The sequence below is a fragment of the Panicum virgatum genome, chromosome 9N (genome assembly GCF_016808335.1).
Source record: "Panicum virgatum strain AP13 chromosome 9N, P.virgatum_v5, whole genome shotgun sequence".
Classification (NCBI taxonomy): Eukaryota; Viridiplantae; Streptophyta; class Magnoliopsida; order Poales; family Poaceae; genus Panicum; species Panicum virgatum.
This window is the reverse complement of record NC_053153.1, coordinates 66373026-66476956: the sequence shown is the minus strand read 5'-3', so window position 1 is coordinate 66476956 and position 103931 is coordinate 66373026. Positions and strand designations below refer to the sequence as shown.

General features: G+C 46.3%; 10 protein-coding genes, 3 long non-coding RNA genes and 1 pseudogene across 20 annotated transcripts; 8 read left to right on the top strand and 6 right to left on the bottom strand.

Moving 5' to 3' along the window:
- Positions 1-2012: 2012 nt before the first annotated feature.
- Positions 2013-2594, top strand: LOC120689275 (AAA-ATPase At2g46620-like). The gene has a single exon (XM_039971582.1). It carries the CDS (start codon positions 2013-2015, stop codon positions 2592-2594), a length of 582 nt encoding a protein of 193 aa, XP_039827516.1.
- A 700-nt stretch (positions 2595-3294) lies between these two features.
- On the top strand, positions 3295-7415 carry LOC120689811 (adenylosuccinate lyase-like). The gene is made up of 10 exons (XM_039972228.1): positions 3295-3543; positions 3642-3824; positions 3964-4179; positions 4277-4459; positions 5043-5264; positions 5438-5554; positions 5681-5824; positions 5994-6095; positions 6520-6588; positions 6915-7415. The coding sequence occupies exons 1-10, from the start codon at positions 3382-3384 to the stop codon at positions 7146-7148; spliced, it is 1632 nt and encodes a 543-aa protein (XP_039828162.1). The 5' UTR covers positions 3295-3381; the 3' UTR covers positions 7149-7415.
- Positions 7416-8579: 1164 nt separating this feature from the next.
- On the bottom strand, positions 8580-9423 carry LOC120689812. The gene has a single exon (XM_039972229.1). The coding sequence runs from the start codon at positions 9205-9207 to the stop codon at positions 8914-8916; it is 294 nt and encodes a 97-aa protein (XP_039828163.1). The 5' UTR covers positions 9208-9423; the 3' UTR covers positions 8580-8913.
- A 1486-nt stretch (positions 9424-10909) lies between these two features.
- Positions 10910-14909, top strand: LOC120689809 (probable pre-mRNA-splicing factor ATP-dependent RNA helicase DEAH2). Of its 4 annotated transcripts, XM_039972224.1 has the most exons (7): positions 10910-11367; positions 11882-12069; positions 12217-13301; positions 13585-13710; positions 13852-14090; positions 14179-14297; positions 14390-14909. In XM_039972224.1, exons 1-7 carry the CDS (start codon positions 11077-11079, stop codon positions 14508-14510), a joined length of 2169 nt encoding a protein of 722 aa, XP_039828158.1. In that variant the 5' UTR covers positions 10910-11076; the 3' UTR covers positions 14511-14909. The 4 variants fall into 4 exon arrangements, 2 of the variants coding, with proteins under 2 accessions (XP_039828158.1, XP_039828159.1); XR_005681442.1 differs by having other exon boundaries at positions 10915-11367; positions 12169-13710; XM_039972225.1 differs by lacking the exon at positions 10910-11367 and having other exon boundaries at positions 11891-12069; positions 12169-13301.
- A 286-nt stretch (positions 14910-15195) lies between these two features.
- On the bottom strand, positions 15196-19950 carry LOC120689810 (protein REDUCED WALL ACETYLATION 3-like). Of its 2 annotated transcripts, none has more exons than XM_039972226.1 (15): positions 19763-19950; positions 18939-19030; positions 18498-18632; positions 18340-18396; positions 18187-18259; positions 17841-17999; positions 17209-17358; positions 16879-17134; positions 16675-16790; positions 16469-16555; positions 16307-16395; positions 16141-16203; positions 15986-16042; positions 15780-15876; positions 15196-15704 (listed from the first exon to the last, which is right to left on the bottom strand). In XM_039972226.1, exons 1-15 carry the CDS (start codon positions 19832-19834, stop codon positions 15546-15548), a joined length of 1662 nt encoding a protein of 553 aa, XP_039828160.1. In that variant the 5' UTR covers positions 19835-19950; the 3' UTR covers positions 15196-15545. The 2 variants fall into 2 exon arrangements, with proteins under 2 accessions (XP_039828160.1, XP_039828161.1); XM_039972227.1 differs by having other exon boundaries at positions 15197-15704; positions 18498-18629; positions 19763-19834.
- A 2760-nt stretch (positions 19951-22710) lies between these two features.
- On the top strand, positions 22711-28941 carry LOC120690460 (pentatricopeptide repeat-containing protein At1g05750, chloroplastic-like). Of its 4 annotated transcripts, none has more exons than XR_005681752.1 (4): positions 22711-24701; positions 24906-24938; positions 25501-25566; positions 25868-28941. XR_005681752.1 is itself a non-coding variant. In XM_039973111.1 (3 exons), exon 1 carries the CDS (start codon positions 22754-22756, stop codon positions 24698-24700), a length of 1947 nt encoding a protein of 648 aa, XP_039829045.1. In that variant the 5' UTR covers positions 22711-22753; the 3' UTR covers position 24701; positions 24906-24938; positions 25501-28941. The 4 variants fall into 4 exon arrangements, 2 of the variants coding, with proteins under 2 accessions (XP_039829045.1, XP_039829044.1); XR_005681751.1 differs by having other exon boundaries at positions 24900-24938; XM_039973111.1 differs by having other exon boundaries at positions 25501-28941.
- Positions 28820-29275, bottom strand: LOC120690461. Its single transcript, XR_005681753.1, has 3 exons — positions 29138-29275; positions 28940-29058; positions 28820-28848 (listed from the first exon to the last, which is right to left on the bottom strand). It is a non-coding gene; the product is annotated as an uncharacterized LOC120690461 (long non-coding RNA).
- Positions 29276-29409: 134 nt separating this feature from the next.
- On the bottom strand, positions 29410-31130 carry LOC120689274. Its single transcript, XM_039971581.1, has 2 exons — positions 30511-31130; positions 29410-30232 (listed from the first exon to the last, which is right to left on the bottom strand). The coding sequence occupies exons 1-2, from the start codon at positions 31128-31130 to the stop codon at positions 29410-29412; spliced, it is 1443 nt and encodes a 480-aa protein (XP_039827515.1).
- Positions 29952-41820, top strand: LOC120690459 (annotated as a pseudogene).
- A 1929-nt stretch (positions 41821-43749) lies between these two features.
- Positions 43750-44746, top strand: LOC120692107. Its single transcript, XR_005682486.1, has 2 exons — positions 43750-44189; positions 44312-44746. It is a non-coding gene; the product is annotated as an uncharacterized LOC120692107 (long non-coding RNA).
- Positions 44747-47523: 2777 nt separating this feature from the next.
- Positions 47524-48717, top strand: LOC120691963 (nifU-like protein 1, chloroplastic). Its single transcript, XM_039975167.1, has 3 exons — positions 47524-47911; positions 47992-48134; positions 48226-48717. The coding sequence occupies exons 1-3, from the start codon at positions 47581-47583 to the stop codon at positions 48412-48414; spliced, it is 663 nt and encodes a 220-aa protein (XP_039831101.1). The 5' UTR covers positions 47524-47580; the 3' UTR covers positions 48415-48717.
- Positions 48718-58085: 9368 nt separating this feature from the next.
- Positions 58086-59347, top strand: LOC120692488. Its single transcript, XR_005682643.1, has 3 exons — positions 58086-58413; positions 58522-58566; positions 58670-59347. It is a non-coding gene; the product is annotated as an uncharacterized LOC120692488 (long non-coding RNA).
- A 5528-nt stretch (positions 59348-64875) lies between these two features.
- On the bottom strand, positions 64876-72269 carry LOC120690286 (neutral/alkaline invertase 1, mitochondrial-like). Its single transcript, XM_039972885.1, has 6 exons — positions 71479-72269; positions 67166-67331; positions 66866-67077; positions 65915-66408; positions 65614-65662; positions 64876-65508 (listed from the first exon to the last, which is right to left on the bottom strand). Exons 1-6 carry the CDS (start codon positions 72094-72096, stop codon positions 65182-65184), a joined length of 1866 nt encoding a protein of 621 aa, XP_039828819.1. The 5' UTR covers positions 72097-72269; the 3' UTR covers positions 64876-65181.
- Positions 72270-85547: 13278 nt separating this feature from the next.
- LOC120693511 (transcription factor MYB2-like) lies at positions 85548-87720 on the bottom strand. Its single transcript, XM_039976968.1, has 2 exons — positions 87323-87720; positions 85548-86813 (listed from the first exon to the last, which is right to left on the bottom strand). The coding sequence occupies exons 1-2, from the start codon at positions 87477-87479 to the stop codon at positions 85987-85989; spliced, it is 984 nt and encodes a 327-aa protein (XP_039832902.1). The 5' UTR covers positions 87480-87720; the 3' UTR covers positions 85548-85986.
- Between the last annotated feature and the right edge of the window lie 16211 nt (positions 87721-103931).

The following is a 103931-nucleotide window of genomic DNA, read 5'->3' as shown; positions in this document are numbered from 1 at the left end:
TGAGGGTACCGTCCTCCATGTTGACGTGGCAGGGCGTCGAGGGTTCGGCAGGCAGGAGGTCTTACTCCGGTCAAGGTCCGGGCCGCGTTCGAGGGTCGCGCCCATGCCGGTCGAGAGTTCCGCAGCAGAGAAAGTACGAGGAGTAGGCAGCACAGTGGTAGGAGCAGTGCCGGGCACATCTGCACAGGGCGTCGCAGGTTCTCACAGTGTCGCACCAGTGCTGGAGATGGCGGAGCAATGACCAGATTTGGCAGACGGGACTCCGGTCACACCTGTTGTGCGGCATGGTGGCCTGATGCCGCCTGACTCCCCACTTCGCGGTGGAGTGGTTGGCATCCATTGCTTCTGTCAGGCGGGCGGGTGAGCAAGTGGATTGCGAGCTCCGTCTGCCGAGGGCTAGCCTCGAGCGAGGCGGAGATGCGATGCGCTGTCGAGGGTCTCGGCGGGGAGGCCTCAAGCGAAGCGGAGATCACTCCGCGGGTTTGAGGGGCCTCGGATGGGCCGTACCGCGGAGCTGGGCCGTAGGCTGAGTGAGGACTGGGCCTCCTTGGGATCTGGAGAGGATTTGGGCGTTGTGGGCCCGATTGCTTGATTGCGTTTTGCGTTTTGAGGGCGATTTAGTCCCTGGATTATGGTGCCCCTAATTGTGGTACCCGACAGAAAGTAACTTTGTACCTCGTGAAAATTATAAAAATTAACTTTTTGATACATTAATGTTACAAAAAGTAACTTTTTTATGATCCACGCCTTTATTAGAAAAAATAACTTTTATACTTCGTGAAAGTTGAGAAAAAGTAATATGTAGTATATGAATTTTAGAAGAAAAAAATAACTTTCTAGTTCATGATAAAATGTAACATACTAATAGTATACATGATATGAAGTAACCTGTGACTAGTTTATATGGTAGAGGAAGTAAGATTTGTTTTTGGAAAAGTAATAATACTTAAAAGTTAAAAAGTAACATTGCAGTATATTAATTTTAGAAAAAGTAACTTTCTGGTTTGTGAGAGAAAGTAATTTGCTAATAATATACATGATATGAAGTAACTTGTGACTAGTTTATATGGCGGAGCAAGTAAGATTTATTTTTGAAAAAATAACTTCACCTCTTTGAGCCAAACATATTCAAGCGGAGCCTTGTTTTGAAAACTCTAGTTAAAACGATCTAATGGTATAGTCGAATTTTGATTTTAATACGTGGTTGGAGAATTATTGATTTTTTACATTGGGATTGATATGCACATGCTTATCATGATTCACATGCAACATATAGAATGGTAGGGCTAGGGGTTCTCCACCGACCATTATCTCGAGAGCTCTCTCCCCGTAGCCAGGTCCTCTAATTATGGTGATTTTTAAAGATAAAAGACATTGAAACGTGACAGTTTAGTGGAGGTGAGGGAATAATTATGGTGATTTTTAAAGATAAAAGACATTGAAACGTGACAGTTTAGTGGAGGTGAGGGAATATGCTTACATTCCAAATGAACGGCTGCTGCCCAAAGCAATTCGAGGAAAACCGCCCGCCACCATTTCTCCCGAAACTCGAAATCCCGGCCCGAAGTTCCCAATCCCCGCCGTCAAATCAAATCACCCAGACGTCCTTGCTATGGTTAAACCCCGGCACCAAGCCACCAACGCCCATTATCCCCTTGAGTTAATTCCTTCTATGCCACCGAGAAATATAACTCATCCTTTATGTGCCATTAAAAAATAGCTCATCCCCTCTATGCCACTAGTTTTAGTTTTCCATCCTTGTGTGCCATTCCATTACTCTTAGGCGTTAGTTGGGTCGTTTGCAGGCGCGCTCCGTGCTCTCGTCCGCATCCAGGACCAACGGGGGGCTCTCGCTCCAGCTCGGCCCGGACCACACCGCGCGGGACTCCCTCGGCGCATGCCTCACGTGGACCAACGCTGACGGCGAGCGCCTGGTGCTGCGCGTGAGCCGCCACGACAGGACACGCGGGCTACACCCCTACCTGCAGCACGTCTAGTCCGTCGCCGATGAGATGGAGCAGCGCCGGCGCGAGCTGCGTCTCTTCGCCTACACCGGCGGCGTGGGTGTGGGCGCGCCGCGGTGGGCATCGGCACCCTTCATGCACCCGGGCGCGCTCGATGTGGTGGCCATGGACCCGGACCTCAAGGCCCGTGTCCACGAGGATCTCGAGAACTTCCTCAAGGGCCGCGCCTACTACCACTGCCTCGGCCGAGTCTGGCGCCGGAGCTACCTCCTCTACGGTCCGCCGGGCACCGGCAAGTCCACGTTCGCGGCGGCCATGGCGCGGTTCCTGGGCTACGACGCCTACGATGTGGACCTATCCCGCGCCGGCGGCGACGACCTCCGCGCGCTGCTCCTGCACACCACCCCGCGGTCGCTCATCCTCGTCGAGGACCTAGACCGGTACCTGCTGCAGGCCGACGTGGACGGCGAGACGAGGGTGCTGAGCTTCATGGACGGCGTCGCGTCGTGCTGCGGCGAGGACGGCTCGGTGCATGAGGCCAGCACCAGCCGCTCGCCCCTTTCCGACCGCCCACCGCTGTGTCTTGTTCGGCCGCCCGCCGCTCACCATTGCCCGCCCTTGCGCCACTGACGGTATGTCGGCCTGCTGCCGAACAAGACACAACGGTGGGCGGTCGGAAAGGGGCGAGCGGCTGGTGCTGGCCTCATGCACCCGCAGTCGCGTCCTCGCGCGCCAGAGGGACGCGCGCCGAGCAGGCCGCGAACGTTGGCTTCGCGCGCCGGCGGCGCCTCGCAGGACGAGCACCGACGGGGCAGCGGGCGCTGGCCTCGCCTGCCGGCGGTCGTGTCCTCAGCGCAGGGCCGTGGGGGCTGGCCTTGCGCGTCGGCGATGCCTCCTCCGCGCAGGGTTGCGGGCGCTGGCCTCCTGCTGGCGTGGCACGCCTCATTGCCTTCGCCGCGTGCCTGGCGGACGGCATGAGCTGGTGGTCCGGTCGGCGCTTTAGATGACCAGCTGCTCGACGCGCGGCATGAGCTGGTGGACGGCATGAGCTGGTGGTCCGGTCGGTGCTTTGGACGACCAGCTGCTCGACTCGCGCGGCATGAGCTGGTGGACGGCATGGTGGACGCTGGTGGACGGCAGGCCACAACAGCGTCAGACACAACTAACGGCTGAAACTGATGGAACGACATAAAAGAAATGAAAAATTAGAAACAATGGCATTGAGAAAACGAATATATTTTTAATGGCACATAAAAAATAGATCTAATTTTTCAATGGCATACAAGCAATTAACTCTTTCCCCTTCCACCCATTTTCCTCACGCCGCACGCCTCACCGGCCCACCCGCAGCCAGCCCCCGCCGTATCCTTCCGCCGCTACTAGGGTTTAACACAACACCCGCCGCGCCTCTCGAAGCATGTCGGCGCCGCCGTCGCTTAAGCTCCCGGCAACCGTCGCCGCGGCCTCTCCCCGCGCGGCCGCCGCCCCGAGGGCCACCGCGCTCCGCAGCGCCTGTGCCCGCCCGACGCGGCGCCTCCAGTTCTCAGCCTCAGCTGCCGTCGCCGGAGCTTCCACCGAGGTGATGAGGCGCAGCTTCCCGTAGAACCGCCCCAACTCCAGCTATTCAGCAGTACTGATGCTTGTGACTTACGGGTCGTGTTGTGTTCTATTGGCCAGATGACTGATGATAACCTGGGCTGGGCGGAGAGGTCGCTGGAGGAGCTCGGCAGCTTGCCGGACAACGATACGTTCTGCCTGATGGCACTCTCGCCGTTGGATGGGCGGTACGATCGCTTCATCAAGGACCTGATGCCCTTCTTCAGCGAGTTCGGACTCATCAGATACCGTGTCCTCATCGAGGTATCTGACATTTAATTTAGCACGGTTTGTTCTCCTAGTGTACAGTATATCTGCACCCAATCTTGGTTCGGGAGTGGAATGGTTAAGAGTGTGCCTCTTCTATTATTGTCAATTTGCTTATCTTAGGTGCCTTCTGCAGGTGAAGTGGCTACTGAAACTTTCTCAAATTCCTGAAATCACTGAGGTGCCGCCATTCAGCGAGGAGGCCCAGCTCTTCTTGAATGAGATTGTCCAGAATTTCGGCATTGATGATGCGAAGGAAGTGAAGAAAATCGAGAAAATAACAAACCATGATGTGAAAGCTGTTGAGTACTTTCTGAAGCTGAGATGCAGCTCAAATCCAGAGATTGCAAAGGTATGCTGGCCTTCAGGTTGCAACCAGGATTTTAACAGGTGGAGTATTTATTTGTGGTTAGCCTTAAAGCTGAGTGATATTTTGAACTACTTCCCAGGTGTCGGAGTTCTTCCATTTTGCATGTACCTCTGAGGACATCAACAACCTGTCACATGCATTGGCTCTGAAAGAGGGGGTAAATGGAGTTATGTTCCCTGCCATGATTGACATATGCAAAGCAATGTGTTCCTTGGCAACGCAAAATTCAGCCTACCCTATGTTGTCTCGAACTCATGGGCAGGTACGAACTATGAAGACACCTTTATTGTATCACGAGTAATAGTTGCCTGTACTGTTCCACAGTAACAATAACAAGTTTTTTTGTACCCTGATTTTGAGGTGTAACTTTCCATAGGCAACTGTCAAAGGCCTTCTATGTGAGATAGTATGGTATAAACAATTACCAATTGGAGCCTTGTTTTTGCTTGTTGTTGATGCAGTAAGGTGATTCTGATTAATGATAAATTGATAAGTTCATAACGAAAAGAATGGAATCGTTTGGTTGATCAACTCACTCTGCTATTCCAAGACTACAGAGATGGAGTACATTCTTTACCAACATCGACTAGGAAATTCAAAAAAATATTATACTATTTGGTCGAATATTCTTCAAACATTTCATTTGTACAGGAAAATTTGGGGGGTGGGGGGGGGGGGGAGGGGGGGATTTATATGTCTAAGTAAAAATTCTGTTCTTCAGCAGGGTCACTTCGTAGAGTTAAGCTCAGTAATTCTTTCGATGCAACAGCCTACCCAATTACTTTGCTCGATTGCTTGTTGCTTTTGGAATACTATCTTGAATTGCTTTCAATTCTTGCTTGTAGCCAGCTTCACCAACAACGGTGGGAAAGGAGATGGCAAACTTTGCAGCCAGATTATCTGATATAGGGAAGAGTTTCTCAGAGGTGAAGATACTAGGGAAATTTGCTGGTGCTGTTGGTAATTATAATGCCCATGTGGTTGCTTATCCAGAAGTTGACTGGCCTAAGGTGGCAGAAGAGTTTGTTAGATCCTTGGGTTTGCAATTCAACCCTTATGTGACTCAGGTGATTCATATTTGTTATTTTGATATTCAATTGTTTCTCATTTTTCTCTCTGGTCTTCAATGTTCTTGTACAAATAGAATCTTTCCCCCATTATTTACCTTATTATGTTTCACAAATACTACCGTGATCATAACCATCAACATTGTTCTAATGCAGTGTTATCCTTTTTACAGATTGAGCCTCATGACTACATATCAAAGCTCTTCAATCTATTCATCCAGTTCAACAATGTGTTGACTGATTTTGATAGGGACATGTGGTCCTACATATCACTGGGCTACTTCAAGCAGGTAATTGTAAAAGGGTTGACTGTTTGAGGGAATTACATTCTTACTGCAAGGGGAGAGAAGAAGTAATGATCGTTGCTTCATATCTTCCATTATAACTTGCTACATCTTCTCAAATTCTGTTTTCAGATACCAAAAGCTGGCGAGGTTGGTTCGTCCACTATGCCTCATAAAATCAATCCCATTGATTTTGAAAATAGTGATGGCAATTTGCATTTGGCGAATGGCATTTTGTCTGCTATAAGCATCAATCTGCCGATATCCAGGCTGCAGGTATTCCCACTAAATCTATGTTATCCTTCAATTTTATTTTCCAACCTGAGGTGTCAAAATGAAAATATGGTGCTTGTGGTACTGCATCTATGCAAGGTTGGAACTTAGCCTTTATGTTTCATCTTGGTAGCATCTGTACTAATGAACCACTATGTTATACCATTGACAGCGTGATCTGACAGACTCGACTGTTCTGAGAAACTTGGGTGTGGGATTAGGTCATTCTCTATTGGCTTACAAAGCTACAATACGTGGAATCAGCAAGGTTCAGGTACATGGCCCAGAGTTTGTCCTTTCTTGCATCATATTTGATATGATTGTACCTTGAATATTGTTCTTGTACGCATGACTTTCAGTTTATCATTGTCATTTATCAAGTACTTGAACGTTGCTTGAGCCACCTCACGACTAGCTCTTTTCATAAGTTTTGGTGTAACAGGAAATGCACACTTAAGTTTGTTGAGATAGGAGACTTTTAGGTGTTTACCCAGCTATTATTTACACCACTCAAGTTCATGATAACTTACCTAGTAGGATGAGAATATCCCTTTGTTCAGTGCTTAACTGCATATACTTGCATTTTGCCATTGCATGGGATTATCAGATGTTTACCTGCTTTGCCATTAACCTTAGATGAACTCGGTTAGAGTCACATGCACTTTTAAGTAATTATGATGAATTGACTGTTTACACAGGTGAATGAATCACGTTTAGCTGAAGACCTGGAGAAAACTTGGGAGGTCCTTGCCGAGCCAATACAGACTGTAAGACGTTCTGTATTCTTGTGTTCATTCTCCCTTGTGAATTTTGGTTCTGCTTTCCATCACCATGGTCAATCCTATGCTTCAATAGAGTAGTTGTACTATTAGTTTGTCAAAAGTTTGGATGGATTGAGTTGCTATTATTTTGTCAAATGTGCTTATTGTGTGATTGCCTTGATATTGCATTAGCTTGACTGAATCAATAGCATTTCTAGACGCATCATGGTATTGCCAAATAACTTCAACTTTCAACTATCAAAGCCAGATCGATTATCGTTCCCCATCAAGTATATATCACATTATCATGTTATTTTTATTAATGTTTGTAGGTGATGCGGAGATATGGAATACCTGAACCTTATGAGAAGCTGAAGGAACTGACTAGAGGCCAAGCTGTCACCAAGGATAGCATGCAGCAGTTCATTGATGGTCTAGACATACCAGTGGAGGTTCGATCAAAACTTGCAAAGCTAACCCCACATTTTTATACTGGACTGGCAGAGGATTTGGCCAAAGACATTAAGAAGTTGGTTGATCTAGAATTTGGATTCAAGATCAAGTGAGCTTCCATTTTAGAAAAATGGATAATCATCTCCACAATTTTTTCTTTTGACAATGATGGTGCAAAAATAAAATAGTGGAGCTCCAGAAAACACTAATCTGTTGAGGCCTCAAGAGATTGCCTGCCACGCTAATTTCACCTGGTTCTCATTTAAAATATTTTTTGGTACATGTAAAATGCTGCTCATGGAATCGTGCCAGCTGCCCAGCTGTATCCTGAGGGAAAATTATCAAGCTAAAAGTGCTTTATCGATTTTTATTAATAATTAGTCTAGTCGTGTTGCAGCGGTCAAAGTTGAAATGGCTCTAGAAACTAGCCAACTACCGTATACGTTTAGGCTGCTTCTTTCAGTAGTCTGCTTGTGTTATCTTCTCTTTTCGAAAGCATTGAGATGGGGCAAAAGGAAACTTTGGATATCGTTATATACCGCCTCGGTTCTACACGCATTTCCCGGTTCGTGATTCGTTTGCAAAGCAATAATGCTCAATGGCGACAGGAAATGAGCTTTACGAGGTTGCCAGCCAGTCAGCCACCCATTCGGAATTGACGCCAAGTTGTGATACTGATACGATTTTGTTCATCCTTATCCGGCATTGTTCAGCACCCACTACAAGCTTCCAAGAGGTTTTTTTTTTTTTCTGGCACGGAGGACGGAGGAGGGCCTTGCCCCTTGCGTGCGTTCTACTTGCCGTTGCCGGCCGTGTTGGCTGCCTCTGGACTCTGGTCGAGGGAGGTGTTCTAGACTCTGGAAGTTCCAGGGTTCCAGGCTTCCAGCCGACGCGCGGCCGCGGGGGCGGCCTGGGACCACGGCTCCTGTGCGTTACGGTTGGGAGAACGACTGCTGCTGGCTGGCAGGGTGGCAGCTGGGCATCGCCGCTGTGCCGGTGTTTTTTTGGCAGGAACGTCGAGCGCGACGGCGACACGAGTCGTACGTGGAGCGGCCGTTTGTCTCTACTCGCTTCGCGGTTACATGTGGCGCGCTGCGTGGTCCTGCTGTTGGGCGGGTGCGGTTACAGGGATTGAATTGAATTCGATGGCATCATCGGACATCACGAAATCGTATAACTCTTCAGCCTTTACCAACAACAGAAGTCGAAACAGCCGTGAACTACCTGAATTGCGGACGAAATGCCTGAAGAGAGAAGTCTGCTTGAAACCGAAATTCTTGAACTACCTGAATTGCAGGACAAAGTACCAACCAGCCCGTGCGATGCTTCGCAGGAATTTGGCCGAACAACTGTGAAACACGACCCGTGCGATCCAGATGGTGTCCTGGGCTCCTGGCCCTGGGTCTTGGAGCCGCGGATAGGACTCAACAGTAGCACGTGACTTGTACCAGTGTGCTGCAACCTATACCAAGCGTACAATTCAACGCCAGAGTACGTATGATAATTTGAGACTGAAACGCAACGTAAGCCATTGACCCGGCTGATTCAGAAGAAACTGAGATATTTTGCCGCAAATAAAGTCGCCTCCGCTCCCACCACGCAACTACATCTCCCCCACTAGTTCTTGCTACAGCAGCGCGCATTTCTGCTCGTTGTCAGGGATCCCCAAATGGGCAAATGGCGCAGCACAACCGACACTCAAAATCCAATCACAAAAGGCACATCCTAATTATCATTACCATGGCAGTAACACAGCTAATTCATTCATACCCGACGGACGCAGCTAATTCACCACAATCACACTCGGCAAAACGAAGAAATCGCGCGGGGGAATCGTTCGTACTGCCGGCAGCGCGGAGCTCGTCGGAGCCCCGCGCCTCAGAGCGTGCAGCCGCAGCAGAGGAAGAAGCAGCACATCATGGAGACGAGCGCGACGGACTCGACGGCCGTGACGACGCCCCAGAGCGCGGCGTCCACCAGCAGCGGCACGTCCCGCACCATCTCGGGCCACCGCCGCGCCGCCGCCGCGCTCAGCTGCTCGGGGCTCGACCACTGCCACCACTCCTGTACCCGGAGCCGGAGGTGCGCGGGCGGCGAGGGGAGCGGCGCCGCCAGGCTGGGCAGGCCCAGGTCCGGTGGCCACCGGAGCATGGACACCAGGCTTCCCCCCATGGGACGGCCGAGGGCCGCGGCCGGCCCCGCGCCGGGCAGGCTAGTTCCCCTCCCTCCCTCTCGGAGTCTCTCGGTCTCGGTCCCAAGCGCGCGGTGCGTCGGCGGCGGCCCGGCCGTCGGCTAGGCCGGTCGCTGTGGCCGAGCGGGTTGTCTCGATGGTGGCGAATGTGATGGGCTGATGGCTGGGTAACGTTTTTCTACTTCTACCTCCGTCCCGTGTGTGGCGCGCCGTGCTAGCGTGAGTGACAAGAGTCGCGCGGGTTTTCTGCCACGAGGGTCACATGGTGGTGGGCCGCCTGACCGAGGGCGACCCGTGGTGGTGCCCTGGGCCTGCAAGGCCTGGTGCGTTCAGGAAGTGTTGTTCGATCCATGGCCCAGGGCCCTCTTGTTTGTGTCGTGGGTCAGTGAAGACCTGCTAAAATTTTGATACAAAATAATTTTTCTCGAGGAAACTTCGGTAATTTCTCCCTGCGAATTTCAGTGGAACAAGCTCCAACACGCGCAACAACAAATCAAGCAACCCCTCACTTAGACCGCTAGAGGGGGAGTTGCATATATACGATCTAGTCCATCGCCTTATCTCCTTTGCTGAACACCTGCCGGACCTTTTTGGAGATAAATGAAAGGGAAAGGATAATAACACACAAACACAATTGAAGCAAATAGACCAATGGAGATAATGGCGTAATAAGATGACACTTGTATGTGGTGCTCAATTTAAATATGTATGTTTCCATGAGTCTGCAATATGTTATTTCTTTTGGTGAAATTATTTCAAACTGGTCCATTAAACATCCATGACGATCTGAATGCATATTTATACTAGAAAACGCAGTTATGGACGTGTTTTAGAGGTTGCACATTTACACTACCGTGTGTGTGAGTATGAGATTATTGTTTTCTTTCATCCTTCTTTCATCCCAAAATTTAACCATTTATGAGTTTATTTTAAATTTGGGCCTTGTTTAGATGCATAAAAGTGAACCTGTAAACCATTGCAGCACTTTCGTTTGTATTTGGTAATTATTGTCCCGTCATAGGTTAACTAGGTTCAAAAGATTCGTATCGCAAATTATTGACAAACTGTATAATTAGTTATTTTATTTAGCTACATTTAATACTTTATGCATGCGTTCAAAGATTTGATGTGATGTGGAATCTTGTAAAGTTTTGAAATTTTGAAGGGAACTAAACAAAGCGTTGGTTAAATTTATTATAAGAGTATCACCATCAATTGCATAAAAAAGATAAACCATAAAAATAATTTTGAGATAATAAATATTTTTATTATAAATTTGATCAAATTTATAATTATTTACCTTAAAACAAACTCAATATTGCATAAATGTTAGGCATATATATGTTTTTTTTACGATCACTCTATTCGGTTGATTGTGGCTAGTACCTTGTGTTAATTTATAGCACTGCTGGCTGGCTGATGGTTGATACTGATTTGATGTGAGAAAAAATATTGTTGGTTGGCTGGCTGCAGCTGAACAAAGCAAATATATGTTGCCAATATTTTTTTTCCCCAAATAGATGTTGTGTAACTTGGTCTCCCGTCTCCCTCTGATCTTCCTCCATTAGCAAGGGCGAAAAGCACCGTCGGGACCCCGAAGGAACCCGCCTTCGTATCTCCAAGAACCCGCTTTCGCACCGTCCTATACTTCTACCGCTCGGCGGCGCCTCAGCCTCACGCGCTCTCGCGGTCTCGCCGACCTAGTATGTCTGTGCAATTCCCAAATATAAATCGAACGACCCTTCCAGAACCAAGCTAGGGTTTCGCCTCCCCCCACCCTCCCGCTCTCCCACCTCTCCTCCCGGCCACCGCGCGACCGCCGCGCCGCTCTCGCCGCCGCCGCCGCCGCCATGGGGACGGAGCGGAAGCGGAAGGTGAGCCTCTTCGACGTGGTCGACGAGACCTCCGTCTCCGCCAAGCTCGGCCGCGGCGCCACTAACGGCGCCGCCGCCGCCGTGGGCGGGGCCAACCCCACCGTCAACCGGTGGAACGGGCGGCCATACTCGGCGCGGTATTTTGAGATCCTCGAGAAGCGACGCACGCTCCCCGTGTGGCAGCAGAAGGAGGAGTTCCTTCGCGCCCTCCGCGACAACCAGGCCCTCATTCTCGTCGGCGAAACGGGAAGCGGAAAGACCACTCAGGTGCAGCAATTCGTGCCCCGAGACCCGTACGCCTTTGACATTCTTGATTAGTGTTTGCTCCTAATGTTAGGAAAAAGCTATCTTAAAGGTTAACAGCCTTTTGCTTTGGTGAATTGTTCAGATATGGTTCTGCACTTGCTTCTGTAACTGAAATCAGGCTATTGCTCGTTTTGTTCTTGCGATGTTTGTCTGTCATTCCTGCAATTAGTTGTGATGATTGATTTGTGTCATGTTGAATGTACATCCCCTAAGTAGGTACTTGGATTACTTGAATGTTTAATTTCTGTAATTGTATATTTTTTTGTTAAGGTTAGGCCATAGATGTTATAGAGCTACTCACTTCTGGGCAAGGAAAATTGGTCAGGTCTATTTGTGTCTGTGTATAACAGAGGCGAGGCTATGCTTGATCTTAGGTTCACTGTAGCTCGATATTTTTTCTTGTTACTGTGATTGTGGTGTTTCTGTCATTCTTGCTCGGTTAGTTGTGATGATTGATTCACGTTTTGTTGAACAGATCCCCCAATTTGTACTTGAGACTGAAGGCCTGGGTAACCGTTCAATGGTTGCCTGCACTCAGCCGCGGAGGGTTGCAGCAATGTCAGTCTCCAGGCGTGTGGCTGAGGAAATGGATGTTACTATTGGGGAGGAAGTGGGATACAGCATCCGTTTTGAGGATTGCAGCAGCCACAAAACTGTTCTCAAGTAAGCCTTTTGAGTCTTAATGTTTCATCGAAGAGCATGATTAGATGCACTATCCTTTTGGCAGATTGATATGAAGTGTATGTTTTCCTTCCTTTTTAGGTATTCTGATCTAATCATGTTGTGTTGAACACTATTGCTTCCTATCAGATATTTGACAGATGGTATGCTTCTGAGAGAAGCAATGGCAGACCCACTTTTAGAGAAGTACAAGGTGATTGTTCTTGATGAGGCTCATGAGAGAACATTGGCAACAGATGTTCTGTTTGGGCTTCTGAAGGAGGTTCTAAAAAATAGACCGGATTTGAAGCTTGTCGTTATGAGTGCTACCCTTGAAGCAGAGAAATTCCAGGGTTACTTCAGTGGTGCACCATTGATGAAGGTACCAGGGAGGCTTCACCCGGTTGAAATCTTCTATACTCAAGAACCAGAAAGGGACTACCTAGAGGCTGCTATCAGGACAGTTGTGCAAATACACATGTGTGAACCTGCTGGTGATATCCTTGTATTCCTTACAGGAGAAGAGGAGATTGAGGATGCCTGTCGTAAAATTAACAAGGAAATTAATAACATGGGAGATCAGGTTGGCCCTGTTAAAGTTGTGCCTTTGTATTCTACGCTGCCTCCAGCCATGCAGCAGAAGATTTTTGAACCTGCTCCTGCCCCGTTGAAGGAAGGAGGCCCTCCTGGGAGAAAAATTGTTGTGTCCACAAATATTGCTGAGACATCCTTAACTATAGATGGTATAGTTTATGTGATAGATCCAGGGTTTTCCAAGCAGAAAGTTTACAACCCAAGGATAAGGGTGGAATCCCTCCTGGTGTCACCAATTTCCAAGGCAAGTGCTCATCAGAGAGCTGGTCGTGCTGGAAGAACGCAGCCTGGAAAGTGCTTCAGGCTATACACTGAGAAGAGTTTTAATGAGGATTTGCAACCACAAACCTACCCAGAAATTCTTAGGTCGAACCTGGCAAATACAGTTCTTACCTTGAAGAAACTTGGAATTGATGATTTAGTACATTTTGACTTTATGGATCCTCCAGCACCGGAAACTCTTATGAGGGCTTTAGAAGTTTTGAACTACTTGGGGGCACTTGATGATGACGGTAATCTAACACAGTTAGGTGAAATGATGAGCGAGTTTCCCCTGGATCCACAAATGTCAAAGATGCTTGTCATCAGTCCAAAGTACAACTGTTCGAATGAGATCCTATCAATATCTGCCATGCTTTCAGGTATGTCAACTTCAGGTCACCAAATTGTATTTCTACAAATGAATTATTACGCTTATCTGGACTGCTTTGCTTTTCAATGTTGTTCAAGCAAAGTGCCAGTTTTTCTTGTGCACATATGGCTGTCATCAGCAACTGTCATTCACCTGGCTTCTTGAGCTATTGGTCGAAATGATCATACAGTTTAGGCTGATGCAGATAGTTGCTGTTTGTTGAGTACGTCTCGCCTCTTTGCATCTGCTGACCACCGTGGACTTCGTCTGTTATTACTATATTCTTTCTCTAGTACCCAATTGCTTCCTCCGGCCTAGGGAGGCTCAAAAGGCTGCTGATGAGGCGAAGGCTCGGTTTGGCCATATTGATGGGGACCATCTCACGCTTCTGAATGTATACCACGCATACAAGCAAAACAGTAAGTCCATAATCCTCATTCAATTAGGGATGCAAATAGGTATCGTAGTATTTTTGGCTTGTCCTACCATGAATACAAAATTAATTACCAGTTCAGTGTAAAGTATTCTATGTAATAACAATTTTCTTGTTGATGGTGCAGATGAAGATCCCCAGTGGTGTTACGAGAACTTTATCAATGCCAGAGCACTTAAGTCTGCGGACAACGTCAGACAACAGCTTGTTCGCATCATGACTAGATTCAATCTCAAGATGTGCAGCACAGACTTCAATAGCCGTGAGTACTATGTCAATATCAGGAAAGCACTGCTTGCAGGGTATTTCATGCAGGTTGCTCACCTGGAGCGCACTGGACATTACCTGACTGTAAAAGATAATCAGGTCTGTATTTTTCATGTTCAAGATAACTAATGTCTTAAAGCTTTCATGCTCAGGATGAAGTATTGCAATCTTAACTCTTCATCACCAGGTCGTCCATCTTCATCCCTCAAACTGCATGGACCATAAGCCAGAGTGGGTCATCTACAACGAATACGTCCTGACAACTAGGAATTTCATCCGCACAGTCACAGATATCCGTGGGGAATGGTAAGTTGATACTACCTGAATAAAGCTGATCATACATTGATGTTTAAGCATTTGAAAGACATCTTGATGGTTTTTCTGTGCCTTGTGCTCAGGCTGATTGATATCGCTCCACACTACTATGATCTGAGCAACTTCCCGTCATGCGAGGCGAAGCGTGTTCTTGAGAGGCTGTATAACAAGCGGGAGAGGGAAAGGGCCACGAACAGAGGTTGAAGATGATGCTTCTTTTTTGCCCGGTGCCAGTGATTGTGCTGCCAGTTAAGGGCCAGAGCCAGAACTCAAGTGAAGCCTTTGCCGCGTCCACCCTGATACATCTTGCCATCTAGGCCCCCACCATAAGTAGGCACCACATTTCATCAGCTTGGTGATTATTTTGTAAGAATTATCAAATGTTTGCTGATGCAACTGTGTAACAGCGTCGAGGTTATATCTTTGTTTTTCTTCTCTTAGAAAGGTAGTGCAGATTGATCGGGTATCTGTCTCCGTATAAATGCGGAGAAGACTTTCATTTTCTTATTTTTGCCATTTTGTACCCGGTTTCAATGAGAACATGCTGATATATGTTCGTAGTTTTAGCTCTTATGCAAACATTTCCTGGTTTTTCCTCTTTTCTGTGACACGGTGAAGTATATGTACAAGTAGCATGTCATCTAAATATACGTGCTAACAGGTGCTACTCCAAATACTCAATTGTTGAAAATAATCTTCATTGTAGAACGGTAGAAGTGACATTTTTATGCCACCCTTTTTGTGTTGACAAGTCGAATTAAGGCGCTCTGTTCTTTCTTTCTATCCTTTTTGTGTTGGCACGTCCATGCAACACGGCTTAAAACAAGCACATGGGTATCCCATAATTCCGATCACTTCTATCAACATCCGAGCATATAAAACGAGAATCGTCGAACTTCTCATCACCATTCTGTCTATATTAAACAAAAATTGGAAACATCTGATTTCAAAAGCCGACGTATGTATCTCAACGGCTATACAGGAATATCTATTCTTATCATATCCCCTTCTTGGGGTTGGTTCTCTCGTATGTTACACTCAGATCTTCTGTTCTTGTGCAGCCCAGCTCGATTACTTTTCACCAAGGAACTCAGGCAAAACTTAATCCAGTGAAAGAAATGGCAGCTTTCTGGGCAGTGCATGACGTGTCGACCTTGAATTTGCCCACAATTGAACTGGCCTAGTCAGTGAGCTAGAACACCAAATAGAACACTTGAAAATGGAAAAAAAAATGATTTCCTAGTATCCTGCAATGCCAACTAGAACAAATGATACACAGTATAGTGCAACCGAAATGGCAATGCCTGCTACAAAATTGTACGAGAGGCGCTTGTTGTCACGACTAGGTACAAATGCTATCTTCAAGGTATTAGTCAATTCAAAGAGCCTGTGGGAAACCTGTGGAAATACATGAAAGCATAAGTTGCTGCACAGTAATGCCTTCAATAGCTTACATAGGGAAGATCTACATACCGCGACATATATAGCAGTAGTGAGCATGAAATTGAGCAGTGGGTAATTTGGGACTATTGACAATAGCCATTTCGGTTGTCCATTGGGCACCCTTGATCTGAAGTTAGTTTAACGTAAATGAGACAATTGCAGTCATAAAAAATTTGAACTCCACTTTTTCTCCAGTGGTGCAAATGGAAGAACAAAGAGGAACAGCATATTGTTACCTGAGCCAGATGTGGAACTGAGATATGTATGTCTCCAGTGTAATCTTTCCCAGCCAGCTAGAAGAAGCAATGAACAAATACATGAATCACATTCCTACATCATGGTGTAGCTCAATGATAAAGGTAAAATGCATTACAAAAAAAACATTACTTACGCAAATAGTGTGAGAGAGAAGCCCCTGAATTCCTGGGTGAAGTTGCGTAGGCATATGTAGACACTTTTTGAGTAACAAGTGCACAACAACCATGGAACAAATCAGATCTTGCGCACTTAACAGTTACTGACCCAAACAAAATATATTGGTAAGGTGAGGTACATACGTTATGGGGATCCAGGATGTATAGGGATGTAACTTGTTGTATGTAATCTTATCCAGCTTATAAATGTATTCGTACCACAAATAACCAGCCTGTGATCAATACACGTGTTATAAAAAATAAGATAGTTAAAAGATTAATTTGGCACGTTTGTTTGATCAATACCATCAAAGATATTGTAACTATCGAGCCCTTAATATAGAGTTTGGTTCTCAGTTCAGTTTCTTCCAGCTTCTCCATCCACTTCTCAACCTGACAGATAATATTTCATCAACGCTTTTCATGCCAAGTACAACTTCTTTAGTTTAAATAAACAGAAGTACAGAACAGCTATATTACACACAAATGAAAATAGAAGGTTGGAAGCATACAGTTGGGTGGTAATACGCATATATCATCCCCACGATCCAAATGTAGCGATCCAGTCCAGATCGGAATTGCCACTCATGCAACCGGGGGAGATCTGGTTTAGAAGGATCAGTATAGCCTGCACCCAAAGGCAAATAGCACCATTCATCTTTGGAATGGAAAACACGTGATATGCACAGTACAAAAGGTTTTGGAAGAAAACTGACCTAGAAGAAGCGTAAATGGGCTCCATACTATGTCAAAGACACCTGGAACTTCCCATACCAGGATAACAACCAAGAAGCAAGCAACAAATTTCATTGCCATCACCGATCTAATCTCGTTATATTTGTTTAGAATTCCAAGAGCACCATAAACCATAAGGGTGAAAAGGGTGTGCATAGGGCAAATATAATAGAGTGTATAATCATTGTTCAGGACAATGCAGCACAATATAACAAAGAAATTGAGGCGCCACATCATCTGTTAAAGGTGTAACCACGTTAGGAAAACTCCAATATAAAGAATCAGGAACTAGTGGGGGCGTAAACATGCACCTGAGCAAACCTTCCGAGACTGAAATCCTTCCTCACATAATAATAAGAGAAGTTACCAAATCCAGTCATCCAAACATATGCAGCAATAAACACACGGATTGCATTGTAGATCTCTTTAGCGTTGAAGTAGTGGTACATCAAGAATAGCACCTGGAAATTAGACAAAGTAATGCTGAAAACTGTTGTGGTGTTGCTTGGACTAAAGCACAGAAGTTGAACCCAGTACTGTCCATACAAGGAAATTCCTGAGGAAATTATCTACAACTTAGGGCAGAAAAATGAACCATCACAAGGCAGTATAGTGGAAAAGTTAGCATGGCAAAAGATTTTGGTGCTAGGACCAGGTCAAAACCCCATATTTCACAACAGATGCGAATGTCCAAATAAGCTTATCTGCAACTCAAGAGAGGTACATAAACCATCATGACGCGATTACAGTATGCATGTTAGCGGTGCCAGATGAGAGTAGATGCTTATAACCGCATACATATATTCCTGTAGTTCTGATATACCAATGCTCATGCATGAACTGTAGCTATTTACCCAACTATGTTTCTGGGGAATAATATAAGAAGACTATGTTTCTGTGGAACCAGGACAGACCACAGAAGAAAGATGAGAATGATAAGTACCTGCATCCAACCCTTCCATTCTTCGGTTTGATGCCTGTTCAAGTACAATATAGATTTTCCTGTGAACGCAGACTTGTCTTGATGGACTTTAAAGGAAGTCATAGCTGCTACAATAATGAGAAGAAAGTAGAGGAAAAGGAACAGGTCTCGGCTGTAATTCTGCAGATGCAGCATACCAATAAAAAGGGTTATTGAGTTAAAGCATAACACACCATGCATGCACCTTTCATGCAATCAATCTGAATAAGTAAGCAAATCTGGAAAGCTCTAGCAAATGTCAATTTTACTAGTATGTCACTTAGGCACATGGCCAAACTTTGTGTAACAATTATAAGCACAAGAATACCTTAGCAGACTCTCCGAGTAAGTCAGTACGATCACATATGTAAAAATAAAGTAGATACCCTCCAAACTCAGATCTGAAAGAATCATTGCAACTCAGTTACCAGACTAATGCAACCGTAGAAGCAAGATTATTGAAGGAGCAACTGTAGCTTACATTGCCCTCAGTGTTAAACGATTCTCCAGAAGAAGCATCTGGTCCATGAAGAAAAGTCTGTTGAACCCAACAGTTTTTTCTGTCAGAGACTCAATGCCTTTTGAGCCCTGATATCTTAACACATAATATCTATTGAGAAATTGAAATTCAAAGAGAACCTGAGCATTTGTGATGTGAAGGAAGTATAAGCTGGCTTTGCAGCTACAGCTTGGCCACCCTCCTCCAACAGAAGTGTTTGATCTTCTTTGACCGAACTATTATCCATCACTGCTAAATTGACATCCGAGTGTCTACTGACAAAGATGAAGAGGCAGAAACTCCAATAAGACTCCTTATTGAAGGTTATTGTGATGTTACAACACTGTAGTCTTATTCAAAGCAATATGCAAATGGTGCAGAGCAATAGGCATTCCAACACAGAGGAATAGAATACAGAATGTATGGCAAGAGATGGACATCTAAAGCTATGTTTCTTGTAATTTGTAACAGAAACAGAGTTCTTCACGAACAACACACGAAAGAGCATATAATATTATAAAACACAGCATCCAAGAAGACAGAAATCATGGATTCTCATGATCAAAGCAATATATGCTTACGTTTTAATAGAAGCAGCATTCTTCCTATAAAAGAGAACCTCAGCATATGCCCAGGCTGCGAAAACCCAAAGAAACCCCAGAATAGCAGAAACCTGCATGGAGTACAAAGCAAGTTCACTTAGTTACAGAGATGGAGGTCCCAAATAAAATACACATCATATTGCATGAACTTAAAGGCTTCCTTAAGGTCCAAGATCTCCAGATCCACTGACTATATATGGAAGAATTGCACATTCTCCAACATTTAAACCCTGAACCCGGAATTCACTGATTTCCATTCGGTGCTTAAACTACATGGAAATGGAATGCAACCTGACCAACGCTACTTGAACAGAAAAAACAAGCCACAAATGCCAACCAGTGATTCCCTATCTCAGAACATCACCTCAGTATCACCATATGACTTGCATTAACAGTAACTTGCACCAACGGAGCAAGCGCAGCCAGCACCGAACAGTATTTCAACGATAACATCATCCCTCAAATTGGGCAGTTACTCCGTAAGACGGCAGCATATGATGCCAATCGCCGAATTCGCGTGAGAAATTTCACGCGTATCGCGTCTCCAGCGCTTCTCCGTCTCCATGATCACTAAAAGCCCAAAACCCAGCCCGCGATTAAGCGTCGCGACCGCGTACGAACCCACACCCGACCGCCCCACTCTCCAGCCCCCCGAACCCAAATCCACCCACCCACTTCTCCAACCCCGCACCCATCGCCTCCAAACAACGGCAATCCCCAAACCGTTTGGAGCAAGCGAATGCCGGCGGCCCGGCGCCAGCACGCGCCCGGGAAAATTCGAGAAGGCGCGAGTTAGGGCTCACCTGGCCGGGCGTGACGGAGGTCGAGGCTGCCGCCATGGCGAGCCCGCCCGCGGACGCGACGGCCTCCGCCATTTCCCTACAGCATCCGCCGGCCGGGCCTCCGCTCGGATCCAAACCCGAGCGAGCGAGCGACGCGAACAGAGGGGTACGGAAATTAGTAGGTGGGTGATAGAAAATGCTTCGCCGGTTTAAAGCGGAGGGTGCACGACCCGACGGGGGCGTGGGGTGAGGGACTGGGAGCCCCGCGGAGACTGACGCGTGGGCCCAGGAACGGATTTTCTGTAGCAGCCGCGGTCACTGACAGTGGGACAGGGAAGAAGTTCCCAGGGCGGCGGGGCCCGCAGCCGGTGGAGCTCAAGTGACCGTGTAACTAAAAAGGAGATTGCTTCAGAAAACCTAAAAAGGAGAGCGGAGTTGGGTAGGTTCTGGTGAGAAATTAGAAAAATAAATTTCCTTCTCTTTCCGACTAGAAATGCAAGATTCAGAATACATAAATAACTTGTAGGATTTACGAAATGACATGGGTGCCCCTGTCGGTCGCCTGGATCTTGCCGCGTCGTTCTTGCGGCAGTTCTGCATTTCTTATTTCTCTCGCGTTTACTTGTGTTTGCGTTCTCGATGATTAGTATATACTACCACGTAACTTTGATCTCTACGTGCTCTGCTCTCAGATTTCGATGCACTGAAAGCAATTAACGCATCGCCCAGCGGAGTCAGCTCGTCTCACTAAAAGCATCAGATTCTGCAGACAGATCTTTCTCCTGTCAGTATAATATTCGACCGCTATTCATAAACAAACTCGGAACTATCAGCAGTTCAGCACTGTATCTGTATGTGCCGGCAGTTTCATTTATGTATGGAGGCACCAAAGAAAAATGCAAAACAGGCTTGAAGTCAACTTGGGAAGGAGAGGATTGTTCGGAGATCCGAGGCGATATCTTTTACCCTGGTGTACGTGGTGAAGAAGTTGGAGTTCTGTTGTGAGGCTTGGAGAAGGCTCAACTTAGTAATGCGTTCGGCATTGGGTGGTCAAGGACTCAAGGCGATGAATTGATAGCAACTTCCACCTTTCATTTGAAAAAAAAAGCAACTTCCACCTTTGCTTCTGCGTGGAAAGTGGCTGAAGAGTCCATTGTTTGGTGGCGCGCGTCCTAACTCAGCACTTCAGAAGGATGGGGCTCGTATCGCATGTACTCCATCTGTTCGTCTATATATGACGTTGATAATTAGCTCAATTTCGAGCTAACCGGCATTATATATAAATGAACAGAGGATGTAAATTAGTAGCTAACGTAGTTTGCATTCACAGATACGAATTTTCTGTTATACCTAGATAAGATTGTTCATTTTCTGGTACGCGATATGTTGGTGTCAGATTGCCGGTGAAGGGTAGGATTGCAGCAACGAACCAACGACTTCATGGGACTGCAACGAGTTCGGAAATGGTACGCAGTTAACCCGCGACCGGTCGCGCAAAGCGCACAGCGCGCGACCCCTTCCCTTTCGGATTCAACGCACGTTTCCTCTCCCACTAATGAATGTCGCTTTCCACCTACAGTATGGTGAGGGTTCACCTCCAGATTTCTTTTTTTTAATATGAAACTTCTTCAAATAAATATTTTATTTCCTTCGTATGATCTTCATTTTGAATACTAATTGTATCATTGTGATCTACATGATGAGACGAACAAAATTAGATCTCACTTGCATATATTTTGAACACGTTTTGCAATAGTAGCAACTTATATGTAAATTTGAGTTTGGTATTATTGAAGTATTTGCTACAATATATATATATATATATATATATATATATATATATATATATATATATATATATATATATATATATAAGTTGTCACACATATAAAAAAATATTTATAAGTTTTTTTACAATAATAAAGTTCCCACCAAAGCATAATCTATTACTCAAAAAATAGAATTTATTATATACATAAGTTGTTACAGACACAAGATGTCATTTTACATAAGTTGTAAAAAAGGAGTAAATTGTCGTACACATAAGTTTATATACAACAAAAATAAAAGTTGTCACACATTTAAATAAATGTTGCCACAAAACAAAATCGATTATATACATGAGTTGCCACACATATATGATATAAGGTAGTACAAATAAAATACTCATATATATAAGTTGACACAAGACAAAAAATTATTATATGCACATAATAAATTGTTACTACAATAAGCCGATATATACATAAGTTGCTACTACAATAAGTCGATATACACATAAATTGCTACAGAAAGAGAGCAGATCTTTATATAAGTGACTACTATTTATAACATCGTCAAAATATATGCAAGTGAGGTCTAGTTTTGTCCGTCTCATTGTTTAGAATACAACGACGTAATCGATTCTTAAAACGGATGTAATATGAAAGAGATAAAATATTTTTTACCAACAAGCATATTCAATAAAAGGAGGGAGTGGAGAGGGTTGAGAGAGCGGGGGACGTGGACCCCTGGGCTAGCGTGCGCAGCCCAACAGCTATAAATGTGTGTGTAAAATAGCTATAAATGTGCGTGTAAAACCAATCAAATAAGTTCAAAATAGAAGTCAATGCAGACCAATCAAATAAGACCAAAGCAGAAGTCAATGCAGGCTTGGGCGCTCGTGGGCTGCGCGGGTCGCGTGCTCCGGCACGAGCACGACACCGCGCGCGGTAACATTTTCCTTATTTATTTATTTATCGGAATGGCTCGCATTTTTGCCGGTTTCGGGCTGCTCCCTGGTTGTTTGGGCTAATCACATTACATTGGGCCGAGCAACCAACTGGCTTAACACAAACGGCAGCCCAACTCGTCTGCGCAAACTTGCGCGTTTCGCCCACCGAAGTAGCCCACTAGCGCAAAAATTCCGCACGAAACCGTTGATAGGAAACCGTAGGGGCTAGACGCGGCCGCCGCACCCCCCCCCCCACCCCCCTCCGCGGCCCCGCCCTCGGCGCCGGCCGGCCGCTGATCATGCTCACCGTGTCCCTCCTCGATGCGCACCTCTCCCGCTGCCGCTCCGCGGGACACCTCCTCCAAATCCACGCGCAGTTCCTCGCCTCGGGCCTCCTCGCGGACGCGTTCGCCGCCAGCCGCCTCCTCCTCTTCACCACCTCCACCGCCGCCGGGCGCCTCCTCCCGCGCCCGTTCGACCACTCCCTGCGCCTCTTCCGCCTCGTGCGCAGCCCCAACGCGTTCTCCTGCAACACCATCCTCAAAGCCGCCCTGCGACACGGCCTTCCCCACCTCTGCCTCCCGCTCTACGCGTCCATGCCCGCGCTTCCCGACGCCTACACGTACCCGCTCCTCGCCGCCGCCTGCGCCGCCAGGGGGGACGCGCGGGAAGGGCGGCAGCTGCACTTACACGCCGTCAGGCACGGGTTCGTAGACAATGTGTACCTCAGGAACGCGCTGATGCACATGTACTCCGCCTGTGGCTGCGTCGCGGACGCGCGCAGGGTGTTCGACGAGGGGCCCGTGTGGGACGCCGTTTCCTGGAACACGATCCTGGCCGCATACGTGCGCGCTGGGGACGTCGAGCAGGCGATCGGGGTGTTTGATAGGATGCCAGAGAGGAGCGCTGCGGCGGTGAGTTCAATGGTGGCACTTTTTGGGAGGAGTGGGATGGTGGATGAGGCGAAGAAGGTGTTTGATGTGGCAGAGCATAGGGACGCTTTCACGTGGGCAGCTATGATTTCCTGCTTTGAGCGGAATGGCCAGTTTGTGGAAGCGTTGGGTGTGTTCTCAGATATGCGTGCTGAGGGTTGGCATGTGGATGAGGCAGTGATGGTCAGTGTGATTGCTGCATGCACACGGTCAGAGGTAATTCGGAATGGAGAGGTGTGCCATGGACTGGTTTTCAGAGCTGGCCTTGGTTTGCGGTTGAATGTCCAGAATGCACTTATCCACATGTACTCAAGTTGTCTGGATATTGCTGCAGCACGGAGATTGTTTGACAGTGGTGAGAGTTTGGACCACTTCTCCTGGAACTCGATGATTGCTGGCTATCTGAAGAATGGCCATGTAGAGGATGCAAAGGTGTTATTCAGTGTGATGCCTGACAAAGACAATGTTTCTTGGAGTACAATGATATCTGGTTGTGTGCAAAATAACCAGTCATCCGAGGCGCTCACAGTTTTTGACAACATGAAAGCCCATGGAATTAGACCTGATGAGGTTACACTAGTGAGTGTCATCTCTGCTTGTACTAATCTGTCTGCGTTGGAGAAAGGAAAGTCAGTGCATGAGTACATTAAGGAACACCAATATAACATCACTGTTTTACTTGGGACTAGCCTCATTGACATGTACATGAAATGTGGATGCTTGGATGCTGCACTAGAAGTCTTCGACACGGTAGAAGAAAAAGGAACACCTTGCTGGAATGCTGTCGTCGTGGGGCTGGCCATGAATGGCCTTGTTACAAAATCCCTTGACATGTTTTCAGAGATGGAAGCCTCTGCAACTGCTGTCCCAAATGAGATAACTTTCACCGGAGTTCTGAGTGCTTGCAGACATGCTGGACTAGTTGAGGAGGGCCGTCAATTCTTTAAGTTGATGCAAAACAAGTACCAGATTGTACCAAACATCAGACACTATGGATGTATGGTTGATCTCCTTGGACGAGCTGGATATGTCAGAGAAGCTGAGGATCTGAGCATGCCCATGTCACCTGATGTCCCAGCATGGGGTGCATTGCTTGGTGCCTGCTGGAAACATGGTAACAGTGAAGTTGGGGAAAGGGTTGGGAGGAAGCTTGTCGAGCTGGATCCTCATCATGACGGGTTCCAAACTATGTTATCAAACATATATGCTTCAGAGGGGATGTGGCAATGTGTAAAGGACCTAAGGGGTTCCATGAAGCAACATGTAGCAAAAGCTGCAGGCTATAGCGTGGTTGAATCGCCACATTCTTCATGAGGTTGTAACATTTGATGTCATTAGAACGAACGATGCATAGAGTGTGGGTTTAACTTGAAGTATTACATGGCCATTATCTGATCCTTACTTATCTGCTTAGATTGTGTGTAGCTGTTGCCTGTGTTCTCAGATCTTTTTTTCGATGAACTGTGTTCTCAGATCTTGCCATCCAGTTCATGATTCCTGTCTGTTTTTGCAGATACAGCTAAAATGATTTCCCCTACCACCATAATGGCAACATTTATCCCATGTTTTCAAATCGTCTAGTCGAACCTAGTCGCCATGGGACCGATCAGACGACTAGTCGCGATTAGTCGTCGATCAGGCCGATTAGTCGAGCTTAGTCGGTCCTAGTCGTCTGCCTAGTCGTCCTATGTGTCCCAGGACCGATATGGTATATGTACTACATATTACTTAATAAAAAGCAAGTATGAAGGCAACAATAATGGTCGATTTTTCACTTATTTGTGAGAGATGATTTGTGAACTATCCAGAACTCTGTATTCCTGTCCCATAGTCCATATTCCTGTCTCTCAGCCTCTATATACCAAAAACCTAATGGGCCACCTTGCCAGTCCATCACCGGCCGAGGCCCACAACTCAAACAGCCCACAAAACAATCTCAAGTCTGATCATTTTCCAACCTGATCGTGCGACTAATCGCGACTAGTCGACGACTAGTCGGACGACTAGAAAACTAGTCGCCCAGACCTACTCGGTGTCCCTTATCGGGGTCACCGGACCGATAAGCCCGACTAATCGCGACTAATCGCGATTAGTCGGACGACTAGATAACATGGCATTTATCTGGCCATGAGCGAGGTGTAACACAGTTTATTCAGAGGTGATTTTAACAGGAAAAATTGGTAAGTGCAAGCTAATTACTTTCTGTTCAGTCTGAGGTATGTACTTGTTATGGGAAAAACAATATAATACCAACTAATAAATCAAGAAATGTTCAATTAGATAGGGGATATATATCATATATTAAAAGGGATTCAGTATGTAGGTTGTGGTTGGCTCCTACGTAGTCAATTTCTCAAAAATATAAATATTTTGATCTACATTTAAGAAAATTACAAATTTCAGTTTGAATTTCAGATAACTTCACACCAAGTTTCAGCTTCCAGCATCATTGATACTGTTAAATGCCTTCAAAACTGACAGGTTGGACCATCATGCTGGTGTATTCAATATATTTATCCCACCCATTGCATGCTAAACAAGGGAAGTTCTATGAAATTATAGTTTTTTGGGTGTTTTCATGAAATGTTCTATGAAATTATAGTTTTTTGGGTGTTTTCATGAAAATATATGGAGTTTTGAGCATATAAATAACAATCAAATTTAAAAACATTTATCGATCTATTTTTTTAGAATGTATATCTAAAATATTAGACAATGACAATAAAAAAAATGAAGCCATTGAATCTCAAGCCCTGATGATTAAGGGGTCTCCCTACTCTGAAAGGGTGTGTGTTGATAGGTTTGGTGGGCCAATGTAAAAGCCCAGCCGTCATATGGAGATGAAACCCAGGTAGCTATTCCTCTGAACAAACCCAATAGCTTCACTACCTGTAAGCAATTAATATAGTCATAAAATCACTTGGTTCAAAATATTACCTTGAAAAACTTACATGATTGTCTTTTGTAAAAAGAAACTACATGATTAGTATTTGCAAGCCAAAGTTCAGTGCCTAAAATGACTTCTGTTTTGAACTGTTGATTAATACTCCACCCATTCCAAATTATCCTTCACTTAAGCTTTCTCCTAAGTCAAACTTCTCTAAATTTGACCATGTTTTCAGATATATAGAAACCTATAGTACCAAGTAAATACACTATCAACACACATTTTATGGTGGATTTAATGAAACTAATTTGATGTTGTGAACGTTGGTGTTTTTTCCTATAAACTTCATCAAAGTTAGGGAAGTTTGACTTAGGACAAAGGTAAAGTGAACTATAATTTGGAACAGAGGGAGTAGTTTGCTGGATCTACTTACTATATGTGATTCCTTGTAAGACTTCTATTGATTTGGCAGCAATCTCATATATTTGCAGCTAGTTCTACACTCACTCATCTGAATAATTGAGGTACAACTAGCTGATGACATGCTAAATTAACTATTTATGATTTGAAGGGATATAAATATATGATCAAATGTTTTCTTTTATACTATGTGATGTGTTGATAAAATCTTGGACATGTTTTCGTTTTCTTTTTGCACATGGAAGGGAGAATATGGAATGTCTGTTGAAGTTGAGAAAACTGTTTTGTTGTTATATTAGTGAAGTGCCAGCTAATGAGCTAATTAAGGTCAATTCATTCTAAAGGGAAAAAAGAACCTAAGTCTCATTGACTGACAGAATTTGTGCTGGGCTGATTACAATCACCATTTGAGCTAGAGAAAATAGCATAGCTATTAGGATGGATGTATCCAGCAACTTGCTAATTTTCAGCATTACAATATGTGGTGCCTAAGTACGTTAGCATGGAATTATATACTCATTCTGCCGATCCACGAGGTGTGGACAGCTTACACATTTGTTAAATCGATTAATTGAGGTCTTACTGGCTCATAATTATTAGTTCGGATATTTGAGCACACTGGTCAGTTCAGATATTCTGATGTCAGATCCTATCCTTTTGAGTCAGCAAAATAGCATTATCATGACTTATCTGTTTGATATTATGAGCAAACCACATGTAAGGTCAACGGCCCCTTATATACATAAAAAATATGTCAAAACCGATCAGATCATACAAATAAGACATCCAGCTGTGGACATAATGATTTAGTAATTTGTGATGGATTGATCAAAATAGCCCTGAGCCTAAGCAGCGTGACCATGCCAGTAAACTGCGGCCACCCACAAGGGCAGGGATATGAGTTTTTTTTGTTATCTTTAAAATGCTACCTCCTAATTTAAAAAGGAAACTAACCTTATCTCTAACTGGTATCAAATCCCAAGCAAATCAAATATACCAATATATATAGTTGCTATCAAAACAATGTTTTTAAATCGCCTAATCGTTTGATCGAACAATGGGTGGACCAGACGACTAATCGTGATTAGTCGCCGACTAGGGTCGATTAGTCGGGTCTGATCGACCCTAGTCGTCCTCTAGTCATCCAGGAATTAGGATCCATATATATATATATATATATATACTTATATTATTATCTAGTATAGGAGTTAAGTACTGAAGTACTACTGTACTAGTATATATTCTCATATATATTTCAGGCCAAGAAAGTGTCTAGTTTTCTATGTCTAGTACTGAATATAGAGCAAATGGTGACTTACTTGAAATTGTGAAATTGGTTCCTTGTCCTCCATAATCCATACTCCATAGCTCCTGATCCTCTTTGCAAACTCCATATTCTTGCTGACTTGTTGCTGTTGTCCTGTTGAAGCTGGAATAACAAAGAATTAACAAGTTAGAGCACTATATGACAGTCAATAAATTGAATTATGCATCACAGTAGCAGGCCAGCAGCAACAAGTACAAAACCAAACTAATAAAGAAGCAATGAAGGATAAAGCAACAATGGTCCAGGTCCAACACAAAGCCAAAAACATAGTTCAATACATAACAAAAGCCAACTAGGCCAGGCTTATGATAAATCTCTAATCTCTACTCTAGTAAATCATCATTCAAATGGAAGCCTACATCCTCTTCAGTTCCAGCAGCAGCAGAATCGTCATCCTCCTCCATTGCTTCATCTTGTTCATCACCGTCATCATCTTCAGGGATAACTGGAGTTGGAGTTGGTTGGTTCCTTGGACGCTTCTTAGAAACATATGTCATCATCCTACTAGAGGCAGCGCTAGAACTTGCATGAGCAGCAGCAGCCCTAGGGAAGTGTCGACCTTGGAGACCTTCCGTCGCACCGATAGCTTCATCCACGTTGCTCCAAGTAATATTACCATCATCACCTTCATGAACGGGATCACTTTCACAGACCCATTCATTGTCCCATTGAAATTCGTCAAGCAAGAGAGGGTTGCTTTTCTTTCCTTTGGAACCAAGTTCTCTAATTTTTTGAAACCTATTTTCCATCTTCCGGTTGTAGCTAACATACACCAACTTGTTCAACCTTTTGTGCTCTGTCCAACCTGTTTCTCTTTTTGGTATGGATCTGCAACAAAAGAAATACAAAAGCAAATTTAGATCAGATCAGATGTACAACAACAAATCAACATTTAATAGCTTACAATACTTATACTTACATTAGAAAACACACTCCAGTTACGTTCACACCCAGATGCAGAACAACAAAGGCTAATAATCCTTTTTGCTAAACTTTGGAGCTCGAATGCTAGGCCACCATATGAACCCCACCAACAAACTACAACACAAAGGAAATATTCATTAGCTTCAACAAAGAAGGACAAAGGAAAGGAAGGAGACAATTTCTGAAAACTTACTAGGATTTTTTTATCTCTATCTCTTATTGCTCCTTGCTTGGAGAAGCAATCTCCTTCGGACCTTTCGTAGTCATCAGCTTGCTTACTAATCTTTGTTTGTTCATCCTCATCACTTATCATCTTCCACAAAACATCATTAAACATGGATCTTAGTCTTGCAGCTTGTCTCCTGTCTTGGTCCCTTATGGCAAAGAGGATTCAAGTATAGGGCAGCCCCATAGAGTTTTTGCTCCATCTGGTTTTCCCATCTCTTCCCATAGTATTCTAGTACCTCAGCAAGTAATCTTGGATTGTGCTTCAAAGATTCCTTTATGGTGTTTTTTTGCCACATCCATGGCAGCCATGATCTCAGGAGCCACTGGTGTCTCATCTCCATCTGCTATCCTTAGAGCAACGAGAAGTGGTTGTGAAGCTCTTAGGCAATCTTCAATATTTTTCCAAAATGGCATTGAAAGAACAATATGCTCCACTTGTTTTCCTTCTGTAGTATTGGAGAACTTAGTATTATGCCATTCATCACTAACAAATAAATTTCTCAAACCATTCCTGTTCCTATGCATACTTGCCAAAGTGAGAAAAGAGGTAGCAAAGCGAGTCACAGCTGGCCTCACAAGATCTCCACCTATCTTCTCTCTCATTTGGTCAATAAGTCTCCCATGCTTGTAGATGAATCTGGACACCTTCCTTGCATTATTGATGCAAGTTTTGAACTCATTGATCTTACCAATGTCCTCCAGCAACAGATCCAAGCAGTGGGCAGCACAAGGTGTCCAAAACAAATGTGGAATCCTTTCCATAAGAATCCTCCCAGCTGCCTTGAAGTTAGTTCCATTGTCTGTGATTATTTGCACTACATGTTCCTTCCCAACCTTTTCAATTTCCTTCTGCAACAAATCTGCCAACATTGTTGCATTTGCAACTTGACTTGAAGCGTCAACAGAACCAAGAAAGAAGGTGTCTGCTGGACTGTTGGCAAGAAAATTGATCAAATGACGTTGCCTTGTGTCAGTCCACCCATCGGACATAAGTGAGCACCCATATTCCTTCCAAGCCTCCTCATGCTTCTTCCTCAATGTTGCTGTCCTGTCCACACCCCTGTCAAGCAAAGGACACCTCATCTCATGATATGATGGAGAGCGGTACCCCGGACCATACTGCCCAATGGACTCGAGCAATATCTCCCAACTTCTTGAGTTGATGACGTTCAATGGAATATTATTCTCAAAAAAAAATCAGCGACATGGTCATCAACAATTTGTTTGGCCTCCTTCCCTTTTTTGGTGCAATGCTCAAGAGTAGATTGAGAGGTTTTGGATTTATGCCTCTCTGCCACTACTTCTTCCGGGGACTTGCAAAGCAATGAACTCACTGACCTTGAGTGCTTTTGAGTTTGTGGCTTTGTTGGTGCAGCAACAACAAATGATGTTATGCCCGATTGAACAATTCTCTTCTTTGCTTGCTTCACCTTTGTCCCACAACTTGGTTTTGCAACTTGTGGTTCAGGTTCAAGTTCACCTTCTCCATCAGATTCTTCATCACCTTCTTCATCCGATGGCATTGACACAACCACAGTCCGTGCATTCTTCTTCAAGTAAGCATCCATCTCTCTCAAAACTAATTCGGGCACATGTTCACATTTGATGCAATCAGCACTCCCACCAGAAAGGTGCTGCTTAAACCTTTTGATTCCTGCAGGAATAGTTTTCTGGCAAAATATGCACTTCACAAAGTCCTTCTTTGTTGGATCAGGCCACCACCCAAATTTCCATCCCGGGTCTTTGGATTTTGCCTTCCTCTTCGGATCGACGGCTTCGGCAGCAAGGTGCGGCGGCAGTTTTGCTATAGCCTTCTCAGCATATGCTGCAGAATCTGCAGCAGTTGAGGAAGAAGAACCAACAACACCAGTGGAGGCAACCTCTGAAGGACGGTCGGCAGCGTTACCACTCCCACCAGCACTGCGTGCATCTGCTTCGGGCATTATAACCTCCACCATAGCGCGCCTCCGCTCCCCTTCTGCACAAGACGCAAAGGAATCACAGGATGCAATGGTACTTGGCAGCAAATCGGCAGCACACTGGAAGTCTGGAACAGAGTGGAAGTATGGAACAGAGGAGGGAAAGCAAATCGGCACACTGGAAGTCTGGAACAGAGGAGGGAAAGGAGGGAAGAAGGAACTGCTCACCCGCACTATCAGAGGACGACGAAGACATCTTCTCTGGAGCTCGCCAGACCCGTCACCCGTGCTCGCGCTTGCGCGCCGATAGAAGGAGGTCGCGGGTCGGGGCAGCTCGCCGGAGGGAACGGAGGGAAGAAGGGAGCTCGCCGGAGGGAAAAGAGGGAAGGAGGTCACCGGTCGGGGCAGCTCAGCTCGCTCGCGGCGCCGGCAGGCCGTGGCGGCGGCGGCAATGGAAGGAGCGGCGGCCGCCGAGTCGCCGACACAGGCGTGGCTCGGTCGGGAGTCTCGGGACGGAATGGAGGCGCTGGGAGCCTCTCTTCAGTCTTGCTTCTTGAGTTCTAACCCTAGTGGGCTTTGGGCCTCTCATTTTCTCACCAGCCCACAAGCAATCTAGCCCAGTTACACAAACCTGATCGAGAACACCCCTAGTCGGGCGATTAATCACCTCTAGTCGCCGATTAGTCGCTCGACCGGTCGATTAGGTTTTCTGATCGAGTCGTGGACCCTAATCGAGCATGCTGGACCGATAAGGTCGATTAATCGCTCGATTTGAAAACATTTCAAATCTCTCCAAACAACTAGCTAAAATGTTAATATAGGCCCATGTGCGACGCGCCTCAGGTACTATCAAGTATTAACATGAATAGTCAGCTGCCAGGAACCTGCATGTGGGAAATCAGTTGATTAGCAAAGAGTATGGTCCTGTTTGAATCACATACTGAACTATGCACAACTGCTCTACCTTCTCTCTATATATACCCTACATTTCTTACAAAATTCCAGCTTGCACTCAATCATTTCATTACTCTTGCTTACATTCTTAGATTTGTTCATCGCCACTCTTGCTTAAATTCTTACACACACAAAGATATAGTTAGCTAAAATGGAAGAGAGTAGAGGCAGCATTGCCTTCTTTACAAGCTATAGACCACCAGTGCCCCTAGACATATTCTGCTGTCCCGTTCCTCCATCATCAAGGCAGAGTGAGCTCCATCTGACGGATGGCTCGTCCTATAATTACAACTGCCGACCCATTCCACCGGCGGCTCTCAAGACAATCATCAAGCGCCTGAGACTGGCTCCTGAAACCATCATAGATGATGATGTTGATTCAGGCCAGATCACTGGTTTGGTATTTGTTTCTGAAAGAGAGCACAACTTGGAAACACTTCATGTAGCCCTTCGCTTCATTGCCAATAGTGAAGTCAAAGTCTTCAGCTTGGCGGACATCTATGGCGTCGAGCTGTTCAGTGGCGCCCGTTTGGAGGATAATGGCTGCATTGCTGGTGGCTACGAGGATGGATCCACAATTGATCATTACCTCGTTTATGTATCCACCAAGGAGCCAGTTCAAGTACGCCGCAGCCCGTGGAATATTGTTTACAAAACCAACCTTAGAACTGGCGAAACTGAGCGCCTCACTCCACTAGGTTAGGTTACTGAACTTTCTCTCATAGCCTTTGATATTCGAGCCACTTCCTACTTGTGGTCAGATGCATGAATAAATATTATTTTTCTTTCCACTTAATTGTTTGATCTTGTAACTCTATGTCAATAGGAACATTTGATCTAAGTCCCTCTGTGTCACCATCTGGGAAGAAGGTCGCAGTAGCTTCGTTCCAAGGAAAGAGATGGGATGGTGAGATCAAGGACCTGAAGACCAACATCTACGTGATGAGTTTGGAGAATCCATTTCTGGAGCGCAAGCGGGTGAAAGAAAATGGTGGATGGCCATCATGGGGCAGCGAAAACATTATATTTTTTCACAGAAATGTTGGGGACATTTGGGGAGTGTTTCGGTACAACCTGAGCACTGGCGAAACCATCCGGGTTACTCCAGAGGCATTTGATGCAGCGACTCCAGCAGCCATCGACGAGACCAAAGTAGCAGTTGCAACCATTCGCCAGAAGTCTGAGTTCACCGATGTCCGCACCGAAACCCAGTACCGGCACATTGAGATATTCGACATGAATGCACTGCCACAATCGTTGCGAATAACTCAGAACACCAGGGCAAAAGCTGACCATTTCAATCCCTTTGTGATGGATGGTGTCGTGGGATTTCTAGGGTATCCACAGCCGGGTGGCGGAGCGCACCCGCCTATTCCCAGAGAGGGAGTACTCGGGGAGGTACTAGGCGATTGGGCTGATCTAGCTCTGAGGTGTGCACACAAGAACACACGATCTAAAGTGGTTCGGGCCGCCGGAGCGTAATACCCTACGTCCACTGGGAGAAGTTTTGATTTCTGTTGTGTATGAATCTATCCTCTGCCGGGCCTTGGCTCTTACCCAGCCTGAGTCTTCCTTCTAGCGGACGCCCCCTTTTATAGACCAAGGGGAAGGATACAAAGGACGTTGGGGCCCCGACAGATGGGCCCAACGTGACTGCGCAGCATACTGCGCAGAGTATTCAGATGGGTACAGTGGTTACGGATCTTTCCTCCGATACGCTCTGCTAGCGCTACAGTGGTCTTCTCTTGTCCTGTCACCAAGGTGTCCGTTGGGGGAGCGTAGCTTGCGGCGTAGCCTGTGGAGGCTATTATGTAGGCGTCATAATGGGTGAAGCCGAGCCGTCGTATCCATCTGTTATGGCAGACTTGGCAGGCGCGGCGTGGGCGGCGCCTGCGGCTCCACTATCTTGGTAACACGCGATCAATAGTGCCTCCTGGTCAAAGAATCGCCTTGGCTTCCACCGCATCAATGCGGGTGTCCACCTACCACAATAAATGCAGTGGTGGGTGAGGCTTAGTATGGAGACCAAGCGGCCTTGAAATGTCATGCTTGTAGACACGTGTCGCTCCGGACCACCCCGAGGCAGGGTGTCGACTTCTTCCCTTAGCGAGTGGTCCGGTTACCATACAAGGGGTCCGGGACCCTATGAGGGGTCCGGGACTTCCGCGGGGGTCCGGACCCCTCGGGAGGTCCGGAGCCCCGGCTGTTCGGGCTGCCCGCCTCTTCCGGGACACGCGTCGTTCCCGGACCTTTCCCAGTCGTGAGGCAGGTCCGGATCCATCGCCGAGAGATCAGGACTCCGGACCACAGGAGTCCGGCTGTTTGGACGTAGTCAAGGATAACTACAAGGCTCTTGCCTAGATACAGCAAGAAGGGGTACCCCAGTCCTGGGGTACCGACAGTGGTCTCCGGGCCCACCTCGGGAGAGGTACGAACCCGCGGGTGGGGCCACTATCGTGATGTGTTTCTACGCAACCTGATTACGCTGGTGTGCTCATACAAAGAGCGGGTGCTCCGGACCCCTGAGGCCGGTACACCGGTTGCCAGGTTCAGGCTCTAGAGTGCTCTCCACAGGGCGATGAAGGTGTAGGCTTAGGGTACGGAACCAAGCTAAGCGGCTACACAGACTCGGACCGCTCAGGGAGCAACACCACCTCCTGGACCTGGCTCTTGGCGACCGTGGCGAGCGGTCTCCGCCGGAGCGGGCCACCGGAGTGGACTTGAGTCGACCGTGGCGAGCGGTCTCCGCCGGAGCGGGCCACCAGAGTGTACTTGAGTCGACCGTGGCGAGCGGTCTCCGCCGGAGCGGGCCACCGGAGTGGACTTGAGTCGACCGTGGCGAGCGGTCTCCGCCGGAGCGGGCCACCGGAGTGGACTTGAGTCGACCGTGGCGAGCGGTCTCCGCCGGAGCGGGCCACCGGAGTGGACTTCAGGCGTTGCTGACGATCCGATGAAATATACCACCGGATCTGAGTAGTAAGGTGCGAGAAACCAAGCCTTATACTAGAAGGGAGCTCGGGACCTTTAAAGACAGCAGTTCACGGATACTAGAGTACTTGTAACAGGGTAGTGAAGTACGTAAACTTAGGGTACATTACCAGGCTAAGTTACGCGGAGCTTCTCCACCCCAGGATACGGGTACTACTTCTCCGGACCAGGTCCTTAGGGGTCCGAGCTGCCTTCCAGCTTGAAGGGGTGTCCCCACCTGGCCACAGGCCAGCAACTTATCTTGAATTGTTAGCAATAATAGGGAGATTCCGTTTCAGTGGAAAGAAAAGCTAAACCAAGGCGAATAAATGTAATCAATGGTGGTGCCTAGATAAAACTGAGAAAGAAAATCTCCTTTATTATTGTGGTTGTCACGGTATACATCAGAGGTCGGGATTACGAGGTCGGACCTCTACCGCTCCGGACCGTAGCTCGCCTGTTTGTGCGATAGGGCCAGAGGTCGGGTTTACAAGGTCGGACCTTGACCGCTCTGGACACACACATAGGCGCCACGCTATTACAAAGGAGGAATTTTCTTTCCCTTAGGAGCAACCTACGGCTGCATGCTATACAGCGTGTTCTTCTCCGGTTGGAAGTGGTACGGCCACTCCTGAATTCTTCATAGTCGTCAGAGGCGACGGCGCCCTAGATGTGCCTGAACTGCATCATCCAGTATCACCTCAGGAGCTCGGGGGGCCACTCCTTGCCTAAGAGCTGTCATATGCTTAGGTAGCATGAGACAAATTCTTTGGCTTTGAGTGGGAGAGGCCCCCCTACCGCCGTCGTCGTCTGCCGATAGAAACCAGACGCCCTTGCGCAGCAGAAGGACCGGACGTGGAGCGCGGAGAGGTGCGGTCGTTCGCCGGCTTGTCCTTGGTGCTAGCGCCAGGGGCCCCCGCGCCTAGCGGCGGGGGCCTGTCAGCAGCAGCACCGAGCTACGCTGAGGCGGATCTCCGGTGCTGGCGACGGCAGGACGACACGGCCAACTTCCTCCGGGATGGCCGTCGGCTCCGGGCTCCATGTTGAGAGAAAGCCTTGAGCCGACGTCATACCGCCGGAGAGGAAGGATGGCCGTTGCTCGAGAGAAAACCTTGAGCCGACACCGGGATGGCACGGGGCGGCACGCGACAGGCGTCGCCCCCGCGCACCACCGTGCCGGCTCTGAGGCGTCACAGTGGCGACGCACAGCAGGCGCAGCTGCCGTGCACCGTAGCACGGAGGGCGCTGGCGCCCCAGTGCCACAGCATGCGGCGTGGGTGCCACCATGCCTCTCTTCATCTTCTTGTCCGTCGTTGCAGAGGATGAACACGGGCCCCAGAAGCCTGAAGATCCAGCCAGCGCCTGTTCCTCCCCACGGACGGCGCCAAATGTCGTGGGATTTCTAGGGTACCCACAGCCGGGTGGCGGAGCGCACCCGCCTATTCCCAGAGAGGGAGTACTCGGGGAGGTACTAGGCGATCACCCGCCTATTCCCAGAGAGGGAGTACTCGGGGAGGTACTAGGCGATTAGGCTGATCTAGCTCTGAGGCGTGCACACAAGAACACACGATCTAAAGTGGTTCGGGCCGCCGGAGCGTAATACCCTACGTCTACTGGGAGAAGTTTTGATTTCTGTTGTGTATGAATCTATCCTCTGCCGGGCCTTAGCTCTTACCCAGCCTGAGTCTTCCTTCTAGCGGGCGCCCCCTTTTATAGACCAAGGGGGCGGATACATAGGACGTTGGGGCCCCGACAGGTGGGCCCAACGTGACTGCGCAGCATTCTGCGCAGAGTATTCAGATGGGTACAGTGGTTACGGATCTTTCCTCCGATACGCTCTGCTAGCGCTACAGTGGTCTTCTCTTGTCCTGTCACCAAGGTGTCCGTTGGGGGAGCGTAGCTTGCGGCGTAGCCTGTGGAGGCTATTATGTAGGCGTCATAATGGGTGAAGCCGAGCCGTCGTATCCATCTGTTATGGCAGACTTGGCAGGCGCGGCGTGGGCGGCGCCTGCGGCTCCACTATCTTGGTAACACGCGATCAATAGTGCCTCCTGGTCAAAGAATCGCCTTGGCTTCCACCGCATCAATGCGGGTGTCCACCTACCACAATAAATGCAGTGGTGGGTGAGGCTTAGTATGGAGACCAAGCGGCCTTGAAATGTCGTGCTTGTAGACACGTGTCGCTCCGGACCACCCCGAGGCAGGGTGTCGACTTCTTCCCTTAGCGAGTGGTCCGGTTACCATACAAGGGGTCCGGGACCCTATGAGGGGTCCGGGACTTCCGCGGGGGTCCGGACCCCTCGGGAGGTCCGGAGCCCCGGCTGTTCGGGCTGCCCGCCTCTTCCGGGACACGCGTCGTTCCCGGACCTTTCCCAGTCGTGAGGCAGGTCCGGATCCATCGCCGAGAGATCAGGACTCCGGACCACAGGAGTCCGGCTGTTTGGACGTAGTCAAGGATAACTACAAGGCTCTTGCCTAGATACAGCAAGAAGGGGTACCCCAGTCCTGGGGTACCGACAGTGGTCTCCGGGCCCACCTCGGGAGAGGTACGAACCCGCGGGTGGGGCCACTATCGTGATGTGTTTCTACGCAACCTGATTACGCTGGTGTGCTCATACAAAGAGCGGGTGCTCCGGACCCCTGAGGCCGGTACACCGGTTGCCAGGTTCAGGCTCTAGAGTGCTCTCCACAGGGCGATGAAGGTGTAGGCTTAGGGTACGGAACCAAGCTAAGCGGCTACACAGACTCGGACCGCTCAGGGAGCAACACCACCTCCTGGACCTGGCTCTTGGCGACCGTGGCGAGCGGTCTCCGCCGGAGCGGGCCACCGGAGTGGACTTGAGTCGACCGTGGCGAGCGGTCTCCGCCGGAGCGGGCCACCGGAGTGGACTTGAGTCGACCGTGGCGAGCGGTCTCCGCCGGAGCGGGCCACCGGAGTGGACTTCAGGCGTTGCTGACGATCCGATGAAATATACCACCGGATCTGAGTAGTAAGGTGCGAGAAACCAAGCCTTATACTAGAAGGGAGCTCGGGACCTTTAAAGACAGCAGTTCACGGATACTAGAGTACTTGTAACAGGGTAGTGAAGTACGTAAACTTAGGGTACATTACCAGGCTAAGTTACGCGGAGCTTCTCCACCCCAGGATACGGGTACTACTTCTCCGGACCAGGTCCTTAGGGGTCCGAGCTGCCTTCCAGCTTGAAGGGGTGTCCCCACCTGGCCACAGGCCAGCAACTTATCTTGAATTGTTAGCAATAATAGGGAGATTCCGTTTCAGTGGAAAGAAAAGCTAAACCAAGGCGAATAAATGTAATCAATGGTGGTGCCTAGATAAAACTGAGAAAGAAAATCTCCTTTATTATTGTGGTTGTCACGGTATACATCAGAGGTCGGGATTACGAGGTCGGACCTCTACCGCTCCGGACCGTAGCTCGCCTGTTTGTGCGATAGGGCCAGAGGTCGGGTTTACAAGGTCGGACCTTGACCGCTCTGGACACACACATAGGCGCCACGCTATTACAAAGGAGGAATTTTCTTTCCCTTAGGAGCAACCTACGGCTGCATGCTATACAGCGTGTTCTTCTCCGGTTGGAAGTGGTACGGCCACTCCTGAATTCTTCATAGTCGTCAGAGGCGACGGCGCCCTAGATGTGCCTGAACTGCATCATCCAGTATCACCTCAGGAGCTCGGGGGGCCACTCCTTGCCTAAGAGCTGTCATATGCTTAGGTAGCATGAGACAAATTCTTTGGCTTTGAGTGGGAGAGGCCCCCCTACCGCCGTCGTCGTCTGCCGATAGAAACCAGACGCCCTTGCGCAGCAGAAGGACCGGACGTGGAGCGCGGAGAGGTGCGGTCGTTCGCCGGCTTGTCCTTGGTGCTAGCGCCAGGGGCCCCCGCGCCTAGCGGCGGGGGCCTGTCAGCAGCAGCACCGAGCTACGCTGAGGCGGATCTCCGGTGCTGGCGACGGCAGGACGACACGGCCAACTTCCTCCGGGATGGCCGTCGGCTCCGGGCTCCATGTTGAGAGAAAGCCTTGAGCCGACGTCATACCGCCGGAGAGGAAGGATGGCCGTTGCTCGAGAGAAAACCTTGAGCCGACACCGGGATGGCACGGGGCGGCACGCGACAGGCGTCGCCCCCGCGCACCACCGTGCCGGCTCTGAGGCGTCACAGTGGCGACGCACAGCAGGCGCAGCTGCCGTGCACCGTAGCACGGAGGGCGCTGGCGCCCCAGTGCCACAGCATGCGGCGTGGGTGCCACCATGCCTCTCTTCATCTTCTTGTCCGTCGTTGCAGAGGATGAACACGGGCCCCAGAAGCCTGAAGATCCAGCCAGCGCCTGTTCCTCCCCACGGACGGCGCCAAATGTCGTGGGATTTCTAGGGTACCCACAGCCGGGTGGCGGAGCGCACCCGCCTATTCCCAGAGAGGGAGTACTCGGGGAGGTACTAGGCGATCACCCGCCTATTCCCAGAGAGGGAGTACTCGGGGAGGTACTAGGCGATTAGGCTGATCTAGCTCTGAGGCGTGCACACAAGAACACACGATCTAAAGTGGTTCGGGCCCTATGAGGGGTCCGGGACTTCCGCGGGGGTCCGGACCCCTCGGGAGGTCCGGAGCCCCGGCTGTTCGGGCTGCCCGCCTCTTCCGGGACACGCGTCGTTCCCGGACCTTTCCCAGTCGTGAGGCAGGTCCGGATCCGTCGCCGAGAGATCAGGACTCCGGACCACAGGGGTCCGGCTGTTTGGACGTAGTCAAGGATAACTACAAGGCTCTTGTCTAGATACAGCAAGAAGGGGTACCCCAGTCCTGGGGTACCGACAGATGGTGGCAAATATATTGGTTATCATCGTTGCAAAAGTGACCTTCTCCAGGTACATAGATATGGCATTATGTACTGCCAATGCCAATTCTTTTTGTCCCTTTGCAATGGTTCGCTCAGAATACAAGTTCATAATCTGGAGCTATGTTCAATACTATTTTCTTCAGCATGGAGATGATGTTCCAAGACATTTCCTTAAGGTGCAGTCGCCACATGAAGATGTTGGAGTATTTAGGGTGTCTGGTGTGTTCCTAACATTTTCCAAAGACGGCTCTAAGCTTGCATTCGTCGATAACGAGTTCAAAGCCGTGTGGCTGGCAGATAGCAAGGGATTGCGTGTGGTGTTCGAGGTAAGGAACTGCTACCATTAGTATCTCTAACCCTGAAGTGATCGAACTCTTGCAGGCTTGCTATGGTTTACAACTAGGGGAGCATATGTTTCTCAACTATGACTTGTTTTTGTCTGTTTTCCACAGACAAATGGCCCAGACAGCATCTTCTCACCAGTGTGGAACCAAAAGAAAGATATACTGTACGTATGCATGGGACCGTCCTTCAAAGCTAACGAAACGCTGGAAATCCATGCCATCCCTGATGTATCCAGTGCTGCACGTGCACGACGAGAGCCACGGCTGCTCACGAAGGGGAAATTCAACAATGCTTTCCCTTTCACCAATCCTGATGGTAAAACATTGCAGCTCCTGCTGTTCTGATGCCTGTTTACTTTTCGTAGCAATCATATCTACTGAATACATGATTTAGCTGTTACGCTCTGATGATAGAACCATGATGTATGTAGGTACTAAGTTTGTTTTCCGGTCAACGAGAGATGGGGGAGACAAGAACTACAAGAATCTGTACATTATGGAGGATGCTGAATTCGGGGAGATCGGGGGTGGCAACGTGGCGCGTCTCACTGAAGGCAATTGGATTGACACGCAGTGTCAGTGGTCTCCAAATGGGAATTTGATCGTGTTCGCATCGAACCGCGACAAGCCTGCCGACGCACCAGAGCGTGACCACGGCCTGGACCCGGGGTACTTTGCTGTCTACCTGACGAACGTCACCGACCGCTCGGTGGTAAGGGTGGTCAGGAGCGGGTATGACCTCTCCGGCCACGTGAACCACCCGGTGTTCAGCCCAGACGGGCGGAGCATCGCCGTGATGTCGGATCTCGCTGCGGTGTCCGCAGACCCGATGTCGCTGCCCACCTTCCTTCACTCCGTAAGGCCCTACGGCGATATCTTCACCGTCGACATCGGCCCAGATGACATGGAGAAGAACAAGGACTTAGGGGTTCGTGCGTGTCACGCACAGTAGGTACGAGAACTCTACTCCTGCCTGGACCGTGTTCTCGACACATGACCCTCATGGCTCATGCACAGTGGAACCTCCTGGTCATGGAGGACGAGTACACCCCGGCATGCCCATATACTCACCCTGATGGAGGTGAAAGCTGGCATGGCACATGACTGGCCAGATTTGCATTCCGAAACGGCACTGCTGATCCTTGCAGTCGTGCTTCCGTCATCTACAAATTCTTCTTGTTCGGAGGGACCTTTGTGCCCTTTGTTTGTTCCATCAAAATTTGTTTGAATGCACTGTGGTTTCCGGCTGGCCGCTCTGTTGGTTTAAAAATTTGTAACAATGTTATACAGTCGTCCGACTAATCGCGATTAGTCGACCTTATCGCTCCGCTGGCTTCGATAAGTGGAGCGACTAGCTTTTGTCGATCAGATGTCTGATCGTCCGACTAATCGTCGCCTAATCGAGATTAGTCGTCCGACTTGCTGCTTGGTCGATCAGGTTGCCGGCCAAAAGATGTCCAGCCCGCCGCCTGTATTAGGCTCAATTAGGCCCATTAGGGTTAACTATATAGAAGCCACTTCTGTGCACCACGCAGGCACAAACCTCCGCTCGACTGCTTGAGTCGAGCCGCCACCGCCGCCTGCGTCACGCCGCCGCCGTGGCCTGCGTCGTGCCGCCGCCGCCGCCGCTCGCATCACGCCGCCGCCCGACCGCTTGTGTCACGCCGCCTAGGTCACGCGGCCGCCAGCTCGCATCACGCCGTCGCCTGACCGCCTGTGTCACGTCGCCTGGCCGCCGTCCGTCAGCGTGGCGGCGTCTGAAGATGAGCTCCTCGGATGGCAAGTTTTCTTGCTCTGCTCCGCTCTTGCTCTGCTCTTGGCTCGTTGCTCGTGCTATGCTCTTGGCTCATTGCTCTTGCTCTGCTTGGCTCATTGCTCTGCAGATTTCGATGCACAGCGGCAAAGGCATGTGTAATGCTTGGTTCTTTTTAAATTTTGAATTACTTGCTCACTTGCTGTAATGCTGTTACACATTTAATTTCAGCTACTGACTTCAGTTTTTCTCTTTGTAATTACAGTTTCAGCAGCAGAACAGAAAGGATATGGAGTGTGGGACAAGAATATGGAGTTTTGGACAGTTCAAACATCAAATCTCACAAGTAAGTGTCACCAAACTTACTATCATTGTGGTGTTCCTGCTTGCTATATAGTATATAAGTACATATACATGTACATATATGTCCTGGAATATATAGGACGACTATAGAGACGACTAGGACCGACTAGGGTCGACTAATCAACCTGATCGACGACTAGTCGCGACTAGTCGCTTTATCGGTGCCATGGCGACTAGGTTCGACTAGACGACTGTATAACATTGATTTATAATAAGGATCCGCGATATGTGTTTGATTGGGAAATTTTCTGGGTTGGAGCTTTTTTTTGACAAAATTTTCTGGGTTGGAGCTGCCTCACAGTGCTCCAACACACTTTCATTCCTTTACCACAATATGCAAGATGGTCCTTTACATTTGCTCTATTTACACCAACAATATGCATACTTGGATGCACTAGCTAGGACCGCTTGATACTCTTGACGTTTAAGTTTCCACTATCTAAAGAAAGATGTACAATTCCTTTATGAGTTGCTTTTGAACTTGTGTTTTGTTTAATTAGTCATCACATATTTTGCTGCTGGAGTATGGTTTACACGCTGTATATCTTATCTATTCATCCCAACGGACTCTGGTATCGTATCGTTGTGATTTGCTATACATAGGAATAGGATGTGCACATATCAGAAAACTAAGCTTTTCAGGACATGGTAAATATTCTTTTGAGGGTCATAAATGACTCATAAATATGCAGATTTCTATTCCTATCCAATTATTCTCATTTCATAACCCCCTAAAATCAACATGTAATTTAATAATTATGCACACCTCCATCCAATGGCCATAAGGGCATCTCCAAGAGTGCCCAATAATACTCACAATAAGCATTTTTTTAGAACCAAGGTGAAAAATAACACCGCTCCAACAGATGCTCAATTCCATTATCAACTCTTTTTGTGTGCCAAAAACTGGCTCCCCCCGCTCTGTTTGGATAGGCCAGAACTAATGGACTAAAAAAAGTCCTAGGTTGGCATCTAAGCCAGCCAGGGTACCCTCGGTTTCTCTTTATTCGCTCTGTTCGCTTGGATGTGGCTGGTAGCTGATGCTGATTTGTTATAAGAGAAAAATACTGCTGGCTCGCTGGTGGCTGATGGCTGGTGCTGATTTGGTGTGAAAAAAAAACACTGCTAGTTGATTGACTGACAAGCCAAACGAATAGAGTGTCACTACCTCTCCGTGTCAGAACCTTAAATATACTCCAAAAGCATAATATCCATGGTGGTCCAGCGAGCCCACCCTCCGAAGGTAAGTAATTGTTCGTTCTGTCACTATCTTCTGTTGCCACACTAACCGCCCATATGTTAAATCCATATTGCGGAACCAAAAGGAGGCCTGCGGGAGCTCCTCTCCTATTTGGCCAGTCCTATTATGCCACGTCTGACCTTTTATTGCCCAAAAAAATTACGGCACAAAGCAACGGAGAGTGTCGCCACGCAACAGGCTTTTGGCTGCTCGATCGCGTCCATCCTACGCGGTACTGTACAGACCTTCGTGTCGTGTGCGTCGTCGGTGCCTCCCCAACATTTCGCCCTCCAGTCGGCTGCGGCTTTCCTCGGTCCCGTCGTTGTTCTCGCTCCACTTTCCTCGGTAAGCTATCCTTTTCTGGCGCCTCCTCTCTTCTGATCTAATGTAGTTGGCTTTGCCGGACCATGCCCTTGGCTTGGAGCTGCTGCTCTCGGCTCCGAGCACCATGGCATCCACCGTTTGTTCCCCATGTTCAATGCACATCATGGCTAGCGGCTCTCACCCCTGCCGAGACGGGTGGACGGCTGGACGCCTCCTCCATAGCTCGCTGGTGTGTGAGGTGTGCCCTCTGCTCACTGCTGCTGAGCAAGGATCCATTCTGGTGTTGCTGCATCTGATCATATGGTATGATATGACTATGCTATTTCTCTTTTCCTCCTCTATTTCTTTCTTTTGTATTTTCTTTTTAGGGTCTGGTTTCTTTCTTCTGATCTTCTCCATGGCACAAATGCATTTTGTGCATTCAGATCCGCACCTATGGATTGGCCAGACTTGAAGGCAGCGATGTGCTGGCCGAAAATAGAGAGGCAAGGCAAGAGGAGGTCATGTTAACGTTCACGTCTTCAACTGCTACTTGTGGAAGGAAGTTCGGAACCAAAAAAAAATTGCATTCTCTTGCGACTTCTTGCATCTTGGATGTCAATAATCTGTTCAGCTGTTTGTGCTATGGTTGATTTGACTGATAATGGTGAGCAAAACATATGATGTACACTAATTATCATATATAAGCTACTGCGGTATAATACTAATGAAACTTACTGGGTAATTGATTTGATGCTAACTGCAAATAAGATTCGATTTGTTCCTTAGAATGCAAAATTTCTTTCCAGTATGGCCATTTGTTGCTTATGTAAAATAATGAATTACAGTTTTTCAAAATAGTTGGTGTAAAGCTGTAAACATCGTAGCACTTGCAGTAATTTATCCTATATATACCGATTGCCTTGGGACGTTGAAGAGAGAATGTTTTTTCTTTCACAAAAAAAAACAAGGAACCATATGATTCAACATTCAGAAAAGAGAGCTGCAATTGGCTAAAGATTTTCTTAGAGCCAATAAAAAAATGTTAACGGTAAGATTTTGGTGGTATATCATTTGTGCTGTTGCGGTCCACGGTATCTTAGGGCCAGAACACCTAATTCAATGTTACCATGCATCTTTTTACATGGCACATATATGTTAACCATTGTTTGTATGTGTTGAGCAAACATCGAGTGGTACGATATCTAGCGTGGCTAGCCAAAAGCAGGGATGGTTTAAGGTGTTCAAAACATGGGCTAAGCATACTTCTAAGGGAGTTTACCAAATTACCAGGAAGTTACCCCATGGGTTATAGAAGAAGAAGAATTAAAGAAAAACTTTTTTTACCGGATGTATGGCTATTTTTATGCTAACAACTCTAGCCCTGTTTGTGTAAACAAACAGTTTTTACACATGGTATTGCTTCATTCCAAATTTGAAGCCTTTCATTGTTGCAGGGAGCAAAGAAAATGAGATACAAACTTCGTTACTGAAACAACCTAATTTGAATGTGCATGTGGCCCCATGATCCTACCAGGCCGATTGCCAAATAAAACAGAGGGAGCATATTAGTATGCTGACATGCACGGTTGTAGTACGGGCGCGGCGTAGCGCGCCTTTCATCCTAGTCTTTAACATTTGGTCCCTTAATTTTCTTTAGCATCAGTTGCCAGTTACCACCGATCATCCTCATATGTAACATGTGGTTTCGGCTGTCCCTTTTGCTACCTAGCCACAATGCTACACCATCGTGCACCGCCAATGCTGCAATCATCTCTTGACTGTATTATTAAGATCCAGCCCCCACTATTTGAGAAAACTTAACCCAAAAGTTCCAAACACCAACCATTCTTCAACTTTTTTTTTGCTGAGAAAATACCAATATTTAACCTTAGCCAACTTAGCATTGCTGGATCTAAACGGGCAACTCGGAAATCGGGAGTAGAGGCTAGAAGAAACACTCAATACATATTAGTTGTATTTTAGGTGAAAGTGGAACTTTTAGACTGACCCCAACAGCACGAGGCAAAAGCATTTTTGCCTCGCGCTGGCTACTGTGCATGTTCGCGAGCTCCTCCAACAGATCATGCATCACGATATGCTTTTTCCCTTCGGAGGAGAATGCATCTCGATCCGGCGCGGAGGAGAGAGGGGAGCCGGTGACGACGACCCGGCGCGGAGGCGGGCGGAACCCGGCGCCGGAGCGGGCGGGGACTCCGGCCAGCTCCAATCGGCGGCGCGGGCAAGCTGGCGCGGATGCCCTCCTTGCCTTCCTGCTCCTCCTGCTGCTCATGCCGCCCGGCGGGACGGGGAGGAGGCGGCCTCCCGACGGCGGAGGGCGAGGCCGCTCCGCGGAGGCCCGCTCCGCGTCCAGCTCCTGCTCTCCGCCGCGACCTCCGTCGGCCATCCCCCTCCTCTCTCCGCAGCGACCTCCGCCGGCCTCGAGCTCACCGGCCAAGCGGAGGCACGAGCGTGGCGAGCGGAGCCGCGGGCCCGCGCCGCCCTCACGCGTCTCGAGCTCGAGCTCCGCCGCGACCTCGGCCGCCAGCCTCACGCGTCTCGAGCTCAGAGGTGCTTGGCACGACGAACAGGCCGAGGGTCCCGGGAATGGGATCCCCCGCCGCCGATAGCCGCAGAGCCGGAGCGCCGCAGCAGAGCTCGCTCTCCATGGCGGGGTCGTCGCCTTCGCCAGCCGCGCCTCTGCGTGCCACCCACGTCGCGCCCGCAGGGCCGGTGCGCAGCCGCAGGAGGGGCAGCGGCGCTCGCTCGCGCCTCGTGGCGGTCGAGCGCAGCGACGCTGGCGTGGTGGAGGGGAGGAGGAGTCCAGCGACGACGGCGGCGTGGTGGTGGAGGATGAGGTCGGCGGCGACGGGCCCGTGGTGGAGGAGGAGGCCAACGACGGCGGACCCGTGGCGGAGGAGGACGAGAACGTCGGCGGGGTCGCGGAGCAGGACCAGGAGGCGGGCGTCGGCCGCACTGGGGAGCAGGACCCCGACGACAACGACCGCGTGGCCCGCGGCCGCCGGCCGTGGGGCTCGACGCGGGAACCGGCCCCGCCGGCTCGCGGTCCGCCTCGCTCTCCTCTCGCTCCGCCTCCCTCCTTCCCCGCGCGGCGCGTGGCGCGCGGGCGCGACGCTGCCCGCCTGCCCCTCCTCTCCCCGCTGGATTTTGCCTCCACCGTTGGAGACGAGGAATTTTGCGTGTGCAATGCATGTACTGTGCGCGATGCAAACGAACATATGGGTCTCTCATTTTAGTTCCGTTATTGGAGTCAGTCTTGGTGTAATCAGAGTTGAAAGTTGTTGGGGGTTAAGATTTCCACACCTTTAAACTTTGTGTCAGTTGTATCCATGCCACTACAATTTCACGAAGTTGGATTTCACGTTGAAATCCATGCCATTGAGTGGCATGATTTTCAACGTGAAATCCAATTTCACGGAGTTGTGGTGGCATGAATCGAATTTTCCCTTAAACTTTCGTCAAATTAAAAGCTCAGTGAACCAATTTGATCGATTAATCTCTAACCTATAGTCAAGTTTTATTAGTAAATTTGCTTCATATAACAGAGTAATTCATATGAAGATCTTGAATCCGGGTTACACACAGATATTTTCCGCTTCATTTTCCAACGTATTTAATTTCTTGACCCCAAGCCCCAACCTCTTGGACGGCAGCAAAGAACAAACGCCCACAGCGCACACAGCCACATAAATCCATGGAGGCGTCGCTGACCGCCGCCGCCGTCTCGTTGCCTCCGCCGCGAATCCGCCTCCGAATCGCCAAACCGAGTCCACTCCCACCCCCTCGGCGGCTCCAATTTGGAACCTCCAAGATCCGGACCTCCGGCACGCGGTCATGCGTGGCTGCGGCTTCCGCATCCACGCCACCGGCGCCGGGAGGCGGCCTGTACTCGGCGGCGACCTACGAGCTGACGGCGGAAAACGTCGACCGCGTCCTGGACGACGTGCGCCCGTACCTCATCGCTGATGGCGGCAACGTCACCGTCGTGTCCGTCGAGGACGGCGTCATCTCCCTCAAGCTCGAAGGTATGTAAATCTGTTGGTAATTCAATTGGTGGGATCGAAATCTTGTAGCTGTAGTGATTTTCCTTGGTTGCGACATGTAGGAGCGTGCGGCAGCTGCCCCAGCTCGACGACGACGATGAATATGGGCATCGAGCGCGTGCTCAAGGAGAAGTTCGGCGACGCTTTCAAGGAAATCCGTCAGGTGTTGGACGGGGATCAACCACCGGCGGAGACGACGCCCGAGGTCGTTGAACGAACACGTCCCCACCATGGGCATAGCACCGTCGTACTGGTACTATAAGCACTCATTGGCAAGCGATTCTTTGGTGCTGCAGGCGGTGAACCGACACCTGGACATACTGCGGCCGGCGATCGCGAACTACGGCGGGAGCGTTGATGTGCTGGCCGTCGACGGCGAGGACTGCCTGGTGAAGTACGACGGGCCAGAGTCCATCGGGAGCGGCATCAAGGCTGCCATCAAAGAGAAATTCCCGGACATCACCAACGTGGTATTCACCCAGTAGAACACTCTCTAGATAAGTAGATGTGCATCAAAAAGTCGACGGCAAATAAGAAGATGAAATTATCAGATATATACATGGGATCGTCATGCGTGTAGTGTAGTAGTTTGCAAAATGTTGCTGCGCATATATTGAATTTTCGAAATGCAGCAGTGCTGTCAATGGACGGTTTTGTGCCTCATCGCTGCATTTTTCATCACCTGAATTCAGATGATTCAGAATTCCATACGATCTGAGCACTGGAATGTACCGTGTATTGACTTTCAATTCAAGCATATTTTCTAGTATGAGCTGCAATTTTGTACAGTTCCAAACTGCAATTTTACCTTTCTTGCAACTCTACTTTGCAATTTTGTACAGTTTTTTTAGGGGTAAAGCCCATTCCTTTATTCTGTGGATACTGTAGCAACTAGGGTCCAGTTTAGATGCATGGGATAATTGCTAATATTTTCCTTTTTATTTTTAGCTTTAAATTAGCCCTCATGTATCTAAATAGGTGTGATAATTTTGCGTTAAAGGGAATTAGCTCACCCCAATCCTTAGCCCCCCCAAGGGGTGATAATAATGTGGCTAAGTTTCTATGGATCACACGAAAAAGGTGAGTCCATCCATGCAGCCCCAAGAACATTAACTCAGCCACCTCCATTCCTCTTCCCCATCTCATCCCCTCCCGACGCTGCCTGCCACCGCCGCTTTCTTCCACGCTGCTATTGCTTTCTTCCACATCGCCGCCGGCTCACTTTGCTGAATCTGGGGCGCAGCACCGCACCGGTTCACCGCGTCCTTGCGCCGCTATCCTCTCCTCCCTGTTCGGCCTAGAACTGGCGGCTCCAAGGCTTTCCTGCGCCGCGACTCCTCCTCCCTGCTGGGCCTGGATCTAGCGGTTCCAAAGACTTCCCATGGAGAACGAGAAGAAGGGGGAGACCGCCCAATGCTTCTTCCTCGAGGTGGCTCGGGTGGTGCAGGCTGGGGCGGGGTGGCTGGGGGTTGGCACATTGCGTGCAAGATCTGGACTTGGATTCAGTGTCACCGTGTAACATTGAGACAATCTGGAACGTCGAAGGAGCATCCAAGGGTCTGCTGCGCATCCCACCCCTAAGCTCTGTTATCAGCCCCAGCATCCCGTTTTGGCTCAGACCGGCGCCCAAACTCCTCTGTTTTGACCACGCGCAGCCATATAAAACCATCAAAGCATGTCCTCATATATTGCAGCATACATGTCACTGAAATTAGTCTTTGGATCATACTGATCACACTATTCTAAGTGTAGACCATATTCACTTGTACAATTTGGCCACAAAATACTATAGCTATCCCTATCCAAAATACTAGATTGAGACCACAAAAGACTATAGTTAATGCTGTCCAAAAGGCATCTAACTATCCTGTCCAAAAGCCATCAAACCATCCTGTCAACTGCCATCAAACCTTCCTGTACAAAAGCCATGTCACCATCGTGTCCAAAAGCCATGTCACCATACTGTCCAAAAGACTAGAATAGATCTTGATCATAGAGAATAGCATCATCACAACTTGGAGCTGTCACAAGCTGAGTAAAATCGCTGATTATATTGTATTGTTCAAGGTCCACATCTCTTCCTTTGTGCCTGCCATCATCCATCATTTGTAACTGTGCCGGTAAAAGCATCATTTTTCTTTTGTTTCTGCAAATGAAAAGTCAATTAATTAGTTAAGCAATTTTTTTGCAAAAACATATAGAGATGAGCAGCTTCCATATGATATACCTTTACTCCCTTTTTTGTTGGTATTGCAGGTTTAGAATTCTTGCACTTCCCTTTGCGTAGTTTATCAATCCAAGTTTTAGTTCTCCTTGACTTTTTTGACTGAACCTCCTTCTTCTTTAGTTGTGCAGCACTAAACAAACTCTCTGTTTGCTGCACATGTGGGTCAACATTTTCTTTGTCCTCAGGGGGGCTCATTTGTGCCATCAGTAGATAGTAAATTCAGTTTCTCCTCTAGCTGTGTACAAAGGCAATCAAGTGCATTTTCTAACAATACGCAACAATCCGGAGAGTGAGCTACTTTATGTGCCAAATTGTGAAACTTATGAGACATAAACTTGTACCGTAGTTGAGCTTCCAATTTTGGATTTGCTACCACATTCCTTCCTTACTTATCTTGTATATTTCCATTGCGTGCCTCTTTAGTCCATCTCTTTAAGATATAATATGGTGGCAATTTTTTTATATTCATTAGATCAAGAACTTTCAGACCATGTGCACATAATATTCATGCCCTTTCAAACATTCTACAACTATATGTAGCTTTTTGATTTAGAGGATCACTGATCACTATGTACTCAAGCTCAGAACTTACCTCACCAAGCAAATTCCCAACAGCAACAGCATATCTGTGTTCTCCATCCAAAGCTCTAGCGCACGCAGCCATGGATCTTTCATATTCGCTTTGGAAAGCTTCAAAAATAACTGGAGTGTACACTTGACTTGCTTGAACCAACATAGGTGTGCACATTAGTCTTCTTGGTAGATTCTTTCTTGCCTCAAATTCGGACTCTACTTCCTTATCTCTTTTCTCTTACACTGACCTCACAAAATGCTTCAGAAATCGAATGATATCAAAATCTGATTTCAAATGATTCTTCAGTGCATTGTTGAAGCTCTCACTTAGTTGTGTACTTCTCACTCCTAAACTGAAGACATTTCTCATATAACATTCAACCCATTTCTCTCACACCTTGTAAATGCTATCTAACCAAATTTACTTATGAACTTTGAATCTCATAATCTGAAAATGCTTCTTCAAATGATGCCTCATCTTCATGGCCAAACATACAAGCACTAAAATCATAGAGAATATGAGATTCCTCTTCACCTTCTTCTTCCTGTTCACCTTCATCTTTATCTTCGCCTTCCTCTTCCTCTGAACCCTTCACTGGAGATAAATGCTTAACAGCATTCTGCATTATGTGAAAGATGTACAATCCATGATATGATTATGTGAATATTATCTTTATGACTTTTCCCATTGCTGCATCTTGATCCGTGTAAATAGTTGTAGGTTGCTTTCCATTATGTGCAGCTAGAAAAGTCTCAAATAACCATGTAAATGATGCTTCTGTTTCATCAAATAGAAGTGCAGCACCAAAAATAGTGGTTTCTCTAAACTGATTAAGCCTAAGAAAAACAACAAATGGCCTATATTCTTTGTTTGCCCCAAAAGTTGTGTCAAAGTAACAACATCACCGAAGTGTGCATAGTCAAGGACCATCTTAGTGTCAGCCCAGAATATGTTGGTAATGTGCTCCTCAAAATCCAGCTGCAAAGCATATTGGAACGATGGATTCTCAACAATTTTATCATGAAAATATGTCGGGTGGCAAACCCAGCCGGGTGGCAGAATGCACCCGCCTAAGCCCTGAGGGAGAATGAACTCAGGGGGTAGCTAGGATTACTCCGATCTAGATGCAAGAACATGATGAACACAGAAGGTTTAGAGTGGTTCGGGCCGCCGGAGCGTAATACCCTACATCCACTGTGTGTTGTATTGCCTGTGCTCACAAGAGATTGCTCGAGAGTGGTTCTAGCTGGTGAACTGAGAGTGTGTGAGAGAGAGTGTGAGTCCACTTGTCCTGAGACTAGCGTGTGCTCCTCTTTCATAGTCAAAGGGAGGCACGTACATAGCCGTTGGGACCCCGATAGGTGAGCCCAACGTGGATGTATTTAAATAACATAACACCTAGCGCTATTATGGTGCTACGCCTAGGAAGATCTTATTCCGGGATCTCGCTGCCTCGTCCGCATGGTTGTACTGACCGGCGCAGACCATCCGATCAGCGTGGTCTTGCCCTGTCATGTTGGTGCGGTGCTTGCAGCTAGCCGGGTAGGCTGTGCCACGCAAGCTGTTCCTGCCGCGTAGCTTGCGGCGTAGGCGGCATGATGGAAAGGGTCGTGCCGTCGCATCCATTTAATGCGGCAGACTAACGTGCACAGCGCGCGCGGCGCATGCGACTGCACTGTGCACCTTGGTAATACGCGACCAATAGTGGAGTCTGGCAAAGACTGCTCCGTGCTCTGCGGCGACAGAGCGCGCCTCAGCCTCCCGCATTAAATGCGGTGGGTGGGCAAGTCTTCCGGCGGAAGACTCGTGCCCGCGCCCGCGGACACGTGGCGGCTCCGGACCCCTCCTGGGTGAAATGCCGCGCCGGGGGTCCGGGGACCCCCGACAATCTGCGCAGGGCGCTGCCTTCTCTGGGACACGTGGCATCACCGGACCCTCCCCTGAGCAGAGAGCGGGTCCGGGGCCGCTGGCCCGGCGAGGTGGACTCCGGTCCGCAGGGGTCCGGCTGCCTTGCTCTTCAGCGCGTAGTTTAGTATAACTACGCGAGTCCTTGCCCAAACACAGTAGGAGGGGTACCCCGGTCCCGGGGTACCGACAAAATACTTCAACATACTTCTTGCTTGTGTAAAAGCCAGCTCCCTCTGATGTCTGCTTTGCAAATAATTTTTGCGGTCACGGCAAGTGTAGCTAAGGTTACGTGGCCCACCAACTTGACGAGTGGCCAACTCATGGGCAGCTTTTGGCCTAATACCATAATCATCAGCTGTTTCTATTTTGAAAGCTTGGAGTTCTGAAATTTTCTGTTGTGACTTCATCAAGTGGAAGGTCTCTCGTAAATGAAGTGGGTGGTTGTGTTCAACCTCAACATCAATGACTTCATAATTTCCTGGTTGTCGATCCAATGAGATAACTATTCGAGCTTTGCAATCAGTTCTTGTTTCAGCTCTAAAACACTTTGTCACATGTTATGTTTCCTTTTTTCTTCGATGACCTTCATTCAAACAAACATATCTGGATGAAGTCACCTTACCATCTATTTTGCTTACATTTGTGCATCTTTTCCTCACATCAAAGCCAGTACGGTCACCATATGCCACCCAAAACAGCCAACCCTCATCTGAATTTCTGAACCTCAAACTAAGTTCAGGTATCTTCTTATTAACTTCTGCCATTGCCTTCGACAACAATGAAATGCCCAGTATTCAAATTTCTGAAAAAAAATCTCAATTGTAACTATCAGAACACCTATTTCATTATCTCAAACGTAGCATTGGAAAACTGAAACAACACAAATATGTTTCTCAAGTTCTTTGCTGCATAACGCACATCAATCAAGTACCAGAAAGTCAAAGCATTGGAGGCTAAAGAAAGGAAAAAGAAAAACAAGCAGTAATGTAAGCCTCGGAGCTCAAACTAAAATGAGCAATGACGTATTTAAATTCCCCTGTCCTATTGGTGCTCCTGAATAATCTTGTATGTTATACTTGATTGATGATAACTCAATTAAAATCTCCAGCTCACAGGACCAAAATCAAGAGTACATCGACCATAATCAATCTTGAATCATCCATCTCGAACTCTAAGGCATAGATCAGGAACGATTGAAATTAACGTCAGAAACTCTAGGCATAGGTTTTTTGTTATACCTATCAAACAGCAAGGGCGGTGAGGGGCACCCCTGCCTGGACGGCAACAACACAGCAGCGAGGGGCACGCTGCCTCCGGCCTGCGGACTCAGATTGCGGCGGCAGGGCAGGGGCCCCGGCCCCGTCCTCCGCGACGGCCGGCCGTTCGCCTGCCCCGGCGACTGGCCACCGGTGGCAGGGGCGGACCTGGTATTGATGCCTCCGTATTCCCAGAAATATCCTGTTGTCCGAAAAACAAATTAAATATATGTATATATGTATAGATAATATAGTATGTATACTCAATATATTTGAACCAAAATACTTCATTTAGGCCAATACAGCTGGCTATTTTTTTGGGGAATACTCTACTTAGAAATTCTAGATCTGCCACTGACCGGTGGCGGTCCTGGTGGCGGACGTCCCCCGGCGGCAGGGCCACGAAAGGCCGGCCACCGGCCTCTGCTCGTGCCGCAGCCTTGCTTCCTGCTCGTGCGGCCGCTCCGTACTCGCGACGGGACGAGGAGCCCGGCGACCTCCCGTGGCAGTGGCCAGCGTCGCGAGGTGCGAGATTGGGACGTCCGCGGGGTGGCGGGACCGGCCGATTTGGGCGCGCGCTGGGCTCAAAACGGGGTTGTGCGGTCTAATTTGGGCGTCAGTCTGCGCCTGAACGGGGTGCTGCGGCCGAGCCACTACGAGACATCCGATCTTCCTTCGACGCTTGAGATTGTTCCAATGTTTCACGGTGACATTGCATATCACTGAATCCAAGTCCGCAAGATCTGGGAGGGGCGGGGAGGGAGCTAGGAGGACGCGGTGGAGGAAGAGAGAGAGAGATCGGTGGCAATGGGGAGAGAAATGAGAGTTGGTGCATTTATTAGGGTCTGTGCTCATTAACCTATGCATTAGCCCATGCATCCAAATAACTCATCTTAACCTAAACATTAGTCTACCAAATCAAGGCTAAACATTAACCCTCAAAATTATCCATGGGGTAATGTTTCAAACATGGTTCATGTCACGATTCAACATAGTGCATACAAAACTTAGGATGGGATCAAACTAAACCGTGCATAGAAAACTTAGGATGGGATCAAACTAAACAATCGGTTGATCCGGATCCCGGTCGAAACCAGAGCGAGCTAACTCATGAGTATAATGATTATGGAGCATTCTAACAGATTACTCGTATCGCATATTCAAAATATATCCTTTTCGATTACCAATAACTATTTTTTATTTTAAGTAATAGTTGTTGCGCAACAGATTACTCATATCGCATATTCAAAATATATTCTTTTTTGACTACCAATAACTATTTTTTTATTTTAGGTAATAGTTGTTGCAGCAGACTATCAAAATGGAAGAGAGGGAGGTGTATTTTTGATGATGCTTGGATTGGTAATCTGCTGAACCACCTCCATTACCAATTTTTTTAGTATTAGAGAGATAGATGAGTAATTAGTTGGTGATGCTCTAAGAACGAGCTAACTCTACTTTGCAATTTTGTACGAAGTCGAACTGTTTTTTTTCCCCTAGCAACAAACACAAACAGGCCCGGCACATGTCACACAAGCATTTCGGGGATGGGCCTTTCCTGGAAAATCCATTCGTGCAGCTGGCCCTGAGAAAAACGAAACAATTTTTTTAGAAGAAGAAGAAAAGCCCAACTAATTTGGGCCGCTTCTGATTGACGCAATGCGCCCCAACCGACTTCAGAAAGCCCAATAGTGAGCTCGTTCACCAGTTCTGTACCCACCACCATGGTGTAGGTGGTGGACCAGCAGTTAGTACAACAGCCGTGTGACGCCCTGGCGCCTGGCACGCTAGGGTTTCCGGAGGCCGTGCAGTGCAGCCGTGCACCATGATACCCCTACGGAAGTCATGGCTCTGTAGCAGTAGTACGCCCCCATCCTTCCTAATCCTAACCACTGGGTCCAATCTACCGCTAGAGTCACCAAGCACAAGCAACATGGAATCGACACGTGTACCCCTTCCCCGCCATTTCTTAACCCAGTCCGTCGACGGTGGAATGAAACACACGAGCGGCAAACTGATCGAACGCCGCGTAAATCCTCGTGCTCCGATCGGCCGGATAATAATAAAACGGCAACTCGCCCGGCGTTGGGCTTCGGCCGCCGCTCAAATCAGCTCAGGTCAGGTCAACCAAGGTCCCAGCCTGCTCCGAGTTCTGACCGACCGACGCTCGCTCGCCCGCCCGGCCCTCGGAGGCCGAGACGAGGCGGTGGACTGTGGCCTCCGCCACTCCCCACAGTTCACGCCTCTCTGCGTGTGTGGTGCGGGCGGGCGGGCCGACCGACCGACCGAGCAAGCGGCAGGCAGCGCACGTGAAGTTCCACGCGCCCGCGCCTGGGGATTCCGGCAAAAATATTTCGCGGGAACGGCGCTCGGATCCTCTCATTTACGGCCTGCTGCGCGCGAGGCCCCTTCGTGGCTTCGTCCCCGCCCTGGAACGGGCAGGTCGGGTTGCGTTTTTACGGCGGTAAAAGCAGCTTGACTTGCCCGTTCCCCCTCAAATCGATCGGCCCCGAGAGAATATTTCGCGTGAAGCGCATGAGCGGACGTGACGCCGCGAGTTCTTAGCTGTTGCTAATTAGTTTTGGACGTGGATGTGACCGGCGCGGCGGCGCTAGTTTTGGATGGGAGTACTTGGGCCGTTTGGGCCCTGTTTGGATGGCTCCCACGATTTTTTTCGGTGCTATGACCACTAATTAGAGATATTAAATAAAGTTTAATTACGAAACAACTTCCATAGCTATAATACTGTAGCAGTACTGTAGTTAATGAGGTATTTGATTGTACGAGTAGAGGATGATTAAGCGTGGCTACTGTAGCATTATTGTAGCCAATTATGATGGAACTTATTAGATTCGTCTCGAAAAATTACATTCATTCGCAAAAAGATTTCGTAAATAAAATTTATTTAGTACTTTATACAACCATTCGTCTTTTTATGAAAAAAATGTCAAGCTCTCATCCAAACACGGCCTTGAGTGGACGCGACGCGATTGCACGCCGCGTAGCGGCGGAGGACGGGAGGCGGCGTTGCAACGAGAAGTAAATGGTGCAACGGAACAGATGATCATGCATGCTGGCGGCTGGTGAGAGAAGTGACCCCACCATGTAAGTAGTCCATAGCATGAAGCCACGGACTGGAAAATTAGGTGTTTCAAAACGAACAGGAAAGTTAAAGACATTTTCTGTAAGGGAAAAGTCCGGTTACACCCTTCAACTATTTCAAAAGGCTGATTTTCAACTTTTAACTACGAAATCGGACAACATAGGTCATCCAACGATCAAAACCGGGCAAATTTGGCCCCTAGGGGTTTTGAAGATGGTTTTCCATTTTGTGAGAATTAAAAATATTCAATTTTACACTAAAAAATTTATAAGTAATTCATTTTAAGTCCAAAAATTATGAAATGGGTATCAAAAGTTTTCTAAAAATATAACCTATCTATTGTCACATGACTTGTGAGCTATTCAGATCTAATTTTTTTATGTTCATAATATTTGGCTACTTGTAGTTATGACTATTATTTTTAATAACTAAGATTCAAATAGAGCAATAATAGATAGGTTACATTTTTAGAAAAATTTTGATACTAGTTTCGTATTTTTCTGGTTTAAAGTGAATTAGTTTTGATTTTTCAAATCTAATTAGATTTATTTAATTTTTTTAGAAAATGCAAAACCACCCAAGAGCCAAATTTGCCCGGTTTTCCCAGTTGGATGGCATATGTTGTCCGATTTCGTAGTTAAAAGTTGAAAATCAGACTTTTGCGATAGTTCGAGAGTGAAAATTGGACTTTTCCTTTCTCACGACTTCGATCATTTTGTAAGACTAATAATTTTCTTTTGAATATAGGGCCGATATTCTATGTTTCCTCTTTTCTGGTTAGCAATTGAGCAACCATCTGGCATTTCCCAATTTTATTCTGTAATTTTTAACAGCTAACTGTTATTTATAATGAATTCAAACATGTCTTTGACTGCTCCAAGTGGAAACAATTGAAGTCCATACATGTATGGCACCCAAAGGCCAAAGCTAAGACGCCCCAACCATGAGCAATAAATCCTCCAAGGCTCCAAGCCTTCTCAGCTGTACACAAACACAACCGCATTGCTTCTCTTCCACACCTCTCTCTCTCAATTGCTTGGCGCATGCTCACATGCTAGACCACTAGAGCACTAGACCACAGCCAGCTATAGCACATCGATCTCTTGGAAAGGATGAAGAGATCAAATCCCCCTTAACTCCCCAAAAGATTTCCTGACCCCAAATCTCCATCTGCTGCAGTTTCTGCGTACACACACTGCCAGGTCTCCATGACTGGCCCCTGAGCCAGCTCTCTCTCTCTCGTCCCTGATCCCTCTCTCCTAGTCTCCGCCTCCTGCCCTCCTCGGCCTTTTTATTCACCAGCACCTGTGCACTACCACACACACACTACTCCCCTCGCAAAGGTTACCAACATCTCAAGTTGGGAGAAGCTGGCCGTTTCTTCCTTGGCGCCGCTGGCTACCTAGCTCTCGATCGGTGAGCGAGCAAGCCCTTGCAATCTCTCTTCCTCGTTCTGAGCTTCACAGGCTACTCTCCTGCGGTTTGAGTGTGCCCTGCTAATGTTTTGATGCCACTTTCCTGCAGTGTTTCTCGCACGCTAGCCCAACGAAGCCAAGATTGGAGCTTGCGGTACGCTCATCATCAAGAGATTCCCTTATATATGCAGCCTCTTCTCTGCGTGTCTGATCTTGCACTTACAGTGATAGTCTTGCTGTTCTCTTGCTTTCATCAGATGGAGAGGAGGAGCTCTGCGACAACCAAGCAGCCCCGTGAGCTTCATATGTTCACCTGGCATGAAGACCCAAGACCACGTGCATACTGGCCGCCAGGAGAATGGGCTCAGATGGTTCATACTTAGCCCTATCATGGTGTTATCCTGATTGAGCTTTTCATTCAAGCCACAATCCTCATCTTTCTTCACATTCTCGACATCGCAATGTTTGGAGCCTTGCAAGATTGAGTCTTCTTGACCTTGCAAGACCTTTTCTTGACCTTGTAAGACCCAACTTTGTGATGATTCTTTTCTTTGTCTTGATCTTCTCTACCTCGCATCTTCCTTCTCATTCTTCAGTCCTTCCTCTGTCTATCCCTCTTGAGCTGTGTTCCCAAGTTTAGTAGTAGCTAGATTTCAGTATCATATAGTATATTTGATCTTCAGCGAGAAGTGAATGGTGTGGTGCTTCTCATACAGTCATATGTGTACTGCTGTTTTAAGTGTGAACTCATCGATTAAAACCATCCCTTCCGTTGTATATTTTGCTTTGATTGTAGAGTGCAGTAGATGAGACACAAAAGCATGTTCCTGTTGGGCCATGATGCTCAGGCATGTGAAGTAGGCTCCTACTTGTAAGCTAGCTTCGTATGTATCCCATCAGTGGAATAAATTGGCTGTGTGCTGCTTGAAACATTTTGGATCCATGTGCTTTCTTATTATTGAATTGAGAACTGCTCATTTCATTTTGTTATGCCGCCCCCACTCTCCGTTCTCCCATGCATTTCATCGCGCTATTTGATGCAAGGAATTCAAATTAAGGCTACAGGTACGACTTGTTAGTGAGGCTAATTAAGTTCGCCGTATATTCTTTAATAGGCCTGGTGGGGACAGTTAATATTTGAATAGCTAGAGCTCGTGACAGGTGTATGTATCCATGATAAGAAAGAACTGAATAGATAGCTCCAAGGGTAGTACAATCCTGACCTAGCAAAACAGTTCCAGTTAAGTCTGAAAGATAAAAGGAGAACACTTTCAGTTTGATTCCTGGATAGAAATCATTGCAAGTGTCAATCGTAGCTCCCGGTCGATCTGTCAGAGTGAGTAAATATAATGCTCTATATCACACTTGTTCCATCTTAAAATAAGATTAAATGTTAACTAAAGCATGATCATGTATATCCGGAGCATCCTTACACTGATCGTCTGATCAATGCCCTTCTGTGTTGATCAAATTTATGCTCTACTATAAAGCTTCTACTGTAATACTGCTTATTGTTCGAGCTAAGCTGGGAGGTCTGAAAATTATCCTGGAAATGTATGGAGAGAAATGAAGAGCGTAGGTGAATATATGCTACGAAACTAAGAGAATGGAGGTAACTTAAAAATGTGTAGCTTAAGCAAGAATGATGGATAGAAGAACTATAGGCCAGCAACTACTGGGGGACAAACTCCAACACCCGCTGGACGTATCTTTAGGAAAAGAAGGGGCAAAGGTTGCTCCACACAAGGCATAGAGAGTCAATTCATAAATCATTGACAGCACTGACCTCCATAGGAAATGAGAGAGCAGAGCAAAATGCCAAAAAGCATCTCTCTTTTACATCCATATGCATTCTTGAACTCGTAGTTATCAGCAAACAAAGTAAAATCCTACAGAAATACGTCCGTCTTTCACTTTGAAACAGCAGCCCGTACAGGTCCATTCAAGCCTGCTACCATAGTTGGCAGGCCATGTAGGCACGTACGTCTATTTTGGCAGGCACTTACACACAATCCTCTGTGTACAGTAAATGAGCCATTCAAAGGCATCAAATGGAGCAACCTACCCTTCACTACTACACAGCACAATGCAAGCATCCATGCATGAATCACTGGGTAGGAGCAGGTTTAGGGGGCGGCAGAATGCCCTAACACTAACCAGGCTTTTATGGCCTGCATGGACTGATCTACTACTAGCTGGTTTGGTTGGTGCTCTCCAGTCTCCACATGGGCGAGCAGCGACCTCGCGTTGCACGGCAATAGATAGCCAAGGACAGTGGAGCTCAAAGGCTAGCTATACGGGAATATCATTGCCTTAGACCTCGCTTTCCTTTGTGGAAACCACCAAGCCCTGTCCAGACCAGAATTCAGGCAGCAGTTTGGTAAAAAGAATGGAGAGGGAAACAAAAAGAAAGGAAAGGCGTTTCTTGTGCACACAACAAACGCGACAAGACAAAAGGGGCAGGGGGGCTCCATTGATGCGTAACTAGCGGCGCACCAGATCTAGTGTGGACACACATGCTATTGTCGAGGTATAAAAGAGGTTTTTCCTAGTCACCATGTGAAGAAACTAGGATAGAATGCTCCCCACGTTCCTCATCTTCATCATCGAAGTCACTGGTCTTTCAGTGAATGGTCGCTTCAGGAATTGTTAAGGCCCGAATACGAATTCAACCGATGCATCAAATGTCCTTATACTTCCTCTGGAGGTGAATTTGGATAGGTTGATTGACAGAAAGAGAATCAGTAAACTGCAGAAACTTAAAATGGATATATCCGTGGACCGTGAGGGCATTGCAGAACTCTACAGCAAGTATAGATAATCTATTATTTTATTATTTGGCCAACAAACTGAGCTTCCATGTTCGCTCTCAAGGCCTAGAAATTTTCATGTTAATCGAAAAAAATAGAAAAATAAAAATTACCCACCACTGCCATTATGATAAAAATTAACCTAAAATACCCATGTGTCTAATTAAAAATCACTCACCAATGTCATTATAAAAAATTAAATATAAAATATCAATTAGCTATGTATCAGTTACAAATATATACTATTAATAAAAATTAAAGCTAACAACAATCAATCAAAATAAAATAAAAATAAGAATAATTATATGCATAATATTATTAAAGCTCAACAAATCAAATTATTATTACAGGTAGATCATATTTGAATTGTTTTAACAATAATATAAGACATAATTTACGATGATGAACAAGGTGATGTTTGGTAAAAAAAATACTATAATCTTTAAGAGGGTGATGCATGGTAAAAATTCTATAACCTTTAAGTAAAGATACAACGATATGCGATTTTTTGAATTTTCAATACTAGCCGCGCAAATGCGCGGGCTGTACGTCTAGTTTCAAATAAACGAAAAAAGAGAGAACAAAACTAAGGGGCATGGCACGGTTTTAGAACATATGCTACTCTATCATGCAAGGATCAAGGGTTCTGCATCCGTTGTATACTTGTATTGCTAGGATGGATTGAAAGAGCAACAGTTCTAAGAAGGGAATTTTGTCCATAGCACACCATGAAAAGATGGTTTTGTGTGGAACACACCGTGAAACTTGATTTTGTTTTCAACACACCATGAATGTACACTTTAGTCTGGAACACACCTCACCAAGTAAAATAATAATTTTCAACTTAGATGTTGTGTAAAAGTTCCAATTTACCCTCATACTCACATGTATATGCGTTGCTTAACAGCTCCGACGTCGAGTGCAGGTTAGCCTGGTGCCTGACATCGCGGAGGAGTGACATGCAGATCTCGTCGAGCTGAGGCCAAAGCCCAGGTCTGCGCAGCACTTGAGCTCCTCGAAGTCGTCGTCTCGTGAGGCTTCTACACCGCTCCATGCCGTGACGCCGTAGCGACGCCGGCCGGCGCCGACGTCAGGTGCAGTTGATCGGCATGTTAATCTCATCGAGCTAAAGCTGAAGCTAGCCCAGGTCGGGGTATCTTTTTGAGCTCCTCGACGTCATCGTCTGCTATGCTTGATCCTGCACCGCTACACGCCGTCATCCGCAAGGGCTGCCGCGAACAGGACGGGTCTCGGCCTCAGGTCGCACTACGCCGCTACCTAGCAGAGAGAAGGGTCGACAGGAGAGTGGGTAAGGAAGAAGATGATGGGTGGATATGAGGGCAAAGTAGTCTATTTACACCACAGCTCAGCTGAAAGTAAATATTATACTCTGCGGTGTGTGTTACGGACCAAATGGAGCTTTCACAGTGTGCTAGGAATAAAATCCGTTTTCGTAGTGTGCTGCACACAAATCCACACTTTCACAGTGTCCATCATACAAATTTCCCTTCAAGAATGAGAAACCGATGTGACACCCAGGAAACTTTTCTAATTTTTGTATTTCCCATTGTACAATTTCACGATTCGCAATGCTTTTGAGATGGACATTTATGAGGCGCCCACCACCTCCATCTGTCCCCTCTTGAGGAAGAGAAAAGAAAAGAAAAGAAATACCCCTATATATATGCCCGGTCACAATTGGATAACTGCTTCACAGTTCACACAAGGGTATAGTTTTGTCCTTAAATGCTCCCCTCTCTATATCTCTCTACAGGATGCAGAATTTTAAGATGCAGCAGCAACTGCATTGTGCGTGCCTCAGCACCGTCTCACGGCTGGCACGCGTGCTTGCTTGCAAAGACTCGGTCAGTTTTTTTTTTAAAAAAAAAAGCTCAGAAGTTAGTGGTGAGCAGACAAAATGGATTCAATTCCAAATAGTGAAGCGAAACGGCCCCTGTGCTGCCCAAACAATAGATGGGCAGGAAGGAATCCATGCCATGTCCAGAAACAGTAGCGAGAACAGAAGCAGCAAAGAGAAATAGCATACCTTTGCCCAACAGGGCGTCTCAGCTCAGAACAGCACAGGGCATTGATGAAGCATGCAAGACTGTGCTGCAGCAACCCGACTAGTCGAAATCTAAATGCGCGCATGCATGCATTCGAGCGGCTCGAGTTAATGGCTCCATATCTATTTGCATCTTCCTTGAAAAGAGAAACTTTCCTTGCCACACCGGTTATTCCAGAGGATGGGTAGGAGCGGTAGCCTCTCCTGTCAGTAGAAATCAATAAGGTCGGTACACAGTATGAATTGCTTGGACTGGAGTACAAGAATCCCAACAAATTCGAAATGTGCATGTCAATTCAAGACTGATTATTTACCTGACTGATAAGTCTGTCATTTTCAAGCAGGCAACTTTGATGCATCCTGGAGACCAGTAGTTTCTTTCCTTCAGTATAACACTAGAAGAAAAATATCTACTAGTTCTCTTTCGAAAAGAAAAAAGATTTAGCTTGCCCAGCCAGCTATTAGGAGTTTTCACTTTGATCTGTAGCTCATTCAGTAACCTTGTGTGCATCGGCATTTCTATAGCAATAGCAGCTTGCAGACAGCAAGAATTATTTTTTACCAGCCCAAGGTGCAGCTTCCTAAGGAATTTGAACTGTCTATTTTGTTTTTGTTGAGGAAGAACTCTTATGTCCATCAGATTTTCTTGAAAGCTCGTCAGATCTGGACCACCGTATTTACCTAAACTCTGCAGGACAGGGCAGTGACACATCATGAAATGACCATTAATGGGTACTAGCTTATAATAATAAAAGTTGCACCATAAAAATTGCAGCTCCTAGAGCTGTTGTCATTCAACCAAAATAACCACTTGTCAAGCTAGATCTCTATTCTCTCCTGGATCTCATTCGTGCTGCGTGGCCTGGGAGACCTCGCAGTTCCAGGGGACGGCCTGCCTGTGCCTGCATCCTACCAGTGATGTTTACAAGACGCAAAGCGGCAGGGTAGAGAAGCAGGGCAGCATCTGTGCCGCCCACTGCATGTTGAAAGACGGGGCAGTGAAAACCCTATCACTAGTAGGCAAAAGGAACATGATTGTGTTCTGAACTTCTGATCAACAAACAGTAACAAAACACCTACACAATAAGTAAAACTGTGCAACTGAAGCGCATTAAAAAGTGGCCAGGCAGACCCAGTGGTCACCATGGTCAAGTCAGTTCTCGCAGAAGTTAAATGCTCCATATATGTGCAACAGAGCAGAAATTCTAACCATTACGTTCAGACTAAAGTCACAGCAGAAATTAGAAAACTGGAGAGATGAAATTTCACCTGTTCTTACAGGCGCCAGAGGGTGCATGCATGGACCAATCGGCAGTGTTGAAGAGGGTGGTGCATCAGTGCAAAAATCAATTTCAAACCTTGACTGCTCAGCGATACATGAAGCACACATGAGCTGACCATGAAGAGACCTGATATTGACAGTTTGGCTCACTAGTCATGATCACTGTTTGCTGCTAGACCTTGCTCGACGCAGTCGTCTACAAAGCATGTCTTGCACCCTGTCACGTACCCAGGTTCAGTCCTCTTAACTGAACCTGAAATACGAAAGACTCGGCGAACGACCAGGAACAGTTAAGAAATCTCTGTGTATTTCTCATGGTACATTTGTAACAGCTGGTGATATTTACATGCTGTCTGCTTACAAAAAAAACAACCAATCAACTTGAGTTGACTGGTAGAATACATAAGATCGATTAAGTAAAATGTACACACAACAATGTATACTCTTCTTGAATGAGTGGATCAACCACAAACTCGCCAAAATAACCGGCATAGGTGGTCTGTGGTCATCCTCCTGCTGAAGTAACTACTAACTAGTGCCAACTTCTGTGACAAACAATTCAACAAAGTTGAAGGAGCCGTGCAGTTCATGGGGTGAAGACCAGGCATGGAACTACACAAGGACCTGTGACTTGGCCGCACGACGTGAGCATTTGGTGCGAGCACTCTTGTTCAGACTGCAAGCACAACCTTCCAGCAGCTCGAAGTCTTCATCACATATTAGTATGGATGCCATCTCGGGACAGTCCAACAACATTTTGGAGCTAAGATAACCAGCAATGGTCCAAGTCTGATATAGCCGGGATTGTTTCCCAATAAATCTTCCTGTCCTGGTGTCATAATACTCCGGCCACTTGTCATCTGAGAGCCTCTTTTCTGCCACTTCAACTGCCTTCCGTGCTAAGTCACGCCTACCCATCTTGATACAAGCTAGGGTGAACTGAACAGCGAAGAGAAATTAGTAAACATCAATCTAAGAAAAGTTAAGGAAGCATCAAAGATAGGCATGATAAGTTCCAAAACATGGGGCGTAGCTTAAGTGTACCTGCCATAACAATGTAGGCCAAGATCCACCATTATGATACGACCAGGGCCTGCAAATAAAGGCAATGCAATACAGCTTGGTTAATGCCTCAGGACAATGCTTTTGGTGAAAGTTTCACATCACAGGGCTTAAGAGAGAAAATGATGTGTTCCTTGACCAAATTTCGTGATCTCGCGAGACACATGTCACGATCTGCTGAATTTCCAAATCATTATTTATCGTGTTGAATTTTTTATATCCCCATGAAACATCTGAAAATACAGAAGAAAACTGAAAGACAAGAAAAAGTTCAGTTGCTCACGTGTTTTTGGGATCACTGCCGGTGATGATACGCCATTCCTCGTACTCTAGTGCAGGGTAGCATATTTTGAGAGGCATATTGGCCACTATGTCATCCCATTTGGCTTCAATGAGATTCAGAATACCCTCTGCTTGCCTTTGGGTAGCAAGAGATGAGACAATCGCCCAGAGATTCCCAAGAGAGAAAAACCTAAAATCCATGTGAGCTGGCTGCAGATTGCCTATAAGGTAACCACCTCTCACAGGAATCCAGTCTGCAAGCCAAGAAGGAATCTGCTCTGGGTAGATGTTGAACTTGTTGATAGCATCATGGGAGTACTCCTCAGTCTTGTAGCGATAAATCTCGTTTATCTTCTTCATATCAACCCAATAATACTCTCTGATGTGAAATGACAGAGCACTGAGCCTATTGTTAATAGCACGGATCAAGTTCTTTGATCCATCATTTACACCGATCATTTCTCGAGCACAGCGCAAAGCAGAATAGAACAGAGCCTGTAAAGTAGTCCCCGTAAGATGCCTGATGACAATTCTTTTCATATATACTGATTTTATCTACTATGAAACCCCATATACGCAAACTTCAAACAAATTCCAAGGTCTTGTCTGACTAGGGGCTAGATAGCAAATTACAGTCAACAAAGTCAAATTTACTACCTAAAATTACGTAATTCAAACACCAATCAACAAAGTCAAACTGAATAGGGACTGCATAGAAAAAACATCTAGGTAACTGAATAGGGACTGCATAGAAAAAACATCTAGGTCTGAACTCTGAACAACATTATCATGCAAAAATTACTTTAACATATGGTAGCTCAAACATGAATTGACGAACAATGAACTGACTAGAGAGCATGGATTTGTCCTCACAGCCGTGGCTAACCACAACATTATACAAATGGTACCTAATATATCAGATAATGTTAAGAACAAGCGTTAACAAGCTTGCCTGGATCTCAAGAGGATGCCCGTGGATTCCCATCCGCCGATCAATCATACACGATCCATCAGTTACTAGCAATGTAGGAAACATGTCAAATCCATCAGACAAGCACAAATTCAGTATTAGCCTGATGCCTGTTTGCACATCAACCCTTTCTTGTAGAGCATAGTCTCCAGTAATTTTGCCATATGCCCTCAACAGGATTATCCACCAAAGACCTTAGAAACAGAGAGCTTGATATTAAGGAAAAGGTGAATAAAAAAACTAATCTTCAGGACTATAATGTGACCCCATAGAAATACTCACCAGAGTCAACTGGCGCTACACGCCCAATGGCTGACTCTCCAAAATCAGGGTCAAGAACCTCCTCAAATGCTTCACTATTTCCATCTAAAGGCACGGATCTAACTTTGAAACTTGCAGGCATCAACCCCTGACCAGGGCTATAGCAATCCATGGTCTTCTCCCAACTCTGGTCAATAAAAGAAAAGAAAACCATTACATTTCCTTCCAAACACTAAGTGCATATTCTGACTTAAGAGTGAGTTAAAACATCCAATAGCTAGTAGTATGATATCAAGAAGTCAAGAAACATGTTTAATGCAGCATCTCGAGCTACCCAAATAACTAACCAGAAAAGCACCACAATGCTGGAGGATCAGTGAAGATAGGATTTTGGAGTGGGTTAAGTTAAACATTCCAGCAGAAAAATTCAAATTGCACCCTCCGTTTTCAAAAAATAGACAGTTCTGACAAAACATGCACAACAAAGCATACAGATTTTGGATAAAAAATTGACCAAAATACCACTCAATGATATCTGAAGCACACATAAAAAGGCAAAAGTTATCTAGATGACCCAGTCAGCAGGTATGCTTTGGGAATCATAAAGTATCAAGTATTTTTGTGAAATGAAATTAGGGCAAATGCAATAATTATTTTGAAACAGAGGATGTACAAATTGAATGCGGGCAAATTACATATTGTACAACAAAGAGCATCATGATATAATAGAAAGCCACCTAGTTGGACCAGTCATCTAGTAAACAATAAGACAATCTACTAGTCATGTAGACAATCTACTAGTTGAAATAATAGGATGCAGCTAATGCAAATACTAAAGTACTCAACAAGTTGATGGGTACATGGCATCAGAGGCTGGGCATGTTGCTTCATTGGTAGGTTGGGTAATCTAAAAGGGATCAGAATTGGGGTGATGAGTTATCAGAATGCTGAGTCGATCAAGCAAAGGAGTGCATATATCTCTGTATTGCTTATATACTGTATTACTTTACGGGGTTTTTAATCCCATGCACACTTCTTGGGAGGATGAGGGACCAAACTGACGAAAGACTTCATATGATGAGAAAACATTTATCGTATATATCTCATTAGTTATCCTAGACTCTAAATGTTAAACAATCGGTCACCCTTTGTTTACCGTTTAGACGGTTTAGACGGCGTTTAAATGGAGTTAAACGGTCTAAACGGTTTTGTACTATATCACTAAAATATACATATTTAAGCATTAAAAAATCCAATATTTAAACAAGATCACATATTTGTGTAGGTAAAATAATAAAATATTCTAATATAATACATATTTATGCATTTAAGTAAACAAATATATATATTTATGCATGTAAAAGTTCAAGTATACATATTAATGTATATAAAATATACACATTTATGCAGATGATGAATTAAGTATATATGTATATATATGTAAAACAATCAAGTTTATGCATGTTCTAATGCCTAAACAACCCGTTTAGGCCGTCCAGACCCGTTTTAGACCGTTCCGTGTAGCCAGTTTAGACCGTTTTTTCTCGTTTTTGACCGTTCACCGTTTAGCCGACCGTTTAGAGCCCAAGCAAAACAGATACGCTACGTTTACCGTTTAATTTCCGTTTAGACGGCCGTTTAGGCTGTTTAGGCGAACAAATTGAGAACATATCAATGGTCACATCTCTCTATCAACGATAATCTTAGTAAAAACCAACTATATCGCGGAGACTCCCTTCTTTCTCTAATATCTTTCCTTGATCACTTTAACTATTCTTCCTGGCATCCACGCATAATTCTAGATAATCAACAGGCATCAATATTCATTAGCTAAAATGCTGACATATTATCATGTTGGTTTTTCACTGTGATATTCTAATGATCAGATCATGGAGGAAATAACTTAGCTAATTGAATGAAACAGAAACCTCAAAGTCAAAGATGACAAGACTGAACATTAAACTGGTAATATAATCTTCCTGTGCCCTTCACTTACGGTAGGTCCATCATGCCAACTAACTTAATAATGCTTTTCTAGATGATAGTATGTGGACTACTTTGAAAACTTCTTATTTTTTCAGTTAGCACTGTAATCTTTCCTATGCATTGCATATGGAAACAAAATTGAAGTTCATAACTAATGCCAAAAGACCTAAGGGGGTCTAATATATGAAGATATCACTAAAAATGTGCCATATAAATTAGTTTAACTGTTCACACAAACTCCACACCTGAGCACGATGGGAAGAATAGTGATACAGGGCGATGTTAATAATTCAATGAATAAATAAATAAAAAAGATATATAGAAAATTAAAATAGTTGGTTCAAATTAACTTAGTCCAAAAGAATCATGGACAGCTGTTGAACCAAATTCAGAGGGAAAAATTGATATTAAAGCAACAGTAACAATAAGATCATATAATGGAGGCATATGTTATAAATGGAGAGGATTGCCATAGCAAGAGCCCTACTTCAGCTTGGTAAAAACACGTATATTACACATACATTAGTAACAAATGCAAAAGTATAGGACATTTAAATCCCTCGTAACTGTATGGATCTAAAGTAAAAATTCGTGTGCAGCAATCCTAGCAACAGAGTGCAGGCATGCTGTACTTTCTGTAAGAGTAAAATGCATCGGAGGTCCATAAACTTGTAAAGGTGTGTCATATAGGTCCATCAACTCCGAAAGTGCATTTCTGGGTCCCTATACTTTTTAAGTCGTTCACCGCAGGTCCATACGCATCCATGTGGGCAGCTAGCGCTGATGTGGCACGCTAACTAGGCGCCACTCTTTCTTCTTCCTCCAGACACGGGTGCCAGAGCTCGAGCAGAGATGCTGAAATCGCCCGCTCCGGCCATCCCCGACCGCAGCGGTTTGATTCCTTTGGTGGGTAGCTGCGCCACCCCCACCAGAACCTCCTCCCTCACTCCGCGAGCCTCGCTCGAGCTTCCCCAGGCCCGAATCGAACTTTTCCCCGCCGGCCGCCATTAGAGGCTGCCCAGAGCTCCGCCCCCACCATCGACGTCCCCCTTCCGGCCATCCTCCACCCCAACTGATAGCAAGAATGGATCCAAGGTGAGCTCCTCCAGCTCCACACCCCCTTCCCCGGCCCGTTCCCATGCTGCATCGCCGGGAACGGTTGTGCCACCGTGCGCCGCCGCTCGTGGCCGCCGCCGCACGCCGCGGGCCCAGCCCGTGCTTCCCTAGGCCGCGTCGCCGTGCGCACCGAGACCGCGTCCTCTTGCTGGTCGCCGTGCCGCCTTGCCCCGCCGCCGGCTGGCCTTGTTGCCGGCGGAAGCCGCGCGCCGCCGCACACCATGGCAGGCGTCGCGGCAAGGACGGTGGCAGGGCGCCGCGGCAAGGGTGGTGGAGGGGTGCCGCAGCGAGCGCGAAGGCCGGGCGCGGCGGCGAGGATGGTGGCGGGGCGCCGCGGCGAGCCCGGAGCCCGGGCACGGCGGCGAGGATGGGTGCGGGGTGCCACGGCGAGTGCGGTGGCGGGGCGCGGCGGCGAGTGCGAAGGCGGGGCGCAGCGGCGGCGAGGGCGAAGGCGGAGCACAGCAGCAAGCTGGTGGCGGGGCGCGGGACGAGTGGCGCCGGCGTAGGGAGAGAGGGAGGGTGGGAGCCGTCGGCGCAAGGAGAGAGGATGGGTGGGAGAGAGAGAAGGGGTGGAGAGAGGAAGGAGAGATGCACGAGAGATAAAGATGCCCAGTCAGCACGCCATGTCATCGATACATGCTCACGTGGAGGGGTATGGACCTGCGGTGAACGACTTAAAAAGTTTAGGGACCCAAAAATGCACTTTCGGAGTTAATGGACCTATATGACACACCCTTACAAGTTTATGGACCTCCCATGCATTTTACTCTTTCTGTAATCTAGCCTCGAACATTTGAAACCTCTTGGCAGCCGCTGGAAAGGCCACCATGAGGGATTCATGCCCCCTTTCAACTGAAACAATATTTCAGCATTCTGCAATATTGTGGGACTATATACTGGTGGGAATTACAGCACAGAAAACTTCTCACCTACCTAACCACTAACCACACAAAGTCAATATACTCCAGTGTATTCAACTATTCAATTTGAACGTAGAGGGTCTGAATCCAAGAGAGCATACGACTATAATGAATCATTGTTTTCTCTAGAGACTAAAAGTTTCAGATTAATTTGGTTATTTCTACAAATAATACTGGACAATTGGACACCAATAACTTCACCAAAAACTACATTTCGATTGAAAATGCACAGCAGACCGCTATACCAGGAATGAAGTACCGCGCATTACTCTAGGTCTCCAGCAAATCATTCCGGGGTTTCGCACGACTCACCTGGAGCTGCAAGGTGTGGAGCAGGAAGTTCTTCACAATTTCGCTTTCCCCCTTGAGAAAGAAGGCGATTGCCGACGGTACGAAGTCTCTGATGAACACCTGATCGTAATTGAGCATCTGGCTGGTGGACGGGTCGTTCGCGGCCAGAGTCCCCACGGCGCTGCCGCAGTAGTTGACGACCGCGCGGCCGAGCAACCACCACGCCTCCTTCTCCTCCGGCGACTCCTCCCTGCTCTTCACCGCCTCCACCCCCGCCTTGAGTCCCTCGAGCTCCACCTCCTGGCACGCCAGCGTCGCCTGCTCGTGCGCAGCCTCGGAAGCGACCGCCTCCTCAGGCGGCGGCGGGCTGCTGGGCGGCTCATCCTCGATCCGGGGCGACTCCAGCGGCGGCGCCGAGGGCGAGAGGGTGGCGGCGCGGAAGGGGTCGAAGGGCGGCGGCTTGTAGTGCTCCCCAGACGAGGACGTGCCGGCGTCCACCGTCGTGGAGAGGAGCCGGCGCGCGGCCGCGGCGAGCGGGGACGCCGCGGAGGAGGAGAAGCGGCGGCGCGAGAGCGATAGGCATAGCAGCGCGTGGCGCTGCGCGCCGCGGCGGAGGTGGGAGATGGCGGCGGCCGCCATTGGAGCCGCGACGTCGGCGCCCGTCCGGTGTGGATTGCGGGGGGAGGAAGGTTTCCGCTGCGATTGGGTTCGGGATCGGAGAATTTCGGGACGGGAAGGGAATTGAGGTTCGGGTCGATTCGATCGGAGGCACGCAGCGGTAATTAGCAGCAGTTGGAAGGGGATTAAACTCGTTAACGACAGACTGGGTAGTTTTGGTTTGGGAAAGTGCAAAAAATAGGCTTCTGTAGCATCGTACGGCGCAGAACGCGCCACGTTCGTGGCGGTAAATTAACACGAGCAAAAAGTTTGGGCCCAGGGGAAGATGTGGCGGTGGCGGGATAATGTTTTGCCCGTTTGGGGAGAAGGTCAGAAAGGAATTCGCGTTGGAATTGCGGAGCAAAAAGTGCTTGGCTGCACTGCACTTTTTTTTCAAGATAGGGTGTGTTTAGTTGGTGAAAAAATTTGAATTAGCACATTTTTTTTGTTACTTGACAAATAATGTTCAATTATGAACTAATTAGGTTTAAAAAATTCATCTCGTGGTAATCAGTTAGACTGTATAATTAGTTATTTTTTCAACTACATTTAATACTTCATACATGTATCCGAAAATTAGATGTGACGGGTACTGTGCAAACTTTTTTGAAAATTAAACATGACCATAGTAAAAGATAAGGGTGGCACTGCACATGTATCAATGTATGGTACTCTGCTACTGGAGTCTGGAGTATTCGTGTGAGCTCGTTTTTTGTTAGAACATGTGATACTAGGAAGAAAGGCGCCCTACACCGCGCCACGAGAATAAAGTGTCTAGCTCAGTCAGTAGAGCACAAGGCTCTTAATCTTGTGGTTGTGGGTTCGAGCCCCACGGTGGGGCGCCTGTTGGGTTCTCGGCTTCTTTACAACCCAATCAATACACCCAATCAATACACGAAGATTACTTGCAAAGTAATCAATACACCCAATCAATACACGAAGATTACTTGCAAAGTAAAGAGGCAGAGTGTCGCCTCGTATTAGCCCGTGTCCAGTACAGATTGGTTGGGGGTATTTATACCCACAACCTTTGTTAAATAATGACTATAATGTCCCTACCTTCTCGGAATATCCTGCGAATATTACGGGCCGTATGTCATTTCAGTCAGATTGGAGTATACAAATTGTCAACCCTATCTGATTCGTAATCGAGACGCTACCCTGAAGGTCTTCGGTAACCTTCGGATCAGCGGCCGACCTTCGTACGCTTCCTTGGACCTTCGGTAGTTCCCGAAGACCTTCGGGTGGCGGATTGACCGTCGGCCTCCAGCAACCTTCGGTAACCTGTAGAGACCTTCGGCTTCTTCTGGGAACCTTCGGACACATCGGACACATCTGTAGACCTTCGGACGGCGAAGCGACCTTCGGGCTTCAGCAACCTTCGGCTTACTTGGCTCCCGTCTTGCAATTTCGAGCAACCTCCGACGTCCGAGACGGTGATCCCCAACAGTGTGACACTGTATGTATCTAATTGGTTGATCTTTTCAATACCCAGTTCCTTTATTCTAATCATGCAGTTTGTCAGATGCTGCCAGAAATTATGCCTCAACCTTTTTGGTTGTGAGACTAACAATGTACAGCAAAGGATCCCACATATTTGTTATAATGATGTACTTATATAGGAAAAGACCCAAATGATGATGTACTGTACTTTACATACACACAGAAAAAGAGAGAAAAAATTGTGACAATTGCGGTCCCCGACTAAAAATACTTGGAGATTTCCGATGGAATTATGGGAGTAATATGACAATTTTGATGGACACATCTGTTTCTATGACTGCTACTTTTAGCTGTAAGGAGCATGCAGGGAAAAAACTCATATATCAAATACATCTATAATAGCTGCTATGAGTACGTAGGTGCTAGTCATAAAATACATCACATCAATCTATTTATAAATACATCTGTCCGAGAGCTCACCTTTTAACTTTGTCCTTACTCAAGTTCGAATCTGTCAACAATGTTCATGTCTGGATGCCCAATTGCCCATATCAATCGATCTAAGCCAAATAAATGCCTTGGAACTTGTAAGAGAAATGAGGCAGAAACCTGACTGCAATCGACCATACTCATAATTTTGGAGTCCAGTCCTATCACACATCTATATTTCATTCTTTTACAGCATATGTGATGCCATATAACCGCAAACCTATGTTATTCGGAGAACTTATGAATGCCATGTCTCCCTATTACTGCTACTCTAAGAATATTTTTATTTGGTAGGTTGTGTACCACAACTTATCAACCAAGCATGTAAATGACAATACAGTTCTATGATTATTAACAGCATAGAATTGATTGCAGTAGAAACCAATCTAGAAAAAAAAACCCATCAATCACATGTTATGACACAGTTGCCAATTTGATCCACTAATCAAAAGACACGTAACCATGGATATCTCAGAACATGGGTCATGTATTTCAAGTTAGGATAAAAAATGCACCAGCATGTTGCACTTTGCTCTATGAATAAACTGGTAAGCCTAATCATGTATACTTTCAATTTGGAAATAAAGTTTTCTCTGCTAGTTTACTGATATCTTCAGAAATACAGCAATGCACTTTGTATTTCTATTTGTTATGCAGAAATATAGGCACCTATTTGTAATTGCAATTAGATGTAATGCCAGAAGGGAAATCAAATGTTCAAAAGTACTCTGCAGTTTGTAGTTGAAATAATTTGTAATGGCAGATCTGATCCTGCAAATAAAAGAAAAAGTACCGCTAAATTAGGAGCGGAAGAAATGGATAAAAGATAGCAAACAAAGCGCAATTTAAAATTACTGTCAGTGAATTTGATAAAAGTGGCTAGTGCAGCCACACTCCGCAGATAGCTATGAATATTAACTACTGATTATAGCAATAATACCATGAGAACAAAGGCTCAAACAATACTTGGAAAAAGAGGTGAAAAAGAGGTATAATAAGCAAATTATTTCTCACCATGACACAATGGGAAACCCAAGCAATAGCTCAATGCTTTACCACTCAACTGGCAAGCTATAGATTGCAATCAGAATAGACACCAATACTCAGCATGTTGTCTGATGCATTGTAAAGAGAGGTTCATTCATGTTCTCAGATTTGTTCAATAGAGAGGCGCATGTAGAATGCATGTCAGATATTAATCAGCACAGACCTTATCAGGTCACTACTAAAGTTCTCAGATGCAATGGAGCAAGGTTCATACAGAAACTCATAGTATATTAGACAGTAATCACTAAGGGGAAAGAATCATCTAAGGCAAAAAGGGCAAGATCCGTGTGGCTTTATAGGAAATCAACCGAACTAATTTTGTATTAAAAGAGAGAGAGATGTCTCAGCCCGGGAGAGAGAGAGAGCATCCCAACCGTAGAGAGAGAGAGAGAGCATCCCAACCGTCATCCAGCTTCCCTTGAAGACGCCGACGCCGACGCTGCAGGGAAAAAATGGATTTGATGTCGACATATGCGACATGGCAGAATACGGAGAGGGCAATGGCGTGAGGCTTGAGCTCAACGAAGACCAGCTACGGAATGCTTTCTTGGAGTAGAGAGGTGAAAGGCGAGGGGGAGGAAGAGGCGACCTCTATTGCGGTCGGCACAAACCTGCGCACCACAGGAAAAATGTGATTTGGGGATGGGGTGTGCAGCTCAATAGGGGGAGGAAGAAGCGCAGGCTCGCATCCATGAGAGCGTGACTCCAATCACGCTGCACTCCAGCATCTCTTTACCTTCGTTCGTTGTTGCCGTCTTGCCCTTGGCGATTCGGTGGGTGGCGACGGTCTGCTTTCCTCACGGTGGGCAGGGGAGTCTGATTGTGGGTTTGAACAGCAGCTCGGCTCGACGAAGGCCAGTGACGGCGCGGAGACGATGGCACAAGAAGCGAGTCAAACCAGGCAAATGCGATTTGTTTGATAGGCAAGGACGACACGTTTTATCTCTGGGAATCATCGTGAACCCGGAACTTCCGGGTGTGAATCCGAAAATTCCGGAATAATCCGGATACTCCGGGTTTGATTCCGGATACTCCGGGCGTGTTTTTGTCACCGAGGCCCCACCAACGTTTTAAACCTCTCTCTCACTCACCAGCCCATATCACTCTCTCTCCCGTCAGCTCTCTCCCTCACGCTCTCACTCTCCCCCCCCAAATCCTAGGGCTCAAACCCTCTCTCAATTTGATCTCAAGGCCACGGGAGCCTCCAATCGGCGTGGAGGACCTTCTACTCCATGTGCTCCTCCCTGGGGTGCTGTGGATTCCAAGTTCCTTGCGGGAGAAAGGACTCATCCAAGGTATTTAAACTAGGGTTTGGCACATCCATCTTGTTAGGAGGTTTTAATCGATTCCATTTGGTCAAGCACATCTATATGCATCCCTAAAGTAGTATCAAACAGGACCTTGAGTTTTGGCGGGCTAGTTTTTGCACTGCAAGGGTTTTCAGTTTTGGGGGTAGAACTGCGAGCAAATCCGGAAACTCCGGGTATTAATCCAAATACTCCGGAAATTCCGGATTGAATTCCGGGTTTTGCAGAATTTTGGACGTCGGTTGTCTCGGATAGTGGTGCGTGTATACGGGTTAGGTTTGTTTCAAAGTTGCAAATCATACTGCATGCATTCTCATGTTATATGCATACGTGTAGACACCGCCGCCGAAGGAGCCGTGTACGAGGTAATCGCCGGGCCACAGGAGCAGCGGGGGCAAGTTCAACAGGAGAATTGTGAGCACCCGGCCCAAGGCCCAGCTGAGCCCAGTGTCGAGCAGCAGCCCGAAGGCAAGCCCCGGTGCACATCTTACTATTTCAAATTATGACACATATATATGTTTTAATTACTTGTGCATTAAGTTTAGGAACTGTTTGGAACCCTAGTTGCATGATCCCTAGGATTCCCTGAGTTATACTAGTATGTATATGACGATGGAAGTGCTATGCTTAATGGTTTTCCGGTAGAAGACGAGTGATCTCTTGCACTCGCGAGATATAGGATGTTTAGAAGTCGAGTAATTTTCGGTTACTCGCTAGATATGAGATATAATTATATTACTGTACATGAGATGTCGAATTTGATATGGAATAAATGGAGAATTGAGACCGGACGGGAAATGATGAGGATACATAGGAATGGCAGCAGGACAGGGTTCCTGTGTGTCTTAGTCCCGTCTGTGTCGATTAAGGACCGGTCGTTGTCGGCAGTGCTGATCGGGGATTGAACTGTACTAACCGCATGCCGGGAGTAGGAGGTAGTCGAAACCGGTAAGCCTAGTACTGCCTCGCTTTGAAAGTACAGAACTGCATCACCACCCCTTAGGGCGAGTCGAGTAGTCGCGGAGAAACGAGATGTATATATTTACTTTTGGTGGTCTCACGTTGAGCTCGGCTGACTATATGAAGGTGGGGTGGTTCTGTAGTTCGAGGCGGGGAGGGGAAGCGTTGGTGCATGTGGTCCGATGGGGCATGCGCGTGCCGTGTTGGTTAGGTCTACCTTGCAAGGTTAAATCGAATCGATTCGCCGTGTCTCGCGGATATGAGGGCCTTGATCTCTTTGCTGCATCGTAGTAAAATGTTAGAATGTAAGTTGTTTATGTATGTGTGTGTGTATAATCTTGAACACATTGAGATATTTGGATTGCACCACCATGTTTGCTATAGTTGATTCCTGCAAATATTAGATTAGAGTTAATTCATATATAATCTGAGGGTAAAATAATGAAAGTAAGGAATTATTTTATTCGCTTTTTCTGCAAAATAACCACCAGCCAAATGCTTTGCATGTCTAGATATGTGGGCTAAGTTATACCCACTGGTCGAGTAAGTCTTGTTGAGTATTAGTTGCTCAGGGTTTGTTGTTTACCCTATTTCAGGTTTAGGAGCTAACTAGGTGTCATATCGGTGGCCTCGATGTGGCGCCTTGTCTTCACGTCTCGGTAGTTCTTAATTTATTTAGTTTGTTTTATTTATTCTCTAGTAAAAATAGTCTGTAAGTTAGATTCTTTTCCGCTGCTATCTTTTCATTTGTAAATTTTAAATTTAAAACTGTTTTGTAAAAGTCTTAATATAATTTGCTATTTTTGTAAGTTTATATCGTGCTGGTACCTTCTGCGCTCGCATTCGTGGGAGACTTCTGGTGTGTTTCGGTCGGCCTGTGGGTTGAAAACAGCATGTCAAGTTACACTTAATTAAGCTAATGCGCCAAATGATCCGATAGGTACGTTTTAACTCGGCGGGTCTGTCACATATGTCAATTGCATTCCCGGATGCGGCTACCTACAGATTTTAGATCCGATAGGTGTGGGTGCGGATTCCAAATTTGATCTACGGGTGTACCCGCACCAGCACTCGCAATATGCGGACGCAGTTTCGGATCTAGGATTTCACCAGTGGGTGAACCTGCACCTATACCATACTTATAAATCCCAGCTCATATAGCGTCGGCCCAACCCATTTAGCAATGTTAAGCATATAAATATGTGGATGCAACACTTAATTGTAGATTAATTGTAGATTTGAGGTAGTGCTGCTATGCTAAATTATTATTTGTTACTTTGAACTTATAGATTTTTTTGTTAGCTTACCCTTATTACTTATAAAAATACACTATTTGACTATTTAAAATGATGAATCTGCGCACATTTATTATGTATGTTGCCAAACTCGTTGGCAACAGAAACCTGCTTGAAACCCGTGCGGTGTACGGGTGCAAAATTCCACCCACGGATCTGTCGCGGATAGGCTTTCACCGCATCCGCGGGTGCCATCCCTAATATTCGCTCTGTTCAGCTGGCTTGTCAGCCAGCCACCAGTATTTTTCTCTCATACCAAATCGGTATCAGCCAACACTCAGGCAGCAATATTTTTTTCTTACAACAAATTAGCATCTGTTACCAGCTATAGCTAGCCAAACAAAGAAAGCACCAGCTGGCTTGTGATTTCTTCCTCTCTTTAGGGGCATCACATATTTTGATTGCTAATGCGTAATTGCGGATGTAATGAAGAGGAAGCAGGGCGACGTTTGTTATATTTGGCAGCAACCGTACCTGAAGAGGAAAATACTCCGACCTCTCTTAATTATATAATACCATTAAATTTTCTTCAAACTTTAATTAATAGATCTATTAATTGAAATCGTTAAACAAAATCGAGATTTATCTTGTAATTTTATCTATTTTTATAAATATTTAAAGTAAAGATGAATGGTAGAACGACAATGATGTTTTTTTTTAGATATTTTTTGAAAGACAGGTAAAGTAACAAATTAAAGGAGGAGTATCAAGGACATGGGCCCAAATCCAAGATAACTATTCGTTACGCCTTTTGTGCCAGGCGGCCCAGGCCCTTCCATCCAAACTCTCGAGTTTGAACACAACGCTAGGCCGCTACTGGGCCGTATTGGGCCACGAGCATACCTTTTCCTTAATCAATCCTAAGACATGGAGCAATCATCTATTATTATCTTATTATTTAGCCAACAAACGGAGCCTACACGTTCGCTTTAAAGCCTAGAAATTTTCACGTTAATAAAAAAAATAGAAAAATAAAATTACCCATCACTGCCATTATAATAAAATTAGTCCAAAATACCCATGTGCCTAATTAAAAATTACCCACCAATGTCATTATGAAAATTAAATATAAAATATCATTTAGCTATGTATCAGTTAATATACTATTAATAAAAACTAAAGCTAACAATAATCAATCAAAATAAAATGAAAAATAAAAATAAATATATGATAATATTATTAAAACTCAACAAATCAAATTGTTATTATAGGTAGATCATATTTGAATTGTTTTAACCAACAATAAGATATAATTTATGATAATGAATATGTTGATGTGTAGTAAAAAATAGTATAATCTTTAAGTAGCAACGACATGCGATTTTTTGAATTTTTTCAGTACTAGCCGCGCAAATGCGCGAGCTGTACGCCTAGTTTTTTAGATAATGGATATATTTCTGATTTCAATCATCCTCTTACAAGAATTCATGGGGCCACGATTACTAAGCAGGTACTCCCTCCGTCCCACAATGTTAGCATTTCTAGCATTCAAAACCCAAAATAGCAAACAGAGGAAAAGACGCATGTACCCCTGGACTCTGAGATGCTCGCCGCCATCGCAGAACCTTCTTCCCCGCCACCGCCCCGCACCTCCTCCAGCCGCCGCACCCGAAACCACCAGCCGCCGCCGCCGCCACCCGCAGCACCTCCCGCCGCTGCCGCGTGCAGGGCCTCCCACCGCCGCCGCACCACCTCCCGTTGCCGCCGCGCACTGCACCACCTCCCGCCGCCGCGACCCGCACCTCCCGCCGCCACCGCGACACGCAACGACACCCCCACCATCGCCGCGCCCTGCACCACCTCCCGCCGCCGCGACCCGCACCTCCCGCTGCCGCCGCACTCCGCACCTCCTGCCGCCGCCGCACTCCGCACCACCTCCCGCCGCCGCCAAGCCCTGCACCTCCCACCACCGCCGCTGCGCACCACGGGACCCCCGCCATCGCCGCACCTGCCGCCGGCGCTCCCCTCACCGGACCGGCCGACACGGCGGCGCGCGGCTGCCGGAGCACGGGGAAGGAAGGCCGCATGGTGGACCCCGCGCGACGGCCGGAGCGGAAAGGGAGGAGGGCAACGCGGCGGACCCCTGCGCGGCGGCCAGAGCGGGAAGGGAGGAGGGCGACGCGGCGGCCGGAGCGAGAGGGGAGGAGGGTAGCGCTGCGCAGCGGCGGTAGCGGGAGGGGAGGCGGGGCGCCCTGAGTGGCCGGAGTGGAAGAGGAGGCGGCCGCCGCCGCAGATGGAGTGGCAGGGGAGGAGGCGGCTTGGCTCGGCGGCCGGAGCAGGAGCGAAGCGGCCGCCGCCGCGGCCGGAGCTGCAGGGGATTAGGCGGCTTGGCCCGGCGGTCAGAGCGGGAGCGAAGCGGACGCCGCCGCGGCCGGAGCTGAGGGGAGTTGAGTGGCGCGGCGGCCGGAGCACGAATAGGCGGCGGCGGGCGAGCGAGGCAGGGGATGCGAGCTGGTAGGATAAGGATGGATAAGGGATCCACGCTCTACAAATGCTTATATTGTGGTAAAAATTTTGAATCCCTGGAATGCTAATATAGGGGGACGGAGGGAGTACATAAAAGAAAAATATAACTAAGCCATCAGAAAACACTAATGTAGACAAGAAAAAAAAATAACAATGGAAAGAAACCGAAAAAATATCAAAATATCCAGTTTGCAGTTTCAGTAGTCCTTTCGCAGCTTGTTTTCATAATATCTGACTCCAGATGAACTATTTTCGTCCCAACTCGGGTGAAAGCACGAACCAGGTATGATCAAATCGCACAAAGGTGAAGAGAAATTCCATCTGGTTATAAATAAATAGGACAACCAAAGTACCAAACCGAACACCATCATACTACCAGCCTCGTTTCCGACTCATGTTGGGATTTCAATAAGGATGCAGGTGGGTACCTAATAGTATTTTTCAGGTCAACTAATTAATTATGATAGCATGTCACTTTAGTTTATTTTTTTCTCCCAAATTATTTATGCAAAATGTCATTCTAACTAATTTTATCAACCTTTTAGGTCCACCTAATGACCCAAATTAAAATCCCAAATTATATGTACCTTGCATCCCTAGCTAGATGTCATCAACTCGCCGCTCTTTCTACCATATGGCTTCCCAGTCTCTGATGTATAAACCTCCCTCGAAAGCAGAAAAAAGAGCGACGTCCGAATGCGAGATGATATTCTCCGATCACCGCTAATATACGGTACCCCAAAAAGCAGCATCTGGAACGCATTTCCAATAGTGGAACGCATGCATGATCTTTGAGTCTTGGATGGATTACCATCCATCGAGTGGCAGCAGGGGTCGTCGATCTGCTGACCGAATAGCCCGGCCGGACGGCAAGTTGCCAGCGGCCTCCGGCTGACGATGCATCGTGCGAGCTTCGCCGCGCGCGCGGTAATGCCGCGGTGCCAACTGCCAACGCTAGCTAGTCGTCCTCGCGAGCACATGAGACCACATGTATCTCGGTGCCGAAAACTGAAAGGCATGCACTCAGGATGAGGCAGGTAGGATCGGGTTCGTTTGCGGCGACTGTGCGCGGCGCCTGAACTGCAGCCGCGCGGTGGAAAGCGGAGGGAGAAGCTGGGACGAGCTAGTGGCTGAGCTTGTCAGGCCCGTGACTTCAAGCCCCACGCACAGTGCTTATGGAGCCCAGCCGAACCGAGATCTTAGCTCGTGGCGCCCAGGAAGCTGCTCCGAAGCTGCCCTCGAGAAATGCGCGCGGGCGCTGCTGAAGTCGGCGGCAGCTCACAGGGGAGCTGACGAGTTGCCGGAACGACGATACGATGCCAAGAATATATAGTGGTCCGTCCGTCACTCACATGCAGGGCATGCATGTGTGGGGTAACGCGAGTATTCTTGACCGTATTGATAGGGGTTTCGGCTTGATTTCTCCGTGACGAGCAAGATTGCGGAGAGAGACTCCGAAACCTGTACGTACTGAATGTCTGCTGCTAGACTAATCAGTACGCTCACTGAATGTTACACTGTATTTCTGTCTTATAGTATTAGTAAGGATCATACAAGCACCATCTTCAGTCTTATTGCCAAGTTGCCAAGTGCAGTATTCATAAGTCATAGTTTATTCAATGTGTTTCGTTCCTTGAAATTAAGAAAGAAAGAAAGAAGTGATCTCTGCAGTATGGTCACTGAAGGTTGTAGAGCATACCAACCACATGGGGATCGAATACTACGTAATGACCACAACTGGCTTATCTGCTAGTACCTTTCTCAAAATTTTGCCACACCCATGAACGAACATATCTGGATAGTGGATAATACACCCATAAGGCAAGTTTTAAAGGTAAGTTTGTATAAGACTCGAGTACAACGTGCCGGTTTGACCGCCAGCCACTGGAACACATCGCGATCGCTCGCATGCCGCAGGGCCAAGAGAAAGAAAAGAAGAAGAAAAAAACTCGTGATCAGGAGAGATCCGCGAGCTGCAGCTTGCTCCCATGAATTGTCGATTTCACAACCTCACAGCGACTCGGCACCCATCTGTTACGGACAACCCTTGGACTTCTGTCCTGCGCTTTCCGAAGTCTTTCAGTTTTGAGCGGGGAGGCAGACCTCTTTTCGTTGACAAGCCCGGCCGGCAGTGCCTGCGCGCTTTTCTGCTGGTGGAGGGAGGAGGCAGCGATGGCCACAGCGCTTAGAGGCTAGCTATGAAACTGGCTACAAACCAGGGCCTGAATGGGAGATCTGGTCTAGATGATGGCGAAATGTATGGTGCAGAAACACTAGACTTATTGACTCGGAGGTTCACACACACATACCGGCTGGTAGAGCTAGGCCTCGGTCTCAGTTTAATTAGCAGGGCGGATCGGATCGTAAATATATGGCGCCGGCCGGGTGATATCGATTAGACAGATAAGATCATGCGCGTTCTTTGTTTAGTGCTTCGCATGATTGGAACGGCTGAAAATCTGAAGGGGAGGGGGTCTGGACCTTTTTCAAAATAAAAAAAAATCCGGCAGCGGATTAATATCTGGTGCATGCATGCGCTTTCTGCTTTCTGATGTCATTACCATTCACATCATCAGTAGGTTGCCAGTTGCCTAGTGACTAAAGTGCATTTACCACTGATTCCACCTTAAGCCAATCAAAATCCCGTGTTTAGGAGCGAAGAGGGGAACTTTCAGTTACTATCTGTACGATCGGCTCTTTCGGTCACCCTGAAGAAGTGAACCCCTATCATTGCTATCTAGTCTGTCTTAATGCCAGCAGTTTTCAGAGTTTGTGGACGCAATTGAGTGGCGCGATCCCGGTTGGATTACGGGGCTCCTGGCTCGTGCTCGCAACCAATAGATCACGGGTTCTAATCACTGATTTATTTTCTTTTGTTTTAAATTTGACAACTGACATCGCATCAGATGTTTGGATACTAATTAAAAGCGCTAAATATAGACTACCCGTGCTCCCGCACAGACTAATTAGAACTAATATAAAAAATAAGGCTTATAATTATCTATCTCACGTCCTCTTTCATCAATTAAATATTCTAACACATGCTCTAAAATACATATTTATCATTATTAGTTGGAATAGATTTTATTTTGCATCACACCTCCATATTTGTTTGATATTATTTAATTGAACCATTTGTTTGTGAATTGGTATTTCTATCTCTTCCATCGTACATGAAGATATGGTAAAACATATCGTGGATAGTAAATAATATATTAATAATAATAGAAATAGTAATTTAAAATTTATATTGGTCCACTTTAATATTTTATTATAACTATATATTTTATTTCAGATTTAGAGGATAAACTTTTAATAATGACATAATTGAACAATTTATATGCAAATTTAGGAGGTTATTTGCATTATTTTTTATAATGACATATGTGGGTAATTTACATGAAGATTAGGGGGTTACTTTAGATTTTTTTATAATGTCAGAAGTGGGTAATTTATATATATGTTTAGGGGGTTATTTTAGTCTATTTTTATAATGGCAAAGGTGGGTAATTTGTTAGGAAAGATAACAAATCTAATGGCCATTATAATTAGAGTTGTTGGATTGATGACCGGATGTTTTTGATTTTTATGAGAATTTTCAAGATTTCTCTATTTTTGTAGAGTGTCCACCTAGGATCCTAGGTGACTTTACGTGGAGCCTTGAAAGGATCCTCCAATTAGTAATAGTAAGATTGCACTTGCACATATGGAGGCTAATTCGTGGGACGAATCCATTAAGACTAATTAGTCCATGACTAGCCTATCAACCCGTGCTCCCGCACGGACTAATTGAAATTAATATAAAGATAAGATTTGTAGCTAATAATTATAATTATCTATCTCATGTCTTTTTTTATCTATTAAATATTCTAACATATACTATAAAATATATATCTATCATTAACTAGTTACAATAGATTTCATTTTGCATCACACCTCCATATGTATTCGATGTATATTTAGTTCGGAACTGTTGGCGCTGACGCGACGGCTGGCAAAGACTCCACGTACAGATCCGCCCTCATCATCGATCATAATCCCAGGCGTAAACGCACACACATGCCATGTCGGCATAAACAAATGGGATCGTCAGTCGCCGCCGCCGCCGGTATAATCATGATAACTAAACCAACCACAGCAACAGAAACAGAAAGGGAGAAAAAAACAGAATTCATCGATCGCCACCGAGACTCTGAGAGGCAGCAGGCGGGCATGAGGATCACAATTAGCGGCGAGAATTTGGCCGTGGCGTACGTATGCTGGACCCTCGAGTGGAACTTGTAGACGACTTCGACTTGACGTCGTCGGAGCTTCCTTTTTCTTTTCTGCTTTTGTTACCGCTTCTAGAAGCTGTACAATTCTAGTATCAGCCCAGTGCAGTAACATCGTTCCTCCAAAAGGAGTTCCGTAGTAAGATCAGTTCAGATAGTTCAGTAACTTCAGTTTCATATATGATATGTATTTACTCAAAAAGAATGAGTAAAATTAGACGGGCCACGTACAAACACTTAACACTTACACAGTTACACTACAACAGCTACGGGTTTTTCTCTTTTTTTTTCGTATATACCCTAGCCTCTAGGGGATTTAAACCAGAAGATAAAATTAATAAGAAACGGGGTAGAACTGGAGTGGAATAGTCCCGGAGGCAAGAAGCCAAGAATTGCATCTTGCGCCGAACAAAGATTAGTCGTCGTCGTCGTCTTCTTCTTCTAATTCTCCAAATAATCTCCCCCTTTCTTCTAATCCGTTTCTCAGCTAGCTCTGTTCTGCGCTGGGCGTCCCCGGCGGCTGATTGTATCCAACGCGCAGGCGCATGTGTCCGCCGATGCCGTGGAGCTCCATGCCGCCGTGCTGGCTTCAGTTCACACGCCCTGCGTCTGCGTGTACCACAAGTTGTCGTCCATGCTCCAGATGCTCTCCACGTCGAAGCTGCCGGTCTCGAAGTCCGCGACGCCGAGCTCCGGGAGCTCGGAGGACGACCACGTCTCCCCGAGCAGGCACGGCGGCTGCTGCTGCTGCCGCTGCTGCTCGGCCAGGACGGTGTCGTGCATGGCGACGGCGGCGCTGGAGGCGTCGCAGGCGGTGGTGAACCACTCCGCCCCACCCACGGGCGCAAGCCAGGGCTGCGCCCCCGCGGCGGAGTCCGAGGACGGAGAGGACGAGCCGGCCGTTGTGCTCGACAGCTCCGGGACGGCGGGGTTGTTCAGCAGCTGGTGATCACCGGCGGCCGTGCCGTAGTACTCTGCGGGCCAGCAGCAGGCGTCCGTGGGCAGCTCGGGGGACGCGTAGAGGCCGTCGTCGGCGCCGTGCTGCCACGACGAGGACAGCGGCGTGTCCGCGGCGCCGGCCTGCTGCCCCGGTGCCCCGGCGGCGCTGGCTGCGGCGGCCTGGATGCGCTCGACGAGGCGGGGCATCCAGAGGTAGCGCATGACGTCCTTGAACTGCTGGCTGTTGACGTCGCACTTGAGCTGCTTGGCGTGCTTCTGCACGCGCGTGCGCCAGTAGTTCTTGATCTCGTTGTCGGTGCGGCCGGGGAGGTGCTGCGCGATCTTGGACCAGCGGTTGCCCCAGCGCGAGTGCAGCTCCAGGATGAGCAGCTGCTCCTGCGGCGTGATGTTGCCGCGCCGGAGGTCGGGGCGCAGGTAGTTGAGCCACCGGAGGCGGCAGCTCTTGCCGGTGCGCTTCAGCCCTGCATGACAGGAAGACACCAAGATTAATCCACGCGTCACGTCACGTCACGCCACGCCATTGCTGCCCGGCCGGGGTAATTAGTTTATTTATATGCAGATGAGACGACGGGCATGGGGGTATGTGATGACAAGATGCATGATGTAATGGAAGGGAGTATATGTAAATATCCCTACGGCCGGGAATGATGCTAACCACTAAAAATTCTCTCCCTTTCTCGCTCACTGTAGGCTCTGTTAGCTGGATGGCTGCTAGGCTCATAGCTAGGCAGCTATCTGTTTCCATATTAGCATGTAGGAGATGCAAAGTCACATCTTTGTCAAGCCGAGGTGTGTACGGCAACGCGGAGAGGATCGGTGGCGACGCGATAGGCAAGCATCTGGTGATCGGTGGGTGATGTGATAGAATGGAACCCATGAATTGTGCCTTATGTTCTAATAATTGGCGATGCAGTTCTGACAAGTAATCGACCCAGAACGTTATCCTACATGGAGCATGTATATATCCCACCTGCTGATCGGGCGAGCGAATTCCAGCGGCCCTCGCCGTGCGAGGCGACGTAGTTGACCAGCAGCAGGTCCTCCTCCACCGTCCACGGCCCGCGCCGGAGCTCGCCGGCCATCACCTCCTCCTCGCTGCTCGCGTCTCTCTCGTGCGCCATATCCATCAGATTCTCTCTCCCTCTCTCACACAACCACTCCCTTCTGATCCTGCAGCTGATCGTCTTCGATCAAAACCGGAGAACAGAGGGATATCGCTGCTCTAGCTCGCGTTGGAGCTAGCTAGACCAGCGCTGTGTGGGAGCAGGATTGGAGTTTGAAGAGGTGTCAGCAGCTGCTGCTGGGAGGATGGAGAAGGCGGGAGAAGGAAGAAGAAGAGTGCGGTGATGAAGTGGGCGGGAGAGGAGGGGGGCGGGGCTTATATAGACGGAGCCGGCCGGAGGAGGGAGGTAGGCTGCTGGGTGGACTTGGGAAAGAAAGAGGCATGTGGGGGAGCACGCCGCAACCAGGGAGATTAGTTTATCCCTTTTAGTTTCTTTCCCTTTTAAAGCCAAAAGTTTAGGGGGGTGCTGGGGTTAATCAGGGGATTAAGACATTCTTCTCCGATTGGGTGGCGTGGTGGGTTAATTGCTGGGATTATTAGCTGCTAACCAATGGATCGGCTGGCGTACACGGGTTGGGGGGGGGGGGGGGGGGGGGGAGTTTGACTGGTTGACTCCATTGCTCCCGTGGTCCCCCGGCTAGCTCACTCGCACTCGCACCGCACCACCGAGGGGAAGAAGAGCTCGCCGGGCACGCACTCGCCGCGCGCGATGTGGACCTGGCTAGCTTGAAAAGAAGCAGAGGGCTACTGATTCGAGAGTAGAAAATACGAGCCAGCTATACTCAAGCTAGTGTGGATACGCGTAAAGGGCAGCTCTCTCGGTGCACCTCAGGTGGGGATCGATATCGGTGGGTTTTGATTTGAGCACATGGAAAACCAAGCCGAATTCAGCACAAATGCTGGCGCGGCTTGGATGGCGATGAGGATACGCCCCTAGCACGATTATACAGTTCCGGTGGTGGTCTTTTTATGTCTTTTACACTTAATGAAACAAATTGTTTAAGTTCCAAATTATAATTACTAGCCTACTCTCTCCGTCCAGAAATGATCTACACATGAAGGTCTTCGCAAATACCAAGGGGCAGCAGTTAATACATGAATAGGTCAATGGATGCTATGGAATTTGAAGAGACACCCAATACATGCATGACTACTACTCATGTGAAGATCAATTTAGGACGACTCTAAAACACTTATGTGTAGACCATTTCCGGACGGAGGGAGTATCAACCTGTGCTTCCGCAATGGCTAATTAAAATTAATATAAAAATAAAGTTTATAGCTAATAATTATAATTATCTTCTCACACTCTTTTTTATCTATTAAATATTCTAACGTATACTCTAAAATACATATTTATCATTATCTTGTTGTAATAGATTTCATTTTGCATCACAACTCTACGTATGTTTGATAGATGATAAACAAAATTGTGCCAACCGACCTACTTATGAGGAGGACGCATAGTTGAAAAGGAACATGACAAATACAAGTTGTTCTGAAAGATGAACACAAAAGTTTCAACTAATAAGAATGTGTGGATGATTTCCCAAAGCATCTTACTATTACTAATTGGAGGCTCCTTTGAAGTCTCCATGTGAAACCACATAGGATCATAGGTAGACACTCTTAAAAAATAGAGAATTTCTAAAAGTTCTTATAAAAATCAGAAACATCTAGCCATCCATGACTACTCTACATAATAGCCATTGGATCTGTTATCTTTTCTAATAAATTATCTACCTCTGCCATTATAAAAATAGACTAAAGTAATCGCTAAACATGTATCTAAATTACCCACCTCTGCCATTACAAAAAAATCTAAAGTAACCCCCCTAATCTTCATGTAAATTACCCACCTATGCCATTAAACTAATAATGCAAAATAGCCCCTAAATTTGTATATAAATTATTCAATTATGTCATTATTAGAAGTTAAGTAACCCCTAAATCTGAATCTAAATTATATAATTATAATAAAATATAAAGTATATCAATATAAAATTCTAAATTACTATTTATATTATTATTTATATAAAATACTACCTACAATATGTGTCAATGTGTATTCATGTACAATGAAAAAGATAAGAACACTAATTCATAAATAAGTAGTTGAATTAGCACCTAAATAGGTAGTATTTATATAAAAGAGGAAAATTCCTTTCTACACTCGCTTGTAGTTACTCTCACGTGAATCTTATGATTTATGACATATCTGACCCAACGAAGAATATGTACTCGTAGTATGTGATCATACTAGAATATCTATGATGGTATATACATTGGGTATGTGACCATACATGGGGTATGTGGACATACTTATTTTTAATATATAGTAGTAAGGTATAATCATAATATATTTAAAAGACAGGGAGGCTTTTGAAATTCATCATATATATCCCTTTAAAGTATCTTAGAATTAGTATATGAACATACTCAAAGTGATAAATATGTATGTAGACATACGCATGATGACATACTGATGGTGAGAGTAGCTACATGCGAGTGTAGAAAAAACTCGTCCAAAGAACACTAATTCATAAATAAGTATCAAACACACATGGAGGTGTGGTACAAAATAAAATCTATTGCAACTATATTATGATAAATATATATATTTTATAGTATGTGTTAAATTAAAATATTTAATAGATGACAGTGCGAGAGATAGATAATTATAGTTATTAGTTATATGATTTATTTTTAAAATAACTCTAATTAGTCTGTGCGGGAGCACAAGTTGATAGATTAGTAGGGTTATATAAGCGAATGGCTTCTTATCACAGAGAGCAGGTTGGGATAAGAGTAACAATTACACCGGTGGCCCAAGAATTACAGCTCGCTCGAAAATGCACTTCTACTTCTACAAGAAAGTCCCATAATTCAATTTGTCCTGGAAATGTTCGGTACTTGTTCATTTCAAAACCACCGCCAGTTTTGAGTTCTCAGCCCCCCTCGGTCAAATGATCACAACAACAACAACACAAAAGATCCCCCAACAGATGCTATGAAGAGATCCACGTACGCTAGAGGTTAGCTGTTTCCTCGACCGCCGGGACAGCGATCCGCTACCCCCTCTCTCCCATCTGCATCACCGCATGCCAATGTCCACGCACACTGTCCAATCCGCACACCTGGCGGCAGGGCTCCGGTCTCCGCGGCGCCGTGTGAATCTACCCCGTGCAGCTATACGTGACAGGTACAGGTACGCCCGGCCCCCGTGTGCAGTTGTCTACGGAACCCCGGTCGTGTACAGCATGCATGCAATGGTCTACGAAGCGGCAGCAACAGCGCCGACAGAACCGAGCGAGGCTTGACATTTTCGTTCGGATTTTAGCCCCGGACCAGCACCGCCGGTCGCCGCGAGATCGGTCCACCACCACCTCACGTCCTCACCGGTTGGCGGTCGTGCGTGCAGCAGCTAGCTTAGCTTAGCTTAGCTTAGCTTGATTGTGACAGGTGGCTGGTGCTAATTGGTTATGCGAGGAAATTACTGTTGGCTGATCGGTGGTTGGTGAGTGGTGCTGATTTAATATGAGAGAAAAACACTGTTAGCTGGTTGTCTGACAAATCAAACAAACAAAGCGATATCTATCCACCCTCCTCCCTGCCCGGCGTGAAACGACACAACGATCGAACTACCAATCTTGTCGCGGTGTACGAACACCAAACACGAATCAACGATTTGCCATTTCTTTTTTTGAAAAAAAACACAAGATGAAAAAAGAGAAGACAATTTGCTCAATTTTTTGACGGAATTTGCTCACTTTTTTCAAAGGGAAGGAGGCTGAATGATGCCCGCCCGTGGTCGTCTCCCACTGTGCAAGTGTGGGGCATTATTAATTGGCCGGAGTCGCCCCCCCCCCCCCCCCCCCCGCCCCATTATTATCAGTCGGAAATTCGCACGAGTCAACTCCCAAGTGAGCGATCGAGTTGAAACAGCGCTGCAAAGTCCTCTGCTGAATGCGCTGTTTGAAATAATTTAATTTAAATCCGCCCATGCAAGTTGACGCTTGTATAATACTACTAGGCACGGAAAAAAAATTTGGTTGCAGAGGCCGGGCCGGTGGTGCGGTCGGATTACGCTGGGGGTTGAAAATCTCGGCCATTTCGGCTGGATTCTTATGCGCCCGGTTTTCAACACATGCCGGGCGGGGTATTCATTTCCTCACCCCCGATATGACATCTCTGCAGCTTGGTACTCGACCTGATGCTTCAGTTCTGCTCGGATGACAGGCTGCGGCTGCGGCATTATTGAATCGTTGATCTGGATCAAGTATTTGGATTCGTCGAGGCTGCTAGCTCAGGTTCGCCGGGCGCAGCAGTTTTGTATTGTTGCTCTGGATTTGGATTTTGTGCGTGATCTGAATTCGGATTGTTAACTTGGGGTTTAAACAAACGGGGATGCGCCAGTCAGAGGGGAGTCCACGGGTTTGGTTCGGTTCGCCGTGGCCAGCTTGGCCGGGTTTCGTGTGTTGCGGAGCTGTGTGCTTGTTGGGTAGCGTGGAGCAGATGGAGGTCAAAGCGTTCGCTGAGTTGGACGGGCGTGCCCGTTGACCCCCGACTGCAGCTGAAGCCGAGGCCGAGGCCATTTGTCCAGCTCGGCGCTGGGTACTGCCTCTTTTTTTTTTATTATTTCCAGAGATGCATGTCGATCGCTGTTCTCATACGAGCCCAACCGCAGATGCATACAACATCCCGTGACCATTGATCAGTACACTGAATCTTGCGCATTTTGCAGTTTGTTCTTTATATGGCCGTTGTCTAGGTCTTTTTCTTTTTTATAAAAAAGGGATAAAAGTCGCACGAGTTTTTGTTCCTTCGATCACGATCGGGATGGTTGTGGTTCGTGATCTTCTTCCATCAATGCAGTACCTCCCACCGCTGCAGACATGTCTATAGCGGCTAGGGTCTACCTAAAGTTCTACACTCATGATGGTGTCCGACTCGCTCCCTGCGGCAGTGGTGAAGCTAAAGTAAATTGGGGGGGGGGGGGGGTTGGGTTTGGCCTCGTGGGTACATAAGTTTGATTCATGAGGGTGTAAATATGGTGAAAATTTGAGCATAATCAATTTTTTTTCATTTTTAGGGGGTGCATTAGCACTCCTAATAACAACGTGGCTTCGCCCTTGCCCTACGGCGACCTCCTCTTTGCTATTCCAACCATCGCCTACTCCTATAAATAAAACACACACAAAAAAACCTATGAACCTTTTGAAAATTTCTAGAATAAATTTAGTAAAATACGAGTAGATGACTCAAACCAGGATGAATAGGATCCACTACGAGGAATCTAACCAACTCGGTTATCCTCAGTTTATAAATCTTTTTCTATTATTTTTGTAAAGAAGATTGAAGTTGTTAGTCCATAGATTGCTAGCCCATTATGATTCAAATTGTAGACTCCGCATTTGTGTCCACCAATTTAATTTAGAGTACATGTACGCAGAAGCATTCAGAAAATATTTTAAAAAATATAAGGTCAATTTATTTGCTTAAACTAATATATTTATATATCCATGTGCTTTTTACTAGTCAAAGTTTACCATTTTGATTTAGGTATACAGCACGAGAATCTGTACACATTCACTTAGGAAGAGTGGTATTTCACAAATTGCATTTTGATATTTTTATTCTCACGCTCCTAATAATTCCTATTCGACCGTGAGTAATCCTCAGCTATCGCATATTGTGTAAACTAAGGGTCTATTTGGATCGAATTGACTAATTTTTTTTTGAAATAAGAGTTGACTAAACTTCAGTCCCATCACACACATGCTAGTAATAAGAGGCGGAGACCGGCCGTCCACATGCTGTGCACAACGATGGTGAAATGCTCGTCCCTTTGATCTGTACGTAGTAAGGTCACGTGCAAAGCCTGCGTGTGGGGGGAGGAAGATGCGTCAGCTAGCTAATCATGATGCATGCGTCAGTGGACAGTTAAACTTAATTCACACCTGAAATGATTATCTCCGTGCCTAAGTTCCCTAACTTTGTCTCGACAAGTGCTTCTACGCTCTCTCCTTTGTCCCCCGGCCCGCTGAAACAAACTGAAGAGTAAAATGCACTGGTTGTCCCTAAACTTGGAAGGGTGTGTCACTTAGGTCCGTTCTTTGCGAAAACACATTTCTAGATCCACAAATTTATTATGTTGTTCACTACATATCCATAGACATAGCATGCTGAGCAGTGAGCCGCCTTGAGCATTGAAAAAAACAACCGAACAGCATTCGCAAAATTGGTTTTCACCAAATATTGGCCACTTTCACGGAGTAACGCGTGCATATTTGATTGTCAAAGCGTGACAAATGCATACACTATTCCATTAATAATCATTGATTCATTGTTCACAGCTCTGAACCTTTTGCTGCCAAAAACTAAGGAGTACGTGTCTCATGTATGGCGGCCTGTCCTTTGCAAGCTTGCTCTTGCTCCATCGACAAGGAGGCAGCTGTTGTCCCCAAAGCGCCCCTCAAAGAGGGGCAATGGCGATAGAATAGGACAGGGGAAGCCATCACTAAAGTACCCCTACCACCATATCGAAAACCTAAGAAAATTTAATCGTTCATATCAATCGCGGTGCACGTTTTCGAATCCAAGTACACGCGAAAAGGCGCACCACCACGCGCGAACAAAGAAAAAAACAATCGACGATCATCGTGGCCTCGTATAAATCAGACACGATCACGTCGGCGACGAGTAAAATAAGGATGGTTGCATGGCTTTCTATCGCCGTTTGCAAATATTCTAGTGCAGCAAGATGCTAATGGCCGAGTGGGAGACACATGACACATAGGTTTAGTGTGTGATCGATGTGTGGGTGGAAAAGCGAAGGCATAAGCGTGTTGATGTTCGATCAGGGGAGCACTAGATGTGGGTCAGTATTTGTAGGCTTCAAAGGGCTCAGGGCGCAAAAGCTATCAGTATAATAACTTGTTTCAGGTAGTTTCGTCCAAGTACTTTACATGTTCCGATCCCGGAGGCGGCTGATCAAGACAAAGTAATTAGCCTGGCACGGAGATGTTATCTATCTATCTATCTATTATTTTATTATTTGGCCAACAAATGGAGCCTCCACATTCGCTCTCAAGGCCTAAAAAAATTCTCAGTTAATTGGAGAAAAAAATTTAAATTACCCACCACTACCATTACGAAAATAGCCTAAAATACCCATATACATATTTATAAATTACCCACCATTACCATTAAAATATATTTCTATTTATAAATAAAAATCTATCCATCATGCATACTTATAGGATACTAGCTAAACAAATAATTAACATATTTTACCACACATATATTTTATTATATTACCAAAATCTCAAATACACCTTCACCATTATATTATTATTAGTCAAAATAAACAAGATAATTCTAGGCTTTGCACTATATTAGACTACCACCTGGCCTGCAGTGATCATGATGAGAGGGTGGCCAAAGTTGGACCAGCGATGAGGATCACAGAGTTGGAGGCTAAGAGCATGGGTAAGCGCCGCGCCGCAAGTTTCTTCATCCTCTATGGAGTCTGGAGACTGTCCATCACCTACTGCCTACTGATGATGCCTGAACCTGGATGTCCACAGGCCCAATGCAAGCACAAGGCCATTGCACGTCCAACCGAACCCCTTTTCGCAATCCTCCTGCATCCCTGTCCATGCCGAGAGAGGGTCTTTGACATTACTCCAAAGGTTAGTTGCCGACATTGCTACAAAATACTACCGCACCTCACAATTAACACAACAAGATCAAAAAAAAATTAACACCATAAGAAGATCAGAAACCAGGACAATATCGATCAGACCATGAGTGGTATAGTAAGCTCATCAGGCTTCCAAAAAGTAAGAAACTTGGATCGATTGTTCCCCAATAGAAACTAGACCATGGAGGCATGATGCCATGTAACTGACTACAAAATTAAATATAGTAGCAACAGACGACCAAAAGAATCATAAAGTAGAGATGCTAGCAAAAGAACAACTGAGTCAATTGAACTGAGCAGTGAGCAGCATTACTGCAAGGGATGGTAGATAAGAAACATATTACTACTACTAGCGAATGGTAGTAGCTAAGATCGAGGAGATAGGCAGTCGTGACAGGAATAGGGTTGTGCGCTTGCCATGCGACCACATTACTGACAAAGAAAGATGTAGGCAAAAGGAGGCACCACCGCATTAGCAGCAGAGAAACACTCTTAATTACTAAAGCGAGTAGCATGTGTAATGAGAAAGATTTAAATTTATGAATAATAATTATATAAAAATGCAAAATATATTTAGAATATCATTACTAGCCGCGCAAATGCGCGAGTCACCTCACTAGTTATAACTTATAGTACGGGGAAAACTCTAGTGAAGACGGGGCAACTGACTAAAAAAGCACACCCACAGTTCACGTTTGATATACTTTGTCACAAAAGTATAGATACAAACACTTTATTTGTAGTATAATTCATACCAAAATTATTTGGGCGAATCGAATATGCAGTACCCGAAATTTCTCATTTTTATATGAATTGAACTAGAACGAGCTAGTTTAAACCACAACTGGATGACTAAGTGTATCATCAAACGAACTATATATGGATGTGTGAAATTTCAGTTTCTTTGGAAACTTTAAAGTGCGCCTTTGATTTGGATGATTTTTCACCATGGATGGTCCCGTTATAACATATGCACATATAGTGCACGATATATATGCTATATATATTTTTTTTGCTTGGATACATGTACGTATACTTGTAATATCGGTTGTTTGTAATTAATAATACACAGTCCATTAATCCATGCACATGCACGAGGCTATCGACATTTCAAGAAAATATATGGCTAATTTAATTTGTTGAAATCCTACAATTTAAAATGAGATGTGATTGATATGTATATATTGGCTAAATTCTCTTACTATATATATTTCTCTACCAAAGTCAGGGTCTTGTGTGCATATTAATTTTTCTTCTGGGCTTTTCCTCATATTCTGTGGCCATATATGCATGCCATAATATTTTTTCTGTTTTTTAATTTAGTTTTAGGACTCAGTCACATATATAGGAGAGGGAGAGCTAAGTTACTCCCTCAGGTCCGAAGGAAGTAATGTTTAGGAGAAAAATAGTTAGATATGATCATATGAGTACATTAGAAGTAGATGTCAGAGATATTTTGTTTTAGTTTAAAATAATGGTGATGATAATTTAGAATAGGTATTAGAGTATTTTAGGTTAATTCCTCTAATGACAAAGATAGGTAATTTATATCTAGTCATTTAGAACTTTTGGTTACTTTTCTAATATCAGAGGTGGTAACTAAAACAAATTAGATCTAATGGTTTCGATTGATCCTAACAAATCGTTGTTTTGTGAGAACTAACGTGGTGAGTAGCATCCGATTAGTAAAAATAAGATTGTGTGCATTTTTTTTATAAAAATACATATAAATGTTCACATCATGATTAAACTAGGTGCCAAGAGCCCAAATCGGGGTACAACATACCTAGCTAGGTACTGCTTTATGGATGCTGAAATAAGGTTGATAGAAACAAAAAGAAATCTAGATGAGAGGAACATCCCCAGGCTTAAGGACAGCTCAAGAATATGTCCCTTAAAGCAAGCACCACTTGTTTGATATGCTTAACATCTAACAGTAGGATAATAGCTTTTAGAAAAGAGCCTCTATATGGGCATCAAGATGGCTGCTCTGCACATTCCCCGAGTGGACGTATAATGAAACACCAACAAAGTTGATCATAACCTTTTCTTTCTCTTTCTCTTTCTTGTTTTTCTTCCAAGAATCTTGATTTGAGCATATTATATATATCATTGCAGTGAAGCTAACCAGCCGCGTTGCCCGCGTCTAGCGGTAGCATGTATATATCCAACAACTTTGTCGAAATCTAGAAGTTCCATATCAAAGTCAGTATAGAACATATTCCAAGCTTTACAACACTGCTTTGGTGATGTGGAAATGGACTTGTGCTGCCGCTGCTGTTGCAATGTGTCAGAATCATCAGAGCATCGGGAAAAAAGAGTTACTAACCGGAAGAATAAGTGCATGGTGTAATTACTTTCTACTTGCGTACTATTGCTGCATATCAAGCTGTCTTACCTTTAACAATCACAAAGCAGGAGTGAACTTCGCCTTTTGCATGGAACTTGCTGTTCCTGCTACTTTCCACCAACAGTGTCCTACCACTGTTGGTTCCGATGGTAACTAAAGGAAGCATAGAAAATAAGGGCTTCTCCTATCATGATTACCAAGCCCAGATAAACAAGAAAAAGTTTTGCAACATGTGGTTGGATTGGCCATGCTTTGGATTTAAGCATCTGGATGTCTCTTTTTCGCAAGCAATGAGCTAAACTGCTTGAGGTGTATAATGATTGGGGATTCTGCAGTAATCTTATCAACATCAACTGAGGAAAAGAAAGTTTGTGTAGGTGCAAAAGTAATAACATCAGTACTGCTGGTACCAATCTGAAATGATTTTTAAACAAATTTGTATGGAAAGGTCTACTAAATGCGGCAAACTTAGAAAGTACTGGACAGTTCGTATGCTTCAAGTGTGATTAAAGAACTCCAATTGGGACATATGTTTGTGGCAGTAGTGTCCATCAAGGTCCGTACAATAATACAACAAGACTGTGAACAATAATCACTACGTACATGATAAGTCAGCGCCATATATATAGATTAATACTGTGGAATCAAAGAGGTGCCTATTAGCATAGTGACAAAAATGTATGCAGTGTACATGAGGTCTTCCTTAAATAAATCTTAATTTGATGAGCTCTTTAAAAGATTGACATTGTATTGAAGAATTCACAACCAAACAAAAATGTATGCAGTGTACATGAGGTAACTTTAAATAGTTGTAGCTGAGTGTGACAGAGATATTATTTCATCTATGAGGAACACATCCGGATGTACACTATGATTCCCTTCATTATTACACACACGCACACCGGAATTGAATTCTTGTAGTAAGCATCATTATTAAGTTACCAAATGCACAGTTGATTTCTTATTATTACGCTATATAGGCAAGTGTGGGTTTCCCCTAACCTGGTGAAATAACTAAATGATCAGAGTCATGTAGCGGTGCCGTAGGAAAAGGATGTCACCAATACAAAGTTCCCCTGCCCTCGCTGTCGAGCCTCATGGTCATTCTATCCGCATAACTGAAAATTACAGCCTTTCAACAAAGTTACCAACTACCAAAAGGATATTTTGCATCCTTCTTCAAGGTAACAGATATCATTGTTTTAATTAGGCGTCAACTTCACCGTAGAAATAGATGATCCGTGAGCTCTGTAGTACCAGTAATTTTCATTACCAACCTAGTTGATTCCCTATCATGAGCTCCACATCTAGCTAGCTTCTTAAAAAACAATTTTTTAGTTAGGGCTTTAATAGATGCTATGGATGCTAATGCTCCTCAATACTAGTTTAGGGCTCACAATGCACATAGCTGCTAGGCTAATGCTTGCCACGCCATTGCCGAGGCCATGTTTAGTTCCCAAAACTTTTCAAGATTTTCTGTCACATCGAATTTTTAAACACATACATGGAGCATTAAATATAATTTAAAAAATAACTAATTGCACAATTTAGTTATAAATGATGAGATGAATCTTTTAAGTCTAATTAGTCCATGATTGGACATTAATTGATAAATAACAACAAAATGCTACAGTTCCAAAATCCAAAAAATTTCACCAACTAAACAGGGCACGAGTACTTCACCTGCATCTCAGTACGATCTGCCTCTAAAATATTTCTGCCAAGTGCCCAAGTATATCTCTCTGCAAATGGCTACTATGGTCCCTACTCTCTACCCCAGGTTATTAAGTGATCGATGATCATGATCAAGCAATACGAGTAATTATTAAGATTTAATTAAGGGCAGGAGCGACTAAGTCTATGAGTTCTAGAAGCGCACTGTTCTCGTGGTGCGCGCGCGTGCAGCAGACGGACAACGACGATCAAAGGCCTCGTCGAACGCGTGAGCACTGGCTTCGCCAGCCGGGCGAGACGCCGGCGGCTATGCGTGTACTCGACTTTATTTTGAACCTGTCAAAGTGTGTATGATCATCAGATGAGTGTCTGACAAGTGGAGCCCAAACAGAAAACTGAAGAAGGCCCACTTGGCAGCCACATGCATATATCAGGGATTTTTTTTTGCAGCTACGGCTTATATATTCTTTAACTTTTTTTTGAACGAACTATATATATTTTTTAACTTGATGGTGATGAACGCTTTATTTGGGCCACTCAGCTTTCACAAGCATTTTTAACGCGAAAAATGCCCCATCACAAATTAAGCAATTGAATGTAGCGTATAACAAGCTCATTACGTGGCTCATATCTTGAGGAAATGTGACGAACCATAACTATGCTACTATATATGCTAAGAGACAAGTATATGTGAAACGAACAAGACACCATTTATGCCATTTCGAGTGATTTTGGTGATCGAATGACAACACAACACTTGGACTAATATGATTGTTAAGATGACAATTCTCAGGCTTTTAGGTTCAAGTGATGACAAAGAGAAAGAGAAGATAGGCGTAGCAAGGCCCGAAGGGCTGCCCCTACGGGGGTTCCGCTACCCGGTTAGCGGACGGGGGTCGAGGGGGAGCTGCCCCTCGCGGGTCTCAGGGCAGCGCCCTGAAAGCTCTTCGGTCAGTAGCACCGGAAGAATCGACGCAAGGGCATTGGTGCATCCGATGGTTGTCGGAAGAACCGACGCCATGGTATTTTGGTGTAGAAGGAAATCGAAGCCAAGTCAGCTTATAGGCACCGGATGAACCGATGGTTCAAAAAGGGGCATCGGTGTATTGGCGTACTGTGTTCCAGAGACGATGCAAGTCGCGCAAGAGCCAAGTCTTCAGCACCGGTTGAACCGGTGAAGCATCGGTGCATACCATCGGTGTAATGACGTCAGCAGAAGGTTTGAGTGCTGTGAGTGACCGGTTTAACCGACGGCTAAGCATCGGATGAACCGGTGGTCACTGTGTCAGCTGACAGAAGCTCAACGGCTACTTCGGGTCTAAGAGAGACCGGATGAACCGACGCTACCCCAGGCAGAGGCATCGGTTCATCCGATGATACGCAGATTTTCTGCTGACCGTTTGAGCAACGGCTACAAGACTTGGTGGCCTATATATATGCCTCACCCCGGCCATTTGAAGATTGCTGGAGTCCAAGAAAGTCACATACACCCAAGAACCACTCCAAGCCATCCAAGAGCTTAGTGTTCATATCCTTAGCCCTTAGCACACTTTGAGAGTGTTGTGTAAAGGATTAGCTCTTAGTGAGTGAGATTGCAAGGCTTCAAGCCTTTGTGCTGTGGTTCATTAGCGAACCAAAACAAGAGCTTGGTGCGCCGGCACCTTGGAGCGTGAAGCTCGCCGGCAACGTCATCGACCCTCCGACTTGGTGTGGAGCGGCGACGACACTTTGTGCGGGGGACGTGGAGACACCCATCCTTTGTGGAGAAGCTCCTTAGTGGAACCCGGGGCCAAGGTGACCGTGATTGTGTTCACGGAAGAGACTTGGTGGCCGAGTAGCAATACTCTTAGTGAGTGCTACAACAACGTGGATGTAGGTGTGCCTTTGTGGCTAACTGAACCACGGGATAAACACCCGCGTCAAGAGTTTGCTATCTCCTATCCCGCTATTTAAGCTTCCGCATTTCTTACTAGCAATTTGTGTGCCTTTACTTTCATAGAATAGTTTCTTGATAGGAAAGACTATAGGTTGCTAAACTCTTTTGGTATAGGGGTTTCACACTAGAATAACCTAGTTGCACATTTAGAAAGCATGTTTTAATTTAAGTTTTGTGCAAACTAGTTGGAGCCATAGGTCTAAGTTTTATTAGTGCCTAATTCACCCCCTCCCCCTTTTAGGCTAGAGCACCCGATCACTTTCAATATGCCACGAGAAGTCCAAACTCTTTAATTTAAACGTCCAAACTCTTTAATTTAAACGTGTCAACGACCATTCATTCGCAACTTTTTCCGGGTCTTGGAGATTCAAAATTTAATCAGCGTACTACGCATGCATGAATTTCTCCACTGATTATGCGCGTAATGCAGAATCAACGACGGCTAATCCATCGTGGTCATATTACGAATTGCTCGCTAGCTCAGAGCCGAGGCGTCTTTGACTAAACCAGCTCATCTTTCTGCCAAGTACACTGCCACTAGCGCCACTAATCTTTAGACCGTACCCTTCAAATGCGTAGCGTCATGACCGACTCGCACTCGACCCTTGTGTTTTTAAAAATTCTCGTCGCGTCGGCGTCGTCGCACGTACTGGTACCAACCTGACGCAGCAGCTTTCGAACCGGACGTGGGGCCCGCAGCTTGGACCTGCAGACCCTGGTCGATCGATGGCCGTGGAAATTTCCAAGTCCCCAGAGACCACTGGTCAAACGCGAGCGCTTATCCAAAGGTGTGAGGGTCAAAATTAATCGATATGCCTCTTTTCAAAAAAAGAAAAGAAAAATCGAAGCCATGTTGGAACTTTTTTTGAAGTTCGTGGAGACAGGGACAAATGTTAGGGCTGAACGCGGGGCCCACAGTGAGCCCTGGCACAGGGCGACGTGCTGACTTTGGGACGGGGGGAGGAGTTAGGTGATGGGAGCTGATGTTGCTGCAAAGTACAAAACACGGCTGACGCTTTGGCTTTGTTTTGTTTGATTTGATGCTCAATCATGCGCCGGTTTCAAGCTCTTTCGAGAGTGTTTGTGTCAATGCAAGTGGGTCGAGAAAAATGGAGACATGTTGGAAGCATGCATGATGGGTTTCTAGAAGAACTGGTAATAAGAACTAAGAATTCATCATAATGATCAACCAAGTGAATACTTCCCAGTTCAATCTTGGCTTCTGGTTAGGCCAGTCTCAATGCATAGTTTCGTAGTACAATTATCTAGATTGAGAACTAGGTAACTATACCAAATGTGTTTTATAGTGACGAAATTTTTTTCACATCCCATGAAACTTTATTTTTCTCTTTTCTTGCCATGTCAGCAAAAATGATGATATTTAATACCATAAAACTCTCCATGAAACTCACATTTACTCAAATACTCATAAACTGCTGTAGAATAATCATAGCGTTTCTCAGCACTTCTGGTCCAGCTCTCTTTTTTTTTCCTTTGGAGAAATGATGCACGGAGAAGAAACTACACTTGCAAATATGCTGGATCTTTTTGCTATGCAAATATGTTCTTAATGTTGGCCTTCTGTGGACATAATCACACATATGTTCTTAACTCTGAAGGAATGGAGCTTGCCGCCATGATAATGGTGGTATAGTTAAGGGCCACTCCAAGACAGGTACGGTACTACCAAATATCTGTTCACTTGATCAGTTTGTTTACAGGTTATAGCCGTAAAAGTAAAACCTATAGATTTAATGAACGTGTTACTAATAGCAATCATATCAGAGTTATCGTACTTTTAAAATAATTCCTGACCGCTAGAAAATTACTACTATGGTCAAAATTGCAGACCACCATGTCGGTATGAAATGGACATCCTTAGTACAGAATATTTACATGTTGAATGGTAACCGATTTCGTTGAAATTGATTGATGTCCATTTTTTTGGACTTATCGAAGCAGAAGGTTTACATCTGGTTGAATATGCCTTAGAGATTTCGTTGAAATTGATTTGACTCACATGAATATATATGTTTCCTTCGTTTCCTACCTTCAGACAAAACCTAGTTGATACATCATCAGGCTGACTGTTCCTCTTCAGGCTGTAACGAACATGGCACCATTTATGCCATTTCGAGTGATTTTGGTGATCGAATGACAACGCAATCAATGAGACTAATATGATTGTTAAGATGATCATTCTCAGGCTTTTAGGTTCAAGTGATGACAAAGACAAAGAGAAGATAGGCAAAGTTAGGCCCGAAGGGCCGCCCCTACGGGGGTTCCGACGCATGAGCATCGGTGCATCCGATGGTTGTCGGAAGAACCAACGCCATGGTATTTTGGTGCAGAAGGAAATCGAAACCAAGTCAGCTTATAGGCACCGGTTGAACCGACGGGATCACAACAAGCATCGGTGCATTGGGCATACTATGTTCCAGAGACGATGTCAAGCGACCAGGAGAAGATTCTTCAGCACCGGATGAACCAGTGATGCATCGGAGCAAAGCACCGGTGTAATGACATCAGCAGAAGAGGAGAATGTTGTGAGTGACCGGTTTAACCGACAGGAAAGCATCGGTTCAACTGGTGGTCACTGTGTCAGTTGTCAAGAGTTCAACGGCTATTTCTGGTATTAGAGTGACCGGATGAACCGACGCTACCCTAGCCAGAGGCATCGGTTCATCCGATGATACGCAGATTTTCTGCTGACCGTTGGAGCAACGGCTACAAGACTTGGTGGCCTATATATACGCCTCACCCCGGCCATTTGAAGGTTGCTGGAGTTGCTTGACTTCCCACACATACTCAAGAACACCTCCAAGCCATACAAGAGCATAGTGATCATATC

Excerpts from the sequence above, each read along its gene's own strand:
- LOC120689275 (XM_039971582.1), top strand. The coding sequence starts at position 2,013 with ATGGAGCAGCGCCGGCGCGAGCTGCGTCTCTTCGCCTACACCGGCGGC.
- LOC120689811 (XM_039972228.1), top strand. The coding sequence starts at position 3,382 with ATGTCGGCGCCGCCGTCGCTTAAGCTCCCGGCAACCGTCGCCGCGGCC. Across the intron at positions 4,460-5,042 it reads TGTCTCGAACTCATGGGCAG|CCAGCTTCACCAACAACGGT; the intron begins GTACGAACTATG and ends TCTTGCTTGTAG. Across the intron at positions 6,589-6,914 it reads TTGCCGAGCCAATACAGACT|GTGATGCGGAGATATGGAAT; the intron begins GTAAGACGTTCT and ends TAATGTTTGTAG.
- LOC120689812 (XM_039972229.1), bottom strand. The coding sequence starts at position 9,207 with ATGGGGGGAAGCCTGGTGTCCATGCTCCGGTGGCCACCGGACCTGGGC.
- LOC120689809 (XM_039972224.1), top strand. The coding sequence starts at position 11,077 with ATGGGGACGGAGCGGAAGCGGAAGGTGAGCCTCTTCGACGTGGTCGAC. Across the intron at positions 11,368-11,881 it reads GAAGCGGAAAGACCACTCAG|ATCCCCCAATTTGTACTTGA; the intron begins GTGCAGCAATTC and ends TTTGTTGAACAG. Across the intron at positions 14,091-14,178 it reads TGACTGTAAAAGATAATCAG|GTCGTCCATCTTCATCCCTC; the intron begins GTCTGTATTTTT and ends CTTCATCACCAG.
- LOC120689810 (XM_039972226.1), bottom strand. The coding sequence starts at position 19,834 with ATGGCGGAGGCCGTCGCGTCCGCGGGCGGGCTCGCCATGGCGGCAGCC. Across the intron at positions 18,000-18,186 it reads TACTCGGAGAGTCTGCTAAG|AATTACAGCCGAGACCTGTT; the intron begins GTATTCTTGTGC and ends CTGCATCTGCAG. Across the intron at positions 16,204-16,306 it reads ACATCCTGGATCCCCATAAC|TGTCTACATATGCCTACGCA; the intron begins GTATGTACCTCA and ends TTACTCAAAAAG.
- LOC120690460 (XM_039973111.1), top strand. The coding sequence starts at position 22,754 with ATGCTCACCGTGTCCCTCCTCGATGCGCACCTCTCCCGCTGCCGCTCC.
- LOC120689274 (XM_039971581.1), bottom strand. The coding sequence starts at position 31,130 with ATGGTGGAGGTTATAATGCCCGAAGCAGATGCACGCAGTGCTGGTGGG. Across the intron at positions 30,233-30,510 it reads CAAACTCAAAAGCACTCAAG|GGGTGTGGACAGGACAGCAA; the intron begins GTCAGTGAGTTC and ends TTTGCTTGACAG.
- LOC120691963 (XM_039975167.1), top strand. The coding sequence starts at position 47,581 with ATGGAGGCGTCGCTGACCGCCGCCGCCGTCTCGTTGCCTCCGCCGCGA. Across the intron at positions 47,912-47,991 it reads CATCTCCCTCAAGCTCGAAG|GAGCGTGCGGCAGCTGCCCC; the intron begins GTATGTAAATCT and ends TGCGACATGTAG. Across the intron at positions 48,135-48,225 it reads CGGCGGAGACGACGCCCGAG|GCGGTGAACCGACACCTGGA; the intron begins GTCGTTGAACGA and ends TTGGTGCTGCAG.
- LOC120690286 (XM_039972885.1), bottom strand. The coding sequence starts at position 72,096 with ATGGCGGCCGCCGCCATCTCCCACCTCCGCCGCGGCGCGCAGCGCCAC. Across the intron at positions 66,409-66,865 it reads GGCATCCTCTTGAGATCCAG|GCTCTGTTCTATTCTGCTTT; the intron begins GCAAGCTTGTTA and ends ACTACTTTACAG. Across the intron at positions 65,509-65,613 it reads GGCCTACATTGTTATGGCAG|TTCACCCTAGCTTGTATCAA; the intron begins GTACACTTAAGC and ends TTCGCTGTTCAG.
- LOC120693511 (XM_039976968.1), bottom strand. The coding sequence starts at position 87,479 with ATGGATATGGCGCACGAGAGAGACGCGAGCAGCGAGGAGGAGGTGATG. Across the intron at positions 86,814-87,322 it reads TTCGCTCGCCCGATCAGCAG|GGCTGAAGCGCACCGGCAAG; the intron begins GTGGGATATATA and ends CCTGTCATGCAG.